Here is a 121,896-nt window from a genome sequence, read left to right on the forward strand (position 1 = left end):
TGTGGCTCACGGGCCCAGTTGCTCCACGGCATGTGGGATCTTCCCAGACCAGGGCTCAAACCCGTGTCCCCTGCATTGGCAGGCAGATTCTCAACCACTGCACCACCAGGGAAGCCCTGAAAGGGAAGTTTTAAGCCATCTTAAATTTGTGTTGTTACAGATTATAGCTTGGTCTTTTTTTTTTATTAATTAATTCATTCATTTTTGGCTGCATTGGGTCTTCGTTGCTGCGTGTGGGCTTTCTCTAGTTGTGGCAAGCAGGGGCTACTCTTTGTTGCAGTGAGCAGGCTTCAGTAGTTGTGGCTCGTGAGCTCTAGAGCGCAGGCTCAGTAGTTGTGGCGCAGGGGCTCAGTTGCTCTGCGGCATGTAGGATCTTCCCGGACCAGGGCTCAAACCCGTGTCCCCTGCATTGGCAGGCGGATTCTTAACCCCTGCCCCACCAGGGAAGCCCCTATAGCTTAGTCTTTTATTTAAGATTTTATTTCTCTGTTAATTGCTCCCACACTTTGAGGCTGATTAGTACAGATTTTTTTAAAATTATTTTCCCATTATAGGTTATTACAAGATATCGAATATTGTTCCCTGTGTTATACTGTAAATCCTTGTTGTTTATTGTATATATAGTAGCGTGTATCTGTTAATCCCATATTCCTTAACTTATTCCTCCCCCTCCCTCTCTCCTTTGGTAACCATAAGTTTATTTTCTTTGTGAGTCTGTTTCTGTTTTGTTTTGCTTTTTTAAAAGTAGATTTATTTATTTACTTATTTATTTGGTTGCACCGGGTCTTAGTCGCAGCAGGCATGATCTTTAATTTTTTTAATATGAATTTTTAAAAATAAATTTATTTATGGCTGCATTGGCTCTTCATTGCTGTGCGCGGGCTTTCTCTAGTTGTGGCGAGCAAGGGCTACTCTTTGTTGCAGTGCACGGGCTTCTCATTGTGGTGGCTTCTCTTGTTGTGGAGCATGGGCTCTAGGCTTGTGGGCTTCAGTAGTTGTGGCTCACAAGCTCTAGGCCACAGTCTCAGTAGTTGTGGCATATGGGCTTAGTTGCTCCGTGGCATGTGGGGATCTTCCAGGCCCAGGGCTCAAACATGTCCCCTGCATTGACAGACGGCTTCTTAACCACTGCGCCACCAGGGAAGTCCCAGGTGTGCTCTTTAGTTGCAGCTCACAGGCTCCTTAGTTGCGGCTCACCAGCTCCTTAGTTGTGGCTTGTGAACTCTTAGTTGCAGCATGCATGCAGGATCTAGTTCCCTGACCAGGGATCAAACCCTGGGCCCCCTGCATTGGGAGCGTGGAGTCTTAACCACTGCACCACCAGGGAAGTCCCTGTTTCTATTTTGTGTAAAGATTCATTTGTATGATTTTTTAGATTCCACATATGTGATATCATAAAATATTTGTCTTTCTCTGTCTGACTTAGTATGATATTCTCTAGGTCCATCCATGTTGCTGCAAATGGCAATATTTCATTTTTTATGGCTGTGTAATAGAATAATATTCCATTTTGTATATACATATATATCTTATTAAAACAATAGTCTGTTGATGTGTTGAAATTTTTACCTTATTTCATAATTAGGCAAAAACTTCATAAGCCATGTACAAATGGAATGATGCAATGGGCCCAGATTTCCTTTCTTTAAATTCAAGTGTTGTAGTTTAAGGTTTATAGCATATGGGTCCAAATCATGCTTTGTGTTTAAAAAATGAACACAGCCTAATTTATTTTAAACGAGAGGTTATCGATTTGTTTCGATTTGCCAACATTCTTAAACGGCTTCTGAAAGTTGGATACAGTACTTTGTGTTCTCGCAAGTGCTCAGCACAGCAGCCCTGGGAGCGAGCAGAGCAGCCTTGCTCGCAGTGGTGAGCCACGGGTGCAGGTAAAGGGAAGGATGAAAGAAACAAAGACTCAGCTTGGAGGGACATACCTCAAAAGTCTTCTAAAGAGTCACAATGATGATTGTAGAACAGTATGAGTGACATGACCCAACTTTTGAAAAAGCCAACAAACTACCTGTGAGCATGGTGGGAAGGAGAGACACCCACCAAACCATCAGCAGTTGGTTGTCAGCCAGTAGGGGTTACTTCATACACCTGTGTTGATTCTTTTTTACCTGATCGTATATGATGCACGAGCTTTGTTCATCAGCTGGTACTCCCCACTCATTAGTAGGTCAGCTCATCAAAGGTCCCCAGCCCCCTGCAAGCTGAGCAATGCAGTTTGGTGGGGGGGGGGGCCTTAGCTGCCACTGGAGGTGGGAAGGGGCTGGCAGGAATGAGCAGTCTGTGGAGATTTGCCGTGTTCCAGAAGGTATATCTTCAGCCAGACCACATGGCTTCTGCAGGGCCTAAAGGGGGTGGGGGTGGGGGGACCAGGCTGGGAGAGCAACTGTCCACTGGGCTAGAGAAGAGGGCAGGAGAGCCCCAGAGACCATCTCCTTCCCCAGTGACACTCTGGCTCCAGATCTGCTAGCAGACACTTCATTCCTCCAAACATCCAGCTCTTTCACCACTTGGAGAAAGCCGAGGCTGACCAGGCTGCTTCTGTGGCTCAGCAGACACGGTCATCCTGAACAGGGTGGCCAATAGCCTGCCTTGGGCGGAGGCCAGTCCAGAGCTCTGCTTCCCTCTCTCATTTCAGTACATCCCTTTGCCAGTGCTGTATGGAGTCTTCCTCTACATGGGTGTGGCCTCCCTGAATGGCATCCAGGTAAGGCTCTCCCCTTAGGTCCTCTAATCCTCATTTTACAGATGAGGAAACTGAGGCCCAGAATTCAACACCCAGATCGAGCTGACTCCTATGAGCATTTCACTACACCTCTCTCTTCTCTAAGGCAATCTGCACAGAAGAAAACATTTTGTTTTGTTTTGTTCTTTATTTACCATGATACACCAGACGTCTTGGATAGCTTGTGTTGCTGTTAAGTTGCATTTTCCTTGAGTGTGGGCAGTGTTTACTGGGGCCAGTGCCAGGGCTGTAGCCCTCACCAAGGGCTCAGCACTCCCCCAGCATAAGATCTCACTGTACATCCTCCTAGACCTCCAGTCCCCTTCCTTTGCATCCTTAAGGCCTGACCAGGGGCTCCCCTCTATGAGACCCCACTGCAGCACCCATTTCACCAGACCCAAGCCCCCAGCAGGGCCACCAGGGTCCCCATGGCCTGGCTGAGCCTTCCTCTGTCCTCACCAGTTCTGGGATCGCTGCAAACTCTTCCTGATGCCGGCCAAGCACCAGCCGGACCATGCCTTCCTGCGGCACGTGCCCCTGCGCCGGATCCACCTCTTCACCCTGGTGCAGATACTGTGCTTGGCTGTGCTCTGGATCCTCAAGTCTACGATGGCCGCCATCATCTTCCCAGTCATGGTAAGATGAGCGCAGGCTTCCCCGTCGTGTTCAGCAGATTCAGCCGGGGAAGGTGTCCAGGGGGAGACCCACCCTAGCCTTCTCCTCCACAGTGGCCTGATTCTCTCGGGGTCACAAAGGCAGGCACTGATGAAGATTCGGGTTGTGACTCCAGGCCAAGTAGAGCTGGGGTGCGGGGTGTGTGTGGTGGAATGGAGAGGAGAGAGGGGGAGGGAAGCTGTATGAGGTGGGTGGATGCTGTAGTGACAGCCCACACGCCCGCCTCCACCCAGCTCAGGTCAGGGCGGCTCAGTGAGAATGCAAAAGCCAACCAACTTCCCCAACTCTGGGGTGCGATGGAGAAGCTGGGCAAATTCAACAAGGAGACTGAGTTCCCCACTGCCAAAATTCCAACCAAGTGCAGAAGTAGATCTACACTAAATATAATTCTTCACCCTTCAATATAACTGAATTTGAAAAGATAAATGGGGGGATGGGATGGGGAGAGCTAGAAATAGAGATTTAGAACTTCAAAGTCCAATGTCATTAACATGTCATTGTTTGGAGAAGCTGGGGAAAGTATGTGAGCATTCTTTGACTATTCTTGAAATTGTGTAAGTTTGAAATTATTCCAAAATTAAAAGTGAAAAGAAGAAAAGCCAACAACATGTTGCATCTGGCACCTAGATCGCCCATGGAGGGCAGTGGCCTCTGTCCCTGCTGGGGCATGGGGAATGGGAGGGGGGACTGTGGGCTAATGCTTGGGGGAAGCCCTAGGTGGGCCCTAAAGCCTGCAGGGCTGGATTAGGGACCAAAGTGAGGACACAGAGTAGGATTTGAAATATCCTGGCAGGGTTCTGAGTCAGTGATTCTTGACCCTGGCTGCTCATAAGAGTCACTTGGGAGCTTTTTAAACGCACATGCGCCCAGGCCTCAGCCCAAATCAATTAAGTCAGAATCTCTTAGAGAAACCCAGGCATTGGTATTTATAGTAAGTCTACAGGTAAGCATAAATGTGCAGCCAAGGTTGAAAACCACCACTCCAGGGAAAGTGAAATGGATCCTCCCCAACAGTGCCTTCATGGGTTTCAGAGGTGAGGAGGGGAAAGGATCGTCGTCACAATTGGCATGTACTGAGTGCTATTTCATTTAGTCCATACCTTCGGTAAAGAACTACCATTTTATAGACTGGAAAACTGAGGCTCAGAGAGCACGTGTGAGTGACTCAAGTCACAAAACCAGGAAGGAGCAGAGCCAAGATTCACACCTTCCCCCATATTGATACTTTTTAATTTACATGCAGTAAAATTGACTCTGCCATTCTATGAGTTTTGACAAAACAGAGTAGCGATTCCACCACCATAGTCATGATACAGAGCAGTTCCATCACCTCTAAAATTCTGTGTTGTCCCTATGTAGACAGCCCTTCTTCCTACCCTTGCCCCTAGCAACGATGCTCTGTTTTCAGAGCCAGGAATTTTAAAAACCAGGTCTGACCAACTCCCGAGCTCTGCTTGCTCCCAAGACACAGGGTCAGTGAGGACCCAGTGTTAAATCTGGCTGGCTGGTTTTCTCCCTGACCTCATCTAATGGCTAGTTCTTGGTGGTGAAAGGACAATATTCATAACTAGCTACTTGGACCCATTGCATTTATTAAAAGGTCAAGTGTTTAATCTTCTCCAAAGAGCACATGTTTTGCCTTTGTTTATCCTGAACAGAGCCAAACTTTCTAGACTTTCCTTTAAAAATTCTAGATATGCCAGTATACTTTATTCAGTTTGTTAGCAGAGAGATTGGCAGCTCTCAGAAATGGGAGCATGGGGACAGTTGGTCTCAAAGTGTAATCCCTGAATCAGCGGCATCAACATCTCCTGGCAATCTTGTTAGAGATGCAAATCTCAGGCCCCACCCCAGACCTTCTGAGTCAGAAACTCACCCAGCACCTAGCAGTGTGGGTATTAACAGCCTGCCAGGTGCTTTGATCTAAGCTCAAGTCTGAGAACCACTAATTTAAAGAATAACTGTAGTTCTCCACCCATGGTCCCCATCTGGCTCCCCACCTCAGCTGTCACAGGCTCTGTGCCTCTGGGTCACAGGTAGGCATTGCCACTCAACTGAGGAGAGGCTGGACGAGAGGAACCAAGATGGGTGGGAGGTGAACAATGGTTTGGGGGAGCTTTGAGAATGTTCCAAAGATACCAGAAAAAGTCTCTGAACATAGCTGACTGAGGGAGAAAAAAAATTGTGCCCGAGTTTGGGGCCTTGAGCCCATGGTTTTCTCTGAACTCTCACCACAGATCCTGGGCCTCATCATCGTTCGAAGGCTTCTGGACCTCATCTTCTCCCAGCATGATTTGGCCTGGATTGACAACATCCTTCCAGAGAAGGAGAAAAAGGAGGCAGATAAGAAGAAAAGGAAAGGGGCCCATGAGCACAGTGACGAGGAGGTGGGGAGGATGTGAGGCCTGGGCTGATGGGAGGGATCAAGAGACCCTCCCTCCACCTCTGCCATGGCCAGGGTGGGGTGGCTTCTCAGGTAGCCAGGAGCGATTGCCTGGGCCCAGTGTCAGTCTGGTGTGCTGAGATCATGTCTATTCATGTGAATACCCTCAGGGTAGGCCAGAGTGAATGAGCCCTCTCATCCAGGGAAAAGTCAGTTGGCCATGCCTATTTTCCCCCATTCCTGTGGGCTCTTGGGGCCATTACAACAGCAGTGTAGGTCCCTGAGGGGACAGGGCAGAAGACTCGGCTCCATCATGGAGGAGGTTATGAGGACTGACCTCCAAAGAACAGAGCAGGCCCAGGGGGAGGGGTCTAATAGGGACTCATTAGTAGACTGGACTCCTGGGCAAGTGGGAGGACTGGTGACAAGCCTTGCTTGGGCCTGTCCGTAGGGTCCTGGGCAGAGAGGTGGGGGAAGACGCACGTGGCCTCCTGAAAGGAGGGTGACTACATTCCCCAGATGCCTGGGACCACTCAGTCTCAGTTGCCCCATCTGCCCCTCTCTTCTCCCATGCTTCCTCCCCATCTCACCCCAAAACACTCAGGGAGTCAACAGACAAGAAGCCGGTCCAGAACTTATAGTAAATCACAAAATGTAGTGAAAAAGATTGTCTAGTTCAAGTGTTCATTACAGATGGCGAAACTGTCCCCCAAAAGGGAAGTGACTCACCCAAGATGGATGTATAGGCTAAATGTCTAGGAGGGAACTAAGAAAACCATTCCGACTTTGAATCTGATCATTTCCAACATACTAAGCTGCCCATGTCCTTCCTAACACCATGCCTGGCTCCCATTCTCCCAATTTGAGCCAAACCCACATCCCTGCCTCCACTGTGAACTGTTCTCCTAGCAATCTTGCCTTTTGCAGATCAAAGCTGCTTATAGGCAAGCCCTTGCTGACTGATTGGTGACGACTAAACCATCTTCTGATGGTAGTGATAGGCCAAAATTCCCCTGGTCCTTAATTACTGTCCTCTTCCCAGAACGTTAAGAGGCCCATAATCCCCATTCACATGTTTTTCATTGATGATTTTCTTTTGGACATGCTGCACAGCTTGCAGGATCTCAGTTCCCTGACCAGGGAATTGAACCCGGGCCACAGCAGTGAAAGCCCAGAATCCTAACCATTAGGCCACCAGGGAACTCCCCCTTGTTGATGATTTAGACGATTTGCAAAGTTAGGTTCTGAGAACAAAGAAACTGAGAGTCTAAGTGCCTTTTAAAGACAAGTATTATTCTTTCACTGATTCATTCAATAAATATTTGAGTGGCTACCACATGCCAGGAACTATTTCAGGGGTGGGAAAAAGCATCTCTGGTTTATATGATATATTCAATGGAAAAACGGGATTCAATTTACATAAATTCATTTTATACACGTCTTCAGCTACTGTGTGAGGTTCACTCCCAAGTGACTGGTTACCAAGACAGTTGAAACTGTTCTGATGAGTAACATTCCTGCAAGAGTTCTGTCCTTTCTAGTGTCCTCAGTGGGCCCCAGGGTACTTGCAGCACCCACTGTCTAGTCTGGATATGAAGAGGATGGTGGTGTGCACACTGTGGACGCATGTATTTTCCATCTTGGCAAGAAAGCCAACACTGTTGTATTGGTGGTATTTATCAGCTTTTCCCACTGTTTCTCTCCAGCCCCAGTTCCCTCCTCCCTCAGTTATAAAGATTCCCATGGAAAGTGTCCAATCAGATCCCAAAAACGGTATCCACTGCGTTGCCAGTAAGTAAAACACATGGTGTCTCTCCCTTCCTACTTACTACTAATCTTCCACCTCTTCCTCAAGGAACTTTCATCTCTAACTCAGATCTATTGGTCTTAGATACTAAAGGACTCCTGTGCTAGGCAGAGTTCAAAAAGAACTGGGCTACAAGAACTGGAACTCCAACCATATGGAAGCCCCAAATCAAACCATGTAGACTTCAGTGATCGATCTATCTTCATTAGTTTAGGCAAACCCTCTCTTTCCTTCCTCACCCCTAGTGCCCTCAGATGCCTGTGGCACCGCCTTGCCCCCTCTTGCATTGTTTCAGACTGCGTTGATCCAAACACGACCTGCTGAGCCTCTCACGTTTGCCAGTGGTTGTTGAAGTGATTGAGAGCTCAAAGCCAAGCTGAGTTGTCCCCTTTAGGAAAACAAGTAGCATCACACTGGGATTATAAATTAGTCAAGGTCCTAGTGGTTGGTCTGTGATTCTGTATGAATCACAAGCACCTTCCACATGTTGAAAGGGAACTTGCCTGGGAAGGATCAGATGCGGCTTATGAAGATCTTGGGGGATTTTATTGCTGCCTTTACCCCGCTTCCAGCCTCAGCTTCCTATTAGTGGATAGTCTTATCATCAACACAACACAGTCTATCCTGGGAGTAGTCTGAAAGATGCCAACATGCGTCCTGACCCTGGTGCTCCTAAGGGCTTGCCGCTTTCCCCAAAGGCCCATACTGGGGATCCTGCCAGCCCCCACAAGGGCCCTTCAAGGAAGGGCTTCCCATTACATTCTCTTCCAGAAGTACGTCTTCCTTTTGAATTTCTCATGCCCTTCCCCCTTCTCATGTGTATACCTCCATCACCTTTCTTCATTCTTCCCTGGCCCTCGCCATGCCTCCCACTCATCTCTGGGTGAAGGAATAACTGAACCAGAAGCCACCTATCTCTGTGAGGCCCCTGTATTCCTCTTGTGTAGTACTGGCCACGGGGTTAGAGAATAGAAAGGAGAAGAAATGGGTGAGGGAAGCACTGGAGAAAGAGGGTATTCTCCAGAATAGTTCTCAAACCTGCTCCACATCTGACACTTTAATTTTCCTGCCAGGACAAAGATCTTCCAGTTGGAGTTACTCACTCTGATTCTTCCTTCAGTGATTCAGAACTCGACCGAAGGTAACAGCCATGAGATAAGACTCTCTGAGTGTTAGATAAGAGCCTAAGTAAGCAATGGCTTTGAAAGCGGAGGGACTAGGATTTCCCGGGCTACCCAGCGTCTCAGTAAAAGGCATTTGCTGGTCCACCACAGGACACAAAGGCACAGACCTGATTACTGAGTGTCAAGTAACAAATCTGTCCTCTTATTGACATAATATGATTACAACACACAAAGGTACTGAACTTTAGAAAAGGAAATTATTACAAAATGTTAAGTAAAATGAAAATTGAAAGTAAATATTGAAAAAAAAACCAGAAACTAGACGTGATTTAAGTATATATTATTAAAAGCCAGGATAAACGAACTCTAAGGATCAAAACACCAAGCACTCTAATACTCTGTGGAGTAAAATAACAGCATGGTTAATATGCAAAGGTCAGAAAGGGTATCGAGGAAAGCTAACTAAATATCAATGATCAAGTGGAGATAAAAACAGTCAAGAAAGGATTCAAGGCCCAGGTTCCAGGAACTCCCATGCCAACCATGTGATTCCTTGCTGTTCTTAATGAGAAGCCACCCTCAAAAAAGGTGGGACTACTTGATGACTGAAAACAAGGGGGGATCAAAAACAGAAAAGAGGAATTCAGAGGCAAGAAAGTCTGCCTCAGTCATTACTAGGGAAGATGGTAGGGGCAGTCCCACTCCTAGTGTGCCCTAAGCTGGACAAGAGTCACTGTGCTACATCTGACAGTAAAAGCACGGGCTACCCCAAGACTAGAGGTAGCTGGCTCCAGATGGAGATGGGACTCACCTGAGAGATTTTAGGAAACATGTATAGGATCTTCTGAGTTATATGTCAAAGCTGTTATCACATTGCCATGATGAGAAGAGATTTATCACCAGTATAAGCCTCCCTAAGCAGCAGGCCCAAGACTACTGTGTCGCATGTCCAAATGACATCTCTGCCTGCCTTCTCATCCCACCTCCCCAGTCAGGGCTCCTATGCCCTTAATGCCACAGATCTTTATAAATAAATGTGTTAAGAGAAACGCACTGTCTGTCTTATTTTCATTTTAAGGTAGCCTACACAAAATTAAATCTCTAATTGCTCTAATTTCAGTTAATGGAGAGAGAATTTGGACCAGGATAGGACATTTCCGAAAACCTGTCAAAGTACACAAAGCAGGGGACAAGGTCAGAAATGCAGAAAATTTCATAACTAGTGATGGCACCTCCCAACTATGCTGGTGTTTTACTGAATCTATGAAAGTACATAGAAGTAAAGACAACTAAATAGCAGGATTCCATTTCAGTGAGGAAAAAACTCAGCAACATGATCTAGTTTAACAAAGATTAAGCATCCATGATCTACCAGGCATGATGCTTAACCTCTGGGAATATAGAAAGAGAGGCATGTGTACCACATGCCAAGAACAGAGCACACATAAGAGAAAGGACAGGCATCTAAGGGAGAAATCTGCCTTACCCAGAGAATCTGGGAACAATAAATAGGAGTCTTCCAGATGTACAGAGTAAAAGAAAAAAGAGAGAAAAGAAGGCACTGCAGGTATTGAGAAAAGTCCTGAAATACCACACAGACACAGGGCAAAGAACTCAGGATGGACGGGGCAAACAGCAAGCAGGCAGAAGTTTGAGCAGAGAAGGCTCTTGTCTCGCCAGGCTAAGGAGCTTGAATTCTCTCCTTTGAACAGTGGGGAACCACAGTCAGGTTCATGATCCAAAAAGTTCACTTTGGCAGCAATGTGAAAAATAGGTTGAAAAAGGGTGAGACCAGTAATTGTGACAGCTGAAGGCCAAGCAGATAGGATACTGCTAGTTCCTGTGATGTGTTAAGAGTTCAAAAGCAAAAAGACAGAACTATTTGCACTAGAACCCTGTTCTGGGGGATAGCATTAAAATACACCAAATCCTAGATAAATCATTCTTCCCTCTTCTTTTTCTCATTCAGCATCACCCTGCACTTCAAAATCTCCTGTCCAGCTTCACCTGCCTTCAGCTACTCACAGAGCCCAGTCTTCATGGTGCCCCAGGTGAAGATAGAGATGGAGCCAGACTGTGACTTCACAGACATGGAAAGATACAGAAGAGAAGCTGACAGCGAGACCACCCTCTAGGAGGACGGACGGGGCACAGAGTGAGGGCCTGGTTTAGTCTTCACTGTGAGGGTCTGGGCCAAAACCCTTCACTTTTCCAAACCTGTTTCCTATTTACCAAACAGAGGGAGTCATTCTGCTTGATAGAAAACTGGAGAGCTGCTGATGAAAAGTACTACTTATGTGCAAAGCCCTCTACTTCCCTCTGTAGTTATGAAAATAACTAAAGCTAAATGTTACACCTTATTTTAAAATGCAGTCCAGCATAGAAATTATAACATTTCTTTTGAAATGAAAAAATGCTTTCTCTCAAAACTGTAGCTAAGATAAAGGGGCACTAGTTAATTTTTATTTAAAACGAATATCAGTTAAGATTTTTTTTTTTTAAAGCTGAGATTTTAAATTATCTAGATGGTCTTAAAACAACTTAAAATACTCATACTTTAAGAGACCAAGGTTGGAAAATTTGTTTTGCAATTTTGCATATTAAGAAATGCTAAAAAGGACCTCTTACCTCTCCATTCAATTCAGTTTTCTAAGGGTCACATGACAAGTTTGAACTATCTGCATTATGAGCCTTGTTCCAGCACAGAAGTGTGACTGGGGCTTTTCCAGATTGAAAGCTATTTCTAAAAGTCTGGTAATGAAAGAACCAACATGTTTGAGTGGATATTTTAAAAACAAAATAGTTCCTATTAAAATGAAATCTCAAATCACAAGGCAAATCAACAAAATGATCCTTTAAATTAGTATCACTGGTTTTTCAAGCCCAGAATCACATTTCATTATGCATTTGGGTAGGTCTTTCCTGCAAGTTTTCAATGGCCTGATTCCCAAAGTCAAACTTGCATTCACATGAATATTGCATATTAGGCAGGGCTAATGCGAAATTTTGGAAGGTTAAAACTCTGTAATACTAGTCAGACTAGTACTTTAAAGGAATAATTAGAAACAAATTGGGTAGATTTAAAACCCGTTAATAGTGAAGCAAACTCTTTTCCTCATGAAACTTAAGATCAGTCTTCTTATCTTCAAGTCACATTTAACAAACACCAACCGTGTTTATTTACCACCTACTGTGTGCCTGAGAGCCACAATGCATCTGACATTTACCTTCTCCAAAAAAACTGTGGATTTGAATCTTGAGTAAATCACTTTGGTTACGGTTACCACATTTACTCAAGATGACAAATGCAGGTGCTTTTTCTTTATCCCTTTCTATTTTTTAAAGACAAATGACACTAGATCATTAACCACCTTGAGTACAGGGACAGTTAATTGCCTCTGTAATCCCCAGAGCCAGCACAGTGCCTGGTCCATAGAAAGCTCTCAGTGTTTATTAAATTAAATCTCAGAACTCCCTTCCAAGTATACTGCCATGAGGTAAAGCTCTAAACCTCCACCACTTCTACTGAGGGCAGCAGAATTACTTAGCTGCTCACTAATCCAGAACCATTGCCTGAGTTTAAGTATAAATTCTTTGTCTTCATCTGCACCAATTCTGGGAGAGCTAACAATCTACCCTTAACATTTCAGTTTTAAAAACTGGCTGATTTCCAATAGCACTTTGTCCAAATTGAATGGTAGAAATGTTGTGGATTCAGGAGTAAATGTGCTTGATTAATCAAACAAGCTGGAAAACTAGAATGTTAATTTTTTGTTGTTGTAAACTGATCATTGTAATTTTCACATTGCCTGTCATTTGCATTTTGTACACACACACACACACACACACACGAACATTTTAATTTCCATAGCTTTTAATAGGTTGACATATTGGTACTTCTCCATGCAGTAACAATAACTTGTAACTACAGTTCAATAAAACTTAATCCTGTCTGCTCATCTTGCTCCATGTTTAATAATTTGGGTGAGTCAGCAGGCATGGCTTATGTACAGGAACTACACCTCACTTGCAAAAATATCTCTAGCAACTATCACCCCTCTTCATCTCCAGAAAACTATCAAAAGCATAAAGGCGACGGGCTTCCCTGGTGGCGCAGTAGTTGAGAGTCCGCCTGCCAATGCAGGGGACACGGGTTGGATGCCTGGTCCGGGAAGATCCCACATGCTGCGGAGCAACTAAGCCTGTGCGCCACAATTGCTGAGCCTGTGCTCTAGAGCCCGTGAGCCACAACTGCTGAGCCCGCATGCCACAACTACTGAAGCCCGTGCGCCTAGAGCCCGTGCTCCACAACAAGAGAAGCCACCGCAATGAGAAGCCCACGCACTGCAATGAAGAGTAGCCCCCACTCGCCGCAACTAGAGAAAGCGCGTGCAGCAACGAACACCCAACACAGCCAAAAACAAATAAATAAAATAAATAAATGTATAAAAAAAAGCATAAAGGCGGCAGATGAACAAGGAGGGGAGAAGGTCAGCTCTGCATTGTTCTCCTTCCTCTCTCTGCCTCAAGCTGCCTGGAACAGGAGTTGCTTCTGCCTTCATGAAAGCCAAATATCCAGCCCTTGAGCAGAATACACCGGACCTATACTCGCTGCAAATGTGCCACAGCAAATACCTTTCAATCTGTGCAATCAAACTAATGCTTTAAACACACACACACAGACACACGAAAAAAATTTATATATATGTGGGGGGGGGGGCTTGGCAAAGCACATCAAGAAGTCCTGTGTAAACTGAACATATGGTTTAGAAAATAATCAGAACAAGACTAACCACTTAAATGAATCTTACAGATTAAACTCCTGGCTTGGCACGACCTTTTGGGATGTAAGATTAAAAGGACTAGGCTGGTTTCTCCACAGCTCTTTAAACCAATTTGTTTAAGGCATCGGATTGGGTATTACCAAATATAGGAATATTTAGGTTGATTACATCCAATGAGAAAAATTAGGTCACAACAAGATAGTAGCAGAAAGACACAGTATTTCAGAAACTCATTCTATACCAGTCAGAAGTGTTTTATTTAAAAAAACAAAATGAAACAAAGAAGTCCTTTAATCAGAAAGTCTGATTAAATTCAGTATTAACTCAAGTTCTCAAAAATCAATCAAGGAAAGCCAACAGATGCATCAGAGAAAAGCCGGCAGCTGTTGACAGTTCTTTGGTGGAAAAGTAAGTTGCACACTTATACAAGCTGCCCTAATGATCATCAAGCTCAAGTTATGTTTTCCAACTACAGGTTTCAAGACACACTAAAGAAACCATACAGACACCCCCAACAGTATAAAAATTTGACAGTGAAGTTTAAGGATGTAGGAAAGTCAAATATGACAACACACATGAGTAATTTATAAAATAAGCCTTTCAATCCTAGAAAACTAACATGGGGAAACCTCAGGAATGGTAACCAACATAAAACGAGGGCTAATAGCAAATGAAACAACCCCAAACATTTTCCCAATGACTAAGCTACAAAATGACAGCTTAGGAGACTATTGACATGTAGTTTTTCTTCTGGTTATCAATCAATACATATATTAAATTAGGGTAATTTTTTTTCTACTCAACTACCGTCATTTCTTTCTTTTTACCTTTTCCCTAATTTTCTCTTGCAACATTTTTCCTTTGGTTTGACCAGTTGAACTCAAAAGGTTTGGAACCTAAAGTGAGCATCAACTCATTATTGGAATAGCACTTGGGAAATGCAATCGTAGAAAAGACAAATTTGTGCAGCGTTGATGGTATAGTGGTAAGCATAGCTGCCCTCCTAAAAAAGACAGATTTTAACTGAAGTGGTTGACAAAGTTAGGCAGCCATTCTCAATGTGACAGTGTCCCCCTGTTAATCAGTAGGTTAATGGCTTCTCTTGGCTGGATCCCATGACCCAGCACGATAGTGGCGTGCTCCCTGGTGGGTAACTGCAGGGCTATGTGTGCAAACACCCACCCATTTAAGCTTACAAATAAATAGAAAGCATTGTTTTAAACCATTTAAGTAGAATAAATATTGCATTTCTATTGGCCTGGTTTTCCTCCTGAACTAGCTTAGAGTGCTGTTCATGACACAGAAGACACAATAGTTAATTACTTGCTACTCCAAGCTCCTTAGACTTCAGTACTTCCCGCTCTTCAAGCCTCAGCACTTTTTTTGCAGCAATAATGGTATTCTTCATTAGCATTGCCACTGTCATGGGACCAACACCCCCAGGGACTGGAGTGATGTAACCGGCTTTCTTCCTGACTCCTACATAGAAATAAGACAGGCAGACTGCTTTAATTATGGCAAAGGAACTGTATGTACTTTATCATGGAAGAAGCATTCAAAGAAAAAGCAATAAAATACATAAGCATCTTCATAAGCCTCAAACTCACTTAAAAAAATCACAGCTACATTACTCAAGAGTAAAGGCTTTTGAACATACTAATATAAAATAACACACATATAGGGACTTCCTTGGTGGCCCAGTGGTTAGGACTCCGCTCTTCCACTGCAGGGGGCGCGGGTTCAATCCCTGGTGGGGGAACTAAGATCCCGCATGCTGTGCGGAGCGGCCAAAAATAAATAAATCAATAACACGCATATAATAAGCAGAGTTGTTCAGTGAATATTTATATATCTAAACAACCTATAATTTACCAGCCATTCTTTTCCTCCATATTAAATCAACTTAAAAAGAAACCTCTCAGTAGGTTAACTGTATGGGAAGTGTAACTATAATAATAATAAGCATTACTTCAATTAATACCTGCCTACAATATTTTCTTAATTTCATCTTATTTATTTAACTATACTGTTTGCCCAAAGCACCAAGCAAAGTAATTTTCTGGAAAATAAAAAGTAAGATTTTTAAAATTCCAATCTAAAGGGAAAAATACTTAGAAACCTAGGCTTGGGTCTGACTGCTTTAGAAGAAACAGAAAGCTAGAAATAGGATTATTGGCATAAAATTCAGATAAAATCAGAACTGAAAGGAGAAATCTACTAGCAAATTCCAAAATTTTAGTAATTTGGCTCTGTCCCATACTTTTAACATGCCAGGTCTGTGATATCTCCTCTCAGTATGAAAATGAGAAGTCTGTAACACTTTTTAGGAGACTCAATAGTTTAGGAAAATCACTTCATTAAATTTTCAGACTTGTTAAAAGTCTTGAAGTTGTTTTAATTATAAAATAGCCCTAAGCGGAAAAAAACAAAACAATTCTCTGAAAACTCTATATCTGTTCTCCATAATCTGATGATACAAACACCTAAAATAATTCTAGAATGACTGCAATTGTTAAAAAGATTTTTCTTAATTAATTCTCATGGAAAGCATTTTAAACGGTATTACCAAGGTAACATAAGTTTAAAAGTTAAAATAGTCTGCCCTAAATGTCCAATAACAATAGTATTTATTGACTTTTATATTTTTAAAAAATCATACCATTTACCTTCAAAATCCACATCTCCAACCAACTTGGGTTTAGCAGTTATGGGATCTTGAATTCTATTTATTCCCACATCAATGACAGCTGCTCCTTCCTTAATCATATCTGCTGTGATCAGATTTGGAATGCCTAGAAATGGAGATAGGAATGATCGGTTTAGTACCCGAAAAGAAGATTCTTAGATAAGATTCTTATCTACTTTCAATTTCAAGAGACCTGGAAGAACGAATTAACTTGTCTACAAAAACCTATAAAAACTATTAACCAAGGAAACATTTCAATTTCATATAGTAAACAGGCTGTAGAAAAAACATTCATCCATCAAATCTATAATGGAATGCCAGAAATCAGTATTCCAACCACAACTCTCTCCTCATCTTTGTAAGCAGCTCACATTATCAATCCTAGGAGAATAATGAATGGAACAGCAGTGCAGCAGGCAAATTCGAAGATGAGAGTCCCATCTTCACCCTCTGAGGTGACGTGCTCCCGCCCCTTCCCTGGTGCTCTTACCTGCAGCGGAGACCACAATATCTGCAAGAGCTGTATGTTTCTTCAGCTGCTCCTTGGGAGTATATCGATGAGATATTGTGACAGTGGCATCACCTATGAGTTAAAAAATATTTCCGAATCAAAGCTGGGATTGGATGAGATCTCAACTAGGCAAACCATGCGAGAAATTCAACATCACTGAAAAAATAATTGACAGCTCCTGTGCCATACTTTCTGGGCAGCCAATTGTCATTTTTTTAAAAAAAACAAATACTCAATTTCTTGTAACTTTTACCTGTTGGTCCTAGCTCTACCCTTTGGAGTCATACATCTTTAGATTTATTCCTTATCCTATTTAACAGCCTTTCTAAACAAAACATCACTAGAATTACTCAAGGATTTTTCTTAAAAGTGTGCTGAAAGATACCTGGAAATATTTAGTTTTGACATTAGTTCTGATGTAATCATGGATAGTCATATTATGATAATCACATTAACTCTGATTTGAAGCTTTTTCTCAAATTAATAGAACTTGACACAATGATGACACATTACAGTAATATCAATTCAATTGTTTGCATTGGTCTAAGATTTTTTTCTACCAAATGGCACAGAACAGGACACTAACTTTGAATAAGTTCTACTTCTTAGCTCCAACTATCAAAGCCATAACTGGAAATTCTAATTGTCTACAACCATACTTATACTCAAAACTCAAATTTCTGAGGCATATCTATCTCTGAACTAGTTCCATACTAGTGAATATAAATGAACTTTCAAGTGACACTGAGTACAGCTTCTCCTACAAAGATTACTCCCCAAGTACCTATTAACAAAATTACAACAAAAACAAAGTTTAACAAAGTTAACACTTCCAAACATCCACAGGGCAGTCTCTCAAGCGTCTCTCGTAAGGGAGAAGAGGACTCATCCCTGGGAGCAAAACCCTTACCTCCGGGGCGTTCGTGTGCCCCATCCGTGTGCAGCAGTACTGCAATGGGCATTCCAACGTTTTTTGACCTTCCAGCCACAAGCACATTCTTCCCCAGGGTTGGAATACCTATGAAAAATAAATATATTTGCATTTAAGATAGTGCCTGATTATCTTAGAAAGAGCACCTAAGGAAAAGGAAGGCTGATGGCCTAGGATGTGACTCTAATTGTGATAATGAAGGAATTCACTAAGCTTATTGCCTCATCAGTCAACTGGACTATCACTCGCTACACATAGTGAAAGCTAAAAGGAAACATTTTATAAGCTGCAAAATGTTATGAGTGTGCACAATCACCACTATTAAAGCTTAAGTTTCCCTCAGAGGTTTCTGGATTAAACAGCAAAAACAGTTGTAGGCAACTGCTAAAGGAGTTAGGCTCTGGGGAGCAGGACTAGAGGCTGTGGGGTGGGAGTTTCCACTCTGCATGAATTTTTACCATTTGTAAGTACTGCCTTGATAACACTGAGACGGATATACCTACCAGTTCGCTTAATTATTTCCCACACACCCCATGGAGTAGCTGGTAACATGGAATTCTGGTCCAAACACATTCGCCCTACGTTAATTACATGAAAGCCATCAACATCTTTGTCTGGAGAAACAGCATTGCAGATCTTTCTCTCATCAATGTGCTCTGAAAAAGAAATCAGAGCAGTGGTCTTAAGTCACTGTTACGTAGTTAGCACTGCTTGACTCCAGCTTACCTGGTTTGCCACAAAAACCTATTCCGCTTTTACAGCTCGCCCCCATGACTTATTTCTTCATCTGCATATAAGTAACACACATCGAGCAAAGCCAAATGCCAAGATCAAAGCCAGTGTCCTGTTGTACAACTGCCTCCTTCCACTGTCCTTTGCTTTAAGATCTCAATACCAAATCAAGGAGTAATTGGTATTCTGAGTAGGTCTGTCCCATATCTAATAACATACTCACTCTCTTGAGTTTACCTCCCCTTTATGTCAAATCCACACAAGGGGCCAGTTGTATAAAGTAACAAGTCTCTCCATTCCTCAGAAATCATTTAAAATATTTATTTATTTGGCTGCACCGCGTCTTAGTTGCAGTATGCGGGATCTTCCTTGCAGCATGCGCGATCTTTAGTTACGGCATGTGGGATCTTTGTTGCAGCATGCGGGATCTAGTTCCCTGACCAGGGATCGAACCCAGGTCCCCTGCATTGGGAGCACGGAGCCTTACTCCCTGGACCACCAGGGAAATCCCCAGAAATCATTTTAAATGGTGGTGTCCAAATCTCACCTGGAAGAGGCAGCTGAACAAGGAGGCCATCTACATTATCATCATTATTTAGTTTATTGATTAAATTCAACAGCTCTTCCTCTGAAATTGAAGCTGGTTTCACAATTGTCTCACTGTTGATTCCTATAAGAAAATTTCAAGGTAAAAAAAAAAAAAAAAAAAAGAGGCATTTATTGAGACAATGCTATGCTGCCTGCCATGCTACCAGCGAGGCTTTTTATCACCATACCCACCCTGGTAGCTGGAAAGCTTGAATCGGCTCACAAGTAACCTTAAGTAACTTCCCAAATACAAACACTAAAGAATACTAGCTTGATACTTTCTTTTCTTTTGTTTTCTTTTTTAACATCTTTATTGGAGTATAATTGCTTTACAATGGTGTGTTAGTTTCTGCTTTATAACAAAGTAAATTAGCTATACATATACATATACATATATCCCCATATCTCTTCCCTCTTGCGTCTCCCTCCCACCCTCCCTATCCCACCCCTCTAGGTGGTCACAAAGCACCGACTGATCTCCCTGTGTTATGCGGCTGCTTCCCACTAGCTATCGGTTTTATGTTTGGTAGTGTATACATGTCCATGCCACTCTCTCACTTCTTCCCAGCTTACCCTTCCCCCTAGCCTGATACTTTCCATATATTATACTACATAATCCTCATCAACCTCATTTTATAGACAAGGCTGAGTGAAATTGAAACACAAGCTGGCTGGTGACAAAGACAATCTTTCCAGTTCCAAAGTCCATGTTCCTTCCACTGTATCACACTACCTCCCATCCCAATGTCTTAGAAAGCCATGGCTTACTATTTTCTAGAGGTTCTAAAGGTTTTTCAATGAAAAGGGCAGGAGGCTTCAATCCTCAGTGATCAAGAATAGAGTATACCAAGGGCTCACAGTCCAGTAACACTGGCCAGGCACGCCAGAGGTTTCACAGCCCTTCAGAAGGGCAGGCACACGGTGCTCAGACCACTGACCCACAGAGAAGCGGGCAATGGCACAGCTGAGCCTACCCACCTCTGGTCTGCGGCCACACAGAGTCTGCGGTACAGCGAGACCTGGAACACAAGCCTCCCTTCACTCAGACCTGTGCCTTCTGCATTCAAACCTCCAACCACTTCTACACTGCCGATTTAATTGGCTTTGGAACCAACTGGTGGAGAAACCAAGGGCTATTTCAAAGAAGTCAGAGTCATTTCCTTCAAATCCATGACTGTGTTCTAGGCCACATCACTGAGGTCTCCTCAACCAAATGCTCAAACCCCTCATTCAGACTCATTATTGCTCAAGGAAAGCAGATGTAAACTGTGTTCAAGGTCACCTGTCAAATGTTAGACTAGAACAGAATTCAGACTACATTCCAGAAGACACCAAGAATACCAACCATATTCCTCCTGTCCTAGTCTATAACCCTCCCCCGTAGACAGCCTGATTTCTTTATGACAAATATTTGGATACAGTTCAATCACATTAGCCTCCTCTGCCTGGGTTTTCTAATCAGAAAAAGGAATCATAAATTGCAATAGAGTTTGCCTCAGGTAAGTCTCAGTTTAACAGCAGTCGGGGGTCTGAGAGTGACACATACCCACATCGGCAGCTGCTCTGGTTTTGTTGAGGACATAGGAGTGACTTGCAGGATTCTCGCCAACCAGAACGACGCTCAGGTGGGGCCGTTTGTTGCCTGACGCCACCCACTCTTCCACCTCCTGCCGCACTTCCTGCTTGATCTGCTCAGCAAGTTTCCTTCCCGAAATGACAACAGCTTCATTTCTGCAGAAGGCAATAGAATCACAAAAACAAATAGCTTGAATCTTTGTAAAGAGTAAAGATCAGGCTACAAAATTGTTATTAAATACCCAAAACTTCAGGAGGTGGGGGAGGGGGAATTGGAAGAAGGTGGTCAAAAGACATGGTGGGCCCTCTTATCTGCAGGTTCTGCATCTGAGAATTCATCAACCATGGGTCGAAAACATTGGGGAAAAAAAATTCCAAAAAGTTCCAAAAAGCAAAACTTGAATTTGCCCTGCACCTGGCAACTATTTACATTGTATTTACAACTATTTACACAGCATTTACATGGTATTAGGTATAAATAACCTAGAGATGATTTAAAGTACACAGGAGGATAGGTTATATACAAATACTATGCCATTTTATATAAGGGACTTGACCATCTGGGAATTTTGGTATCCTGGGGGTTCCTGGAACTAAACCCCTTCAGATACTGAGGGATGACTGTACAAACTTCTAGTTATAAGATAAATAAGTACTAGGGACGTAATGTACATCCTACATTCTCAGTTAGTGAATTGGCTTTTAATTTATACATGCTTTTAAATCATTTCCCAGTTAGTGAATTGGCTTTTAATTTATACATGCTTTTAAATATATAAATTACACCATGCAGTTAAACCAATAAGCAATATACTAGACAAACCTCAAATACCTACCACTCCCTACAGCCCCTCCTGGAAAAGGAGGGGCTGCACATCCAGTGTAGTTAACACCGCTGTATGATATATAAGAAAGTTGTTAAAAGAGTAGATCCTAAGAGTTCTCACCACAAGGAGAATTTTTTTTTCTTGTCTTTTATATATCTATACGAGACGATGGATTTTAACTGAACCTATTGTGGTAATCATTTCACAATGTATGTAAATCAAACCATCATGCTGTACACCTTAAACTTGACAGTGATGCATGTCAATTATTTCTCAATAAAACTGGAAAAAGAAAAAGAAAAAAATTCACCAAACTTAAAGTTTAGAATACATAGCTCCTGATCTGAGGGACAACTGAAATCTGAAGGATAGGTTCAAAGTGGTAAATCTGTGTCCAGCTACTTATTTAGGAGGGTAAAGGTGTTTTTTTTTTTAATCTTTACTGGAGTTTAATTGCTTTACAATGTTGTGTTAGTTTCTGCTGTACAACAAAGTGAATCAGCTATATGTATACATATATCCCGATATACCCTCTCTCTCTAAGCCTCCCTCCCACCATCCCTATCCCGCACCTCTAGGTCGTCACAAAGCAACGAGCTGATCTCCCTGTGGAATGCAGCAGCTTCCCACTAGCCATCCATTTTACATTTGGTAGTATATATATATGTCCATGCTACTCTCTCACTTCGTCCCAGCTTCCCCTTTCCCCACTGTGTCCTCAAGTCTGTTCTCTACGTCTGTGTCCTTATTCCTGCCCTGACACTAGGTTCATCAGTACCATTTTTTTTTTTTTAGATTAGGAGGATAAAGTTGATTGAAATAGTTACTATCATTAATCTGAAGTGTAGAGAGTTTAAGTAACTGACAGCTAGTACTTAACAGAAGTTGGGTCTCATGTTTAGCGCTTCTGAATCCAGAGTCTAGGCTCTTAATGCTACACCATCCTGCCTCTGATCATTGACAAATTGATAGGCCAAAAAAAAAAAAAAAAAGTTTTTTGTTGTTAATTTGCATTGTTTTATTTGATCACTCACCACTATGAGGTTAAATAGTTTTTCCTATATGCTTACATGCCATTTGTAGGTTATGTTTTGCCCATGTTGTTAGAACCGAGTCATGTATCAAATCATTTCCCAGTTAGTGAACTGGCTTTTAATTTATACATGCTTTTAAATATATAAATTATGCTATGCAGTTAAACCAATAAGCAATATACTAGACAACCTCAAATACCTACCACTCCCTACAGCCCCTCCTGGAAAAGACTTTCCTGATGAAGAATAGGGATTGGAAGGGGGACTAAGGCAATTCTATCTCATAGGTGGCAGTGTGCTCTACCCCAAGACCCCAGTGCCCCATCCACAGCTGACACACCAGGAGTAAATATCTGATGTCAAGAACAACAATTTCTAGGCTGGCCAGCGGTCCAGCTAGTGCAAAGGTTTATTCACCAGGAGCAGTGGTAGTGAACTAGACCAGTAAGAGCTCCTCTCTGAACTACATTCACACGCTAGAACCACATGGATGAGAAACTGCTTGTTGGGGGTGAGACAATGAGAAAACTCAGATCTAGAAGAAACTTCAGTTCCCCAAAACATATTCAAATCTCTGAAAGCCTTTCTCTCCCCAGTAAGAATTGGTAAGAACAATAAGAACAGCTCTTCCTGGGTTCCAACGTGGAGGATTCCTGGTTTTCTTATTTCCACATATATGCTTAAAGTTCCCATTACTTAAAGTAGGACAAGCATCTATTCCTTAAGAAAAAACACCCCGGGGACTTCCCTGGTGGTGCAGTGGTTGAGAATCCGCCTGCCAATGCAGCGGACACGGGTTCTAGCCCTGGTCCGGGAAGATCCCACATGCTGCGGAGCAACTAAGCCCGTGCGCACAACTACTGAGCCTGCACTCTAGAGCCCGCGAGCCACAACTACTGAAGCCTGCGCGCCTAGAGCCCGTGCTCCGCAGCAAGAGAAGCCACTGCAATAAGAAGCCCGCCCACCGCAACTAGAGAGAAAGCCCGTGCGCAGCAACGAAGACCCAAAGCAGCCAAAAATAAATTAATTAATTAAATTTTAAAAAAAGAAAAAGAAAAAACACCTCACTGAAAACAAGACTTTCCCTTTAGATTTTTGTCCCCAGTGTCATAAGGAATGCTCCAACCTCAACACCAATGAAGAATACGATTGTTTGAAACATTGAAACAATCTATTTCCCCTTATAGCACATATTTAATTCTCAGGGATAACATCAAGGTACTGGATATCTTGTATGGTCAGATATAATTAATTCTCAAGGCCACTGTTAATTAAAAACTTTAAAGCTTTAATGGTCTAAGCCTTCAATGCCTGCTTTTCAGTTGCATTGTGATTAAATACCTACTTTAAACCAAATCTCAATGTCTTAGATATAATGCAGTAATTTTATATCTAAACCTTATATTAAACATTAATTTGTATTTGCATCTTTTGAAGTATTAAGAAGATATCACACAGACACCCCTGAGCGGAAGTGTGGGTGAGCACTGCTCTTGTGGGGGGTCCCAGGCGGACTTTATCAACCCCTCAGCGGAGGTAGTGGGTGAGCACCTTTCTCAGCAGGCTTACAAATCTCTTAGGAAGCGTCATGGCTGTACACCTTCCCTCCTGCCCTGGATTTCCCTTATTATCCTCCTTCTCTCCTGACTTCTTGGACTGTCTACCATCCTTGAGCCTCCCAGCTGGCTTTGCCAGCACGTGGGGTGTTGCTTCTTTTACTTCTGTGGAGAGGTAGCCCTCCTCAACATCACAAGGACCATATCCTGAGGGGAGCTGTTGCCTTGTGTTGTTATCACTGCCTTGGGGCCCTTCAGCCCTACCCTTCTATTTGTTTTTCTTTTGTTTAATTGATAAAGTTGATCCATTTAGTTGGCTCAGGGCCTAGGTCTCCTCCCTCCCTCTCTGAAGGATTTAGGCCCTGGGACTCTGGTAGCTTTTTCTCCCACTGGCTCTCGTTCCTTTCCTTGACTAATCCAAAGGACCTACTCAGGCTCACCGACCAGGCAGATTTCGGGTGCTCACAGGGACCCCACCGTTGACACCGGGAGAATGTCCGGACAAATAACTACCACCTGGCCGGGATCCATCAGACTCCCATCTTATCAAGACATCCCAATAAAAAAATGCGGGCAACTACAAGCATCCCGAAGGACTCGCTGCTAGGATGTGTCACCGAGTCCAAGCTCGCCCTGCTCGCTGCACGACAGGCCAATAGATGGGAGATGAGGTGTTGAGACAAGGAATACGACTTTATTCGGAAAGCCGGCAGACCGAGAAGATGGCAGACTGAAGTCTCAAAATAACCATCTTATCATGGTTTGGATGCCAGTTTCTTTCATAGCACAGAGAAGGGGAGGAGATGAGGAAATAAAGTGAAAAGGCCATAAGTTCTGCAAATATCATCTGGAATGGCCAGTCTCGGGGAGGGGACGTGTTAATTTCTTCTTTCTTGTAGCCATCCACAAGTGGAACAGGGTCCGGATGTTTCCCTGAACAAAGACACTTTGGTTTAACATTCAGGCAGAGGGGCAGGGTTCCCCAAGGCAGGCCAGTATGTATAGACAGTATCCTTTTAGTTAAAAAAAAGCAGCAGAAAGCAAAGTTTAAAGTAAAAGAAACAGGACTTCCCCGGTGGTGCAGTGGTTAAGAATCTGCCTGGCAATGCAGGGGACATGGGTTTGAGCCCTGGTCCGGGAAGATCCCACATGCTGCGGAGCAACAAAGCCAGTGCACCACAACTGCTAAGCCTGCATTCTAGAGCCCGTGAGCCACAACTACTGAGCCCGCATGCCTAGAGCCCGTGCTCCGCAACAAGAGAAGCCACCGCAATGAGAAGCCCACACACTGCAACGATGAGTAGCCTCTGCTCGCCGCAACTAGATAAAGCCCGCATGCAGCAACGAAGACCCAATGCAGCCAAAAATTAAAAAAAAATAAAAATAAAATAAATAAATAAAAAGATAAAGTAAATGAAACAGATCCAACATGTAGTCTGATTTGGCTCTTCCCTATTACAGATGCATATTAACTAACTGGGGAAAATTTAGACAGGGTGGTTTAAGAAAAAAATTAATTTTCTTTTGCAATACTGTATGGCCCCAATACAAACTAGGGGACGAAGTGATCTGGCCAAAAAAAAATTGGGTCATTGAATTCCAATACCATCTTGCAACTGGACCTATTTTGTAAAAGGAAAGGTAAATGGGGGGAAGTCCCATACATCCAGACGTTCATGACCCTATTCCATAATCCAGGTCTAAAGAACTCCTGCTGGGTGTACCTGGCTCACACCCCTTTCAAAGTGCCTTCTTCACAGAAGCCAAATGTTTTAGATGATCTCTTTATGAGTCCACCTCCCCGAGAGGTCTACCGTGAACTCCTACCTCCCCCAATTGTGAGGGGGGACAGTCTTCCGGACCATTTACCCCTGATGCCGCATCCGGGGAGCTGGAGACACCAGACCCCCATAAATCAGCTCATGGATTTGGCTTTTGGAGTATTTAACAATAGAGAGGCAAAAAGGATTCAGGGACAACAGCAAAAAGCACAACAACTGGCAGCAGCCCTAACCCCTGCACCACCCCAGGGTTACCATCCCTTGCGAAGACCCATGGTGAGGACAGGATCCAGGAATGCTGGATCAGAGTCACTATCTTGCCAAAAAGCATCTGTTTTAAATGTGACCAAGAGGGTCACTGGAAGCAGAACTGCTCCCAGTCCCGAAGGGGACTCGGGGCTTCCAAAGCAATGATGGCCAAGAGGATCGAAGACTGATGGGGCCCGGGACCCTCCCTGGCTCCCAAAGGACACCTGGTCATTTCTCCGGAGAAGCCTCGGGTAACCTTTGACATGGAAGGTAGGAAAGTTATTTTCTTATTAGATACCTGGGCTGCCTACTCTGTGCTGACTGATTTCCCTGGACCCTTGTCCTCCACAAGCTGTATAATAACAGGGATTGACGGAAAGCTCCGAACCAGTGATTCACTCCTCCCCTCAACTGCTTGCTAGGAAATTTTACCTTTGCACATCAGTTTCTGCTCATGCCTGAGTGCTCCCTCCCCTTGTTGGGAAGGGACTGGCTCACTAAATTCCCCAACAATAATCCAAGCTGGAGATCCTCACAGAGATAGCCCACCAAGAAAAACAATTGCTCTTGGTCAGAGGAATCTACCTCAGTCCCAAGTGAGAGGAGATCTACATTCCACCCCATCTAAGTTTTTAAACTATGGGCTGTTAAACTAGTTCATAGTTCAAGAACTAAAGGTCGCTTTCTTCTGCATTCCCCTGCACCCCAGTATCTCTTTGCCTTTGACTGGACAGATCCAGACACTGAAATGCCATGAATGCCTCCAGTCTGTGCGCTTATAAAATTCAAGCTGAGGGTGCTTACGTGATAGGAATCGAATGGACCAAAAAAAAAAAAAAAGAAAAAACGTGGGCTAGAAATTGTCCAGCTACCTTTAAAAATGCGATCACATGAGGCCGTAGGCAAGCCGCCTCAGACCAAAGGCCTGACTGAGGGCCATAATTTAAAAATTTCTTAAACCCAGGGAGGATCCCCAAAAGTGTTTGTAAAAATGGGAGGCCACTGGTCTGACTAAGCTAACCACACCTGATAGAAATTTGGGGGAAGGACTTCTCCCCTAAGCTAAATGAGGAAAGTAAAACATTCCTCAACATAGGTAAATGGGTATAGCAGTCCTTCAATATCATTGAGGGAGCCACCCAATTCTTTAAAAAAAAGAAAGAAAAAAAAAAAACTGTCCGTATTTTACAAATCTAGTCTTTACAGGACCAGAGATGTAGTTCCAAAAACAAATACAAAGCTCACAATCCTTTTACCACTCCCAAAACCTTCCCTATTTATCTGAAGAGGCTTGTAAGTATTAAACAAAGGGGAAACAAAGTCATCTTAGGAGGAACTTACCTGTGCCTTTGAGATGCAAATATCCTACCTGTTTTTTTTCCAGGAACCCTTATCTCTGCCATCTTTTTAAAATGCAAATTTTGAAAAAGGCAGTAAATAATTTGTAACTTGTCAAGGACAAATAAAAATCGTAAGTATCTTTTCCATAAATATTAGTAAAAAGGGTTTAGCCATCTAGACAAGTGAGCTTTATTTGTTCCACCTGCCAGAAACCCAATTTTAATCCAACCTCCTTTGTAGACTGATGCCGTACCTGACTCTTGGCTAAAATTTTGGAATGGGAACTATGAGGCCTCTGGGTTTGTTTGTATGTTTGTACGTATCTATGTGTGTGCTGTAGATATATGGTATTGCCAAAAATTAATTCATAAAAGAGCTCTATTTAGTTGATTTAAAGAAAATTAAGTGCTTATACAAATACTTAGAAATAGAAAGTAATCTGGCCAGAATGAACTTCAGGTTCATGTTATCTGTAAAATATTCAGTACTAAACTGATATCTGGTATTGAAGGTGGCTTAAGCTTGTTGGTTTGATTAATATAGACATGTCTTTAGAGTCATCAATGTTAAGTATAATACTTCTGTTGTGGGCTTCCCTGGTGGTGCAGTGGTTAAGAATTCACCTGCCAATGCAGGGGACACGGGTTCGAGCCCTGCTCTGGGAAGATCCCACATGCTGCAGAGCAGCCAAGCATGTGCACCACAACTACTGAGCCTGCGCTCTAGAGCCCGTGAGACACAACTACTGAGCCCGCGTGTCACAACTACTGAAGCCTGCGCGCCTAGCGCCCGTGCTCCACAAAAAGAGAAGCCACTGCAGTGAGAAGCCTGCGCACCGCAACTAGAGAAAGCCGGAGCGCAGCAACGAAGACCCAACACAGCCAAAAATAAATAAATAAAAAATAAATAAATTAAAAAAAAAACTTACTTGAAGAAAAAATACTTCTGTTGTACCTAGATTTACTAGACCTTATTATATCTATTGCAAATTTGTTAGCAAATTTAGTTATGGGAGTAACTCAATGAGAAAAAAACTTTTAAGGAAAGTAAGATATGTGTTTTCAGTAAAAGAACGTGTGAGGAATGAAAAAATACTGAGAAGTTATGCCATTTTTGATAACAGATTGTGTGAGTTTCTTTGCCTTTAATCTGTATTTGCTTTTGAGATCTCTTGACACTTTGGTTAAGAAATAAGTATTGTCTCATAGTGACCAATGATTTTATTTGATCAAGTGTTTTAAAACTTTTTGACAAACTTCCCAAATGTCAAATTTTAAAGTTCTTCTGACTTTCAACTAACTTTGGGGTGCTTTAGAGGGCCCCTGAGGCATCTCAGAGAGAAATATTTAACTAGTATTATTTAGTATGTTAAATTACATAGACAGCATTATCACACGAGCAATAAACCTATTTAAAAATATACTGTATGGATGAATGTTATTAATATAGACATTCTAAAAATTATATAAAGGTTCTAAAATTTGGATATGTCCTGGTATAATGCTATAGTTCTAGTTGTTATCTTAAAATGTTCTATGTCACAACAAGTAACCAAGCTTCTTTATCAATTACACTGTAATCGGATATTTAACCTTTTAAGTCTTTCGTCATTTATAGACAGTTACTATTGTACTCTGATGCTGTTCCAAAAGTGCTTCATCTTCAAGAACATTCATAGGGAGGCTACAGAAGCAGTTCCACATCAGGATGATGGCTATGCAATGATTCCAGCTCATGTCAACTTAAAACAAGAAGCTGTCCTGCTCCTGGGGCCCCTAGATCAGGCATCCAGAGATTTGTCACTCCCTGACAGGCAGGGTTGATGCCCCTACTCAGCCCTGAAGCAGCTACAGATGACAGACCATTGCCCCTCTGCTTCCCATAAGATTATGGGAGTAAAATCTCTGAGCGGGGAATGAGACAGGAGGGGGGCAGGGCACAACCTTTTAAAGAATGACATAGCCCAAGGACATGACATAAATTGGCTAGAACCAGCTAGGTCCAAGATGGTGGACAAGTTGTCTTCCACCAAACCTTGAGCCTCAGTATACGCTCATTGTAACACATCAGCACACTAAATGACACACCCACATGACAGTTCCAAGGCCGACCAAAAAAGGTAAAAAAATGGGCAGTGGCTCAATTCCTGGAAATCCCGACCCCTTACCCAAAATAGCTGGGATACTCCTTCCACTCATCAACCTATGAAATTACCCACTCCTATAAAAACTGACAACCCCATACCCTGCTGCTTCTTGCCTTCTGAGATGGCCCACCCTCTGTCTAGTGAGTGTGTTTCTCCCTGAATAAACCTTCTTTCACTTAAAAAAAAAAAAAAAAAAGAAGATATCACAATTTTATAGCAAACCTAATGAATTTACTCGATTTTACATGATAATTCTAGCAGAGCACAAAATATACAATAGCATTTCATATATACTCATGATATATTAAGGAACTAAAAACATGTTAATATTTACAAATCCAATTCAGATTTAGGGTTGAGGAGGACTTCTTTAAAAGGGCTTTGCTGCTGTCACTGTTTGCAGATGACATGATACTATACATAGAGAATCCTAAAGATGCTACCAGAAAACTACTAGAGCTAATCAATGAATTTGGTAAAGTAGCAGGATACAAAATTAATGCACAGAAATCTCTTGCACTCCTATACACTAATGATGAAAAATCTGAAAGAGAAATTAAGAAAACACTCCCATTTACCATTGCAACAAAAAGAATAAAATATCTAGGAATAAACCTACCTAAGGACACAAAAGACCTGTATGCAGAAAATTATAAGACACTGGTGAAAGAAATTAAAGATGATACAAATAGATGGAGAGATATACCATGTTCTTGGATTGGAAGAATCAACATTGTGAAAATGACTATACTACCCACAGCAATCTACAGATTTAATGCAATCCCTATCAAACTACCACTGGCATTTTTCACAGAATTAGAACAAAAAATTTCACAATTTGTATGGAAACACAAAAGACCCCGAATAGCCAAAGCAATCTTGAGAAAGAAAAACGGAGCTGGAGGAATCAGGCTCCCAGACTTCAGACTATACTACAAAGCTACAGTAATCAAGACAGTATGGTACTGGCACAAAAACAGAAATATAGTCAAGGGAACAGGATAGAAAGCCCAGGGGCTTCCCTGGTGGCGCAGTGGTTGAGGGTCTGCCTGCTAATGCGGGGGACGCGGGTTCAAGCCCTGGCCTGGGAGGATCCCACGTGCTGCGGAGCGGCTGGGCCCGTGAGCCACAACTACTGAGCCTGCGCGTCTGGAGCCTGTGCACCGCGACAGTGAGAGGCCTGCGCACCGCGATGAAGAGTGGCCCCCGCTCGCCGCAACTGGAGAAAGCCCTAGCACGGAGACGAGGACCCAACACAGCCATAAATAAATAAATAAATTAAAAAAAAAAAAAAAAGAAAAGAAAGCCCAGACATAAACCCACGCACATATGGTCACCTTATCTTTGATAAAGGAGGCAAGAATATACAGTGGAGAAAAGACAGCCTCTTCAATAAGTGGTGCTGGGAAAACTGGACAGCTACATGTAAAAGAATGAAATTAGAACACTCCCTAACACCATACACAAAAATAAACTCAAAATGGATTGAAGACCTAAATGTAAGGCCACACACTATCAAACTCTTAGAGGAAAACATAGGCAGAACACTCTATGACATAAATCACAGCAAGATCCTTTTTGACCCACCTCCTAGAGAAATGGAAATAAAAACACAAATAAACAAATGGGACCTAATGAAACGTAAAAGCTTTTGCACAGCAAAGGAAACCATAAACAAGATGAAAAGACAACCCTCAGAATGGGAGAAAATACTTGCAAATGAAGCAACTGACAAAGAATTAATCTCAAAAATTTACAAGCAGCTCAATATCAAGAAAACAAACAACCGAATTCAAAAATGGGCAGAATGGGCTTCCCTGGTGGCGCAGTGGTTGAGAATCTGCCTGCCAATGCAGGGGACACGGGTTCGAGCCCTGGTCTGGGAAGATCCCACATGCCGCAGAGCAACTGGGCCCGTTAGCCACAATTACTGAGCCTGTGTGTCTGGAGCCTGTGCTCTGCAACAAGAGAGGCCACGACAGTGAGAGGCCTGAGCACCGCGATGAAGAGTGGCCCCCACTTGCCACAACTAGAGAAAGCCCTCGCATAGAAACGAAGACCCAACACAGCCATAAAATAAATAAATAAATAAATAAATAAATAAATAAAAGCAATCTTTAAAAAAAAAAAAAAATGGGCAGAAGACCTAAATAGACATTTCTCCAAAGAAGATTGCCAACAAACACGTGAAAGAATGCTCAACATCATTAATCATTAGAGAAATGCAAATCAAAACTACAATGAGATATCATCTCACACCAGTCAGAATGGCCATCATCAAAAAATCTACAAACAGTAAATGCTGGAGAGGGTGTGGAGAAAGGGAACCCTCTTGCACTGTTGGTGGGAATGTAAATTGATACAGCCACTATGGAGAACAGTATGGAGGTTCCTTAAAAAACTAAAAACAGAACTACCATACGACCCAGCAATCCCACTACTGGGCATATACCCTGAGAAAACCATAATTCAAAAAGAGTCACATACCAATATGTTCATTGCAGCTCTATTTACAATAGCCAGGACATGGAAGCAACCTAAGTGTCCATCAACAGATGAATGGATAAAGAAGATGTGGCACATTTATACAATGGAATATTACTCAGCCATAAAAAGAAATGAAACTGAGTTATTTGTAGTGAGGTGGATGGACCTAGAGTCTGTCATACAGAGTGAAGTAAGTCAGAAAGAGAAAAAGAAATACCATATGCTAACACATATATATAGAATCTAAAAAAAAATAAAAGTGGTCATGAAGAACCTAGGGGCAAGATGGGAATAAAGACATAGACCTACTAGAGAACAGACTTGAGGATACGGGGAGAGGGAAGGGTAAAGCTGGGACAAAGTGAGAGAGTGGCATGGACACATGTACACTACCAAACGTAAAATAGATAGCTAGTGGGAAGCAGCCGCATAGCACAGGGAGATCAGCTTGGTGCTTTGTGACCACCTAGAGGGGTGGGATAGGGAGGGTGGGAGGGAGGGAGACGCAAGAGGGAAGAGATATGGGGACATATGTATATGTATAACTGATTCACTTTGTTATAAAGCAGAAACTAACACACCATTGTAAAGCAATTATACTCCAATAAAGATGTTTAAAAAAAAAAGATAACTGTAATAAAATCTTTAAAAAAAAATAAAATAAAATAAAAGGGCTTTGCTGATACAAATACCCCTGGCAACATTCTTGATCTATAGTAATACCTGCCCCGCACCAGAAATAGATTCCCAACCCTGGAATAGAATAGAGTGAAAGATTACTTTAAAAGGGCTTAGGACAGTCATTTATATTGAATGAAATAACAAATAAAGTGCCAGGCATGTGGGGACTTCCCTGGCAGTCCAGTGGTTAAGACTCTGAGCTTCCAACGCAGAGGGCGGGGGTTCGATCCCTGGTTGGGGAACTAAGATCTCACGTGTCACGTGGCATGGCCAATAACAGAAAATAAATAAATAAAGTGCCAGGCATATATATTCACTAAAAATTAATTTCTAACTCTGTTGGCTAAATTTATACACACACACATCCTTAATATACAATAGATATATTTATCTATTTATACACTCATAAGGATAGTTTTATAAAAATAATCAGTGAGTAGGACTTAGATTGCACTTCATTAAAAAAAATTTTTTTAAGTTCCTTTTTTTTTTTTTTTTTTTTTAAATATTACTTTATTTATTTATTTATTTTTATTTTATGGCTGTGTTGGGTCTTCGTTTCTGTGTGAGGGTTTTCTCTAGTTGCGGCAAGTGGGGGCCACTCTTCATCGTGGTGCGCGGGCCTCTCACCATCGTGGCCTCTCTTGTTGCAGAGCACAGGCTCCAGACGCGCAGGCTTAGCAATTGTGGCTCACGGGCCTAGTTGCTCCGCGGCATGTGGGATCTTCCCAGACTAGGGCTCGAACCCGTGTCCCCTGCATTGGCAGGCAGATTTCCAACCACTGCGCCATCAGGGAAGCCCCCTTAAGTTCCTTTTGAAAGCAGTAAACTTAGAGAAAATGGTAGCAGCATATTTGGGCTACGCGTGATATAATAAAGTTAAGGACACAGGGTTCTGGGAGAATCCAGTGTTCCAAGTTCCAAAGGCAACTGCTGGATGTTATGCCAATTTGCTTAAAAAAAAAAAAAAAAAAAATGAAGTCAAAGAGTAACAAGAACCAAAACAAAGCCACAATGCAATGAGTATCTTTTATAACATAACTGTGTTTTAGCCCTTGCCTGCATACCACAACTCTGCCAAATGTGAAACACAGTCCTGAGAGGGAGTCATTACCTACTTTCCCAACATTTTTTTTTTTTTTTTTGCCAATGGGCAGATAAAGTTACTGCTACCCCAAAATAAATGGAAATGGAGACTGAGATCAGTCCCACGGGGAATCCAAAATTTATTAACTATATTAGCTAACACGTTTAGGAGTGCTTTCACAGATGTGTTTAGAAAAATTTCCAATAAAATTATGAATCAACAGACTAGAAAGAAGAGGACTATCTAAATAAAATTAAAAACTGAAATCCAAGTCAGAAGCATCTTCACTTTCCTTCTAATTCAATAGTTTACAGTACTGTAATTTTCCATGAAAAATTAATATCAGGTGCATTTTACAATTCATGATCACCTTATTTTGGAAAGAGTTCTGTTATCTACTAATTAATGGAACCAGTAATGAGTGAACAAAGACACAAAGGGGGATGGATCTAACATCTCTTAAACACGAGATAGTTTGCTTAGAGTTTTACATACATTACTCTCAGTTACCTTGGGACTATTATAATAAGCCTGTTATACAGAACAAGAAACTGAGGACAGTAGAAACAAAATTCAAACACAAACTTCTGCCTCCAAAGTCCATTTTTTCCTTTACCTCACTGTTGCCTAGACTACAGTACTATCTCTGTAACCATGAAAACTCTCACACTACCCCCCCCCAAAAAAAGGAATACATTCAGACCCATATTTTTTTTCATTTCTGTTCAATTTTATTTTATTTTAACATCTTTGTTAGAGTATAATTGCTTTACAATGGTGTATCAGTTTCTGCTTTATAACAAAGTGAATCAGTTATACATATACATATGTCCCCATATCTCTTCCCTCTTGTATCTCCCTCCCTCCCACCCTCCCTATCCCACCCCTCTAGGTGGTCACAAAGCACCGGGCTGATCTCCCTATGCTATGCGGCTGCTTCCCACTAGCTATCTATTTTACATTTGGTAGTGTATATATGTCCATGCCACTCTCTCACTTTGTCCCAGCTTTACCCTTCCCTCTCCCCGTATCCTCAAGTCCATTCTCTAGTAGGTCTGCATCTTTATTCCCGTCTTGCCCCTAGACCCATATTTTTTAAAAGATGTTTTAATGTTACCAGCTAGCAGTAATCAAAGCAATACATTAGAACACTGAATACCAAATGTACTTATTGCCTTCAGAGATGTGGAAACCGACATTTCATTCAGAAAAGGCAGTGAAAGGAAGGCATTTGCTTTTTTGTTTTTTATAAATTTATTTATTTTGTTTATTTATTTTTGGCTGCGTTGGGTCTTTGTTGCTGTGCGCAGGTTTTCTCTAGTTGCGACGAGCAGGGGCTACTCTTCATTGCGGAGCCTGGGATTCTCATTGCGGTGGCTTCTCTTCTTGCAGAGCACAGGCTCTAGGCGCGTGGGCTTCAGTAGTTGTGACTTATGGGCTCAGTAGTTGTGGCTCGCAGGCTCTAGAGCGCAGGCTCAGTAGTTGTGGCACACGGGCTTAGTTGCTCCGCAGCATGTGGGATCTTCCCGGACCAGGGCTCGAACCTGTGTCCCCCGCATTGGCAGGTCGCTTCTTAATCACTGCGCCACCAGGGAAGCCCCAAAAGCAGGGCATTTGTTACTGGAGAGTGCGAGCAAACTGTTCCAGTTCTTTAGGTAAGGAATTGGAGTATTTTTATAAATCTCTTTTCAGTCATGAAAGCACATGTGGCCAGAACTCAGGAAGGTAGGAAGAGGGAAGAGAATAGACAGTAATGAAAGATGGGGCTGGAAAGGCAGGTCAGGTCAGACAAAGGAAATCCTTAAATGTCCCCTCTGAAGTCTTCTTTCAAGAACGCATTAATCCCCATTCTGTGCTCCAACAGCACCTTGGAAACGTCTCTAATAGCATTTTTACACTGACTGGAAATTACATTTTCTGCCACACGTACGTGTTCTGCCTCTTGACAAGTATGGGAGTTCCACTAAAGAAAACCGCTTTTACCATCTCTGAATTCGCACAGCCTAGCACAGTGCCTGGATAAAGGGGCTGCTGTTACAAGGCTTAGGTCTCTGCAGTGTAAAGGCTCTAAAGATTGACGGGAAAGAGGGTGCATAGCTTTAGGGAACGAAATCACAGCCCCCCCCCCAAAAAAAGATTCTTCAACCTAGGTTTAGAATAGGAATTTGAGGTCCAAAAAAAATCAGGAAATATTTATTACCTCCCCAAGAAAACGCAAACAGAGCTTTCCCTCTTCTCTTCCCGGGCGTTTACCACCTCAATTTACTCGGTCTGGCACTGACCAACTCCGGGTGGGCTGCAGTCAAAGTCCTGGTGACCACAACACATTTATTCTCTTGGGAGGGAAAGGGGCAGCTTGTAGAGCAGCGCGAGCCACACCCACGACCGGGAGAAGGAGGGAAGTGCTGGTACCCGGCGAGCAAGGCTCCGCCCTAACCCCCGCCGCCGCTAGGGTCCCGGGAAGGGACGGCTCACGGAAGGCGGCTCACTCAAAACTCTTCCCCGCGCTCGCCAAAACATCTCCTCTGCTTTCCCGCTCTTGGTATCAGGGCCAAGGGCGACCGGCAGGTTCTGGCCGGTGACCTCCGTATGCTCCCAGGTAAGTCGCGGCGTCCCAGGGCCCGCCAGCACCTCCGCTCCACACCGTGGGCCCCGTTCAGCCGGCGGACTGGCTTTGAGACAGGGCGACGCCCGGAGCCTGCAGGAGACCGGCTCCTCCGAAAGGCCGGCTCCCGGTTTCAGCCCACACAGCCGAACGAGCGCCCTGGTGGTAGGCTGCGGCCACTCTGGGATGCCACGTCGCCCCGCCACACCCCTCTCGGTGGCCACCACCTCCCGGGACGGAGATGCTCATGAAGGGAGTCCCTGGGCGGGCCCCTCGCTCGGTTCCCCTCGGATTTCCGCGCTGACCCAGCCCCCCGACCCTCTTACCGAACTGCCGAGAGGTGGAAGGGGCGATGGTGGAGGCGGCAGCTCTGCGCCGGCCGGAGCAGCCGGGTGGCCAAAGCGGATAAGAGGGACGCTGCAGCCATGGCCAGCGCCGGGAGGGAAAGGCGCGCCGGCCCTGCGGTTATACCGCTGCCGCGTGGCAGGCCCCGCCTCCTGCCGGCACCCATTGGTCCCTGCGGCTCTCCACTTGCAGTCTGTTGGGCCGCTGGAGCTGAAGGAACCGATCGGTTGTCTTCCTTTAAACGTAGAGAAGCCCAGTAAAGCCATGCTTGTGATTGGAGCAATAAGAGCCAAGAGCGAGGCCCTGGATGGTTCCGAAGGCTCGATAGCTTGCCGAGACTGGCTGAGGAAGGCAAGCCCCTGCCAAACGTTGTCACGAAAGCTCGGCCAACGCGTTCATTCACTGCCCAAATATCTGAGTGCCTACTGTGTGCCAGGCGCTTTAAGAGTGGATAAAAAGATAGGCAGATGGAATAGCAACTAATAAATGCAGAAGAATGATGCAGTTAGAAAACGACTATTTGGCAAAATCATAGTAAAAATTGATTGAGAATCATCAATGGATGTCAAAACAACTGAGTGAAGTTGGATGAGGACCCAGTTATTTACATATAGTGTTACCAGATCTTGCAATAAAAATACAAGATGCCCAATTAAATTTGGATTGGGAGGAGGGGTCATACTTTACTAAAAAGGTATTCGTCTGTTACCTGAAATTCAAATTAAACTGGGCTACCTGTATTTTATCTGACTGGCCGCCCTATTTGCGTAGTCTCAAAGTATCTCTCCCACAGAGTATTTTTTTAATAGGAAAGGGGGGGACTTCCCTAGTGGCGCAGTGGTTAAAACACTCCGCACTCCCGATGCAGGAGGCTGGGGTTTGATCCCTGGTCAGGGAACTAGATCCTACATGCATGCCGCAACTAAGAATTCAAATGCCACAACAATGGAGCCGGCGAGCTGCAACTGAGGAGCCTGCCGGGCACAACCAAATTAAAAAAAAAAGAAAAAAAAAAGATAGCAAAGGGAGAAAATGGTACATTTACAGTGGAGAAACCTGACAGTCATCACCTTAAACAAGTGATCAAAATTAACACCAGTAATAGGACAAAAACACATTATATGCCCTCAGATATGACGCATTGAGGAGGACACACCACTTCATAAATCTTAGCAAGTCTGAATATTGAATAAAGTGATTTTCCTAAACCATTGAATTCCCTAAAATTGTTACAGATTTCTTATTTACACAATGAGAGGAGAGATCATAGACCTGGAATGTTAAAGCAGTCCAGGAAAAAGGCACATTCCTGAAATTTTGTAATGTACTAGTAGATCTAATCACAAGGAAATATCAGACAAGTCAAAACTAAGGGATGTTCTACAAGAAAAGCAGCCTGTACTCTTCAAAAATGTCAAAGTCATGAAAGACAAAGAATGAGGTACTTTTCTAGATCAAAGGAGCCTGGGCATGACAATTCAATGTAATATGTGATCCCAGACACCCCCCCCCCAATTATTTTCTTTTTTTTTCCCTCATTCTTCTTTTTTTTCTCTCTCTTTTTTTGCTATAAAGGACATTATAGGACAACTGGCAAAATAATAATAAAGTCTGTAGATCAGTTAATAGCATTGTATCAATTTAAATTTTCTATAGCTAATCATATTGTGGTTATGTAAGAGAATGTACTTGCTGTTAGAGATAAAGGGACATCATATCTACAACTTACTTTCAAATGGTTCAGAAAAAATATATATATATATAGGTTTTGTTAGGGCTGCAATAAAATACCACGGACTGGGTGGCTTAAAAAAAATTATTATATCTATATGAGATGATGGCTGTTTGCTAAACTTATTGTGATGATCATTTCTTGATGTATGTAAGTCAAATCATTATGCTGTACACCTTAAAATTATACAGGGCTCTATGTCAATTATATATCAATAAAATTGGTAGAAAAAAACCAAAATTAATTCTCTTGCAGTTCTGGAGGCTGGAAGTACAAGATCAAGGTGTTGGCAGGTTTGCCCTCTCTTGAGGCCTCTCTCCCTGACTTGCAGGTAGCTAGCTGCCTTCTCACTGTCCTCACGTGGCCTTTCATCTGTGGGAGCACCCCTCTGGCGCCTCTCTCTGTATGTCTTAATCTCCTCTTCTCATAAGGACACCAGTCAGATTTAATTAGAACCCACCGTGACCACCTCATTTTAACTTTATTGCCTTTTTAAAGGCTCTATTTCCAAATACAGTCACATTCTAAGGTACTGAGGGTTAGGGCTTCTACATATGAATTTGGTGGGGGGGTGACACAATTCAGTCCATAAAGATGTATATACAAAAAGAGAAGCTGATAAAGCATATAGTGAATATAACATATTAACAACTGGGGAATTGGGCGAAGAGTATGTAAGCATTCCTTGAACTTTTCCTGCAACCTTTCTGTGTGTCTGAAATTATTTCAAAAAAATTTTTTAAATCAGGTTTCTGCCCTCCTGGGGTTTGAGGGAAAGGTAGACATACAGTGATCAAGAGAAGAGACTAAGAAAAAGAATGTGGTGCTGAGAACCCTCAAGACAGTAGATGTGAAAGGTTGTACAGCTCAGAGCATGCCCTCAGGTTATATGCCTTGGTGTGATAACTCACAGAATCTATCCCCAGCAAGCCCTGGTGAGGAGGGCCTTACAGTTACTTGGACCTTGCAGCAGTGGCTTTGAAGAGGGAAAGGAACCAGACATGCCCAGATTTTAGGATACACAACCCTCTCACCACTCTGCAAAATTTTGGAAATTCTCTTTTCCCAAAAAGAAAACTCTTGAGAGTGAAAGCATGAGAACATTATTATATATTTTTTACTATGCCTAATGAAAGAACTTCCCTCCATGCTCCCACAGTATTATATTGAAATACCACTTGTTTAACAAAAATACTTTATGCTCTAATTTTTAGCCCAAATTCTGTGGGGTGCTCAGGCCCTTCTAACTCAGGCCCTAAATAGCCTTTCTGCATACTCTTTCCTTGCTCTGCCCTCCACTGAGCACATCCTGTACTTCTACCTGCTGTTTGATTGCCCTCCTCCATCTACTCCCCAGAACCACTGCTACTCATCGCCAAGGCTGCACCCCCAGACTGCCTGACTTACCCGTCTTGCCTATGGGCCTCCACGTTAAGTGGCCTCACATGTTTCATTGACACATAAGGAAGAATTTGGACCACACACGGGCAAAAGAGCATTTTTGCTCCAACATAATGCCGATAGGCAGAATTAATTGCCCTCTCTTTGGGGCTATCATAGAATATGAGAATACTCCTATGTCAGTCCTCAGAAGGACATCTTGATATTTGTGCATCTGTCTATCTCTTCAAATATTGAAACCGTGCAACTCAGATTGGGACTTACATGCTGGGTCTTTTTTTTGGCCCCATTGCGCAGCTTGTCGGATCTTACTTAGTTCCCCGACCAGGGATCAGACCCGTGTTCCCTGCATTGGAAGCATGGAGTCTTAACCACTGGACCCCCAAGGTAGTCCTCCATGGTCTTTTAATTGAGCTCACACACCTGGTCTCAGGACCTAATGAATCTCAGGTTCTTGATGTCTCATCACAGAAAGAATTCAGTGAAAGACAAAGTGATAGGTAAGAAGTGGATTTATTTATTTAGAAACATGTTCCACAGAATATGGGCCATCTCAGAAGGTGAGAGGCCCCAAAATATGGCATGGTTAGTTTTTATATAGTGCTGGGTAATTTCATAGGCTAATGAGTGGATTATTCCAACTATTTTGGGGAAGGGGCAGGGATTTCCATGAATTGGGTCACCACGCACTTTTGGGCCTTTTATGGTTGGCCTCAGAACTGTCATGGCACCTGTGGGTGTGTCATTTATTATGCTAATATATTACAATGAGCATATAATGAGGCTCAAGGTCCACTGGAAGTCAAATCTTCTGCCATCTTGGACCTAGTTGATTCTAACCAGTTTTTGTCATGTCCTATGGTTATGTCATTCTTTTAAAGGTTGTGCCCTGACCCTTTCCCTCCTGTTTCAATATGTTGTGGGCTTATTAAACCAAGGCAATTCATATCTCATGACTCATTTCATTCATGTAAGCACAAAGCACATTTATAACCAAACATCTATTAATAATCATTCTAATAATAGCTAAGCTTTACTGAACACTTATAATGTGTCAGGCACTGTTTTATGCCCTTTGCAAACATTATCCTATTTAATTTTCACAATAAGCACATGAAGTAAGTGCTATTATTATGTCCATTTACAGATGGGGAAAATGAGGCACAGGAGGTTTAAGGAACATGTCTAAGGTCAGGGTGCTAGTAAGGGGAGGGCAGAGATTGAAGCCAGACAGGCTGGCTCTAGAGTCCATGCTCTGCTATTAAGTACCATTTATTGAGCACTTATTCTGTGCCAGGCACTGGGTTCAGCACCATCTTCTTTAATCCCAACAACCCTGTGAGGTACGTATTATGTTCCGCGTTTCAGATGAAAAAACTGAGACTCAGAGAGATGACCAGTTGCCTGAAGTCACTCCCCAGCAAGATGAGGCCTGGCATGGAAGCCTTCCCTCTAGCCCTCCACTTCACGTGGGCCTGAATATTTAATAGATAGCTAAGGAGGAAACCGGACCACACACAGGCGAAATTACTTAAAACTATAAATGGGTGAGAGAGAACAGTTGGGCAGAGGAGGCCATGGTGGTGGGACCCACAGAATTGGCAGCTAAACTCTAACAGTGTTCCACGTCTAGAAGGAACCACAGAGCTTATGAACACCAACACATTCCACCACCCGTCAAACCTCCAGTGTAACTGATTTACCTGAAGAAATCAAGGACTCATTATCATCCCAGAGCAATTTCTAAGTGAGGATTATGCCGGGCACCCCTCATGACCTAGAGCTCATAATGGCATCAGGGTAGCCACTGCAGTTGTGAAAATATTGAAATGTTTCTGTATCGATTGGTAAAACCTGTTCTCCCAAGCCCTCTGATTGTCTACCACACCCTAGTACCCCTCCCTAGGGAAATTAATATCAACACCCGGACCATGATCCTGCTTTCACACTAGGCTAGTTTGGGCCATGCGTATCCATTTCATACCCCTGACTTTCTCTCATCTTAGAACATACTGTTTTGGGGACAATGTGCCTTCTATTTCAATACCACCAAAGTAGACAGCACTAAGACAGGACAGCCCAGTCTCCGAAACACCCAACCAGAGAGAATTGTTCCTTTTTTCTTACTATGAAAGCAATTCATGTTCTTTGTTTAAAACACACACATGTACGCATACACACTGGAAACTACAAAAAAGATTAAGAAGCAGAGACAAAATGGCACTGTGCTTGGAAGTAAGGATATTTTTTAAAAGTTGAATAAGATACAAACTTGTTTTAACTAGCTTTCTAGCTCAGTGAGGTGGAAGACAAATCATGTTAACAGTTGAGTAGGTAAGTGGCAGAGGTGTGCCCAGGCGTCTCTGGGAGCCGAGTGGAGGGACCCCTGACTCTTGGCAAAGTCCTGTCCTCGCCTTTATACTGGAATCACCTTTATGGCCATAGTGAAAGTGTGGACTCAGGGAAGCAGGCCAAGGAGTATGTTCAGCCTTTTTGACAGGGCCATAAGGCCAACAGAAAACAGGAGACCTCGTGGCTCACAAGCAGTCCATCCCAGCCCATAAGAAGCTGGGAACTTTGTTCAGAAGACTGCACAGAAGCCTCCAGTGATTTACAGGGCCGCTTTGCATATCTCCTTCATAAACCATTATAGGGTGAAAGGCAGCAGGTTAAGGATCCAGTGGTTGGAGAATATCAGCCTCAGAATTTTCAGGATTTAGGTTCTTTCTTCAATTCTTCTCTTTCTTATATTTGAACTGGGGGTGGCTTCTGTTTAAAGGGTTCTGGATATTGGGGGAGTCCATGTAGCACCCTGAGGAGATGCAGTTCAGTTTTCTTCTAATTTCAAGGAGAAGGAAGGGGACCTTACTTATTTGACAGGATAGGAAAGGGGGCAGGGAGTCAGACTGTGGAGAAAAGGGAACTAGTTTCATAGACCATTAACCACATGCCAGGAAATATGCTAGATACTTCCCCTACATTTACTCATATAATCCTAATGTTCCTGTGAGGTCAATATATTATTATATCTATCATAGAAGAAGCAACAAACTCACAAAGTTAAAGTAATTTGCCCATGACCACCAGCTAGTAATGGCAGTGCCAGGATTAAACATAGGTCTGTCTTCATCCAAAACCCATGTTCTTTCACAAAATATGTCTATCACAGTTGTGTGAGGTCAGATTGAAGAGAGGGCATTTGGCAGAATGTAATGGCTGGAATGGAGCAAGTGGAACAAGGAAGGTTGACAAGGTTACAGAGCATTTAATGACATGATCCTCCCCGAAGGCTGTACTTTATTAGCCTGCCTGCCTGCCTTCTTCCTTTTCCTCCTTTTTCTTCTTTTTGCCTGACAAAAAGAACTCTTACTAAATTTTTACCATTTACAAAAATTTTGTATGATTTTTTAAAGAAGAGAGATGATGTGTTACCAAAGCGGTTAAAAATACATGTTTCTGACAGCAGCACCAAAAATTGTTATGGAAAATATTGTTTGTCTTCCAAACTTCAGTACTGAGATGCCAATCCATCATGTTCTTGCTTATTATCTCCTTAGAATTAATTACAAATAAATCAAAACTTGTATTTTATCATGAAAAAAAATCTACACACTTTCTACTTGTCCTCATTTTATTACATTCAAGATTAAAGGTGATGGCAATACTGAGGGAAATGATTAGCTGCAGAGAACAACATAACTAACAGGTAGCACTTACTATGTGCCAGGCACTGTTCTAAATGCATTACACTTCATAACTCATTTAATCCTCACCATAACTCTATAAAGCAGTGTACTGCTATCATCCCCATTTTGCAGATGAGGAAACTGAGGCACAGAGTGGTTAGTAACTTCCCGAAGATCACACAGCTAGTAAATGGCAAATCTAATTTTCAAATCCATTTCCTTTTTTTTTTTAATATAAATTTATTTATTTTTGGCTGCTTTGGGTCTTTGCTGCTGCGTACAGGCTTTCTCTAGTTGTGGCCAGTGGGGGTTACTCTTCATTGCAGTGCGTGGGCTTCTCATTGCGGTGGCTTCTCTTGTTGCGGAGCACAGGATCTAGGCGTGCGGGCTTCAGTAGTTGTGGCATGCGGGCTCAGTAGTTGTGGCTCGCGGGCTGTAGAGCACAGGCTCAGTAATTGTGGCACGTGGGCTTAGCTGCTCTGCGGCATGAGGGATCTTCCCGGACCGGGGCTCGAACCCATGTCCCCTGCATTGGCAGGTGGATTCTTAACCACTGCGCCACCAGTGAAGTCCCTTTCTTTTTTAAGACACGAGAGAAATAGCTTTTGAACTTTAGGAGAAAAGAAAAGATGTCAACAACACAAACTTTGGTTTCTGAGACTAATAATAGCCAACATATATTAGCACTGTTCTGAGTATTTTACATGTATTATCCAATCCTCTTATCAGTCTTATTATTGTCCCTATTTTGCAGATGAGAAAACTGAGGTACAAAGAGGTTAAATAAGTGCACAGGTGCACAGCTAGTTAGTGCACAGCTAGTAAGTGGCAGGGTTAAGATAGCAAAGGAAAATGGCAAAATATATGAGAAAAGGCATTAAAAACTTTAGAGTCTTTGGGTTCTCTTTGTGACTGAAGGCAATCTGAGCCAAATTCTTGTCACCATTTCTTACTCAAGAGTATGCTTTCAAGGGGATTATATGAAATGTGAAAATTTTGAAAATTGTAAAGCACTATAGAATTTAAAGAATCATTCAATTAAAAACAGTTGAAGCAAAAAAGAGTACACTTTCAGAGAAGGCTACACCTCAGTGAGTACCACAGGACATGCCTGGGTGACAAAGGTTTTCATCAGTACATCTGGTTCCTGCCTGACTCTCCTCCCCCACACTGATGGCATTTATAAAGCTTCTCTCCTAAATCACCACAGTGGAACGTGAAGATGAGAACACAGTCAGAAGATTTCCCCAAGGTCACCACTTTTATAAACTTTCCCTTCAGTCCTCTTCCTGGAACTTTCAAGATCATTCCATAGAGTTGACCCCCTCTCTTATCCTTCAACACTCTTCTCTTGCTTTTATAACATCCCCTCCTAGTTTCCCTCCTACTTCTCTGGCTGCTCCTTCTCAACCTCCTTTGCCAGTTTCTTCTTTCTATGTGGCCTTTAAATATCAGGGCTCCTCAAGGTTCTGCCCTGGCATCTCTTACTCTCTACTCTCCCCCTGGCTATTTTATCCACTGCCATGGCTGTAAATATCTATATGTTGGTACCTCCCAAGATGATCTTCATCCTGGTCTCTTCTTTGAGCTCCAGACCTGTATATATCTGCATCGTAGATATTTCAGTGTTAATACATTCAAAACAGAACTCCTGATCTACCCCCAAAGCTGCTTTTCCTCCCATCTTCTCTATCTTAGTAACTGGGAACAACCAGCTAGTTGTTTGTTCCAGAAACACAGAACTTAGCCTTGACTCACAGTCAGCTCATCACTGAATTATTTCTCCAGAGTAGACCTCAGTTCTGTCTACTTCTCTCCATTGTTCTAGTCTAGGTCAACTCCATCTTCTGCCCAGACAACCACAATTGCCTCTTAACTGCTTCCACATTTTAAAGTGTAGATGGCATCACCCTTCTTCTGAAAACCTTTCAATGGCTGGCCAACTGGCTTCAACTAAGATCTAAGTTTTTGGTGGCTGGTTTCAGCTCCCTTCACTTTCCCTTTGCCTACCAGATTCTCATTACACTGGCCTCTTTTGGTGCCTTTTTTTTTAAATTAATTTTTATTGGAGTATAGTTGCTTTACAGTGTTGTGTTAGTTTCTACCATACAGTAAAATGAATCAGCTATATGTATAAATGTATCCCCTCTTTTTTGGATTTCCTTCCCATTTAGGTCACCACAGAGCACTGAGTAGAGTTCCCTGTGCTATACAGCAGGTTCTCATTAGTTATCTAATTTATACATAGTATCAATAGTGTATATATGTCAATACCAATCCCCCAATTCTTCCCATCGCCCCCGCCACCCACCCCCCTGGTATCTATACATTTGTTCTCTACATCTGTGTCTCTATTTCTGCTTTGCAAATAAGATCATCTATACCATTTTTCTAGATTCGACATGTATGTGTTAATATACGATATTTGTTTTTCTCTTTCTGACTTACTTCGCTCTGTATGACAGCCTCTAGGTCCATCACATCTCTACAAGTGACCCAATTTTGTTCCTTTTTATGGCTGAGTAATATTCCATTGTATATATGTACCACATTTTCTTTATCCATTCCTCTGTTGATGAACATTTAGGTTGCTTCCATGTCCTGGCTAAATAGTGCTGCAATGAACATTGGGGTGCATGTGTCTTTTGGAATTATGGTTTTCTCAGGGTATATGCCCAGTAGTTGGATTGCTGGGTCATATGGTAGTTCTATTCTTTTGGTGCCTTGATCATAGCAAACTCTTACCTGCTTCAAAGCCTTTGCATGTGCTGTTGACTCTGAGCAGACCCTCTTCCTTCTCTCTTCATTCGGCTACCTCACCTTCTCGGGTCTCGGCTTAAATGACATCTCCTGAGACTCCCCAGTCTCTCTTAGGTCTCTCCTGTCACACTCTCTTAATGCATTTTGTGCTTTTCTTCCTAGTAGTAATTATGTAATTATTTGTTAATATGTATCTTCTCCAACTGAATGTGAGCTCCAGGAGCGCAAGGGCCATGAACTGCATTCACCAGTGTATGTGACTGACAGAGGTCTGACCTTAGACTGAAGACATTTTCAAAGTGGAAACTTTCACATGGCTTCTTCACTGAGTGAGTTTTCCGTGTTCAACAAATTGGGATTTCTCTTTCACGACCTGTGACCTGAGTCATGAGATAACGAGCAGGGACAGCTTAGCAACTTTACTGTTTGTCTTTTTTCATCCACTTGTGACAGGGGCTAAAACACAGGCTGCCAAGAGCACCGACTAGCTGGGAGGGGCAGGAACCTTGCTGTGACCAAAGTGAGAAGAGGTGGGGCTTGAGCAAATTAGTTCAAATGATGAGACAGGGCACTTACACAGAATGAAAATGCAAGGTTGCAAATTCTGCCCAAGGGAGCTGGAAAGGGGAACTGCGTGATGAATGCGGGTGGGGCAGGGGGTGGGAGAGGTTCAGAAAAGGCAGTATTGGCTGCGGTACAATTTGCTGCTTAGCTTCTGCTTTCAGCATCTGCTGTGACCAGATGGTGTGCAGTGATCTCTCTGGCCAACTGAGCCAAGGAAAGAGTAAAACCTCCCTAGTATTTATAGACTATAGGCTGTGTCTGAGGGGAGCAAATTGCCCTGTAGCAATTAGCAATTTCTCTCACTCTCTTCCTATGTTTTACTGTATCTTTCTCTCTCTCAGAAATCTTTGTGTTTTTTTTTTCTTACTTTTTACCTTTACATTTTATTACTTTTGAAATGGAAGTATTATTGCCTTGCAATATTACATTAGTTTCAGGTCGATATTTTTATACATAAATGATCACCATCATAAGTCTAGTTACTAAGTGTCACCATACAAAGTTATTACAATGTTATTGCCTATATTCCCTATGCTCTACATTACGTCTCCATGACTAAGTAAGTCATTTTAACTGGAAGTTGGTACCTCTTAATCTTCCTCACCTACTTCACTCATCTCCCCCCCCACCCCCCCCTCACCCCCCGCCCCCACCATGACAACCACCAGTTTGTTCTCTGTATCTATGAGTCTGTTTCTGTTTTGTTATATTTGTTCATTCAGAGATCTTATCTTTGATCTCTAAGTGGTCTATTTTGATATCCTGGTCAAATATTTCCAAATCCCTAAGGCTCCCCCTCCTCCCCTCTGCTCTCAAATGTAGCTATCTGGAAAGGTTTTCTTATAAATGGCTGGCCTTTCATATCCTCGGTGATTCTCCAATTTAAGGAACAATCCCATTAAAAGGGAGGAAAATTTTCACAAACTCCCTTCTCATGCTGTCTGGAAATATTTTTAATGACAATTACATTATTTAAATAATATAAATTATTATAAAAGTATAAATTTCTAAATGTCCTTATGTTTATAGCTTTTAAAGAGCTATCAAATTACAGTTATAAATTAAACACCAACAAAACCAGTAAAGTTAATAAAATCAAAATAACATCATTACTTAATGTGACAGGGAATATTTGGATGAAATAAAATCACCTGCAACATGAATGTGGTAGTGACAGGTACAGGGTAAATTCTTTTGCACTGGGCATCCTGCACCACCTTTGCTGAGCTATCCTTGATTCTCCCCCAATTTTGCTTTTTCTTGGTTTCTTCACTCCACGGTGTGTCATGTGGCTGTCAGTTGGTACTGATGCATTGTTTTCACATTGCTTGCTTCTGTTAATGTTTTATTAGATCATGACAACTGGCACTTTGATATCAAAAAGAGCAAGCAAAAATGAAGGTATGTTATGAGAGGATCATGCAGATGATCTAGAACTGTATTGTCCAACATGGCAGCCATTAGCCATATGTGGCTACTGAGCACTTGAAATGTGGCTAGTCCAAATTGAGCTGTGTGTAGACGTAAATACATTCATATCATGTTTTGCAAAAAAAAAAAGTAAAATATCTTATTAAAAATGTTTAAATTGATTCCATGTTAAAATCACATTATTTTGGATACATCAGGCTAAATAAAATATATTATCAAGATTAATTCCACTCGGGTTTTTTATTTTTGCTTTAAATATATATATATATATATATATATATATATATATATATATATATTAGAAAATTTAAAATTACTTATGTGGCTCAAACTCTGTTTCTATTAGACTGCACCTTTCTAGAATAATTGTGTGTGTGTGTGTGTGTGTGTGTGTGTGTGAGTGAAAGAGAGAATGTGTACAACAAACTGAAAATACCATATAAAAATTCTCATAGGGACTTCCCTGGTGGCACAGTGGTTAAGAATCTGCCTGCCAGTGCAGGGGACATGGGTTTGAGCCCTGGTCCGGGAAGATCCCACATGCTGCGGAGCAAGTAAGCCCGTGTGCCACAACTACTGCTGCCCCCGTGCCTAGAGCCTGTGCTCTGCAACAAAGAGAAGCCACCGCAATGAGAAGCCCACACACCGCAACAAAGAGTAGCTCCTGCTCGCCGCAACTAGAGAAAGCCCGCGCGCAGCAACGAAGACTCAATGCAGCCAAAAAATAAACAAATTAATTAATTAATTAATTAAAAAAAATTCTCATAGAAAACACGTGGGTAATAAAGAGGTTCCCAGAGGTTTAAACCACTGCTCTATCATTTAATGGCTGCATTCTCAGAAGCCAAGGTTACAGAACCAGCATAGGACTTTCCTTGTGGCTCTCACTCTAGTAGCCTCGTGATATAATATCTCTGTTGTTTTCCCACATGGCTTCCTTATTAAAATATTTTGGGGAAGGATCCAGGCACTTCCATCCCTTCCAGAAAATAGGTACTGCCTTACCTGGTCATTTTACTGCCATTTGATCAAAGATTGTTCCCCATTGAGGAAATATGAGGTAGGTTAAAAACAACAACAAAAAGTGAGAATGTACTCTCTGGGTAAGCAGATGCAACTATTTCCTAAGCTACACAAGAACTGCTGAAATTCAGGGACTGCATCTGTTTAAAAAAATTGGTCTAAAATAATACTTAGCCCAGAATTCTCTGGCGGTCCAGTGGTTAAGAATCTGTGCTTTCACTGCCGAGGGCCCAGGTTCAATCCCTGGTCGGGGAACTAAGATCCCACAAGCCACGCAGTGCCACCAAAAAATGAATAAATAAATAAAATAATACTTAGCCAAACATTCAGTTGCATTACTTAGCAAATATTTGCTACATTTCTATTTGCTAAATATCTCATACAAGGCTCCACAGTAGGCACAGTTAAAATACAAAGATAAGTAAGTCAGGGATTTGCTTTCAAGAAGCTGGTCATCCAACCGAGGTAATAAAATATGTCAAAATTTCTTCCTTTTTAAATAGCAAACGTTGATTGAGTAAATATATGTTCTAGAACTGTCTAAGGGAGTTCTATACCTTATTTAATCCTCACAACCCTAAGAGATTGCCCGCATTTTACAAATGAGAAAACTGAGGCAAAAAGTTATGAAAATACTCAACGTTATATGATTATTAAGTAGCACTGGCAGGGTCCAAGTACAAATAGTCACCTCCAAAATATGAGCTTTTTAGTCGCTATTCTATCTTGCTTCTCTTTTCAAAAAGAAAGAAGAAATTAATATTAGTATTTGCTTTTAGAGAAAAATAGGAATTATACAGAAAAATAGAAAAGAACATAAACTCTCAGTCCTACCACCTAACAAAACAGCTGTTAAATATGCAAATACTACTCTTTAACTTCAACTATAATTATATTATAAGAAAGATATATCAATAGATACAGGGCTACAAGAGTTCAGAGGTAGGAAAGAGGATTTCCTGCTGGATCTTGAAGGACAAGGTAAGATGTGGATGTTGGGGCATTCCAGGCAAAAAGAACTGCAAGCACAGGAGCATGGACTCAAGGAGGCCCAGGACTTATTGGAGAAACAGCAAGAAGTTGTTTGGCTGGAAAACCACCTTGAGCAATGAAGCTAGAAAACTAGAAAACTAAAGGCCAAGTCATAAAAAGCCTAGAATTCCTCTACCTTTCATCTTATCAGTACTGGTAATACTGCACTAATTACCATTTATTCCTGTGTCAATCTCCTCTGTTAGTCTGGGAATTCCAGTCTATATCACCATTCATTGAGCATTTATTGTGTGCTAGGCACTGTGCTGAGCACTGGCAATGACAAATAAACAAGCTTTGTTTTGCCCACAAAGGAATTCACAGTCTAGTGGGGAAGAAAATGTAAGATAGTTCTGATGGAAATATGAACAGTGTGGGTTTCTGTCACTTGCATCCAAACAAGCCTGGCTAAAGTAGACTATTACCAACATATCTGGCCATGGTTTCCCCTTCTCTGTGCCCTACTTGTACCCTATAGAAGCCAGATCACAGGGAGGAACAAAGAGGTTCTTGGAAAATAAAATCAGTGATCAAATCAGGAGTCTAGTGGGATGGGCCAGATAGAACTAAATGGCAAGTAAGATAATGACTGAAAAATGCCTGTGGGATTTGGAAACTGACACTGGAGAGCTTGGTGAGAGTATTTTCTGTGGGAGGGCAGGCACCCTGCAGAATGTGGACTGACTGGTGTTGAGGAACAAAAGAAATGGTAATGTTGTGGAGATAGTGGATGAAGATTGTTATTGGATCAGGACCCTTTTTCAGATGGTCTTTTGGGTGCCTGAGATAACTTAAAGGAAGATAAAAATGTATTTGTTTCAAAGGCCAATAAGCACATGAATAGATTCTCAACATCAGCCAACAGGGAAATGAAAATCAGAATCAAGAGATACCACTTCACACCCACTAGGATGGCTATAATCAGAAAAATACATAATAGCAAATGCTATCAAGGATGTGGAAATATCAGAACCCTCAGATATTGGCCTGTGGGAATGTAAAATGGTGCAGCCAATTTGGAAAACAATCTGTCAGTTACCCCAAAGTTTAAACATATAGTTACCATATGACCCAGCCACTCCTAGGCATATACCCAAAAGAAAAGAACACATTCATCCACACAAAAACCAGTACAGGAATGTTCGTAGCAACAGTATTCATAATAGCCAAAAAGTGGAAACAACCCAAATGTCCATCAACAGATGAATGGATAAACAAAACATGGTATATTCATACAATGGAATAGTGTTCGTCCATAAAAAAGAATGAAGTACTGATACATGCTACAACATGGATGAATCTGAAAAACATGATAAGTGAAAGAAGCCAGACACAAAACACTACATATTGTGTGGTTCCACTTATATGAAATATCCAGATTAGGCAAATTCATATAAAAAGAAGGTACACTAGTTGTTGCTAGGGGTTGGGAGGAGGGAGGCATGAGGACTGCTAATGGGTACCGGTTTCTTTTTGGGGTGACGGAAAAAAATGTTCTAGAATCAGATAATGGCTATTGTTGCACAACTCTGTTAATACACACACACACACACACACACACACACACAAACACAGGAGCGTACTTTTTAAAAGGGTGAATTTTATGCTATGTGAGTTAGAGCTCAACTTAAAAATCAAATTAAAATTTAAAAAAATTTTTGGGTAATTCCCTTGCCGTCCAGTGGTTAAGACTCGGCCATTTCACTGCCGTGGGCCTGGGTTCCATCCCTGGTTGGGGAACTAAGATTCCGCAAGTAGCACAGCACGGCGGAAAAAAAAAATTAGAAAAATTTTTGCGCTCACAGAGGCCCCTTAACACCTAGGGAGATGGAACGGGCAAGACGTTAGTAACAATTCGAACCACACACAAGCTCAGCCGCTCTTCCAGTCCGAAGACCGCAATTCCACCACGCCTCCGGGAGCGGAAGTCCCGGCCTAGAGGCTGCTGATTGGCTGAGGCGGAGGAGCGGGCGGTGCGAAAAGGGGCCTCTCGAGACCCTCTCAGCGGGGAGGAGCAGAACGAAGCCTTAGCTCGCGAGATTTTGTTGGTTCCGCATTTTGGGTCTGTAAGGTGGGGGAGGGGGGCGAGGCCGGTGCAGTTGCTCTCACCTGCTTGCCACGGCTCGATCCCGTCTCGGAGCAGCGGCGGCGCGGGCTTCCGCTGTCCGCTGGCTGAGGACCTTCCGCTCCCCCTTGGTCCCGCGTGGGCTCCGAATCCTGTCCGCGGCAGGGGCCAGCGGCCCCTCCCCTCCCCTCCGAGGATAGAAGATGAGCTTCCTCTTGTGAGTGTGGCCCGGTCGAGGGCTCCAGGGCTGAGGGCCGAGGCCCGGGAGGGGCGGACGGACGCCTGAGGCGAGGGCGGGTCCCCGGGCCCGGGGTCGGGTGCCTGGCGCCTGCTTTGCCCGCGCTCGGGGTCACGGGGGAGACTTGGATGTGGGCAGAAGCAGAGGGAGATGAAGGTTGAGGCAAAGGAAGCGGAGTGAGAAGGTTGGGGAGTAGAAAGGCCCCGAGGCCGGTAGTGCCTCCAGACTTTTCCGCCCGAGGGCACCTGAGGGCAGAGGGACGATCTGGGGGTCTCAATTTGTCCCGAGTCTCGAGCCTTTTAGTAACGATCCATGCTGACTTAGCTTTTTACTCCACCGTACGTCCAGCTTTATTATCGTCAGTATTAAATTACCCCCGCGGAAAAATGCCGCCCCAGGAATATATGGGAGTGCCGCTGAAGTTAAGCTGCGGGCCTTGCATCCAATTCTGATTCAGCCCACTTTGTGAATTTGTATAATTAACTAACTTCTTTTTAACTCAGTAGAATCCTATTTTAGAGATAACGTCTGGGCCCAAATGAGCCTTCAATGGGAAAGTTTGTAAATTCTCTGATGATTCTTAATCACATTAAGGTTTGAGAAGCATTGCTCTAGCACCTTATTTTTCTCAGGTGGCTCTCTTTACCTAGCATGTTGCTTAAAAATATGTATTGTATGAGCGAATAAATAATCCATTTTCAGTTATGGGCATCACGCACATACTTGACATCTAAAATAGTGTTTCATAACCAGAGTTTACCCCGTTTCTTATTGTGAGAAGTTTGGATTCTTTCTTCCATTTTGCTATTATAAAATAAGACTGCTGAGACTATCTTTGTCTAAATCGCATTTCCCCTCCTTTGGATTATTTTTTTAAGCGTATAGTCTTCAGAGTATGATTACCATATCAAAAAATCTTTATGATTTATATTTTAATTGTAAATTTCCATATTACTAGAAACCACCCCCACCCCAGTCTTTTTTTTCTGTTAGTGCTTTGTTTGTGGATGCACAGTTCTTATTTGCTTTTTGGACCTAAATGTGAGGCTGTTTATTTCTTTTAAACTTTGTTTTGTTGATGGACATTTGAGTTTCCACTTTTGGTTATTATGAATAATACTGCTATGAACTTGGATGTACGTATGTGTTCCTTTCTCTTGGGAATTGCCTGGTTGTATGGTAACTATGTCTAACCTTTTGAGGAACTGCCAGGCTTTTTCAAAGCACTGCACCATTTTGTCTTCCCACCAGCACTACATGAGTTTCAATTTCCCCACACCCTCCCTAGCACTTGTTAATTGCATTTTTGATTATAGCCATCCTAAGTGGATGTGAAATGGTACCTCACTGTGATATTAATTGGCATTTCCTTAATGACTAATGATGTTGAGCATCTTTTCGTGTGCTTATTGGCCATTTGTGTATCTTCTTTGGAGTAATGTCTATTCAGATCCTTTGACCGTTTTTTAAATGGAGTTGTCTTTTTGGTTTTAAGTTGTAAAAATTCTTTATCCTGGATACAAGTCCCTTATCCCTATGATTTGCAATATTTTCTCCTACTTTGTGGATTCTTTTCACTGTCTTGATGGTACCATTTGAAGCACAAAAGTCTTAATTTAGATGAAAATCATACTGAACCTTGAGACATCATTTCTTGCTAAGTACGGAAAATATTTAGCTACCTGTCATTCACAGCTTGTTTCTATTGAAAGGGCCATTCCCTCTAATTTAGTACTTCCTTATTAAATTTAGCTCTTTATCATGTTAAACACAAACTTTACATATTTGATTTTTATTGTTTTCATAACTCCTTTTTACTTCATAATCAGTCTTATTTAAAATTCAGATTACTCAGGTGAAGTGAAAGTCCTCAGTTTCATTCCCTTCCCCTTCCTAGAAGTAATCACCACTATCAGTTTGATGGGTGACACTTTCTATGCATTTATAAAATGGGCTTCTGCTGTGCATTTCATTCTGTAATATGTTTAACCATGTATTGAGATCTATCGGTGTGCATTACAAGTACCTCTATCTTGTTATTCTTAACTACTGTATGGTATTCCATGATGTAGATGTGTCATAGTTATTCATTCCTCTACCAGTAAGCTTTAGGATCATTTCCAGGCCTTTCGCTATTAAAAATCAATCTTGGGAAACACATCCTTATCCATATCGAGGAGAGACACCTAGAAGTAGAAGGGATGGATTGAGAAGCATTTCAGTGTTAATAGATATTGCCGTGTTGCCCTCTTAAAATGTTAATGCACTTTGACCATTAGTGAATTAAAGGACTAACTTCGCTCTACCCTAGCCCACATTTAATGTAATTGTTCTGATTTCTGACACTCAGGTTAAGGAAAAATAAATCTAATTTTAATTGAACAGCTTTTCATATGTTCATTTGTCATTCTGTTTTTCTTTCTGAATTGTGTATTCATCTCCTTAGCCCATTTTTCTAAAGCATTCTTTGCCTTTTTCTTAACAGATTATAAAAGCCCTTTATAATTTAGTTAATACTTACGTTGCAAGTACTTTTTTTTTGCTACTTGTCTCCTTGTTCTGAATTATTGAAGTTTTAATTGTTACGGTTAGAAAGCTGTCCATTTTTTCTGAGCTTTGTGTCATGTTAGGAAGACCTTCCTTATGCATGGTGTGAGATAGGAATAAAAACTTATTTCCCCCCCCCCCTCAGAACCAGTTGTCTCATTTATTTTCCCCGCTATAAAAACTCTAAAATGTTAGTGCTACTTCTCTGGTTTGCTTGGATGGCATCACAAATATTTTGATACAGAAAACTGGATTTTTGAGCTATACGAACCTTAGAGCTAACACCCTCACAGCACTATTAGGTGAAAATTGAGGCCAAAGGAGGTTAGGTTTCTCAGGCAGTCACAGAGTTAGTGGCAGATCAAGAACCAGAATCCAGGTTTTTTCTTCTTTTGGTTAAGGTGCCCTTTCTGTTACACCAGACTGCTTCATGAGGCATAGTAAAATTGCCTTCTATGTGAAATTGTGCTGCTAATCCTGTTTCTATGTAGGGGAAAAAATTTAACTCTTTCTTTTATTGTGTTTATTCTCTCCTCCCCTACCCCCCATCTTGGCACTTTTCAGGGAATATTTTTTAATTTCAAAACAATTTATATGCCTAAAATTGTCAATCTGCTTCTGGTCCTAAAAATTGATGTACTTTTACTTTTAACCTAACAGTAGTAGCCGCTCTTCTAAAACATTCAAACCAAAGAAGAATATCCCTGAAGGATCTCATCAGTATGAACTCTTAAAACATGCAGAAGCAACTCTAGGAAGTGGGAATCTGAGACAAGCTGTTATGTTGCCAGAGGGAGAGGACCTCAATGAATGGATTGCGGTTAACAGTAAGTTTTTAATAACTTTCAACTTTACTGGTTTATAAGAAGATTTTGCTAAAATCTTTTTGTTAATGAATTTTCTTATGGGTGTAGCTGTCTTAGTAAAACAGATTATCTGTAAAGAAACATGTAAGTACAAATACATCCAAAGTGTGTTCTCTTCAGAGTGTACCTGATTGTAGCTTGTGTGGTTAAATAGAGAGACCTGAGGAGAAATGAAGAGTACTTTGGGGTAATCTCTGAGGAGAATGGTCTGAATTGCTGAGTAAGGTCAAATGAAAGATTGATAAATACAAAGATTCTACCTGTGGTGGACATGACTTTGTAGGGATCCATCTTCATAGTTGTGCCCCGACTCCCAGCAGCTTTCATCTGCCTGTGTATACAGAAAAGTCAAGTACAGTTGCTATGGTCAGTCACTTGATTATTGTGAGTTAGCAGTAGTCAGAAGAAAATTGAGAGATTGGGAGAAAACAGAGGGACCCATGAGCTGAAAGTCACTCTGAATTCAAGAAGTAAGGGCATGACATGGAAGGATATGCTGAGGCTAGAGATTTGAATATTAGTGTCTATCATTTCTGAGATGAGATCAGTTCTGGATGATAGGGTTTAAGTCCATTAGGAATTTTAGTTGTTCCAGGAATCTTTAAAACTTTTTAATGGAAAATTTCAAACATACAGAAGTAGAGAAACAAGTAGAATGAATTCCCAGGTATCCATTATCCAGCTTCAAAAATTATCAATTCATGGCCAATTGTGCTGCTTCTGTACACTACCCTGATTATTTTGAAGCAAATCCCAGACATATTATTTTATCTATAAATATTTCAGTATCTAAAAGATAAGAACTTCCCCTTTTAAAGGTAATGACAGTGCCATCATTCCTTTATGTTATCAAATATCCAGTTAATGTTCACATTTCCTCTGATTGTCCTATAAATGTTTCTTTTTTAAAAAATATAAGGGGAGTTCCCTGGTGGTCCAGTGGTTAAGACTCCCGCGCTCCCACTGCAGGGGGCCCGGGTTCAATCCCAGGTCGGGGAACTAGATCCTGCATGCCGCAACTAAGAGCTGGAGAGACCAAATAAATATTTTTATGAAAGTAAAGAATAAAAATATATAGTTGGTTTAAATCAGGATCCAACAAGCTCTGTACATATGTTTCTTGAATCTCTTAATTCACAGGTTGCCCCTCATTGCAGTTATTTTTCCTTGCTATTTTTGTTGTTGTTGAAGAAACCAGTTTGTTTTCTACAGAATGAATTTTGCTGGTAACATCCCCAAGGCATCCATTATCTCACTCTTTTATTTCTTGTAAATGTTAGATCTACAGCAGCACTGTCCAAGAGAACTTTCTGTGATTAGGCAAATGTTGTATATCTTCACTGTGGCCATTTAGCACTTGAAATGTGTCTACTGTGACTGGAAACGAATTTTAAATTTAACTTCATTTTAACGTAAATTGCCCTGTGTGTCTAGTGGCTACCATGTTAGAACAGATTTGGAGTTTTGATCAGATTCAGGTTTGATTTTGTTTAAGACTACTTCGTAGGTGGTGGTATATACTTCCAACAGTATAGATATTTCCATAGTGTCTAGTTATCTTTTTATGTGGTATTCAACTGTTGATAATCATTGCCTTGGTCAGTGTGGTCCAATAGAAATATATTGTGAGCTACAAATGGAATTTAAAATTTTCTAGTAGCCACATTAAGAAAAATTTTATTTTTCTCAACTCATTAAAAAGCCATTATTCATATTACTAAGAGAAAAAAAAATCAGGTGTAGAACTATGTAATGTGTTATCTTTTGTGTTAGATGGGATAAAGAAACTTAGGGGGCAAGACACAGAAAAAATTAGTATAGTAGTTACCTGTGTGTAGGGGGGAAGTTGGAGTGGTTGGAACTTAGATTTTTTACTGTATATATATATATATTTTTTTTCTTCTCATCTCTGATTAGATCAGAGATCAGAATTCATTTTTTTTTAAATTATTTATTTATTTATGGCTGTGTTGGGTCTTCGTTTCTGTGCAAGGGCTTTCTCTAGTTGCGGCAAGTGGGGGCCACTCTTCATCACGGTGCGCGGGCCTCTCACTATCGCGGCCTCTCTTGTTGCGGAGCACAGGCTCCAGACGCGCAGGCTCAGTAATTGTGGCTCACAGGCCTAGTTGCTCCGCGGCATGTGAGATCTTCCCAGACCAGGGCTCAAACCCGTGTCCCCTGCATTGGCAGGCAGACTCTCAACCACTGCGCCACCAGGGAAGCCCCTTTACTGTATATTTTTATCTATCTTTTGGCATGTGAACCATGTGATATATTATCTATTCAGAAAACACCCCTTTTTGTAACCTTATTCAAATTATTATCTTTTATTCTTTTTTTTGATTTTTCTTAAATTGAAGTACAGTTGATTTACAGTGTTGTGTTAATTACTGCTATACAGCAAAGTGATTCAGTTATACATATACATACATCTTTTTTTTATGTTCGTTTTCATTATGGTTTACCATAGGATATTGAATATAGTTCTCTGTGCTATACAGTAGGACCTTGTTGTTTATCCATTCTATATATAAAAGCTTACATCTGCTAACCCCAGCTTCCCACTCCATCCCTCCCCCAACCCCTTCCCCCTTGGCAACCACCAGTCTGTCCTCTATGTCCATGATTCTGTTTCTGATTCATAAATAGGTTCATTTGTGTCATATTTTATTTTTAAATTTTTATTTTTTTAATTTATTGATTTTATTTATTTATTTTTGGCTTCATTGGGTCTTCGGTTGCTGTGTGTGGGCTTTCTCTAGTTTCAGTGAGCGGGGGCTGCTCTTCGTGCGGTGTGAGGGCTTCTCATCCTGGTGGCTTCTCTTGTTGCAGAGCACGGGCTCTAGGCGTGGGGGCTTCATTAGTTGTGGCACGTGGGCTCAGTAGTTGTGGCTCATGGGCTCTAGGGCGCAGGCTCAGTAGCTGTGGCACACGGGCTTAGTTGCTCCGCAGCACGTGGGATCTTCCTGGACCAGGGATCAAACCCATGTCCGCTGCACTGGGCAGGCGGATTCTTAACCACTGTGCCACCAGGGAAGCCCCTGTGTCATATTTTAGATTCCACATGTAAGTGATGTCATATGGTATTCGTCTTTCTCTTTCTGACTTACTTCACTTAGTATGATAATCTCTAGGTCCATCCACATTGCTGCAAATGGCATTATTTCGTTCTTTGTTTTTTGGCTGCACTGTGAGGCATGTGGGATCTCAGTTCCCTGACCAGGGATTGAACCCATGTCCCCTGCATTGAGAGTGCAGAGCCTCAACCACTGGACCACCAGGGAAGTCCCATATTTCGTTCTTTTTTTATGGCTGAGCAATATTCCATTGTATATATGTACCACATCCTTATCCATTCATCTGTTGATGGACATTTAAGTTGTTTCGATGTCTTGGCTATTGTGAATAGTGCTGCTATGAACATAGGGGTGCATGTATGTTTTTGAGTTATAGTTTTGTCTGGATATATGCCCAGGAGTGGGGTTGCTGGATCATGTGGTAACTCTATATTTAGTTTTCTGAGGAACCTCCATACTGTTTTCCACAGTGGCTGCACCAATTTATTGATACATTCCCACCAACGGTGTAGGAGGGTTCCCTTTTCTCCACTTCCTCTCCAGCATTTATTATTTGTAGACTTTTTAATGATGGCCATTCTGACTGGTGTGAGGTGGTACCTCATTGTAGTTTTTATATGCATTTTAATTAGCGATGTTGAACATCTTTTCATGTGCCTGTTGGCCATCTGTATATCATCTTTTATTCTGAAGGCATCTGTTGGCCTTCTTCAGCTTTTGATTTTTCTTTGAGACTTATTGCTCTAATCAACTGTTCTCAAACCTTTTGGTTCCAGGATCCCTTTATTCTCTTAAAAATTATTGAGAACCTTAAAGGGCTTTTAATTATGTGGGTTATATTTAGTGATACTGTGTTAGAAATTAAAACTGAGCAAGTTTAAATACTTATTTTAAAATACATGTTAACATAAATATATTTTTATGAAAAATGACTATTTTCCAAAATAAATTTTAGTGAGAAGTGTGGCATTGTTTTACAGGTTTGCAAATCTTATTTAATGTCTGACTTAATAGGAGGTTGGCTGGATTCTCATATCTGCTTCTGCATTCAGTCTGTTGTGATGTCATACATCATGGAGCCTCTGGACAACTCCACTGTGCCTCCTGAGAGAGAGTGAAAATTCAGAGCAATTAAAATGTTTCTGACCTCACAGATTCCCCTCTGAAACAGGGGATCTCTGGACCATATTTTGAGAACAGATTATAAACCAGCACACCATCTGGGCACACTCTTTGTTTTGAATGACTATTGAATGCCTAAGTATTACTTTCTTAGAAACATGACTAATTTAAGAGGAAGGTTTATAAGTGAGGGAGTTTCTATAAAATTCCTTTTGACATGGTGGAATATTGATTTGTTTTCTAAGAAACTTGGAAAAGCCCTAGTTGATTTTTTAGGTAGTCTTTTAGATGGGGAACTAAGACATTTTTAAAAAAGCTTGCCAAGGCTTATGTGGTTCTCTTTGCACAGAGTAATATGTTTCACTCAGTTAAGTTCATTTCTTACCCACTTCCTCTTCTGTTTTCTGCCAGATCTAGCTGAAGCTCCTTTAGGAAGTACTCCTTGACTATCTCAGCTCCTCGAGATGTTGCCTTTTCTCTGAACTCTTCTAGCACTTATTGTTGGCCTTTGTATGCTATCTTCTTATATGCTGTATTACTCCTCTCTTTTAATTTTGTCCCTTTTGTTAGCTGGAGACTCTAGGGGAAGGGACATTATCCCCTGTCTTTTTTATGTCCTCAATATGCACTAGGTCTCAATTTTTTATGATGAACTAGATTTTTTAAATGCCTGACACAGCTGATACACCTTCCTCCAAGTATATTCCGCAACGCTTTTCTTCTCTTTCCCAACACAAATGATATTGTCTGGTCCAGATTGGTAAGAAGCTATGGATTTTTTCATTTGCTTGTATATGATCAAATTGTATATTCTAATGTAATAATCACCATTACGTTAGAATTATCCCTAATATTTTATTTTCCTGCTTACAGGCTGCTTAAAAGCTTAGTATATTAAAAGTGAATATATATTAAAAGTTAACTTTACTTAGGTGTAACAACTTAGAAAGAGAATTTATAGTGCCCCTGGATTGTTGAATCTCCTGAGGATTCTTGGCTGAATCCTCCGACTGAGAGGTCTGATGTTTTGTTGTGTTTACACAGACATTTTAACACAGTTCTGCTATTATCTTTCCAGCTGTGGATTTCTTCAACCAGATCAACATGTTATATGGAACTATCACAGAATTCTGCACTGAAGCAAGCTGTCCAGTCATGTCTGCAGGTCCAAGGTACATATACTGGCTATTATATAGGTATTTGAATTATTACCAAATAAAGCTAATCACCAATTGATATAAATTAAATAATAAAGACTTGTTTTTCTTACCCATTTGCTTGTGAAAACAAAAAGTTTACCTATAAGCTTTTAGCTATTAAATACTTTGGTATGTGGTACCCAGTATTTTGATTTTTTATAACTGCATTATATTAAGTATGAATATTCAGTAGTAGGATTGAAAGTAAAGAAATTTGAGTTAGGTTTATCTTGCTTTTACAAAAGTTATTTTTTTCAATTTTATTAACATTTATGGTTCTGTTTCTGGTTTTTAAATTAATTTCTTGGAAGAGTTTTTAGTTGACCCTTTAATATTTGATTTTTTTTGTTGTTGTGCTTATTTACTGTTAGTTACCTCCAAATTGTGCTGCTTTAGTTATCTGGCTTAAAGATGCTAGATTACAATTTTTTTGACTATCATAAATTTCTAGAAATGTTGAGAAAGAGATGGAACTCTTTATCACCCATAAAGTTAAGATGTGATGGAATTAACATTTTAGTGTGTCCTTCTGGCCTTTTTTCCTATAACAAATGATTGATTTTATGTGATGATAGATGGTAGCAAGATATTTACCTCTTGGGAAAAAATAGTCCTTTCTGAATTTGCTATAGATGTAAAGGAAAAAAAGGGCCCCAGTGAGTTTGGGTCCTATTTTTATTGTGTTATTTTAGGAGAGATGTTTTTTATTTTGTGAAGTGTTAAGTTTTATTCCTCAAACTTTCTATCTTTGGCTTAAATACTTCACACAGTAAAGTTTTGATTAAGTCTTATTAATCATTCTAGCTCAGCAAAGATGAAGTAGAAAAAGACGCATGCCTAAGATTGTTTCTTTAAAACCCTCTCCAAGAAACAGGGTTTTATAATCTTGGCTCCGTTGATGATTACTTAATGTCCAACAAGCTCAGAATGTGGTGGATCTATCAGCACCTTACGCAGTCCTCAACACCCTCTGTCTAACAGACAGGAATGCAGTTCCTTTGTCTTTCTCAGGGCTGTGTTGTAAAACAGATTCTGGCACAGCCAGCTGCCACACTGGCTTCCTTTTCTTTTCCATTTACCATCACATTTCAGAATACAGTGTAACTTATGGTCGGCCCTCCGTATCCATGGTTCCTCTGCATCTACGGATTCAACCAACCATGGATCTTGTAGTATTTACTATTGAAAAATATCTGTATGTAAGTGGACCTTGTGTGGTTCAAACCCACATTGTTCAAGGGTCAACTGTACTTCTACAGGGAACTCTCAAGTAATCTTCAGTAGAACTTTAGGTAATTTACTAAATATATATACTATACTATACTGTAGTACTATATATATAACTTCTGTTGACAAACTGTGAGCCTACTTTGATTACAAGTTGCAACATGTTTTTGAAAACTTTATCACTAAAACTTTTTTCTCTCCAGATATGAATATCATTGGGCAGATGGTACTAATATTAAAAAGCCAATCAAATGTTCTGCACCAAAGTATATTGACTATTTGATGACTTGGGTTCAGGATCAACTTGATGATGAAACTCTTTTTCCTTCTAAAATTGGTGAGTTAATGTTGTAGAACTAATTTTCTTTTTAAATGGTAAATGTGTTATTGTCTTTTTAGTGCTCTATTACTATAAAAAAATGTAATAAAGACTGCCAAATTCCTCTCCAAAAAGGTTGTAAATGTATACTCCTTCCAGCCATGTTTGTGTCTGCCTGTGTTTCTTCATCAGTACTAGTTGTTACTCAGTTTTTCATCTTTTCTAATATGGGTAAATAAATTTCTAGTATAATGTACATTTTAAAAAATATCAATAACATTGAACATTTTTTGGTTTATTGATCCTTGTGTGTTTTCTGTTTATATCCTTTTTCTATTTCTTTATGTTAAGGTTATTAGCTCTTTGTCATGCATGTTGTGTGTATTTTTTCCCTGGGTTGCCTTATTGTCTTGTTTATGAGGTTTTTTTGCTATGTATAATGTTCTTATTTTGACCTATTAATCTTTCCCTTTATGATGTCTGGATTTTAATACAATGATTAGAAGGGATTTTCCTACTTACAGATTATAAAATATTTGTCCATGCTTTTATTTAGTACTTTTGTGGTTTTGTTTTTACATTTTATTTTATTTTTTTTTATTTTTTTTATTTATTTTATTTTTTTATTTATGGCTGTGTTGGGTCTTCGTTTCTATGCGAGGGCCTTCTCCAATTGCAGCAAGTGGGGGCCACTCTTCATCGCGGTGCGCGGGCCTCTCACTATTGCGGCCTCTCTCGCTGCAGAGCACAGGCTCCAGACGTGCAGGCTCAGTAATTGTGGCTCACGGGCCCAGTTGCTCCGCGGCATGTGGGATCCTCCCAGACCAGGGCTCGAACCCGTGTCCCCTGCATTGGCAGGCAGATTCTCAACCACTGCGCCACCAGGGAAGCCCCCTTTACATTTTATTTTAATCTTTGTTCTGTTGGAATTTTTTCTCAATGCTCCCTTTACTTTTTTCCAACTATAAATGCTAGTTTGTCCAGTACCATTTATCGAATACATGTGTCTTTTATCCCCTCATTATCATATGTGTACACCAAATTGACATATATCTTGGAGTCTTTTAATCTCTTTATCTATCGTTATAGAAATTCCACACTGTTTTAATTACCATGGCTATGTATCTTTGAACATCTTGTAGGGCTAGTCTCTCTGCCTTGCTCTTCTTTTTCAGAATACTTACAGCTATTCTGGAAAATTTGTTCTTCCAAAGAATTTAGAAACATTTTGCAAGGTAAAAAAAAAAAAACCTGTGAGATATTTATTATGATTTCATTCAATTTGTAGATTAATGTAGGGATTCTCGTTCTCTTGACAATACTGAGTCTTCCTATCCAAGAACAATTCATATTCATTTATTCATGTCTTTTAATTATTTCTTATTTCCTCTGGTAAAATTCTGTATTTTACTTTATGCTAGTCCTTCAGGTTTCTTAAGTTTATTCCTAGGCACTTAATGTTTTTATTGATAATCTGGTTTCTAACTGGTTATTGTTTAGTATATAGGAAAACTGTTCTGATTCTTTTGGATTGGTTTTCTTGAGTTTTTAAAGTATATAGTTACATCATACTAAGATAATATTAATTTCACCTCTTCTTTTCTGATAAATATACTACTTGTGTAACTCTTATCTAATTGCAGTAACTAGTACTTCCAGAGCAATACTGATTAATGGTGATGATGGCAAACATCCTTTTCTTGTTTACTTTTATGTGAGTGCTTCTAGTATTTCAGCATTAAGTAGGAATCTTGCTTTTGGTTAGAGGTATGTGAATTTTTAAAAATCAAGTTGGTTATAGGGTTTTATCAGATACTCTTCTAGTATCTGTTGTTGATCATAAGGTTTTCTCCATTTTTTTTTAATGTTCTGCTGCAAGAGTATTTTTTTTATTTCTGCTATTTTGATTAAGATTTTGGCATTGGTATTCATGGATGTGATTGGTCCTTGTCATTTTCAGTATAAGGGTATCTTATGAACAACATATTGTTGGATTCTGTCTTGTCTGTTTGGGCTGCTATAACAAAAAATACCAGAGACTGGAGGGCTTATAAGCAATAGAGATGTATTTCTCACAGTTCTGAAGTCTGCAAGTCCCAGATCAGGAGCCAGCATGGTCAGGTTCTGTCATAGGTCCTCTTCCTGGTTTACAGATAGCAAAAAGCAGTGTTTTTGTTGTATCTGCACATGGCAGAGAGGGAAATCATCTTTGTCGAGTTTCTTCTTATAAGGGCACTAATCCTATTCATGAGGGCCGATGCCCTATGACCTAATCACCCCCAAAGGCCCCACCTGTTAGTACCATCATCTAGGGGGTTAGAATTTCAACATGATTTTGAGGGAGACACAAACATTCAGAACATAGCAGATTCCTTTTTGAAATCTAATCAGAGGCTCTTTAAGGAGAAAAATTTATATCATGTTGTTATGTTTGGTCTGTATGTTTTTGGTCAACTTTTCCGTTCTATAAAACCTTTTGTTTCCTTTCTCATAGATCCTTTATTGTGTATTGGGTGTACTTGAATGTGAAATTCAGCTTAGAAAGTGCTTAGATTAAAACAAATCACTTGTATTTCTTTATTAAAGTCTTTCCTCGGCTTCCCAATTCTTCACTGTTTTATCCTAATGTTCTGGAATTCTTTCCCCCTTCATTAGGCTATTATCCAGATCTTACTTATGCTAATTATTTATTCTTATTAGACAAAACTGTTTATTATTCATTTTTAAACAAATATATCCAACTTATTAATGTTCTTTTTAATAGCATGGGGCCCATTTGCAAATTCTGAGAGAAAAAGGATTTGACTTAAAAATCCATCTTTTTGGTACATGAATATAAGACCAAGTCCAGAAAAAACATGTCCATAAGCCCCAGAATAATGTGTGAAAAGGCAAGTTGTTACCAAGACTAGGGGTGGGGGATGGGGACACACACACACACACACACACACACACACACACACACACACACACACAAATCAGCTGACAAGAGCAAACTATACTAAATTTCAAGCTATTAAGGACTGGTTGAGAAATAAAGAATACAAAATGCAGGGAAGGAGAAAGTGACAGCCTTTGTTTTCTGAAAGATTAGAGAAAAGAATATGTTCAAGAGTAGTGTCGTGAAACAGACCTTTAAGGCCAACTAATCTAGGTTATTTTGGAAGCAGATGCCTTCTTATGTATTTGTTAACTATACTCAGTGCCAGTTGTATTGTCTTTCTCCTGTCCCTGTTTTCTAAGAAACATTGGTCTTGTCAACCAAAATTCTCAGGAATGCAACCAGTCACATCCCAACCTGCTCTGCTTGGAGAAAGATGACTAAGTCCTCTCCCAGTTCTTTTCTAAGGAGGTGTTTATATTCTTTGAAAAATAGGGAGGTGCTATTCCTTCCCTTTACAGAAAGTATTATTCCCCTTCTTAGACTATAGGAAAATGAAAATAGCACTTTAAAAAATTAAATAAAAAGTCGGGGGGCTTCCCTGGTGGCGCAGTGGGTGAGAATCTGCCTGCCAATGCAGGGGACACGGGTTCGAGTCCTGGTCTGGGAAGATCCCACATGCCGCAGAGCAACTGGGCCCGTGAGCCACAGCTACTGAGCCTGCGCGTCTGGAGCCTGTGCTCCGCAAAGAGAGGCCGCGATAGTGAGGGGCCCACACACCGCGATGAAGAGTGGCCCCCGCTTGCCACAACTAGAGAAAGCCCTCGCACAGAAACGAAGACCTAACACAGCCATAAATTAATTAATTAATTATTTTTTTAAAAAAAGTACATTGTTTATTAAAAAAAAAAAAAAGTCGGGGACTCCTAGTTTTATTTTTTTTTTTACGTATTTATTTCTTTAATTTATTTATTATTTATTTTTGGCTGTGTTGGGTTTTTGTTTCTGTGCGAGGGCTTTCTCTAGTTGCGGCAAGTGGGGGCCACTCTTCATCGTGGTGCGCGGGCCTCTCACTATCGTGGCCTCTCTCGTTGCGGAGCACAGGCTCCAGACGCGCAGGCTCAGTAGCTGTGGCTCACGGGCCTAGTTGCTCCGCGGCATGTGGGATCTTCCCAGACCAGGGCTCGAACCCGTGTCCCCTGCATTAGCAGGCGGATTCTTAACCACTGCGCCACCAGGGAAGCCCGGGGACTCCTAGTTTAAGAAGGAAAACTGGCTTTTCAGAGTACTTCAGAAGAGGAAATACTTTTTATTTGTAGACAGTAGATAATAATGACTCAAAGTGTGCCTGTCTTTTTCTTTTGCTTGGGAGAGTTTCCAGTCCTGGTTGAGTGTGTATGTGTTTGTGTAAAAAAATTTTTTTAGAGTTAAAAATTGCAAAAAGTAAAAATTTTCTAGTTATAGTCAAAAATACTTATTCTCCGGGACTTCCCTTGTGGTCCAGTGGTTAAGACTCCACGCTTCCAATGCAGGGGGCGTGGGTTCAATCCCTGGTTGGGGAACTAAGATCCCAACATGCCACGAGGTGCAGCCAAAAAAAAACTTGTTGCATTTAATTTTAGGAAGAAACTCTCTAGTATTAAACAACTAAAATTGTTTTTGATTCCGCATCATCTTGCATAACTTGATACCTGTGCCTACTATTCTAAGGCAGTCAGGGAAAGTGTGGTATGTGAGGATACCTCATATACTTAGGTTTGGGTTTTTTTTTTCCCTTGCCTTTAAAAAAAAAAAAAATAGAAATAGGCTTGTATTTGTGAATTTGTGTATTGGAGTTGCTCATGACAGCGTCTAAACTTTTCTGCTATTTATTTTTCTTGAATTGATAAAAGACTGATTGATACATACCTATATTACAGGTGTCCCATTTCCTAAAAACTTTATGTCTGTGGCAAAGACCATTCTAAAGCGTCTGTTCAGGGTTTATGCCCATATTTATCACCAGCACTTTGATTCTGTGATGCAGCTGCAGGAGGAGGCCCACCTCAACACCTCCTTTAAGCACTTTATTTTCTTTGTTCAGGTAAGTTGAACCACGTTGACTTTTGTGTCCTTTGACCTGGACATATCTGGATTGGTAGTTAATATAGAGTAATTTTTAGAGACTTATTTATAGATGTAGAGCTAAGCATGCAGGGTTCTCGTGTTTTGTTCCCTTTTCCATGTTTATTTCTTTGATGTGCATAGCAGCATAGAAACCATTACCCCCATTTTGGACCTTTTGCCTCTGGAGAGACCTGCCCCAGGTCTCTGGTTAAGATATGACAAGAAACACCAAACACTCAAGAAAGATTGTCCATACCCTCCTGTTCCATCGCCACTGCTGGGTAAAGGGATGCCATGGAAAAACATCTATGGTTGGGTTGTTTCATGAGATGTCTATGCCTAAAAGAGAAACTTTTGGAAGAACTCATTAGCTACTATCTTGGGTTAAGTTTCCAGAAGTCCACTTCAGGCCAAATCTTACAAAGCCAGCAGCTAGAAACTTCAAAAAGAACAACCCCCTTCAGAGGTGTGGCCTGTTTTCTCATGGGCCCTTAGTTGGAATTAGAACTTTTTAAAGTCAAAATAATTCACATTGTTTGAAAAAGATATCAAAGAATAGGGACTCGTTAGCCTAACTTTCGAGATATATAATTCTATATGCAAAATATAAATATGTCTCTCTAGATATTTTGGAGGGAAAGCAGGTAGCTTTATAGTAGATATTGTATGTCACAATTCTATGTGCCACACAAAGGAGAATGTACAGTGCTCTCTTCTTTGTCTTCCTTCTGAGATTATTGCATGGCATAGATAGAGTGTAGATATAGATACACGAAAGTAAAAGGTCTGCTGCCCCAGATGAGGCCACTATCAATGGTTCAGTGTATAGTTTTCAGATAATTTCTGTGTAAATGCAAACATTATACGATTTTGATTTTACACAGGATCATGCTAACATATACGGTTGCTTATTTATTAAGTCCCCTGTATTTTAAAACTGGGAGTAAAAATGACCCCATTTTAAAATGTTCATAGAGATTATTTCATCATTCTTTTGGATTTCAGAAAGCTAGGGTTGGGAAGCCCTTCTCTGAATGACATTTATAGAGTTTTAATTTTAGATCTGTTTTTAAATTTTATTTTTCTTCTTTATTTTAGGAGTTTAATCTGATTGATAGGCGTGAGTTGGCACCTCTTCAGGAATTAATTGAGAAGCTTGGATCGAAAGACAGATAAATTTTTCTTCTAGAACAGTTACCCTCTTGCTTCATCTACTGCTAGAGCTATCTCATTGCTTTCTGTTATAGACTAGTTATACAAACTTTAAGAAAACAAGATAAAAAGACACCTATTTTCTGTGTCTACTGATAAAATTGTCCCAAAGGTAGGTTGGCCTAATACCTTCAGAGTGAGAAATTCAGGACACAGCTGAATCTGAGGCACTGTGTGACCACTGCTGTTACTGCCATAGAGCCATACTTGGTTGTAGAATGTGAGGACTAACCTGTAGTTTATTAGTTTACTTATTCTTTTATTGAAGAAGATGATCGACTCTGTTTCAGGTGACAGCATGATGGATATTAAGAATTTCCAATAATTTATTAACAGGTTTCCAGAACAAATTTCCTAATAATGCAATCACAGATCAGTTTTATTCTGCTTTTATTTTACAAATAGAAGAGGTGTTCTAAAATTTCCTTAAGATTTAGAACATTTGTGTCACTTTGGATAACCTTGTAGTTTGAAGTTTGTATGCTAGTGTTTTTATAGGTAAGATTATATATATATGTATATTTTTTCAAAATCCATGATTGCAGTTTAAATCATCATATGATATGTGGTATGGGAGTAACCAAAGTTATTTCTAAAAGGACTTTATTTTTTAACCTTTATTTTAATCTTTATTTGGTATTTTATTCACATAAACTTATCTAAATTTTTAGTGTGTGTGTATCAAATAATTTTTTAAGGCATCTAAGGATCGTCTTGCAGATTTTTATTTTGAAATGCTTCATTCAGATTAATTTTAATATGTAGGTTTTGTCTGAGAAAAGGAGAACTTCCAAAAAATATGACAGATTTGGGTCTCAAAAACCATTATTTTCATTCATGTTTGTTTCAGAGGCCTTAAAATTTGGATAGGAGAATGGAAGAAAGTACTTAGAGTACTTGACTATTTTATTTTGAGTTTTCCTTTAAAAAGAAACTACTTTTATACATTTTTATTGTGACTTGAGACTTAGTTAAGTGTAGTGTAGAAATGCACGAACCTTATCCAAATAAGGATAAAACGTAAGGAAAACCACAATAAAAAACCTTGAAGGTGTACGCATTTTATAACCCAGCTAAAAGTTTGATGTGCTGCCTGTTCTTTAATGTGTGTGTGTGTTGGGCGAGGAGGGGTAATATGTTTAAAGGAGACAAAATGGGATAAGTAAAAAAAAAACTTCATTCTGTTAATAGTCAAAGGATGGATTGGGATTTTATTCTGTTTTGTTTCTGTATTAAAACTTGAAATCATTCTGTTTCTATTGGGATAAAAAGAATCTTTTCCTTTAGTGAAGAAAAGATCTAATTTTCCTTAGGTTTCTAAGATTTAGACTGTTTAAAATGTAATGAGGCACACATATTACTAAAGGCTTGCCAGACTGGCAACACTTTAATTTCATCAACCTTCTTTGTTTCAGAGCTATGATTTTTTTTGCAAAGTACTCACCATCTTCCATCTTGATAACTTTGGTTGAGGTTAAATTTGATAGGGTTTTATTTTTATTTTTATTATTCCACAAGAATGTAAAGAAAAGAATTGCTTAGAAACTCCATTTTTGTAATAACCCAATTTCAATAAATTCTTAAATATATGTAGAATTTTAAAGGAAACAAAACATTTTATCTGATTTAGGCTGAAACTGTACATCGTTGTTTTGGGAAATAAAGAGTAGAAAAATCCCTTACGAAAAAAAAGAGAAAAGCCCTCTGTGAAACATTCCATAATCCACGTTTTAAGAATATCCAAAGTCCCTGTCAGGCATTCTGTATGTTTATGTTGATCATTTCCAAACAAGAAAGAAAGTTTTTACATGCCATCTAGAATGTTACTGACTCTTGACTTTGAACATTGTTGGCTTTAATTAAGTATGCAAGGAATGAAATATTTCTCACCTAGGATTGTACTTTCATCACTTCTAATATTTCACATATCATCAAACAAAAGGGTTCTCACTTTTCTCCATTTATTTTCAGTGATAGAAATCCTCCTTCTCTTCATGACTCAGCCCTAAAACTAACTAAAGATGGCCACATTTAGGACAGTAGTAGAGGCAGCTTAATAATGGGACATAAATTTTAAAATTTGTTGGTAATTTGGGAATTCAGGTAATTCAGAATGTCCTTTTTTTTAAAAAAATAAAAGCATTACTAGGTTCCCAAGCTAATCTGGCTTAACCAACAATGCATCTAAACATTGGTGTTAACAGTATTTGTTTACATCCAAGGCCAGGGAGTTGAGAACAGGAGAGTTGGAGGAAGGGGAGAGAATAGGGAGAGGATGACACCTTTCTGACTTGGCTGGAGGGTCAACCTTTGATTAAAGTTGGAAGAAATCAGTCTCTCTTTGACTCCTCTCAATCTTGATTTATCTCCCTGAGTAACACTCCCCTGGCTCCTCCTAATCAGAAGTCATCTCTCAGTGTCTGATCACTGCCCTTCACACCTGACTAAAATCATGGGTTGGACAGTACCTGCTAAATTATGCAGTTAATCCTATGGTGTTTTAATTTCCAGGCCTTTAAAAAAAACTTTGGGCCTGGAAAGTTTTTTTTAAAGGCCTGGAAATTAAAGCACCATAGGATTAACTGCATAATTTAGCAAGTACTGTCCAACCCATGATTTTAGTGCAGATTTTTGTTTAAATAGTGCAACTTCCTTGTACTACAGTTTTTGTATTGACAGCCAAATGTATCCTTTATTCTCCTCCAAACTGTGAATAAAGTGATTTTTAGTGGGCTGCCAGCTAACAAAGTATTTCCTTTCATCTTAGACTTGTAGATCCCTAGCTCATGTAGCTGCCTACTTGAGAAATGCACATCTGTATTCATCATGACACTGATAACAGCAAGAGGAAGGTTTTTCTAGTAATGCAAAAGCACGAGGAACAATTCTGGTGGTGATTTTAATTTTTCAAATATTGTTGAGGTTTCTTGATTATACTCTTGGCCTTCTCTCTGAGCAGTGAGGTCACATTAGAAGTGGAGAAGCTTCTAAACATAACATCATTACCTTATAAGCATAAATAAATCAGTACTGAAGAGTGTTAAGTCCTAGAAATTTGTTTCTAAGCAGCTCCAGTCATGGTGCTGGTGTTACCCTTGCCAGGTTGTAGGAGGCTGTCTCTCCTGTCTAGAATTCTGGCCTGAAAATACCAGCTGGTACACCAAACTAAGCAGCTTCAACAGGGACATTATTTCCTCCTAATATCAGTTCAGTAACTGGATTTGGTTTTTTACTATTGTACAATTCTGGCAAAGAGGGAAAATAAGTAGTTCCTCAGTCTTCCTTTGTTTTTGCATTAGATTTTGATATTTCAGACTGTAAAGGGCTTTGGGGGATGATATTGATATTACCTGTGATAGCAGTAATTTTATTGAAGCAACTGCATTGAAATTCACTTGGGTTTTCTCTCATTATCAGATTCTTTTCCAAACAAGTGTTCTGTAAATCCAAATGGATTACCAGTGTGATATAGATTTATTATAGAACAACATTCTATGTTTGGTCTACGTTGAAAATAGTTTAAGTTAGTCTTGGTTATCATCTAAAATATTTTTAAATGTTCTTTACATGAAAATTTATTTTGTATTTTTAAACCTTTAGGGGCTTTATCTATTTTTCTAAGTCAGTTAACTGTACTTTTTTTTAAAAAATATTTTGTATCTACTTTTGTAACTTCATCAGAATAAAATATATTGAAAGAAAGGAAGGACTGATGAAAGTATGTCTCAACACACTTGTTTCTATTTAAATGTGAAACTTGAGATTTTTGCAGGTTCTGTGGAAGGTTACCGTTGGTTACCATTTAGTAGTGAAAATGTTTTCTTAACTCTTAGAAGAAAGGGAAGTTCCTAAATGAACTAAACATCTTGTAATAGCAGGCCCACCCCCAAGGAACAGACTATGCCTCTGGATGCAGTGGCTAAAACCCATCCCAGACAAAAAATAAGTTGTCTCCTTCTTACCATGCTAACCAAGCTCTTGACCTCTTTTGAACATTCCTGGTTGTGAGATTGAGAAAAGGGAAGAGGAAAGACTACACTCATTAATTTTCTGACCTTGAAATTGAGTAACTGGGCTTATCTATAAGACACCCCTCCCCACCCCAAACAGACATTTTTCATTATTATAGGAGAAATATTACAGTTATTTTTAGAGGTTCAAATTACAGATGCCTAATTTTAGGTCCATTCAAAATAGCATTGCTAGAATTGTTTTGACCTTTTTTGAGTAGAGTTAATGAAAACTTAACGAAAGTGGCTAAATAATATGGGTTAACACTCATTTTGTATAAAGGTATGGGTAAGCTAGTAATCAAAATTTGGACTCTCTTTTTTGATGGTTATATTTCAGTAAACTTAAAATCTGTTGCAAAAGTGTTAAGTTTGTGAAGGTGTCTAATGGCTAAGTTTGAAAGCTATTTTTTTTTTTTTAATAAATGGAGAGATATCTTTATTTATTTATTTTTGGCTGTGTTGGGTCTTCGTTTCTGTGCGAGGGCTTTCTCTAGTTGCGGCAAGCGGGGGCCACTCTTCATCGCGGTGCGCAGGCCTCTCACTATCGTGGCCTCTCTTGTTGCGGAGCACAGGCCCCAGACGCACAGGCTCAGTAGTTGTGGCTCACGGGCCTAGATGCTCCGCAGCATGTGGGATCTTCCCAGACCAGGGCTCGAACCCATGTCCCCTGCATTAGCAGGCAGGTTCTCAACCACTGCGCCACCAGGGAAGCCCTGAAAGCTATTTTAAACTTTATAAATGAGTAGAAGAACTCGAATAATATTTGGGAGGGCCAGAGTCTGGATTTGAACCTGCACAGCCAGAAACAGTGTCCAAACCATGCTTTGGGCCTTCTTTAGCAAATACCCCAGTGCTGTTGAGGTAGGTTTGAACACTATAGCCTGCATTGTTGTTGCTGGCCACTAGATGTCGGTGAGCCTTACCTCCTCCCCAAAGCTAGATGTATCTGCCTTGACGAGAATAAAGGATTTTACCTAGCACCTCCTTCCTTTCATGTCTCTTCCTAATCAAAAGCTTAAATGGGTGGCTCTCATTGGCAGATCCTAGGTCACATAGCTCTCTTCTGGCTGCAGGAGGGGCTAGGAAAAAGTTTCTGGATTTTACTTGGGGTTCAGAGTTCATAGCAAATTGATGAACAATCCTGGATGGTCCAAAAGCTTGGACAGGCTGCTGTTCTGTGAACTTTTTGCTCCTGTTCTGTGAAAAGATGAGGAGTTTTCACTATAATGTAAGTATCTGAGTGTACTGTTTAGCTCAGCTGACATTTTTTTGTAGCAGATTTGCTAACTGAAAGAAGTAGATTATTGATTCAGATTCTGGCCAAACTCTTTATCTTGTGGCTGACCAGCATTTTGAATATCACTTCCTTAGAGAACCTACCTGTTTTAGGGGAGACTTTTAGCAGGTTTATCTCATTTAATCCTACAGCAGCCTGTTGAAGGGGTGACAGTTGAGAGGTACGTTAGGATTTTTTCAGTGTTTTTTAGGCTATGTCACAAAAGCTCAGACTTTGAATACATAGTGAGGTGGGTCTCTTTCTCTGGCTTGCATTTGTAAAAGTTCTGTGTACTCAAGAGTGCTAGGAGACTCTGTAAAATAAAATGACTGCAATTAAAAAATCATCCCAATGAGGTAAAAAAAAAAGATGTATCCAAATAGATCCTACTTAAGGAATTTTCTGCAGTTAGCTCAGATATAAGCATGAAAGCTGGGAGTGATCATGGACTGATACAAGTGAAGAGGAGAGAATCTCAAGTTCAGGCAAAAAGAGTAAATGCAGAAGGGATAGACCCATTTCTGGAGACCAAAGGCATTATGCTTCTAATCATAAAGTAAAACTGGCCTTTTTTTAAAAAATAAATTTATTTATTCTTGGCTGTGTTGGGTCTTCGTTGCTGCACGTGGGCTTTAGTTGTGGTGAGCAGGGGCTGCTCTTTATTGCAGTGTGTGGGCTTCTAATTGCAGTGGCTTCTCTTGTGGCGGAGCACGGGCTCTAGGCATGCAGGTTTCAGTAGTTATGGCACATGGGCTCAGTAGTTGTGGCGCACGGGCTTAGTTGCTCCACGGCATGTGGGATCTTCCCGTACCAGGGCTCAAACCCGTGTCCCCTGCATTGGCCATTGCACCATCAGGGAAGTCCCTCACTCTATTTTTTATGCCACCAATCCTCTTCTTTTGCATTTTTCATCCAAGTCTTAAAACTGGCCTTTGATTTGCTTCTATTATAAAAAATTATGTGAACTGTTATGTTGGAACTAATTTGGAAGCCCAAGATGGTGAGATTGTTCTGAAAATCCTTTTCTAAAAAGGTTCAGATTCATACTGTGGAGCTAGAATTGTTAAACCACTGTCAGTCAGTGCATACCCTTTTTGTCCCATGCCATGCTGGGCCTTTGACATAGGTTACTAAAGCAAGATCCTGTCATGGAGTTTATGGACCAGTGCGAAAAACAGACATATACATAAATTGATAGTTCTAAAGGGCTGTTTTGTGTAGTAAAAGTTATGCAGAAGTTATGGGCCCTTAGTTTACTGTGGGGCAGTCAGAGGTGGCTCCCTGGAGAAGACAAGGCTTGGACTGACTCAAAAGATGGGTAGTTACCAAATAACCAGAATTGTTGCATGGTTTGCATAGGGAGGTATAAGCAGTCCAGTATTAGTGAAGGGTATATTTCAGTTGGGCAGGTAGGTAGGGGTTAAATCATGTGAAAGCACTTGGATGTTTAACCTGTAGGTGATGACTCTGAAGGATTTTAAGTAAGCAAATAAATGGACAAGTTTTCGTTTCAGATGGCTCTGACAGCAGTGTGGAAAACTGAGGGTAAGAGGAGGATACTAAAGCTTTAATTAATTAGGTTAGGTATTAAGCCCCAGTTTGGTGGTGTGGCCTAGCATAAGTGACCCCATTTGGTGCCTGTGGTTTTCTTTTTAATAATAGGAGTCATTCAACTCCTCTAGTCATTCATACTAGAATGAATGAGCATACTTTTAGCTGATCACTTTAAACAACAAGCTGGAGGTCCGTCTGATATCTGGTGGCCTTGGCCTGCAGTGGCTTGAAGCAAGATTTCGGTTCCCTGGCCAGAGATTGAAGTCAGGCCACGGCAGTGAGAGTGCTGAATCCTAGCCACTAGACCACCAGAGACAGTGGCCAGTGACAAGGCCCTGGCCTGTCGGGTTTTTTTTTTTTTTTAAGAAATTCACGTTCTTTTATTTATTTATTTATGACTGTGTTGAGTCTTTGTTTCTGTGCGAGGGCTTTCTCTAGTTGCGGCAAGTGGGGGCCACTCTTCATCGCGGTGCGCAGGCCTCTCACCATCGCGGCCTCTCTTGTTGCGGAGCACAGGCTCCAGACACACAGGCTCAGTAATTCTGGCTCACGGGCCCAGTTGCTCCGTGGCATGTGGGATCTTCCCAGACCAGGGCTCGAACCCGTGTGCCCTGCATTGGCAGGCAGATTCTCAACCACTGCGCCACCAGGGAAGCCCTGGCCTGTCGGTTTTTAGAAATGAATTTCCACAAGGAGATGGAAAGTAGTGAAGCAAATAAAGTGTTTATTAGGAGGAAAAAGAGTATGTGTGAATAGACACACACAGGTGGACTCAGAAAGAGTCGTGCCCTCGTGATAGTTTGAATCACTTAATATGGGGCATTTCTTCTGGGTATCCTCTGGCCAATCATCTAGCATTGCCTGGCTCTGAGTCCGTATTTGGTTTATCTCAGGGTACTCCCTGTGTGCGTGCATCTCTTAGCCAAGATGGCTTCTAGTGAAGAGACCTATGGGTAGGTTGACATCATCTACTATGTGTAGTCGGGAAGGTCTCCTTGACCTCGAGAATGAGAAATATGTGGTCTCTGTCTCTTATGTGGGCAGGGCTCAGCTCCTCTCTGCCCCTGCCATTACTGTTATCTTAAAGTGTCCACTGGAGGCAAAGTCCAGCTATTTACCCTGTTCCTGCTGTTACTTCTATCTGGAAGTGTAAACAGAAGGCTGTCTGTAAATGTCTCCTGTCTCACGTCCAACTGTTAACCCACAACTGGGTTTGCCTCTTGGTGGGTGTCAAGCCAAATGACACAACCAAGTCAAAGAGGAGGAGAAGGAAGGATTTATTGCAGCAAGTAATAACACTGGGGATCTTTCCCAAAGCAGTATCTCCCTAAGGGCAAAACTGGAGAAGTTTTAAGCTAAGGGTACATGCATATTCATGAAGGGGCTTGAGCAGAGGAGAATTCAGTCTAGAATTGGGGCACAGGTTGACAGAGTCAAAGTTTTAGTTGAAGTCACGAGGGTCAGGAAAGATCAACATCATTTCTTAGCTTCCAGTTGATCTGGTGGCTGAGCTCTCAAGGTGGGTGGGGATGGTGTTTGAATTCTGCAAAACAACTCAAGAGTGTGCGCCAGGCTAATCTTTACCGTTGAAACAGAACTGGGAGTCTTTATAAGTGATTTATTATCTTTGCTATTGTTACTTCTCTTGCCGGGTTACAGTCGTTTGTTCCTGCATTCTTTTATTTCCTTAAGATCATTAATTACTGAGACCTGTTCAAGGGCAAGCGTTGTGGCCAGGCTTAGATCACAAAATGACTTAGGCCAGAAATGGCTCATGTCAAGAAAGCCATGCCTGATTCTCTTTCTCCGGGGACCTCCTACCCTATCTGCTTGCCCAACCCATCCAAGTGCAACACTGAACATGTTGATTGTATAAGCCAGAATGCAATACGAAAAAGACCTGGTACATCCTTCAGTGTATACCAGACCACATGCTGCAAATATCCTACGAGAAAAAGGGCTTGGCTGAATTTTGGCTTGTGATATCTATCTGAAGTATTCCAGCAGTGGGGCAGATTTGCTGATAATCATACTGAAACCGCAGAAATGTGTCTCGGGGCTCCAAGGAGCTCTGGTTCTTTATGGCTCAGAGCAGAAAGAATGCAGCAAGAGGCAAAGTGATAGATAAGTGATTTATTAGAATAGGATGCTTGTGAGGTTTACAAGCAGCCGGCAAGAGGGTGCTGCCCCGAGAGCTTAGTGGGCCACAGTTCTATGATCAAAGGAGAAGTGGGGAGGGGGAGAAGACCACCACCTTCCTCATTCTTCAGTAGATGTCAAGCTTCCATCATCAGTTCATCCTCCATGTCAGGTGGGGGAGTTTTCTTGTCCCTACATGGTCAAACTGGGACTGCTGTGGCACAATGGAAATGAGCAAAAAGGCAGTAACATATACTAAAATGTGATAAATCATCTCAGGTTTCAGTATAATGTCACCTTTTCCTTATATTACTGTTTTCAGTGCATGCAGAGAAGTATGTCTTAGGCATCATCAACTTCCTGAACTTACTGGGTAGGATGTGGGTCTCATTACACCATTGTTTTATTGTTTTGGGGCATGTCTCATGCTTCTGTTGCATGGTTTTGTTGCTAGGCAAGCCTGCTTGGTTTTGTGATTAAGCAAACCTACTTTCTTGGGTGATCGTTAACTTACAGGGGTCTTCTATACTTTTTTCTTTACTTATGATTCCTCAGTGGGATTAACTATTTAATCACCTACTTTGTCCCTTTACTCAGTCCCTATCAATACCGGTCCCTGATGGTGTCAGTTTCCACTGCATTGTGAAGAATCCAAGGTCTGTGTCTCCAGCAGCATCTCTGCTGGGCCGTGTCCTGCAGGCACCTTAAACTCAGACAGATCCAAAACTGAGTTAGTCGACCCCCTTCACCCCAAACCTAGTTCTCCTCTACTCATTTCATTGTCCAAGCCAGAACCCTGAGAGTCCTCCCTGCCGCCTTCATCCCCTCATCCGCCAATCCGGTCACTGCAGTCCATCCACCTCCCAGGTGTCTCAGTCCACTCCTCCCATCCCTGCTGCTGCTGCTGCTGCTCTAGTTCAGGCCTCGAGTCTCACTTGGACCATTGCAATAGCCTTGGGACTTCTGTCCTCGTCTCCAATTTCAGCCTCCTTCGGTCCCCGCTCCTTGCAGGAGCGAGTGATCTTTCTAAAACGCGAATCTGAAAACGACTCCCCTGCTTAAAATCCTCTCCTGGTTCCCTCCTGGAGGGAGAAACCCAAGCTCCTCAGTTTAGCAGCAAGTTTTCGGGTGGGGAGTTGGAATGGAGGCGTTCCACCTAGGGCACCAGGGTCCTTGGGACGAGGGAAAGTCCTGCAGGACCGAGCACCTAGCACCGGCTTCTGGGCAGAGGAGGAAGGACCCGCTGGGGGCGAGGTTTGGGAGGCAGGACCAGCGGGGCGAGAGCCAGGGAAGAGGGCGGGGCCCTGGGCGTGGGCGGGGCGGCGCGGCCCCGGGCGTGCGGGGGCGGCTCGCGGCCTCCGGACGGCAGGGGGCGACCTAGCCCGTGGCGGCGGCGGCTCTGGTCCCAGGCTCCGCGTCTTTTGGGCGACAAGGCGACCTCAGACGGCGGGCCGCGTCGGCCGGGCATGGCGGCGTGGAGCCCGGCCGCGGCAGCGCCTCTGCTCCGCGGGACCCGCCGGGTGAGCACGGGCGGGGACCGGGCTGCTCTCCCCTGGACGGGAGCTGCGCTGGGACCACGGGGCCGGCCGCGGCCGCGGCTGGGGAACTGGTCCACAGAGGGCGGCGCGCCGGGCCCAGGGCCTGCCCTTCATTTCTCTCCTTCACTCACTGGTTGGTTCGTTCATTTAGTGGGCCCAACTACGGGCACTGCGAGAAGTGTCAGGCCCGGCGCGTGCTGGGGAAGCTCCCGAACGGGGTGGGGGTTGAGGCCGAGGGGAATAGATACATAAACAGTCATAATACAGCGGGCACGGGAAAAGCAATGTTGATTTACTGAGCCGAAGACATGGGACTCATAACCCGGAGTCGCGGCGTGCGTGCCGGGGACTGTTGGCTGGCTCAGAGCTCCGGAAAGTCCGCCTGGCTTCTGTGACCTTGACCCTCCCCAAATCCCATACTCCCGGGGTAGGAAGCCAGCAGAGGGCACTCACCACGCGCCCTGCTAATTTTCTCTCCCCCCTTTCTGATTCATTCTTTCCTCACTTCATCCACTTCTTTCGCTTTCCTCTCACATTCCTCCTTCTCTTGGACCTGCCTCCCCCAAGCATGAAGGGCACTTCTGCTGGTGACTTTCAGAGTGGACAGTCGGCTTTCCGGGGATTTTGTCAGTAGATTACTGGTTTAAAGGCGCTCGCTGCCTGCAGATCAGCTGAGATGAGGAAAAGGCTTCTCCCAAGGAGTCAGCAGTGCTAACCACCCTCACTCCTTAGTGATTGCCGCTTCTGCCTGCCACCTGGCTACCCTCTGCCTTTGCCCCCCAGGGCACTGTCTTCAGAGGAGGTCCCATTCCCCCCCGCCCCCCAGTCTTACCCAGGCCCACAACTTAAGATTCTGTCCCTCTGTACATCACTCACACAGCCTCCCTCCAGATCTTTCTCCTGACCTGCATTTCAGTTGCCTGCTAGAATCAGGACTTCTTTGCAGGTGCCCAGTACATATGCCCTGAATCGTGTGGTTCTTCCCCTGCTCATTCATTCATTCACTCATTCATCTATAACCCAAGTCCTCCTGAGGGTCTGCCCTGGGTCAGCTCTGGAAGACTGCAGTAACAAGACAGACTCAGTCTTGGCCTCTAAGACCAGTTGGTGAAAGAGTCAGTGCACAGGGCACTTTAAGGAAGGAGCTCTGAGGTTCTATAACCCAGGACCCTGCTCTGGGCCGTCAGAAAAGGCCTGAGGATGGGCAGGACTGAGGAGGTGAAGGGATGTTACCGTCAGCACCAGCACTTGATGAACAGCGCTCCACCCGCCTTCCTCCTCCAGTTAGGGATGCTTGGTACTACTCCCTTTGTAATGATACTGTTATCTGGGAATCTTTCCTGACTTGCTTCAAAAGGCACTGTTACTTTGGCACCAGGAAGCCTGTCTAACAAAGTCCAAAATCTTTAGCCTGACATTGAAGGCCTGCCATGCTCTATTTTCAGTCTCCCCTTTTAGCATGTGCTCAACGCAGCCAAGGGGCTGCCGACATGGTTTTGTGCTCTTTCATCCGTAAGGGTTGAGACACATTCCCATCAGAAGCACTGGGTCCTTAGGGTAGCCACTGGGGGAGGGGGGAGTGTTACTGCCAATGGTAAATAATCTAAAAATGTTCTGACTTCAGGTCCTTTAATAGAATTCTGTTTCTTCTCGCAGTAAGAATTGCAAAGGGTAGCTGGCTTATTGAGCAGTAGGTCACAGGGTTACACCCCACTGGAGAGAATGTAGAATGTTAATCAGGCCTAACGGGTGGGTGGCATTTGGCCCCATCAGTACATGGTCATTGGCGTGCTGGCCTAAGCAGGGCACGCCTGAGCCAGGCTGCCTGGCCTCTCCTGACTCTGCATCTTATTAAGGGATCCAACCTTGGCATATTACTTAGTGCTTCAGGCACCTCACTTATTAAACCGTCATCATGATAGTGTCTCACTAGCATGAGGAGTTAAACATTTGTTGAATTAAGTTGGGGGCCTTGTTATCTCTAGAGTCAAAGTGAGTTATTTACAACTCCACTGCCCCCTCAAAAAAAGTTTATTCTGCATCCTGGAGAGCTTAAATGGACATTGGACACCATGCAGTCCCCCTGACTTAGCCCGGGGCCCAGCCTTGCAGGGGAGGGCAGGGGGGGGCCTGCACAGTGACTCTCCTCTGTTCTGTGGCAGCTTCCTCTTCTCCACTGTGCCCAGCGTATGTTTGCCTCGCAGACTGAGGGGGAGCTCAAAGTGACCCAAATTCTCAAAGAAAAATTTCCTCGAGCTACAGCTCTCAAAGTCACTGACATTTCAGGTAAAGTTTTTCTCATCTTTCCCACAGAGTTTGGTAAGATTTTACCCACTGGAGGGGTAGAGGGCAGGGGGCTTGGATGGAACTCGCCATCAGTGGGTTCTCAATACATGTGGCTTTTGGACACATAGACCTTGGCCTCTCCCGCTGGAAGGGTGGAGGTGGGGATGCAGAAACATTGGCGGGGAACTGCAAGGACTTGTGGTTGCCAGCTTGGCCCAGCTCAGATTAGATCCCTCTCAGTCACCCTGGGGCTCAGGTCCACAGCCTTTAATTTGACTTTGAGATGAGCCAGACTTTAATTTCCCCACATTGTTCTGACACCCTAGAATGCCAGAGCTGGAACAGACTCCAGGAAAACGAGCCCAAAGAGGCCTAAGAACCTGCCTAGCCCTTCACAGGGAATAGGCGGCAGAGCCAGGACCCAGGGCAGACTCTGTCCTGAGCCCAGTGACCAGCCCCAGCCAGGCCCTGCCTTTCTCAGATGGCCGCTGGCACCTCGAAGTTCAGGCTGACTGTGAGTTAGGAGCAGGCTGGGATATCAGCTTCTGCCCACACCAGACGGGGAAGATAAGGCCTTTATCTAGACACACATGTGGAAGAGCTGGCCAGGGGTGGCATCTCCCACACCCAGACACAGTCTTTGTCACTCTGCATTGCTCGAGGGCTCACTGGCTTCTCTGGGAACGTAACATTTACAAGGATAGGGAGAAAGTTTAGAAAGTAGTTTTATTCTGGACACTATAGGAAATTAACCAATCTAAAGATCTGTTGGAATGGTAGGTTGGGTGAGCCCTCTGCAGGGGTCCCAGGGCAATGCTGAGGTCTTTTTTTTTTTTTTTTTTTTTTGGCCGCGTTGGGTCTTCATTGCTGTGCGCAGGCTTTCTCTAGTTGCGGCGAGCGCAGGCTACTCTTCGTTGCGGTGGGCGGGCTTCACATTGCAGTGGCTTCTCCTGTTGCAGAGCACGGGCTCTAGGTGTGTGGGCTTCAGTAGTTGTGGCTCGTGGGCTCTAGAGCGCAGGCTCAGTAGTTCTGGAGCACGGGCTTAGTTGCTCTGCGGCATGTGGGACCTTCCCGGACCAGGGCTCGAACCCGTGTCCCCTGCATTGGCAGGCAGATTCTTTTTTTTTTTTTTTTTTTTAATATTTTATTTATTTATTTATTTATTTATGGCTGTGTTGGGTCTTCGTTTCTGTGTGAGGGCTTTCTCCAGTTGCGGCAAGTGGGGGCCATTCTTCATCGCTGTGCGCGGGCCTCTCACTATCGCGGCCTCTCTTGTTGCGGAGCACAGGCTCCAGACGCGCAGGCTCAGTAATTGTGGCTCACGGGCCCAGTCGCTCCGCGGCATGTGGGATCTTCCCAGACCAGGGCTCGAACCTGTGTCCCCTGCATTGGCAGGCAGATTCTCAACCACTGCGCCACCAGGGAAGCCTCTGGCAGGCAGATTCTTAACCACTGTGCCACCAGGGAAGTCCCATTGCTGAGGTCTTGATGTCACCAGTCCTGTACCTGCCTCAGGCCCAGTTAGGGGAGAGCTGGAACTTGACCTCCAGTCTCACTCTGCCCAGCCCTGGGTAGAGTGCAGAAAGGGGATCAAGGCTAGGAACCTTGGTTTAGCCAAAGCTTAGGCTCCTAGAACACATGAGAAAAGCTTAACAAAGCCTACTGAGTTCTTTCTTGCCGCATTATTTCATGCTAGAGCAGCAGGTTTTATTATCATCAGTCATCAACACTAGCTCTTCAGCCATGTGGAGACAAAGCTCGGGCTGGGGGTGGATGGGTCCACACAAGCTCTGCCTTGAGCGCATCCCCGGATAGCCACCCCCTCCCTGCCGCAGCCCAGGGGGAAACCCTTAATGCTGCTTGTAGAGCAGGGGTGCTGGAGAGCCCAGCTCCGTGACCAGCATGTTTTCACTGTTTATTGTAATGCTGTGTCCCTGTCTCTCATGCTTCCTTGTTCCTTTTATTTTGGATAGTATTGCACATGGTTTTTGAATCAGATTTTAGTGTGTTTTTGCATTTTTAAAAATACCAATTGCTAGTTCTTTGGGAGATGGAGCCCTGAAATTCAGTCCCTCCCACTTTCTTCCATGGCATTTGCTGGTTTAATAAAAATAAATAGTAGGAAAACCTACATTTCCTAGGCTTTGCATGTTTTGTGCCTTATCTTTCCTACCCTGGAAGCAAAATTCTGGGCAGTGCAAGTGCCTTACCAAAGGAAGAGCATGTTTTGGATCGAGGCAGCCTGCCAGGAGGAGGACGTGGTCAGATTGTAAGCCATGATCTTCTAACAATCTTAGCAACTTTCTGCTGAATGATAACGTTCAGACCTTCTTTGGATTGTGTGGTACTTACTTCAAGGACATAGGGAACTGTGGCTGCTGTAACTTAATAATTGAAACACTTTCAAATCACATTTATTTCAGGAGGCTGTGGGGCGATGTATGAAATTCAAATCGAATCGGAAGAATTTAAGGAGAAGAGAACTGTCCAGCAGCACCAGATGGTAAATCAGGTCAGTAGAGGCTTTGCCACTGGTCTCCGCATCTGAAAGGGCCTGCAAGTGGGGATGGTATTGTACCACCAGTCCTAGGAAAGAATAATGCAATACCACAATCATGTGAACAGGACTCAGGATCCGAGAAAACATAAACTGAAACTATCTGGGATCGGATTGTAGGCAAATATGAATTTTATTCAAAATTGAAAACAAGCCGCCCAATAGTTATTTTGCATTTCCCTGTATAGTGCTACCAATGTTTACTGTGTACTGTTAATTGTTGCATATTGAATAGTATTTGTAAACACAGGAGTATGAAAATATGTATGTTTTTGTAGATTTGAACATTTTTTTAAGCCTCTTTTAGGACTACTAAAGTAGTCCTAAATTGGGTAAAACAGGGATGGCCTGATTGAAAATTGCTCCAGCTGCCCCAGACCTAGTAACAACAGCAGGGGTCTGGAACATCAGATTAAACCAGACTAAGGCCCAACATATTCATTTTCTATGCTTATTTTACTTGGAATTTATTCCAGCCTTTACCCTTGGGCCTATGTCTATAAACTCACCCCATTCAGCCAGTGTGTTTGACATCGTTCTGGAAAGTTGCACTTTGTGAACTAGTTTAACTTTTGTAAAGCACAGCTTTGGTCATGAAAGTCGAGTCCAGGTGTTCCAGACTGCTCTTCCAGGCCTTTCCCCACCCTTCTTGGCCCAGATCCTCCATCTGGGCCCTGCCCATTGGTCTCTCCATGCATCTGGACCTTTGTCCAGATCAGACCTCCTGCCTGAGCTGCCCCTCCCTCACTCCTCTGCCAGGCTCAAATGCTGCTTTCCCACCTGCCCGGCAGGGAATGAATGCCCTCCACCGTCTGACTCCAGCTTTTCTGCCTTGTGTCCTGGATACTTAGGTCCCTGCCGCCATCCCTTGGCCCTGCCAGCCCTTTGTGGTCTGGTTGCTTGTTGGATCCATCTTTGGGTTCCTTGTGGAGTCCACCTTCACTTGGATGTGGACACGTACAGCCCTAAGGCATGCTGCTGGTCTGACTGGGCAGTCTGGGGTGAAACAGCAACCACTTCTGTCCTCCAGAAGCACTTCTAGCCCCATGTGATCCCAGGGGTTGGAGCCAAGGTAGAAGACAAGGCAGGGAAGACCCAACTGGCCCAGATCATCCCCAACTGGTAGGACTTTGGGTTTTGTTATCAAAACTACTCAGGCTGCCTAGTGCAACTGGGCTCCTGGGGGTGCTGTTAAGTACAGCACATCCCCTGGCCTGAAGCCATGGTTACAAGGATACAGGTTCTGGAGTTGGACTGCCCACATTTCAAATCTGGGCTCTGCTACTTTCTGCTGTGTGACCTTGAGCAAGTTACTTAACCTCCCTGTGCCTCAGTTTCCTAATCTGTAACAGGGAGAGTAATAGGATTTGCCTCAAAGGGCTCTTTTGAGGATTAGTGGTAAAGTCATGTAAAGCACTGAGAACAGTGTCTGACACATGGTTAAGTCCTTCATAAATGTCAGCCGCTGTCACCATCATCATCATTGTTACCTATAAATGCTGCGAGGAACCTGCGCCAAGTTCAGGGGACAGCAATTTCCTCCGCTTGGGAGAATATCACCTACATCATCTTGGGCTCAAGGTTTCCTTTGGGCCCTTACTGAACATGTACCTTCCCTGGCCCCGTCCTTGCTGGAGAACGTTGCTCACTTGTCTGTCGTTGCCCTGGAAGCAGACTATGCAGGCCAGGCCCAGGTCTTTTATTTTTCTTTTCTTCTTTTTTTTTTTTTTTTGTGATTTTTATTTTATATGGGAGCATAGTTGATTAACAATGTTGTATTAGTTTTAGGTGTACAGCAGAGTGATTCACTTATACAACCCAGGTCTGTTTTCTTCACTGCTGTGTCCCCAACACCTAACAAAGGACCTGGTACATAAAACAGCTCAATCAGTATTTGTTGAGAGTTTATAGAGAGTAAGGAGAGCTGGCCTGGGTTTTGTTATTGATTTACAGACAAATTAAATGTTTAATGCCTGAAAGGCTTTCCATTTCAGAGAATTCACCTCCTGGCATTGGTGTACTTTTAACCTGGAGCAGCTACTGCCTGGGTTACCATAGCAGCCGCTTTGCTGGGCCAAGCACTGCTTGTCGTGGGGTGGGTGATGCAGGAGGCAGTGGCAGAGGGCGTCACTGCCATATGCTTTGGGCCAGGCCCCAGTGATGGCAGGATGATGAGGATTCCTTCCCCATCCATCCTGTCCCCATCCTGGGGAGTAGCCACACAGAGGAGAGCAAGCGCCGTGTTCCCTTCTGTGTCGGGTGAGCTGGTCCATCCCAGCTCCGCACGTTACAGTGCGACTGGAGCTTCAGAGTCCTCGCTGGTGAAGATCACGTGAGGTGCTGGCCACACGTGCCCGCCTTGTGCTGGCATGGGGAAGGCGTTTGGTAAATAGCAGTTGCCCTCTCCCTTTCTCTGCCCCCTTTCCTGTCTGTTGTCCATCATCCTCCCCGAAGGGTGCCTCTGCCCTTGTTCTCCTACTCAGAACCCTCCAGTGGGCACCCTGGTTGCCCATGGAGCCCGGTCCCACCCTCATCTGGGATTTCTGATCCTCTGTGTGGTCGGCCTCAGTCTCCCCTCCGTGGGCCTGACTCAAAGTCAGGCTTTTCCTGGTGAATTGCAGCAGGTTCCCAGCCTTTCCTCACCTGCTCTCCTGGGCCCGGTGCCCTGTGCCTCTCTGCCTGTTGCACCTCCCGCTGTCCCGCTCCTGGGCTACCTCCTCCGCAAACGGCCAGTGCAGTAGCAAATGCTTCTTCCTACCAGTACCCGTAGCAGTGCTGAGCTGGCTTGTGGTCTGGCAGCATCCATCACTGTCTGTGCTGAATCCATTTCTTGTGGGCTTGAGTTACTTTCCTTACCTTTTTTATCATTTTCCCATGCCTTTTTCATTTGTGTCCCCAGCACCCAGCATAATGCCATGGGCATAGCGGGTGCTGAAAAATGTTTACCTATTCTACATCTTATAAACTGTGGGACTTTGGCCAAGTCATTTCCCCACTACGGCCTCAGTTTCCTGACCTATTTAAAGTGACCCAAGTGATCTCGAAGGCCCTCTGTAGCTGTAAGATCCTGTGACCTGTGTTGGGGAGCCCTCTGAGGGCTGCAGGAGAGTGGGGAGAAGGCCCTGGAAGGGGAAGTGCACAGGGCTTAGGGATCAAAGCCTGGATGGTTTCTCTGTCCAGGTCTTTCATGTGAAGCTGTGACTGGGCCCTCATTTAGCCACAGAGGCTTTAAGAATTGTGGCTGAGACACAGGGACAGCCTCTAGGGAACATTCCATGCCTGCAGAAAGCAGAGAGCATGTGGCTCAGGGCGCTGTGTTTCCCTCTTGCAGCAGTGACATGAGGCTTTTTTTTCCAGGGGCATTTCTGCTTATCTGCAGAGCTGAGGGGCTTATTGTGAATATGGAGGTGGTGGGGCAGCTCATTGGCTCCCAACACAACCACAGCTCCTGGCATCAGGGGTGGCCAGGATGTCAGGATTCCCTGGGTTCAGGTTCTATCTCACTTGCTGTTGCTCACTTGCTGACTTTGGACAGGGATAAACTCTATTTCTTTTTTTTATCAAAGATGGAGATAGGACTAGATTATCTCTAAGGATCCTTCTGACTCAATAAACTTGACGCATGTGTTAGTATTCTCTTTGTTGTAAGTGGCAGAGACAAAGTTAAAACAAGCATTAGCAAACAAAGGTAATTAATTGGCCCATGTAATGAAATTATCTAGATTCAGGGTCTTAAGTTCATTTGCTTGTTCTTTCATATTCTCTTTTTCTGAGCTTCCAGTTTCTGTATGTTGGCCTCATTTTCTCCTGCTGGAGATGGGCTTTCTCTTCTTGGTGGGGAACAGGACTCCAAGTTGCCTCCAAGCGACAGTATTCCAGTATGCAGGCATACCTCAGAGATATTGCAGGCTTGGTTCCAGACCATGATGATAAATCAAGCACATGAATTTTTTTGGTTTCCCAGTGTATATAAAAGTTATGCTTACACTATATTTTATCTATCAAGTGTGCAGTAGCATTATGTCTAAAAAAAAAAAATCTACATATCTTAATTTTAAAATACTTTGCTAAAAAATGCTAATCATCATCTGATAATACAGGGATGCCACAAACCTTCAGTTTGTGAAAAAACACAATATCTGCAAAATACAGTAAAGCAAAGTGCAATAAGACAAGGTATATCTGTGGTGACCAAGAGAGAAGGCTCTACACTGAAAAATCCCAGGGAAGACTCTGATTGGCCCAGTTTGAGTCATGTGCCTCCCCTGGACCAGTCAGGCTGGTCCAGGGGCACATAGCTACCTCAGTACAGGTCAATTGGTAGTCCCACCAGCAGTACACAATTAAAGTGGAAAGGGAGAAGGGAGATTGCTGGATAGACTGGAAAAAAATGTCTACCCCACTGTGGTGTCTTGGGCCTAGTATAAAAGGACTTAGACTCCCATGCCTCATTCAGGTCCTGTAGTTTGTCTCCTGGTACTTCAGGAGCTAAATATCTATTTGATTGTGGTTGCCCATTTACACTTGGGCCCTGACATCATTTGTAGCCTTAAGCAAATCTTTTAATTTACAACTTTATTTTCTGATTTAGAGTAAAATTGGGGAATTGGTGCTGATTAGTGTGGTTTTATCTTTTTATTTAAAAAAAAATTTTTCTTACATGAAGCTATATATTTTCTTTTATTCAAGTAATTTTTTAAAATTTTGGCCGTGCTGCTCAGCTTGTGGAATCTCAGTTCCCCAACCAGGGATTGAACCCAGGCCTCCGCAGTGAAAGCGTGGAATCCTAACCACTAGACCACCAGGGAACTCCCAGTGTGGTTTTAAAGAACAGCTATTCTTTGCTCAAAATAGCGAAACACAAAAAACAGCCTGAAAGTTCTTCATTAGGGGACAGGCTAAAAGGTTATGATACATATAATGGAATGCTATGCTGATACAAAAAAGAATGAGGGTGTGCTTTATGCCTGATATGGAAAGATCCCCAGTGTTAGGGAAAAAGAGAGTGCAGAACAATGTGTTTGAAATACTATCGTTTGTGTTTTAAAAAGGTATTGGGATGGAATATATATTCATATTAGTTTGAATATGCATTTTTAAATCCTTGCAAAGATGCACATGAAAATACCAACAGTTCTCTATTTGGTTTGGAGGTGGAAACTGGGGGACATTTGTGGGAGGGAGACTTTACTGCATGCCTTTTATGCCTTTTGATTTTTGAGCCAGCTTAAATACTGATTCTAAAAAAAAAAGGAAACATTGTTTAAAGAAAGTGTGTGCAAAGTTTCCTACAGAGATAGAGCTATATAAAAATACTCCCATAGAGACTTATTGTAATCAGTGTCAAATACAAAACAATGATGATGCTCTTTTGCTTCCTTAGGCACTAAAAGAAGAAATCAAAGGTATGCACGGATTGCGGATATTTACCTCTGTCCCCAAACACTGATCACGCCCTGGCTGCGTAGATGTTGCTGCTGAAACCTTGGATGTATCTTATTGCCACCATTCTTTCCTAGGCATATGACAAAAAATTTATCTATTTTGTTCATGGACATTTCCATATTTTAATTATAGAAGAATATGGTATCTATTTAGATGTTAATTAAAGGCAACAGACAACTAAAAATTTTTTCATTACAAAAATATTTATTTAATCCTGCTCTGTGCTAGGCAACATTCTTCTTTTTTTTTTTTAACATTTATTATTTATTTGTGCTGGGTCTTAGTTGCAGCAGGGGGGCTCCTTAGTTGCGGCTCACCAGCTCCTTAGTTGCACCACGTGGGCTCCTTAGTTGCAGCTTGAGGGCTCCTTAGTTGTGTCATGCGAACTCTTAGTTGTGGTATGCATGTGGGATCTAGTTCCCCAACCAGGGATTGAACTCGGGCCCCCTGCATTGGGAGCGAGGAGTCTTATCCACTGCGCCACCAGGGAAGTCCTGGCAACATTCTTAATATGGGGATAATGTAATTAATAAGCAGACCAAGAAAGACTATATGAAATTTTTGAAGAGTCATGAGTAATGCTTGTAGTTCCTTTATTTCAGAAGCATGTCCTTTTGTTCAAAGTGATCTTGTCTTTGAACAGTTCTGTCCTGATGCTAGAGGCAGAATGGGGTGCCAGCTTCCTTGTCTTGTCAAGAAACTTTGTTTCTTCTCCTCTGTGAAACTGCTCAGGTCCCTTAATTTTACCAAAAAGAAAAGAAAAGACCCTTTGGTTTTGCTCTTCCCTTAGTTCACCACTCTGTTTCCCTTTCCCTCCAAACTTCTTACAAGAATGATGTTGGACCCTCAAGTTTCTTACTTCCTGGAGTGAACTCTGAGGAGTGTGGGCTGCCTGGATCAGGGTCTTCTTCATGTTTGAAGATCCCCCACCCTTTGCATGTTGGTGGGAGGTTGAGCCCACCTCCAGTGTCAGAAGCTGAAAAGGCTTGCTTTCCTAGCTCCTTGGCAAACAAGGCACAGGCAGATGACCTAGACTCAGCCAGATGGATCTGCCTTGAACTTTGCATTGGGAGCAAGTGACGCTGAGAAGCGGGGTAGTGGTGTGTCCATTTTGGTAGCTGTGGCAGCAATGTCCAGTGTTCTGGGAGGTGTCAGTGTTATAGGCCACTGTCTCTGGAGTCCATGATGGTTGGTAGTCACTGTGTCTGCAACATGATCTGGGCTCTGGCCAGTCTTCCTCTTCCAGCCCATTTTCAGAAGGTGCTTCGTCAGTGTTCCCAGAAATTCTATGATTATCCCCATATCCTTTCACTAAATTCTTTTCTGCTCACATCGGCCTGGTCAGTATCTGTTGCTTACAACCGAGAGCCCTGATGGGTTCACCCGCCCCTCACAGTGTGGCTCCTGCCCTCCTGCTCCCATCTCTCCACTGGACAGCTTTCTGAGAAATCACATCCACTGCCTCTCTGAGTCCTCCACATGACCTGTCACCATAGCGATTGCAGGTTGACCATCCACTCCTTCCTCAAACTCCTCCTTTGTGTTTCATGGAACTGACCACCAGAGAAATCACTGGTCACTATTAGTTCTTAAGATCCCTCTTACCTCCCTAAGAAATAAAAGTATGTAGGTAAAACAACCTTGAGCCCCAGAGCTTTGGAGCAGCACAAATTTTAAATACTCTGTTCACATACGGTGCCCTCATTTTTTGGTTTAAAATTATTCTCTAACCCCACAGTGTGGGGGAGGGATTGGTGTCCTGCCAAGGTAGAACTGCCTTTTACATGGAATAGATTCACTAAGTTGTATCAGAGTTGAAAAGACAGGATAAAACAGAACTCCTGAGGCCCCAGGGCACCTGCGAAAGACCTAGACACCCCAGAGGACAGCTTTTAGTTGGTATAGTGAGGAAACACCTAAGTCCCAGAGGCAAGAAGAAGGCAGTGGTCAGCGAGAACAGAAAGACCACAGAATTAGATACATGTTGATTACTTGTGTGGAGCCTAATTGTCCTCCTCTTGAGGGTGGGCTGGACATAGTGATCTGCTTCTAAAGAACAGATTAAAGTGGAAGTGACAGTGTGCAGCTTCAGAGACTAGGTCATAAAAGGCACTGTGGCTTCCTCCTTGCTCTCTTGGATTGCTTGCTCTGGGGGAAGGTAGCTGCCATGTTGTGAGGACACTCAAGCAGCCTGTGGAGAGGTCCATGTGGTGAGGAGCCAAGGTCTCGTACCAACAGCCAATGAAGTAGGCCTGCCAGCAGCCCATAGAGAACTGAGCCTTCTGCCAAGACAAGAGCCATTCATCTTGGAAGTGGATCCTTCCAAGTCTGTCACAGCTAAGCCTTCAGAGAACTGTAGCCCCAGCTGACACCTTGACTGCAAATGGCTGGAACCACTCAGCTAGGCTACTCCTCAATTCCTGACCAATAGAAACTGTGAGATAATAAATGTTTGTTGTTTCCAGCCACGGAATTCTGGGGTGAATTTTTATGCAGCAATAGATAACTGATACACTTGTGCATTACTAGGAAGACACTGGGGATTACACATATTGAAGGAAGGGTTGAAGAGCCAAACTGCAGAAAGGACAGGGTTACAGCTAAATGTCAGGAACATGAACACCACTGCCACTGGGGCTCCTTGCCTCTCCTGTCTGCTTCTCTCTGCAGATCAGCTTTATTGTCTCCTACTGTAAATCAGCATTCACCACATGCTGCCAGTATACAACCGACTATACTGCCAGTAGCTCTTAATTTTTATATCTTAATGTGCAGATCATGAGAAGGACAGACTGTCCTTCCAACTTCCACTTCAAAGGATGCCAGGGAGGGCCTTTGATCGGCCTGTCATGAATCAGGAGCCACCTGGAGTCCAGGAGTCACAGTACGCTGCAGCCTCTCTCTGGACTCTGGTTTGGAGTGGAGGGAGGAACAACTGCCAGAAGAAGTAGGGGTTCTATTCTCCAAAGCAGAGACTGGGGACGAAACAACAGGAATTCTCAACTGGAGGAAAAGGTGAGTGGGAGAATAGGAAGAAAAGGCCTCATAGGAGTGTGGGGACACTAGAGAAACTGGGACTCTTGCCTCTGCTTCATCACACCCCCCACCCCAGAAATGTGAAATTTCACCCAGTGAAATGTGTCAGTCCCACCACTTCACATGTCTGCTCCCAAATATGGCAAGAAGAACTTTTTAAAGTACCCCCCCCCCCGGCACCCTGTGAAACACACACACACATACAGTTGTTCTTACCCACAAATTAAAAGGCAGGTTGGGAGAGGAATAACAGGGTTTCTTTTTCAGTTGACTGAATAAGAAGAAATTGTTTCATGTTAGCAGCCACAGTACATACATTGCATCTGATACAGCCAACTCTTAGAGTTTAAGTGCTACTTACGGAAACTGCTGAATTAACGTGAGACATTTTCTGAGTCAAGGGCCCTTTTGAAGACAATGTGCAGTTTTCCAGTGGAAAATCCAAAGCATCCTAGGGTATGTGATTGCTAACTAGGCAAGTCAACCTAAGTAAGAGACACTGCCGGGTCCCAGGCCTGTTTTGTTCCATGGGTTCCTGTGGTGCCCCTCTCACCCCTGATGAGAGCACCCAACTAGCAGTTGTGGGACAGGCTGGCCTGCAACCTGGGAGGGGATTGGGGCCACAAAGCCCCCCCCCCAGACAATGGCAGTGAATCAATAGATTCAATTTCCTTTCATGGGAATCCAAACTGGAAAGGGTAAATGACCAAAGGACAGATAATGGCTGGTGGAAAGCTCTGGGAAAACAAATCTGGTTCAAATCGGGAAATACGGAGAGAATCAGTCAAGGAGAAGCAGAAGTTGAAAAAAAAACGGCCTGGGAGCTGTCATGAGGGGCACTGGCAAGTCCGAGTTAAGAGAAAGTCAGCACTAGGAAATAAAGAGCTATTCTCAACCTACTGCAAATCAGAACTACCTCGGGTATTTTAAAAATCCCCATACCTGGTCCCTCCCAGGTCTAAGAGACCAGCTAGTGAGGGGTGGGGAGAGTGGATTCCAGAGCCCAAGTTAAAGACAGACTCCCTTAGTGGCCCAGGAGTCGGGACCCGCCCCCCGCCCCAGACCCCTCACCTCTGCCCCCAGACGGGTGAGGCCTGCCCTGCCCACCCCCTTTTCCCTCTAGGGAGCTGCTGCGCAGGGGGCAGTTGGCCAGCTCACCTCCGCCCCCACCGTCTAGGGGGAGCCACCCCCAGGCCCCTAATTGCGCAGAGTAAAGCGTGGCAGTGCGCGACGCCCCCGAGCCAGGTGCAGCCCCGACCTAACCTGGGCGGAGGGCACGCTGCCCTGGGCGGGATCCGCCCCGGGATCCAGGTCAAAGAGCAGGGCCTCCACCAGCCGCGACGCTCTCCGGGGAGCAGGGCCGGCCCGCCTTCCCGCCCTGCGCTTCCTCGCGACGACTCAGACACGCCGGCCGGCGCGCGGCGGAGACTCGGGCTGGGGTCCGCATCCACGGCTCCGCGCCGCCGAAGACCCAGTTCCCCCCACCCCAACCTCTGCGGGGCTCCCGGCTGCCCTCGCCCGGCCGGCGGGGTCTCTGCTGCTCGCCCGGCGAGCCACGCTTTGGACGCCTATTTTATTTGCATTTGTTGGTGGGGTGAAGTCTGCCATTAGGCACCTCATTTCACGGAACTGATCTCTTAGGCTGTGGTAAAATACCCTGACACTGTGAATTAATTTTTTTAAATTAATTACTTTATTTATTTTCGGCTGCATTGGGTCTTCGTTGCTGCGCGCGGGCTTTCTCTAGTTGCAGCGAGTCAGGGCTACTCTTCATTGCGGTGTGCGGGCTTCTCATTGCGGTGGCTTCTCGTTGCGGAGCACGGACTCTAGGCGCGCGGGCTTCAGTAGTTGTGGCGCACGGGCTTAGTTGCTCCGCGGCATGTGGGTCCCCTCCCCGGTCCAGGGCTCGAACATGTGTCCCTGCGTTGGCAGGCGGATTCTCAACCACTGCACACTGTGAATTTAAAAGAACATTTATTCACTTTAATTTTTTGAGGAAAATATAATATTTATTAGAGAGGCGGATAAGAGGGTACAATTAAAAGGTGCCAGATGGTTTCATTTCTTTTAGAATAAGAATAAAAACAAACAATCATGTTGACCTTTATTCAAACAGTTTATTCAGAACCCAAGTGTCTATAATAGTCTCATGTGTCTCATCCAGCAGGCAGCCTCCCCAGCAGTTATGAAAATAAAAAGGTCGTTAGGGAGCAGAATAATCAGCTAAACAAATGGATAAAAGAGTAAAAAGTTAAAACAACTGAAGTTCAAGTAATCACTTTAGGTTTTTGTTTTTGTTTTTTATAAGCAGTCTTTAGAACAGTTTATATTGAATATAACTGTTTTTAGAACAGCTTTAGATTTACAGAAAAAATGAGATAGTATGGAGAGTTCCTCTGTACCCCAGTTTCCCCTATTATTAACAGCTTACATTATTATGGCACATTTGTTAGTAAACCCCAATACTGATACAGTATTACAAAATAAAGCCCGAAGTTTATTCGGATTTCCATCGTTTTCCGTAACGTCTTACCCAGGTACCCCCTCCACAGCACCACATTACTTTCAGTCGTACAGTCGCCTTAGGCTCCTCTCCCTCAAGACAGTTTCTCATAATTTCCTTGTTTTTGGTGACTCTTTAAATAGCAGTATATTCTGTGGGGCGAATTACAGATGTGTTTGATTGAAAGCACTTTTAAAAACAAAAACAAAACCACAAAAGGAGTCATAATCCAGTTGGCCAATTGAAAGTTATTCTAAACATTTTGGCAAACATTAAATAATCACATGTTAGACACCACACCGAAAAAGTGCCCTAGCATTATTAAAAAGAAAACAAGTGCCCTGAGTTTTGGACCTCAGGAAGTAACAGCTTCACCCAAACAGGAGGAGTTTAAAGAAATGCATTGTCTGGGGTGAGGTTTGGTAGATTTATAAACAAGGTTAGGGAGGAAAGACTTCAACACACACATTATTAACCTGTAAGTGAAACGGCAGAACACGTTTCGGGGCTTAGTAGAGCATAGGTTCTTCTGTCTCCGCGCAGAAAGAATTCAGTGAGAGGCAGAATGACAGGTAAGGAAAGAGTTTATTAGACTAGGACCCTTGTGAGGGGTACAAGCAGGCAGGCAAGGGAGTGCCACGCCGAAAGCTAGGCGGGCTACATTTTTATAATCAAAGGAAAAGCGGGGAGAGAAAGAAGACCACCTTCTTCCTCATTCTTTTTTTTTTTTTTTTAAGAAGTTTGAACACTAAGACCTTGAGCTCTTAACAGTCTTCTCTCTCCTAGAGGCATTTGCTTTTTTTTTTAATTTTATTTATTTATTTATTTATTTTTGGCTGTGTTGGATCTTCGTTTCTGTGCGAGGGCTTTCTCTAGTTGCGGCGAGCGGGGGCCACTCTTCATCGCGGTGCGCGGGCCTCTCACTATCGCGGCCTCTCTTGTTGCGGAGCACAGGCTCCAGACGCGCAGGCTCAGTAATTGTGGCTCACGGGCCTAGTTGCTCCGCGGCATGTGGGATCCTCCCAGACCAGGGTTCGAACCCGTGTCCCCTGCATTGGCAGGCAGATTCTCAACCACTGCGCCACCAGGGAAGCCCCTTCCTCATACTTGAGTAGATGTCAAACTTCCATCATCAGCTCCTCCTCCATGTCGGGCGGGGGAGTTTTCTTGTCCCTACATGGTCAAACTGGGACTGTCATGGCACAATGGAAATGGCAAAAAGGCAGTAACATATACTAAAATATGGTAAATCATCTCAGGTATAATGTCATCTTTTCCCTATATTTTTGTTTTTAATATGCTCAAAGGAGCATGTCCTAGGACTCATTAGCTTACTGACCTCACTGGGCAGGATGTAGGTCTCAGTTCACCATTGTTTTATTGTTTGGGGGCATGTCTCATGCTTCTGTTGTATGGTTTTGTTGCTAAGCAAGCCTGCCTTCTTGAGTGATCATTAACTTACAGGGGTCTCCCATACTTTTTTTTCTACTTACAATCTCCTAGTGGGATTAACTATTTAATCACCTACTTTGTCCCTTCACTGTGTCCCTATCATAAGTGTGTTATTATTAACCTGTAAAATAAAGGAAGAAAACTTTATAATCAGGCTGAGATTTTTCTTCTTTTATTTAACAGAGAACTGTTGGAAGAAAAGAATGTCTTGGGTGGAAAAGGAAATTCCTGATGCTTTGGAAATTGTTCAATACTTTTTCTAATTCTTCAGGCACTGACTAAAGGAACTGCAGCTACAAAATACCTTGAACTGTTTAGTCAGTGTCCCATATCTTTATCTGTTTTTGGTGTGGAGGCTACGGCTTAAAATAATGATCATAAGTTTATGCACACAACACTTGCTCTATACAAACAAATCGAGCTATTTTCTGAATCAAATCTGCACAATCCTAAAGAAAAAAAAAACTTCAAAAAACAGGATGTTTTTCAAGGCAGGCTTTTTAAAAGCTAATGTTGACTTGGCCTGTTCTAGGCTTTTTTTGGTAGTTAACAATTTGGAAGTGAGCTCATAATCTGACATAAGAAGGTCAGATTTTAATACCTTTGGTCTCCCATTCATTTGGTTAAATGCCAGAAGCAGTTAGTCTACTAGTTTAATGAGCATTACGGCTCATTAAAACAAATCTCCATCATTGAAAGGTCAGCTAATTTTCTTGATGCAATACTTGAAAAGGAGAACTGAAGGAAACAATCCCCTGAAGAGGTCTGGATCAAGATAGGTGGCTTTATCAATATCATGTCAGTAAAGGCATAATAATGCAAAAGAAATTTTAATTATAAAATTAAAAAAATTATATATGTAGTTGTAAGTTGGGCTGTCATTAAGTACAGTCCGCTATAGCTCACTCTGGTAGCCAGTGTAAAATGTAAGCTGACTGGGCTTCCCTGGTGGCGCAGTGGTTGAGAGTCCACCTGCCAATGCAGGGCACACGGGTTCGAGCCCTGGTCTGGGAAGATCCCACATGCCGCGGAGCAACTAGGCCCGTGAGCCACAATTACTGAGCCTGCGCGTCTGGAGCCTGTGCTCCGCAACAAGAGAGGCCGCGATAGTGAGAGGCCCGCGCACCGCGATGAAGAGCGGCCCCCGCTTGCCACAACTAGAGAAAGCCCTCGCACAGAAACGAAGACCCAACACAGCCATAAATAAATAAATAAATAAATATTAAAAAAAAAAAAAAAGGTTCTTCCCTATTACAGTATCATATATGGCATCCTAAAGTCTAAGGGAACCAAGTCCCTCCCTCCTCTTTCCTTTCTAAATAAGATGTTTGTTAAAAAAAAAAAAATGTAAGCTGACTGCAGCTAACTTACCTTGAAACACAGGCCATCCAGAGCAACAAGTATGAGTCCCTCCTGCCATTTTCTGATCCTCTGATATGAGCTTATGAAATGAGCCCATAAAGTAGAGGCAAGAAGCTAATTTTCCTATCTAAAAGTAAGAAAGACATGAATAAATATTTTTCAAAGCCAAAAAAAAAAAAGGGTATGTCTCAACCTGACACCTTCCTTCTGACCCATTTATAGCTGGGTCTTTATTGAGCATAATCAAACACTGGATTTGGTGGCTGACTATGCATGTGATCAGTTTCACTATCCACCCTCCTGCTTCAGTGCCAATTTAAGAATGCAAATCCTATGTGGCCAGATTTCTTTAAAGATGGTGAGAAATGTTTATTTTATTCTGGCTAAAGTTAATCACATTTTCTGAAGTGGGCCCTTACATTTACTACTTTTTAAAAATTTCAGTAAACTAAAAATTTAGATCTTAAAGATGGGAATGATTTAAAAATCTACCCTTTGGAAACAGTATGCTGTGCTCTTAGTCTGTGTATGACTGTAGTTATCACCACACTGCATTCAAATTATAGCCCAGCCTGGGGAAGTGTGAGCTGAATACAGCTGCTCCTGCCACCAAACCTCCAGCTGAAACAGAACCTAGGTGACTGAGAAGTGGACACGTGCTGTTTTCATGTAAGTGTGTCTGTACATCACTAGAATATCTGATCTGCAGTTGGTGGAGAGCTCAACTGGTGCCATATGTAAAAATCAACAGGTTAATTGACCAAACTTTTACAGATTTCAGTTAGTTGTTTGGGATCAAATAGACAGGCTGGGATAATCATGATGAACTAGCCATGATCTTAACCACATTTAAGCGTTTAGTACCAATATAAGTATTTTCTTACTTACTTCTTTACTCAAGTAGGGTGAGATTTTATTTTGTTCATGATTTCCTCTGAGTAGTGGTAAAGTTTAACAAACTAGCATAGTTCAATTTATTAAGTTACAAAATGTAACATTAGAATATGCTTCAATTTGTGGCAGACACTGTATATAAAGAAGAGATCAGGGCTTCCCTGGTGGCACAGTGGTTGAGAATCCGCCTGCCAATGCAGAGGACACGGGTTCAAGCCCTAGTGTGGGAAGATCCCACATGCCACAGAGTAAGTAAGCCCGTGCGCCACAACTACTGAGCCTGCGCGCCTAGAGCCCATGCTCCACAGCAAGAGAAGCCACTGCAATGAGAAGCCCGCACACCGCAACGAAGAGTAGCCCCTGCTGGCCACAACTGGAGAAAAGCCCGCGCGCAGCAACTAAGACCCAGTGCAGCCAAAATAAATAAATAAATTAATTAATTAAAAGAAGAGATCAGGAGAGAGCAGAAGCACCCTCAAGATGCTGTGCTTTTTGATTCAGAAATAATGGTGAGAAGGTAGAATCCAACTTTTTTGTTATTTATAGATGCTGCCAAAGGAAGAAATGTTTATCAGATTTCAAATATTGTAAGTTGTAAATTGGTAGTTGGCAGCTTTGAATGTAAAACTTCAACTTAGCAGGAGAAACCTGACTAAGTCAAAACTCAAGGAAAGGAAAGTCAAGGAAAATTCAGGGGTATGATGCCTAAAAGCTCACTATGTGGCTGTATAAAAATATGTATTGTGGTGCTATCCAACCATCCAGCACTTTGAAGAACTTCCTGTAATAGTCACAGTTGTGGGTAGAAACAACTGTGTTTCAACAAACTCCAGTGTTGTTGAGATTTTTTTTTTAAGTTTTTAAAGTAATATTAAATACGGGCATACCTTGTTTTATCTCTCCACTTTATTGTGCTTCACAGATACTGCATTATTAGCAAATTGAAGGTTTGTCGCAACCCTGCATTGAGAAAATCTATAGGCACGATTTTCCTAACAGCATTTGCTCACTTTGTGTCTCTGTGTCACATTTTAGTAGTTCTTGCAATATTTCAAAATTTTTCATTATTACTATATTTGTTACGCTGACCTGTGATTACTGTGATCCTTGATGTTACTATTTTTAAAAAATTTTTATTGGGAGTATAGTTGATTTAAAATATTGTGTTAGCTTCTGCTGTGCAGCAAAGTGAATCAGTTATAGATATACATATATCCACTCTTTTAAAAATTCTTTTCCAATATAGGTCATTACAGAGTATTGAGAAGAGTTCCCTGTGCTATACAATATGTCCTTATTAGTTATCTATTTTATATAGTAGTGTGTGTATGTCAATCACAATCTCCCAATTTATCCCTCCCCCCTTTCCCTCCTGGTAACCATAAGTTTGTTTTCTACATCCGTTACTCTTCTTCTGTTTTGTAACTAAGTTCATTTGTACCCTTTTTTTTAGATTCCACATATAAGCGATATCATATGATATTTGGTTTTCTCTGACTTACTTCACTCAGTATGACAATCTCTAGATCCATCCATGTTGCTGCAAATGACATTATTTCATTCTTTTTTATGGCTGAGTTGGTGTTACTTTTGTAATTGCTTTGGGGAGCCACGAACTGCACCCATTTAAGACAGCAAACTAAAAAAACTAAATGTTGTGTGTCTTCTGACTGCTCCACCTACCGGCTGTTCCCTGTCTCTCTCCCTCTCCTTGGTCCTCCCTATTCCGAGACACAACAATATTGAAATTAGACCAGTTAATAACCCTACGGTGGCCTCTAAGTGTTCAAGTGAAAGGCAGAGTCACACATCTCTCACTTTGAATCAAAAGCTAGAGATGATTAAGTTTAGTGAGGAAGACATGCCAAAACCCAAGATAGGCTGAAAGCTGGGCCTCTTGTGACAGTTAGCCAAGTTGTGAATGCAAAGGCAAAGTTCTTGAAGGAAATTGAAAGTGCTACTCCAGTGAACACACAAATGATAAGAAAGTGAAACAGCCTTATTCTGATATGGAGAAAGTTTTAGCGGTCTGGATAGAAGATCAAACCAGCCACAACATTCCCTTAAACCAAAGCCTAATCCAGAGCAAGGCCCTAACCGTTTTCAATTCTATGAAAGCTGAGAGAAGTGAGGAAGCTGCAGAAGAAAAGTTTGAAGCTAGCAGAGGTTGGTTCAGGAGGTTTAAGGAAAGAAATCATCTCCATAATATAAAAGTGCAAGGGGAGGCAGCAAGTGCTGACGTAGAAGCTACAGCAAGTTATCCAGATCTAGCTAAGATAATTCATGAAGGTGGCTACACCAAACAACAGATTTTCAATGTAAATGAAACAGTCTTATATTGGAAGAAGATGCCATTTAGGACTTTCATAGCTAGAGAGGAGAAATCAATGCCTAGTTTCAGAGCTTCAAAGACTCTCTTGCTAGGGGCTAATGCATCTGGTGGCTTTATGGTGAAACCAGTGCTCATTTACCATTCTGAAAATCCTAGGGTCCTTAAGAATTATGCTAGATCTACTCTGCCTGTGCTCTGCAAATGGAACAATAAAACCTTGATGACAGCACAGCTATTTACTACATGGTTTCCTGAATATTTTAGGCCCACTGTTGAAACCAACTGCTATTAAAAAAAAATAGATTCCTTTCAAAATATTATTATTCATTGACAATGCATGTGGTCACCCAAGAACTCTGATGGAGATGTACAATGAGATTCATGCTTTTTTCATGCCTGCTAACACAACATCCATTATGCAGTCCACGGATCAAGGGGTAATTTTGACTCTCAAGTGTTAGTATTTAAGAAATACATTTTGCATTTTGTTAGGCATAGTTGATTTTAACTAAACAAGAGAAACTTGGCAATATCTATTAAAATTAAAATTCAGATAGAAAAAGAGGATTACATTTTGTAAGGCTATAGCTGCCATAGATAGTGATTCCTCTGATGGATCTGGGCGAAGTCATTTGAAAACCCTCTGAATTGGAAAGGATTCACCATTCTAGATGCCATTAAGAACATTCATGATTCATGGGAAGAGGTCAAAATATCAATATTAATGGGAGTTTGAAAGAAGTTGATTCCAACCCTCACAGGTGATTTTTGAGGGGTTCAAGACTTTCATGGAGGAAACAACGGCAGATGTGGTGGAAAGAGCAAGAGAACTAGAATTAGAAGTGGAGCCTGAGGATGTGACTGAATTGCTGTAATGTCATGATAAAACTTTTCACAGATGAGGAGTTGCTTCTTATTGATGAGCAAAGAAAGTGGTTTCTTGAGATGGAACCTACTCCTGGTGAAGATCTGTAAAGATTCTTGAGATAACAGCAAAGAATCTAGAATATTACACAGACTTAGTTGATTGATAAAGCAACAGCAGGTTTGAGAGAATTGACTCCAATTTTGAAAGAAGTTCTACTGTGGATAAAATGCTACCAAACAGCACGGCTACAGAGAAATTGTCCATGAAATGAAGAGTCAATTGATGTGGCACACTTCATTGTCTTATTTTAAGAAATTTCCAGAGCCACCCCAACCTTCAGCAACCACCACGCTGATCAGTCAGTAGCCATCAACATATGGGCAAGACCCTCCACCAGCAAAAAGACTGACTTGCTGAAGGCTCAGACAATGGTTAGTATTTTTTAGCAATAAAGTATTTTTAAAAATTAAGGTGGGCTTCCCTGGTGGCGCAGTGGTTGAGAATCTGCCTGCTAATGCAGGGGACACGGGTTCGAGCCCTGGTCTGGGAAGATCCCACATGCCACGGAGCAGCTGGGCCCGTGAGCCACAACTGCTGAGCCTGCGCGTCTGGAGCCTGTGCCCCGCGACGGGAGGGGCCGCGATAGAGAAAGGCCCGCGCACCGCGATGAAGAGCGGTCCCCGCACCGCGATGAAGAGTGGCCCCCGCTTGCCGCAACTGGAGAGGACCCTCGCACGAACCGAAGACCCAACACAGCCAAAAATAAATAAATAAATAAATAAATAAATAAAATCAAGTAAAAAACTTTAAAAAAAAAAAAAAAATTAAGGTGTGGGACTTCCCTGGCGGTCCAGTGGTTAAGACTCTGCGCTTCCAATGCAGGGGGCGGGGGTTCAATCCCTGGTTGGGGAACTAAGATCCCACATCCCGCGCAGTGCAGCCAAAAAAAAAAATTAAGGTATATATGTTGTTCTTTCAGACATAATGCTATTGCACACTTACTACAGTATAATGTAAACATAACTTTTATATGTGCTGGGAAACCAAAGAAATTCGTGTGACTTTATTATCATATTCACTTTATTGCAGTGGTCTGGAACCAAACTTGCAATGTCTCCAAGGTATGCCTGTATACATCTTAGCACCTTTGGCATTTTTGTCCAAATAGACTTTGACAAATAAAGTAGGAATATAACCCTTTTCATCTTCATTTCTCCAAATGCAGAATCACCTTCATTTTCCTCTATAACGTACAATGTTTCTGCTTCAACTGCTGAAAGAATTCCTTCATTCTGATCTTCAAATATGTAGAGAGTTTTACAAGTCCCTGTGTGTGGGGGGGGGGGAGAGATGTTCCTTGTCATCGAATTTATTACTAAAAGTCATGACCAGACCTGCACCTTGCTCTCCTGACTTTGCTCCTCTGTGTAACTGGTGTCTGTATTCTTCCAGTCTTGTGCACAGTTATTTGGGACTGAGATTTTTGTGCATTACACTCTGTTGTCAGACCTCTTCACTTGGTGCTGGGAGCCTGCCTTCAACCTCAGCCAGCCAGACTACAAGGTTCTGGGCCTCTCGTCACAGTTTTCCTACGTATATGTATATATGTATATGAAACTCTCTCTCTCTGTCTCTCTGTCTCTGTCTCTGTCTCTGTCTCTGTCTCTCTCTCTCTCTCTCTCTCTCTCTCTCTATATATATATATATAGTTAATTTGTGACCCAAACTGGCTGGGTCTCCCATTTGAGGATTCTTTAGACAGTCACTCTTCATCTTTGTTATACCATCTCTGATCCATCTCCATCTGGATTTCTTTATTTAATTCATTGACTTTCTTTATATAGCTTTTTCCTTCTTTGTTGAGATGAAAGATTGCTGAAACCCTCTGGTGTTGCCCTCCCCCCCCAACCATGCTTAAGGTTTTTAAAGTGAATTTGGGGTTTGAAGATCATGAACTCATTGAAGCAATGAGTTCCCTTTACTGTGTGGGAGACATTTATTTTTATGAACAGCCATAACTTTCCTTTGGATTTGCTATCAGATTTGACCTCTGTTTTGTCTACTCTGGAATTTTAAACACTATGATCAGACACAGTACACTTCATTGGCTGAGTGTCTTCCTCAGATGTCTCCAGGAGGCTCAAACTCTGACTTGAAAGTTTCTGTTACCAACTATGACATTTATCTGATCATTGATTCAGCTGCCTTAACTATGGTATCCAAGCATTTCCCACTGATTACTATTGCCTGTTGATCAACATCTGCATGTCTTCATTGATCCTCCAATTCTCACTGTCCTTCTTTCTTCCATCTCTTGTATTTTCTGAAGGATGTTGGATATATGAGGATGGTAATATTCCTGCAGGTCCTGGTCCAATTTCTTGAAGACTTGGTCAGTAATCTGCTTTGCTGTCCTCTGCTATTGATGACACTTTTGAGTTTGTTGGTGTGACTTTTCAACACCTACCTTTTAAACACTCATGTCAGCATGATTTTTTTTTTTCCAAAATACTGCTGTGTTCTGTCAGTCTTTTGGAATCTCACACATACCGTCGTTTACTTGATTTACGTTGCTTCCAGCAAGTGTCTACCGGTGGCTCTCTTCTGTGCATCACGAAAAGCGCGATTTCCACTCGTGCTCTGGTCTTGAACACAGCCCGCTAACTCCACGGTGACCTGTGAGGACAAGTTCTCCAAGGTAAATTCATGGTGCCCAGTGTGACCGCTCATTTCGCTCACAGGGTGGGAAGGAACGCTTTACATGACGAATATACTTGTATTCTTCCTCCTTCCAGTTCTTTTTAGGTTGGTATTTCTTCAAAAGATTCCTGAGTTGCTTTGTAAAGCTGAGTTCAATCTCTGTCGTTTCCCTGACAAATGTGATGTATTTCTCAAGAATACCAATTCCTCACTGCTTGTGTTTTCCTAAGTCGAACGGATCCCCGAGCTCGGTGCCCGAGTCCGGGTGCAGGGGCGGTTAGAGGCTCCCCGCGGCGGGCACGCCGCCCGCGTCCTGCTGGGTCTCCCCCACGGCCCCCTCTCCCGGTAGATCCGCACCAAGATCGCTCCACCCACCGCCCGCCGAGGGCTCTTGTGTGCTTTAGTTTGTAAATGACCGGGATGTTCTCCCGAGTCCGGAAGCGCGCGCTCAAGCTTTGTCCAGGCGAGTGGCGCACAGGCCCGGAGGGAAAGACCGAGGGGTACGGACGTCGCCTGCCAACGCTACCCTGGCCCTGGCCCTAGCAGGATTGAGCGCTGCGACCCTGGTCCTGGCCTTAGCAGGATGGAGCGCCCCAGAGGGAGGTCCGACGGGTCTCTGGGATGCAGCATCCTCGGAGGAGCCCGGAGGTCCAAGAGGCCCTCTCATGTAAGAAAGGAGGCGGCCCATGCCCAGAGCGCTTCTGGTAACAGGGCCCCTGGAACACTATTGGGCCTTCCTGCTGGCACCTCAAGCCTGACTTACCTCTGCCTCCTCATTCCATTCTCTGTCGGCCACCCATAAACCAGACTGTACCGCCCAACCTTCTCGCCCTCTTCTGGTAGAAGTGGACCAGACACATTCAGTTCAAACGGGCAAAATAAATGTTAAGCCAAAGCCAAGCATAGAATGGAATGCCATCATCTGAGAATTAACTTCAGAGATAATTAACGTCAGTAATCTGATATTTTATGGTTAAAAATTCAACTAAAAAACTTAAAATTATATACTAGGTTGTACAGACAATATCTCAGATGTATCAGGCTTAGATCGTTCCTGTGGTCCTTATGTTACACATTTGTGGAATGAAAAAATGTTTATGTTCACGTCATGCTATCTCATCGTTGTTATCATTAACTTTAATTCACGAAGGAGATTTTTCAGTAAAATTTTCTAGAGGGAACTTTGTTCCTAGGATTCGTAGCTTGAATAGACATTTAAAAAACCCTTTGTTTTTTGCTAAAAAAATAGTTGGCAGACTATAAGCTATCTTTTGTTTGTTTAAAATTTTAGCTTCCTCAAAAAGCCAGAAAAAGAACTACAAAATTAACCAAATAAAGAACACGGAAGGAAATGATAAGCATAAAAGCATAAATTAATGAAGTAGGAAACAAAAGATAGTGAAAATAATAAATCAAAATGCTAGTTCTTTTGGAAAAAATTAACAAGATCAACAAACCAGTAGCTAAACTAATTAAGAAAAAAGGGAAGAAAGCACAAAAATACAAAATATAAAGGGGCATAGGGGAAATAACCATTGGAACAGAGGAAACTAAAAAAATATATGAGACTATTTTGTACAACTTTATGCAAATAAATTTCAAACCACAGATAAAATCAATAATTTCAGAGGAGAATACAGTTTCCCAAAATTGACCCTCATGGAGAGAGAAAACATTAACAGACCAATCTCCATAAAATAATAGAGAAATTTATCAAATAAATACACCATATATAGGGGAATTATATCAAATCCTTAAACACCACATAAGCCTAATACTACACAAATTATTCCAGGGTCTAAAAGATGAAAGGGGGCTTCCCTGGTGGCGCAGTGGCTGAGAATCTGCCTGCCAATGCAGGGGACACGGGTTCGAGCCCTGGTCTGGGAGGATCCCACATGCCGCGGAGCGGCTGGGACCGTGAGCCACAATTGCTGAGCCTGCGCGTCTGGAGCCTGTGCTCTGCAACAAGAGAGGCCGCGATGGTGAGAGGCCCGCGCACCGCGATGAAGAGGGGGCCCCCGCTCGCCGCAACTGGAGAAAGCCCTCGCACAGAAATGAAGACCCAACACAGCCAAAAATAAATAAATAAATAAATATTAAAAGATGAAAGGAAATAGCCAAATCCTTTTGCAAAGCAAGTATATCAATTAATATAAATTAATAAAATTAAACCTGTTTTAAAAATCCTAAGGGATCCACAAAGAACTATTAGAACTAGTAAATGAGTTCAGCAAGGTTGCAGGATACAAGATCAATATACAAAAATCAGTTGTACTTCTATACACTGACAGTGAATAATCTGAAAATAAAATTAGAACAATTCCACATACAATAGCATAAAAAGAATAAAATACTTAAGAATAAATTTCCCAAAATGAGTTTAGGATTTGTACACTGAAAACCACAAAACATTATTGAAAGAAATTGAAGAAGATCTAAACAAATGGAAAGACACCACCTGTTCATGGATTAGAATAGTGTTAAGATGGCAGTACTCTCCAAATTGATCTATAAATGCAACACAATCTCTATCAGAATTCCAGCTGCCTTTTTTTGCCGAAATTGACAAGCTGATTCTAAAATTCATATGGAAATGTAAGGGGCCTAGATTAGCCAAAACAGTATTGAAAAAAAAGGAATGAAGTTGGAGAATTTGTACTTCCCAATTTCAAAACGTACTACAAGGCTACAGTAATCAAGACAATGAGGTACTGGTATAAGGATAGAAATAGAGATTAATGGAATAGAATTGAAAGTTCAGAACAAAACCTTCACATTTATGGCCAGTTGATTTTTAACAAGGGTGCCAAGACAATTCAAGGTGGAAAGAATAGTCTTTTCAACAAATATCGCTGGGACAACTGGATATCCAGATGTACAATAATAAAGTTGGACTCCTTCCTCACCCTGTACAGAAAAATTAATTCAAAATCTATCATAGACCTAAGTGTAAGAGCTAAAATTATAAAACTCTTAGAAGAAAACATGGAAGTAAATTTCTGTGACCTTAGGTTAGACAAAGCCTTCTGATATATGACACTAAAAGCAAGTGAGAAAAGAAAAATAAATTGGAATCCATCAAAATGAAAAACTTTTGTGCTTCAAAGACACCATCAAGAAAGTGAAAATACAATTCAGAAGTGGGAGAAAAAAATTGTAAATAAAGGACCTGGACCTATGTCTCACACCATACACAAGAAAAATATGCAAACGATCAGAGGTCTAAATGTTAAAGATGTAATCACACAAGTAGTAGAAGAAAGCTTATATAAAGAATTCATACAACTCAACAATAAATACAGATAACCCAATTTAAAAATAGGCAAAAGATTTTAATATCTCCAAAGAAGATATACAGATTGCCAAAAGCACATGAAAAGATTCTCAACAAGATTAGCCATTAAGAAAATGAATATCAAAACTACCATGAAATAGCACTTCACACCCACTAGCATTGCTAGAATAAAAAACATGAACAATAACAAGTTTGGAGAGAATGTGGAGACATTGGAACTCTTATACATGGTGGTGGTGCAGCTGCTTTGGAAAACTGTCTGACAGTTTCTCAAACAGTTAAACATAGAGTTACCATATGGCCCAGCAATTCCACTCCTAGGTATCTACCCAAGAGAAGTAAAAACATATGCGGACACAAAATCTTGTACACGAATGTTCATAGCTTTGTTCACAATAGCCAAAAAGTAGAAACAATACAAATGTCCATCAACTGATGAATGGGTAAACAAAATGTAGTATATTTATACAATGGAATACTATTAAGCCATAAAAAGAAATGAAGTACTAATACATGTGACACTGTGAATGAACCTTGAAATCATTATGTCAAGTGAAAGAAGCCAGACACACATATTATATGATTCCATTTACATGAAAATTCCTGAGTAGGCAAATTCTTAGAAAAAGAGAGTAGATAGGGTTAGGGATAAGATGTGACTGCTAATGGGTATGGAGTTTCTTTTTGAGGTGATGAAAATATTCTGGAATTATATAGTGTTGATCCACACACAACTTTATGAATATACTAAAAACCACTGAATTGTACGCTTTAAAAGGGTAAGCCTTACTCTTTGTGAATTATATCTCAATAAAGCTGTTAACTTTTATAACCCATATAAAAGTGGAGGTAAGGGAATAAGAAAGAAATCTATAAATTGATAAGGAATTATTTCCAGTTTATGTTGTTAAGATATAAAAGTGCAATCAACTGGAAGCAACCCAAATGTCCATGAACCAGTAGAGGGATAAACAAATTTTTCTAGCCACACAACGGAAGAGTACACAACAATAATAAGGAAAAGAACAAGTAGTACTTTTAACAACAATTATGAATCTCACTTTCATTATGCTAAGTGAAAGAGGCCAGATGATACAAAGGGCTAAATACTGTCTGATTCCATTTCTATGATATTCTAGAAAAGGTAAAATAATAGAGAGAGGAATTAAATCTGTGTTTGCCAGAGGCTGGGAGTGGAAGAAGATTGACTGCAAAGGGACAGGGAACTTATTGGGGTGCTGGACATGTTCTGTATCTTGGTTTTGGTGGTGGTTACCTAGTTTGATACATCAGCATCAATCAAACTGTACACTTAAAAGGAGTGAATATATCATACTTCAATAAACCTTCCTTTAAAAAAAACCCAGAAGTTTGAAAGTATATTTCATATGCTGGCTTTTGTGTAAGTAAGGGAAATAAAAGTCTATATTGTGTCTGCTTATTTTTGTAAAAGGAAAAATTGGAAAGATAAACCAGAAATTTAATGAAATTGGCTTATCTAGAGGGGCTAGGTGGGAATGGAGAGAGAGGAAGAGAGAAAAGAATGAGACTTTTCTGAATACATCTTTTTCATATAGTTTTGACTTTTTAACTGTGTTAATATTTTACATATTCAAAAAATAAAAATAAATCGATGAGGATGGGGAAAATACTTAACATTTAAAAATGAACCTAGCTGAAAGTCAAATTGATAACAAACTCATTTATACAGAAGAAAAAAATATGATTAGTTCAAGTAACTTTGAACACCATCCTTTTAATTGGACATATTCTGAGAATAAAAAAAATCTACAAAGAAATCTTGACTTTTACTTGATATTTTTGTTGTTCGTAGTGGTATAAGTGTAACAACTCTGAAACTATTTTGTGTGTATTGTAGGATTGAGCAAATGACTAAATACATCCATACTGTTGGGAGTGAATGTTTTCACTGTGGAAAAAGGGAGATACTGAGAGAGAATTAGCCCTTGACAGCTGGAAGCTGACCTGGCACCGGAGGTAGGCTGTGGTGTTTATTAAAAGTAAAAATTTCACAGAACACCAACGTCAGGGAAGGCCACTCTGTGATGGTGATGGATCCAAATAAAAAGAGGGCCACCTCATAATCATGTCCAAACACAGACAAAAACTTGAACATTGTTTAAACCACAAAAATGGCCTAACCCTGTGATTGGTAGCCTTGTTCCCATGCTTCTCTCTTTCTAGAAAAGAATTAAGATACCTGCCCATAGAATTAGCCCTGCCTCCTTACAGCCATATCCAGAGCAATGCGCACTCCCTCAAACCTTCCTCCGTAATCACCCAACACAAGCCCAAATCCTGCTAAGTCCTTTCTGACACCCTCCCCCTGGGACGTCCCATGGCTCTTCAAGTTGAGCAGTTTCCCTTGTTGCAACAGGTCAATAAATCTAACTTCGTTTAACTGTAGGTGTGTTCCTGGTGGCCTTTGGCTGATGAAGGAAATTTACAATACAGATGTGGAACACAGAACGGGGAGGAAAAGCCCTGTGGTATTAGGGTGGAATTAGGGTTATCTATTTGAACTCATGATTTTTTTAAAAAATGTGTTCATTTATCTCCTAAATCTGTCAACTGAAAGGGCTGGGAAACGATACTCCAAGTAGCACTGGACATGAATATCTCCCAGATTTTGATTTCTAAATATTTCCCATTTAAAAAGAACCAGGGCTTCTTGGAGAAATGGCTGATTCCAGGACTGGGGCAGGGAAAGTGTGAGATAAGCCTGGAATATATTGTGTGACAGAAAACAAGAAAACACTCGAATGATGAGGACATATCAAAGGTCACAGGCATGAGCTTGAGGGGCTGCCACTGGTTAAAGTAGAGACAACTTGTGTATCAAAAATGAATAATTTTAAAATGTGCAATTATAAATAAGAATCTATGAGTTCATAGTACTACTAATATTACTACTAATAATACAAAAGGAAGGAGAAGGAAAAGTGCTTTTTTAAAATAGAAGAATGACAACCAATAAATGTAGGAATTATAACATTGGAAAATTACCATTTTTGTAACAACCATGGTTAATAGTTGATTCGCACAAGAATCAATGGAAACTAAAACCACTTGGTGGGCGCCCTGCAATAAACACTGTATTTTCCTTCACCACAAACAAACAAACAAACAAAACCCCACCACTGGGTGAAAGATTATTGGAGAACAGGTTACTCATACAATTTCAAAGCATCATCTCACAAATCTTATTACAAAGGGGAAATTTTTCAGGCACCTCTGCAATAGAGAATTCTGCTGGACACTGCCTGAACTAAATGACAAGCTTAACATTACCAATAACGGGACAAGAGTACCTCCTCCTGTGAGGTACTGAGAAGGACACATGGTCTGGGTAGGATTCCTGTCAATTTGGGTTGGCCTGAATTTAATAAGGAAGAAACAGACAAACCACAATTGAAAGGCATTCTGCAAAGAAATTGACCTGAACTCTTAAAAGATGACATCACAAAAGAAAAAAGTGATAGGGCAACAGTGGCAGCATTAAGGAGATGAAAGAAACATTACAACTAAATGCACTGCGTGATTCCAGATTGGTTCCTGGTTTAGGGAGGAAAACCACAGTTATAAAGGACATTATTACAACCACTGGATATGACCTAATATATGACGTCCGAATTAGATAATATTATATTGATGTTAAATTTCCTGAGTGCAATAATTATACTGTCATTATGAAGAACGACCTTATTCTTAGCAGACGCTGGCAGAAGGACTTAGAGGAAAGTGTCCTGATGTCTGCAGTGAATTCTCAAATGGTTCGTCAAAATATACGTATAGGTAAATATATGTGTAAATATAAAAATATATGTATATGCAAATGTAAGCATTTATATATATGTAGGGATGTATATGTGTGTCTGCACATACGTGTGTGTGTTGAGAACGTGAGAGAAGCAAATATAACTAATCGCTAATGATGAATCTAGGTAAAGGGCATGTTGCCCTGTAGTATTTGCAATCTACAGTACATGCACTGTAGTATTTGCAATCTTTCTATAAATTTGACATTTTTTAAAACAAAGACTTCAAAAATTTCAGTTTTCATAGATTCAAAAGTATAAAAATTTTTTTCTTTATTTTTATAAAGGCCATTGTTTGGGCAGATTAGTAAAATAAAATGAGTACCTAACTTCTTCCAACAGTTTCTCTTTTTCATCATATTCCTAATTATGTTTGGATTGAAGTTAACTGAGCATGGATATTTTGGTACGTAATCTTGGAATTTTTTTCTTCTCGTAATGTTTTGAGGTAGAAAGTGTATATTGATGATGATTTTTTTTGTTTTTTGTGGTTTTTTTTGATGATGTTTTAATTCATCCAAATGTAATGTGCAGAATTTCCAAATAGTATTTTCTCCTGAAAGCCTCATGACCTACATATAACTAAATAACTAAAATTAATTTAGTCCTTAAAGATTAGTATGTCCAAAGTTACAGATGTTAGTACCAACCAATTCTATAAAGATTGGAATTAAGATTTAATCTCATTTTTATTATTCTGCTTCACATTATTTTAAAACGTATAAACATTTGTTGGCTCAAAAAGGATATAAGGTCTTTCTAAGGTTACCCAATTAACACTGTCTCTCAGTCTTTTTTTTTTTTTTTTTAAATTAAAGTGGCCATTTCTGGCACACTTATTTTTTTATTTTTATTTTTTTATTTTTTAATATTTATTTATTTATTTATGGCTGTGTTGGGTCTTCGTTTCTGTGCGAGGGCTTTCTCTAGTTGTGGCAAGTGGGGACCACTCTTCATCGCAGTGCGCGGGCCTCTCACTATCGCGGCCTCTCTTGTTGCGGAGCACAGGCTCCAGACGCGCAGGCTCAGTAATTGTGGCTCACGGGCCCAGCTGCTCCGCGGCATGTGGGATCTTCCCAGACCAGGGCTCGAACCCGTGTCCCCTGCATTGGCAGGCAGATTCTCATCCACTGTGCCACCAGGGAAGCCCTGTCTCTCAGTCTTTGTATTAATAGTCCACCTATTTCCTTGTGCATTAAACTTATAGTTATTTATAAATTCTTAATAATTGTTTTTGTGTACTTCACAGCTTTCACAATCATTAGTTATTGTGGCATATTACTTTTGTAGTAATAAATATACATTATTTAACCTGACTGCTACAATTTGTACATATAAAACTTATAAGGAGTATTTTATACTCAGAAGAAAATGTAAAAAATAAAATTAAAAGTACAGCACAAAAGAGGAAAAATGGATTAATAGTTTTAAATTATAGTAATATATGTCTTTTTAAAAAGGGGAAAACTTATACCTACATGTTAGTCTATCATGGTAATAAAGAGTAAAATTACAATTTCTTTTTTATTTTTTATTTTTTTTTAAAGAAGGATATTTGTTTTTACTTTTTTTTTTTTTTAAAGGAATTCCTTTTATTTTTATTTTTTATTTATTTACTTATTTATTTTTGGCTGTGTTGGGTCTTCGTTTCTGTGCGAGGGCTTTCTCTAGTTGTGGCAAGCGGGGGCCACTCTTCATCGCGGTGCGCGGGCCTCTCACTATCGCGGCCTCTCTTGTTGCGGAGCACAGGCTCCAGACGCGCAGGCTCAGTAGTTGTGGCGCACGGGCCCAGCCGCTCCGCGGCATGTGGGATCTTCCCAGACCAGGGCTCGAACCCGTGTCTCCTGCATTGGCAGGCAGACTCTCAACCACTGCGCCACCAGGGAAGCCCACAATTTCTTTTTTATGATCTTAATTTCTGTAAATGTGTCAAAACAGACTTTCTTTGCATATTCATGTTCACTTGATGGAACAGACAGATATGTCAGTCTTCAGTCGTAACTTATGGAAGAATATTCCAGTAGGAAGAGTTGCATACAAATGGCTAAGTTTGGACTTCCCTGGTGGCGCAGTTGGTTAAGAATCCGCCTGCCAATGCAGGGGACGTGGGTTTGATCCCCGGTCCAGGAAGATCCCACATGCCGCGGAGCAACTAAGCCTGTGCGGCATAACTACTGAGCCTGTGCTCTAGAGCCCGCGAGCCACAACTACTGAAGCCTGCGCGCCTAGAGCCTAGAGCTCCGCAACAAGAGAAGCCACCGCAATGAGAAGCCCATGCACCACAACAAAAGAGTAGCCTCCGCTCACCACAACTAGAGAAAGCCCACGCGCAGCAATGAAGACCCAACGCAGCCAAAAAAAAAAAAAAGGGAAAGTGCAGCAGAGAGTCACAAAAGTGTCTTTTCACAATGAATTCCAGAAATTGCAATTATGTCTGTCTTTTTTTCAAGACTGATTCTAGTGGGTTTAATTTGTCTCCAAGTTAAGTTTTAAACATACAATTCAAAGTGGCCACACAGAATGATGGAACTGAAATAATATGTCTATTTCTTCATCCTTACATTTTATTGTGAGGATTGTATTTCAAATGTACAATTTAAAGCAGGGTATGGCGGGAGGGGGTAATTAGAGGCATTAAGGAGCTCAAAGCCAGAACCAAAGATTCAGAACCTTTACAAATTCACTCTTAAAACATGCAGCTAATGAAATGTGGTATGCATATACAGTGGAATATTATTTGGCCTTAAAAAGGAGTGAAATTTTGACACATTCTATTCCATGGATGGATCTTGAAGACATTAATGCAAAGTGAATTAAGCCAGATGCAGAAGGACAACTATTGTATGATTCCACTTCTATGAGGTACCTAGGTAGTCAAATTCATAGAGAGGGAAAGTAAAAAGATGATTGCCAGGGGCTGGGAGGGAAGAGGATGAGGAGTTATTGTTTAGTGGGCACAGAGTTTTTGTTTGGGATGATGAAAAATTTCTGGGGATGGATGGTGGAGACTGCACAACAATGTGAATGTAATCAATGCCACTGAACTGTACACGTGTAAATAGTGAAAATAGTAAACTTTATTTGATGTACATTTTACAATAAAAAATAAATTGAAAAAATTGCTAAGTAAACAGAAGCCAAGGGGAAAACTCACTTTAACCCAAATAATAGTAACAATTAAAAAAAAAAAAAAAAAAAAAAAAAAAAAAGCAGGGCTTCCCTGGTGGCGCAGTGGTTGAGAATCTGCCTGCCAATGCAGGGGATGCGGGTTCGAGCCCTGGTCTGGGAAGATCCCACATGCCACGGAGCGGCTAGGCCCGTGAGCCACAACTACTGAGCCTGCGCGTCTGGAGCCTGTGCTCTGCAACGAAAGGCCACGATAGTGAGGCCCGCGCACCGCGATGAAGAGTGGCCCCCACTTGCCACAACTAGAGAAAGCCCTCGCACAGAAACGAAGACCCAACACAGCCATAAATAAACAAACAAACAAACAAAAAAAGCATGCTGCTGAGTCTGCGTGTCAGGGGCTGACTTGGTACTAATTTGCCTGCAGAGTGTAATGTTTATTAAAGAGTAATTTTTAAATGTGCTAATCTGCAGGGAGATCAGCTTGGTGCTTTGTGACCACCTAGAGGGGTGGGATAGGGAGGGTGGGAGGGAGACGCAAGAGGGAGGAGATATGGGATTATGTGTATATGTATAGCTGATTCACTTTGTTATAAAGCAGAAACTAACACACCATTGTAAAGCAATTATACTCCAATAAAGATGTTAAAAAAAAACATGAAATGTTAACATCAGAAAAAATAAAATAATTTTTTTTAAAGAGTGCTGATCTGAAGGTTCTTTATTGTTAAAACAGTAACCTTAACAACTGTTAGATCCACAACGTGGGCTCCTTGGGGAGGCCATCTGCAAGCGCCCGCTGAAAGCAAAGACCCCGCCTGGGGACTCCAGGCCGCCTATGACGTGAAGTTTCTCCGCCGCGCCTCTCAGCGCTCGCCCAGCAGCCAGAGGGACGCTGTCAGCATACAGACGGGATCAGGTCCAGCCGGCGCCGCCTCTTCTCCAGGTGCTGCTTCCCGCCTGCACCGCCCCCGCCCTCGCCTCCGGCTTGTCACCTGGGTGCCCGGCGCTTCCTCAGGCCTGGCGCTCTGTCTACACCAAACACTTCCCTCCACACCCGCAGCAACTCCTCTCTTCCTGCCCTTTAACAAAACACACGTTAATGCAATTAAAGTGTCAATTCCAGCAATAAAAAGAAACGATCTATCAAGCCACGAAAACACATGAGGAAACTCAAATGAATATTCTAAGTGAAAGAAACCAATCTGAAAAGGCTGCATACTGTGGGATTCCAACTATATGACATTCTGGAAAAGGCAGAACTATGGAGACAGTGAAAAAAGATCAGTGTTGGCAGGGGTTGGAGGGGAGGAAGGGATGAACAAGGTCGCACACAGAGGAGTTTTAAGGAGGTGAAACTATTCTGTAGGATGTTGCAATGGTGGATACATATCACACGTTTGTTAAAACCCATAGAGTGTACAATACAGAGTGATCCCTAATGTAAACTATAGACTTTGGTTCATAATTTTGTATCAATATTGACTCACCTATCATAACAAATGTACCACACTAATGCAAGATGTTAGTAATAGGGGAAATTGGTGAGGATGGGGTGGGTATATGGGAACTGTCTACTTACCAATCAATTTTTCTATAAACCTAAAACTGCTCTACAAATAAAGTTTATTAATTTAAAAACAAAGCATTAGTTCACTTTTCCTTTTTTGTACCATAATATTTACCTCATTTATTGCCTTAGCAATGACATTGTTTAGAATTGCCAGTGCATAGGGATAGTAAAAACCAGCCGGACATTTTAGTCTCCAGTGAGGTCCTCTGCTCTGAACTGCTTGGATGTCTGGGCCTGGCGGTGTATGCCCAGCACCCAGCACAGTGCTGGCTATGGATAGAGTGGATCTGAGACTTGAGGGCTGTGGGCCTACAGCTTTTGCTCGGGGTTCCGAATGTGAACATGGCTGAAGAGCTGAAATGTTTTTGCAGAAATGATTCCTCAGCCAATGAGGAGGAGGTTAATCTCCGGGACTTGGACTTCTTGATCAAATGAGCCACAGCCTGCAATGCCTTGGAGGTATCAATTCCACCTGACCTCATTCAGAACATTTTTCTTCCCATAGACCTTTGATTACTGATTCAGAACCATTTATTCTGTGTCCTTTATTGGGAACTCTCTGTGTTTTCAAGAGGCATTTCAGTGCTCTATTCTCATGGTCTTTTATGGCCTTGTGCATCTCCCTATGTAATCTTTCGTGTTAAATAGCTGTTTCCTGATCTACCTTAGTTATTCTGTTCTCAGCATATCAGTCGTGCTTTCAGCATCGATACTATTTAGTCTATTACTGAGGAATCTTGCTTTTGTTGAGTGGGTGAGATATTCTTTTTATTTATTTATTCATTTATTTATTTATTATTGAAGTGTAGTTGTACAATATTATATAAGTTACAGGTGTACAGTATAGTGATTCACAATTTTTAAAGGTTATACTCCATTTATAGTTATTACAAAATATTGGCTATATTCCCTGTATTGTACAGTATACACTTGTAGCTTTTTTTTTTTTTGAGAATAGATTGCAATCACTGTCTAACCTTCTGTATTTCTTGCAAAGGATTCATTGCTAGTCTCTGAATTAATGTTTGAGGTTCTTTGTGCAGTAAAAGTTTTTCTTTGGTTTCAGAAAACTCGACTTCCTGTTTATTCATACTTCCTTGAGTAAAATCTTGTTGATCTTTTTGTTCTTATCGATAATTTATTTGGAGTAGTTTTATAGTTTATGTAAATATTTTTAACGGATTTTAAAAGGAGTGAGTTCTTGGGGGTATTATTTGCACTACCATTAGCCTGAGAGCACTCTCATATGTGAGAAGCCACCTGGCCGGAGTGGGGGCAGGCACTGAGGAGATCATCGGACAAAGACACTAAGTGGGCTGTGAGCTGGGGCCATGTCCTGCAGGGCCCTCGGACGGAGTTAGGGTGTTGCACCTTACCCTGAGAGCTGTGCCAAATGGAGAGCAGTGAGGAGTATTACAGGGAAATAGTATCATCCTCTTTGGTTTAAGGAAGATTATCTAGGTAAGGAGATCGGCTTTGGTGAGATGAGCAGAGAGATAAAATTGGGGCTGGAATGCAGACTTTCAAATATTGATACTTGTTGAAAGCTTTAAAAAGCACAAGTCTTCCTGCAGAGCCACCTTGTCCTATGCCTCTTGTACTCACAGACCTGCAGGCTGCCAGCCATGCCTTAAGCTCAGCTTGTGGGTAGATTCCTGCCAGCGAGAACAATGTGTATCCCTTGGATACATGGCTCGTAAGGTGCAGAAGAAGCAGGGGTATATTTGGACAGGGCTCAGGCTTTGGTGTCAGACACACCTGGTTTGAGTCTGGGTTTTGCCACTTCCTAGATGATGGTCTTGGGCAAGTCACTTAATCTTTCTGAAAGTTCTCATTTTTATTTTTTTATTTTTTTTATTTTTTATTTTTTATTTATTTATTTTTGGCTGTGTTGGGTCCTCGTTTCCGTGCAAGGGCTTTTTCTAGTTGCGGCAAGTGGGGTCCACTCCTCATCGCGGTGCGCGGGCCTCTCACTATCACGGCCTCTCTTGTTGCAGAGCACAGGCTCCAGGCGCGCAGGCCCAGCAGTTGTGGCTCACGGGGCCAGTTGCTCCGCAGCATGTGGGATCCTCCCAGACCAGGGCTCGAACCCATGTCCCCTACATTGGCAGGCAGATTCTCAACCACTGCGCCACCAGGGAAGCCCATCTGAAAGTTCTCATTTTTAGACCAAAGTATGAGAGGCCTCTGCCCTGGGCCCCTGGCTTTAGAAGGCCCTGCTGTGGTCCTCTCCTGCCCACAGGGAATCTATGCCAATGATCAAGGCCCACATATTAGTCTATGTGAATGGTGCCCCCCAGACTTGTGCAGTCCACATCCTGTGCAACTGCACAGTGTGGACTGCTAATAATAGTGAAAAGAGGAGGCAGGATTGAGGACACTAAGGGGGTAAAATCCAGCCTTGGCAGGTGTCAGGATGTGACCAGTAGAATGATGGGGCCATCAACAGCCAGAGGAAAATATGGCAGAGACTTGAGAGGTCAATTTTAGGTGTGTTAAGACTTTGGCCCTGCCAAACAGCCATCCAGAGCTATCCAGCAGCCCAAACTCATGAGGGACTCAGGGCTTGACACAGCTTTGGAAATCACTGGAATTAGGGTCATGGTTGAGGCCTGGTGGCTGAGCAAGGCCTCTGAAGGAAAGCCTATAGGTCATAGTGAGGATTGAGCCTATTCTCCTGGGGGGCATATATGTTTAATGGACATGAGGGCACAAAGGGGCCATGAGAAGAGCAGAGGGCTTTAGGGTTCTGGGATAATGGACGTCACTGGTGGTACATTCCAGGAGTGGAGGGTTTTGAGAGATCAGTGAAGACAGAATCATTGGCCTAGAAGACAGCTCTTTCTGGAGGGACAAAGACACGGTGAGTGAGTAGTGTGGATGTTGAAGCCAGGAGGTTGTCTACACCTGCAGAAATGTGGTGGTGATAGGAAGCAGGGAGAAAGGTGGTGAGCTTGAGGGCAGAGCAGGATCAGGCCGACAGTCCTGAGAGCACGGTGAGGGGAGGAGCTGCAGAAAGAGGATAGTTGATGAGGCATGTCAGAGGGGAAGCAAAGGGTGCAAATCAAGAGAAAATGTCAGGGGGGAGGGGAGTAGTCCCAAGGAGTAGGAGTCAATGTGTGCGAAGAAAAAAGACAAAATAGGGAAGATGTTTGAAGGGTAGGGAAGGGGTATTGGGCCTGGGTTTGGGCTTGCTGGCAGAGGAAGAGAGCAGGTATCTGCCAAGGCTTCTGCAGGTGGGAGTCAGGGTAGCATTGGAAGGATCTAGATTTTGATGAAGCTTTGATTATGTCTTCTATGGTGTCTTCTATGCGTGGTCCTCTTGTGTCTTCTGTGGTGTGCTTGTGTCTCTGACGGGATTGTGCGGTGAGTTACATGTGTTGAATGTATTTCAGCTGATCCCCCGCTCCCTAAGGGTATCAATTCATTTCTTCTTACAGGACAATGAGTGCCTATTATTTTCAGAGTACAATGGGAGACATAAAATGACTAACAGCTCTCCTAGGTTAAGAAGCCTACAAGAGCATCAGCAGAACTTGTGATAAGGTTGTTGAACAAGTTTGCATAGCTATATAGGGTTAAACAATATTGACAAAATTGAGATTCAACACTGGCAGGGAGGATGGGTTAAACAGCCCATTTAGGATGGTTAAGGTTCAAGTGCCATGTGTAGAAGTAAAAACACAAGATGAATTGCATAAAGGCTGGAGCTCGGGAGCCTGACTTGGCAGTAGTTCACATAAGAGGTCACTCTGTGGTCCACAACTGAGTCTTGGACTCTTTAGTGACTTAAAGCTTTGTATATGCCCAGAGTAATAACGATAGCTTCTATACCTGCCACATCTCAAATGCCTGGTACTTTTACTTCTCTAGCATTTCTTTTTGACCCTCATATCCATCTTATGTGGTGTGATTAGCCTGCTTTACAGACAAAGAAAAGGACACAGGGAGATGAAACTTCTCATCTCACGTCACACCTGGGAAGCGAGGGAGCCATGTTCTTCCCACTGAGCCACACAGCCCTCAGCGTGACTCAGCTGCTTAAAAAGCTAATAAACTTTGGTGTGTGTTAATAAAAATGGCGTGTCCAGGTTGTGGGACTCTGTGGTGTCTGTGTGCTTGGTTTAGGCCAGCCAGATCGCATCTGGGACAGCGGTCATTTCTAGAGATCCCACTATAATGAAGGATGCTCTAGCTGCGAACAGGGGTATGGTGGGGGTAGTATAGGGTCACAAGAAGGTTCAGGGAATTAAGGATGCAGTCATGTGGCTCAGAGGGATTAATTGAGATGCTTCTTGGAGGACAAAGAAATTTAGTGGAAATAAGATGGAGGCAGATTTAGATTAGTTCAGTTTATAACTGCAACAAGTTGGAATCTTAAGAGTTCAATAGTAATGTGTGGTTGAGTAAATCCACACAATGAAATACTAGGCAACTCTTTAAAAAGATGTACAGTTGACCCTTGAACAACATGGGTTTGAACTGCACAGGTTCACTTATATGCAGATTTTTCTTCTTAATTTTTAAAAATTTATTTTTGGCTGCACTGGGTCTTCGTTGCTGCGCGCGGGCTTTCTCTAGTGGGGCGGGTGGGGGCTACTCTTCATTGCAGTGTTCCAGCTGCTCATTTCGGTGGCATCTCTTGTTGCGGAGCACGGGATCTCGGCACGTGGGCTTCAGTAGTTGCGGCACGTGGCCTCAGTAGTTGTGGCACCCAGGCTTAGTTGCTCCGTGGTATGTGGGATCCTCCCGGACCAGGGATCGAACGCGTGTCCCCTGCATTGGCACGTGGATTCTTAACCACTGCACCACCAGGGAAGTCCCAACGCAGATTTTTTTCAATAGTAAATACTACAGTCCTACGGGATCCAAGTTGGTTGAGTGGGTAGACGTGGAACCTCAGATGCCAAGGAACTGCAGATACAGAGGGTGGACTAGTAAATAA

At 42.1% G+C, this 121,896-nt stretch overlaps 4 protein-coding genes and 1 pseudogene across 7 annotated transcripts in view; 3 read left to right on the forward strand and 2 right to left on the reverse strand.

Annotated features, from left to right (window-relative positions):
- Positions 1–11,311, forward strand: part of SLC4A5 (solute carrier family 4 member 5) — a 132,766-nt gene extending 121,455 nt beyond the window's left edge. For 2 of the 4 annotated variants that reach the window (XM_057557981.1, XM_028168253.2), the window contains exons 22-26: positions 2,651–2,719; positions 3,200–3,373; positions 5,650–5,799; positions 8,676–8,743; positions 10,696–11,311. In XM_057557981.1, coding sequence (XP_057413964.1) covers positions 2,651–2,719; positions 3,200–3,373; positions 5,650–5,799; positions 8,676–8,743; positions 10,696–10,861 — 627 coding nt within the window. In that variant the 3' untranslated portion in view covers positions 10,862–11,311. Of the gene's footprint in view, positions 1–2,650; positions 2,720–3,199; positions 3,374–5,649; positions 5,800–7,501; positions 7,587–8,675; positions 8,744–10,695 lie in introns of all 4 variants that reach the window. The other 2 variants (XM_057557982.1, XM_057557983.1) reach the window with 2 other exon arrangements.
- Positions 11,312–13,743: 2,432 nt separating this feature from the next.
- On the reverse strand, positions 13,744–36,811 carry MTHFD2 (methylenetetrahydrofolate dehydrogenase (NADP+ dependent) 2, methenyltetrahydrofolate cyclohydrolase). The gene is made up of 8 exons (XM_007189016.3): positions 36,654–36,811; positions 20,505–20,689; positions 18,918–19,040; positions 18,142–18,294; positions 17,618–17,725; positions 16,687–16,779; positions 16,177–16,302; positions 13,744–14,989 (listed from the first exon to the last, which is right to left on the reverse strand). Exons 1-8 carry the CDS (start codon positions 36,752–36,754, stop codon positions 14,826–14,828), a joined length of 1,053 nt encoding a protein of 350 aa, XP_007189078.1. The 5' UTR covers positions 36,755–36,811; the 3' UTR covers positions 13,744–14,825.
- Positions 36,812–52,326: 15,515 nt separating this feature from the next.
- On the forward strand, positions 52,327–73,612 carry MOB1A (MOB kinase activator 1A). The gene is made up of 6 exons (XM_007189015.2): positions 52,327–52,583; positions 55,812–55,978; positions 61,295–61,388; positions 62,846–62,979; positions 67,762–67,925; positions 69,047–73,612. The coding sequence occupies exons 1-6, from the start codon at positions 52,570–52,572 to the stop codon at positions 69,122–69,124; spliced, it is 651 nt and encodes a 216-aa protein (XP_007189077.1). The 5' UTR covers positions 52,327–52,569; the 3' UTR covers positions 69,125–73,612.
- A 5,893-nt stretch (positions 73,613–79,505) lies between these two features.
- Positions 79,506–92,436, forward strand: BOLA3 (bolA family member 3). The gene is made up of 4 exons (XM_057558531.1): positions 79,506–79,662; positions 81,843–81,966; positions 84,390–84,478; positions 89,907–92,436. Exons 1-4 carry the CDS (start codon positions 79,609–79,611, stop codon positions 89,970–89,972), a joined length of 333 nt encoding a protein of 110 aa, XP_057414514.1. The 5' UTR covers positions 79,506–79,608; the 3' UTR covers positions 89,973–92,436.
- Positions 92,437–101,308: 8,872 nt separating this feature from the next.
- On the reverse strand, positions 101,309–106,225 carry LOC103020737 (formin-binding protein 1-like; annotated as a pseudogene).
- Between the last annotated feature and the right edge of the window lie 15,671 nt (positions 106,226–121,896).

Source organism: Balaenoptera acutorostrata, chromosome 12, assembly GCF_949987535.1.
Source record: "Balaenoptera acutorostrata chromosome 12, mBalAcu1.1, whole genome shotgun sequence".
In the NCBI taxonomy this organism is placed as follows: Eukaryota; Metazoa; Chordata; class Mammalia; order Artiodactyla; family Balaenopteridae; genus Balaenoptera; species Balaenoptera acutorostrata.

What these genes read in the sequence shown, in the direction of transcription:
- MTHFD2 (XM_007189016.3), bottom strand. Translation starts at nt 36,754, where the DNA reads ATGGCTGCAGCGTCCCTCTTATCCGCTTTGGCCACCCGGCTGCTCCGG. An exon ending in TATTGTGGTCTCCGCTGCAG is followed by an intron (nt 16,303 to 16,686) that starts GTAAGAGCACCA and finishes CTCCATTTCTAG; the next exon opens with GCATTCCAAATCTGATCACA. An exon ending in TGGAGATGTGGATTTTGAAG is followed by an intron (nt 14,990 to 16,176) that starts GTAAATGGTATG and finishes ATTTCTATGTAG; the next exon opens with GAGTCAGGAAGAAAGCCGGT.
- BOLA3 (XM_057558531.1), top strand. Translation starts at nt 79,609, where the DNA reads ATGGCGGCGTGGAGCCCGGCCGCGGCAGCGCCTCTGCTCCGCGGGACC. An exon ending in CAAAGTCACTGACATTTCAG is followed by an intron (nt 81,967 to 84,389) that starts GTAAAGTTTTTC and finishes CATTTATTTCAG; the next exon opens with GAGGCTGTGGGGCGATGTAT. An exon ending in AGCACCAGATGGTAAATCAG is followed by an intron (nt 84,479 to 89,906) that starts GTCAGTAGAGGC and finishes TTGCTTCCTTAG; the next exon opens with GCACTAAAAGAAGAAATCAA.
- MOB1A (XM_007189015.2), top strand. An exon ending in GTCATGTCTGCAGGTCCAAG is followed by an intron (nt 61,389 to 62,845) that starts GTACATATACTG and finishes TTTTCTCTCCAG; the next exon opens with ATATGAATATCATTGGGCAG. An exon ending in ACTTTATTTTCTTTGTTCAG is followed by an intron (nt 67,926 to 69,046) that starts GTAAGTTGAACC and finishes TCTTTATTTTAG; the next exon opens with GAGTTTAATCTGATTGATAG.